This window comes from Ursus maritimus, unplaced genomic scaffold, assembly GCF_017311325.1.
Source record: "Ursus maritimus isolate PB19 unplaced genomic scaffold, ASM1731132v1 scaffold_3, whole genome shotgun sequence".
In the NCBI taxonomy this organism is placed as follows: domain Eukaryota; kingdom Metazoa; phylum Chordata; class Mammalia; order Carnivora; family Ursidae; genus Ursus; species Ursus maritimus.
The window spans coordinates 41,426,808-41,570,986 of NW_024425563.1; the positions used below are offsets into that span (position 1 = coordinate 41,426,808).

At 41.2% G+C, this 144,179-nt stretch overlaps 1 protein-coding gene across 1 annotated transcript; it reads left to right on the plus strand.

The window, feature by feature from the left end:
* Window positions 1–14,736: 14,736 nt before the first annotated feature.
* DPY19L1 (dpy-19 like C-mannosyltransferase 1) lies at window positions 14,737–103,813 on the plus strand. The gene is given in 23 exon segments (XM_040644111.1): window positions 14,737–14,860; window positions 14,863–15,024; window positions 32,857–32,881; window positions 33,514–33,601; window positions 37,122–37,259; window positions 39,166–39,286; window positions 39,978–40,071; window positions 53,595–53,652; window positions 61,160–61,251; window positions 64,061–64,160; window positions 66,345–66,422; window positions 73,394–73,480; window positions 75,609–75,668; window positions 76,219–76,299; window positions 81,827–81,928; window positions 86,326–86,397; window positions 88,521–88,570; window positions 90,947–90,971; window positions 92,222–92,341; window positions 93,743–93,917; window positions 94,650–94,749; window positions 95,924–96,049; window positions 101,055–103,813. Coding segments are annotated over 23 exon segments (2,235 nt in total). The 3' UTR covers window positions 101,212–103,813.
* Window positions 103,814–144,179: the final 40,366 nt, after the last annotated feature.

The following is a 144,179-nucleotide window of genomic DNA, read 5'->3' on the forward strand; positions in this document are numbered from 1 at the left end:
TGCAAAGACCCCCAGGGGAGAAGACCTCTCCAGAGAAGGGGTGTGGGGGCAACGAGCTGGGCCTGGTAACAAAGCCTTCACCGCCGAAGAAAGTGGGGATTCCGAGTTCAGTGTCGGGGCGGTTACACACTCCTGGCCCACCCCGGCCCCGGGATGCAGGTGCTCGTCTGTTTCCTAGGAAGAGGAAAGACACTGTATGTTTTTTTAAATAGTAGCTTTGTCTGTAAATTCTCTCAGGGGGGTCACAGGCCATCCTGTTTGGCATTCCTCCAACAGCCACTAACACAGAGCTGGTCCTTCTCTCCCCACACCTGAGTGTCACAGGCCACAGCATAGCTTTGTTCTCCAGACATCCGCAGGTGGGAACAGCCCTGAAGACGGCGTTCTGGTGACGCGCAGGGCACATGCAGGCCTGCAGGCCGCAGGCAGCAGCCTGGCTCATGCACGCCTGTGACACACCTTCTGGCGAGTCCCAGAAACACCGGGCTGGAACCCACAGGTGGAGGCGGTGTGAAGGCCCTGCAGATGGTGACCAAGCAGCCAGTCGGTGAAATTTCAATTGTCCTGCTAGTTTGACCTCATTTTTATCTGCCTGGTGGAGAAAACTTGGAAAGATAAGGCAAGAGCAGCAATGATCAGTAGTTATCATTCATCGAGCCACTGTCTTGGGCCAGAACTATGCTTAATGTTCTAACCATGTTATTTACTCCTTATCACAACCCTGAAACTCTGCCTCCACCTTCCCCTCCTCCTCCTCCTTCTTCCTTACTATACAGAAATGCCTTGATTAAGGGAAACCTGGAAAGCAGAAATACAAATTTGGCAATGAATCTTTTAATCGGACTTTGATATTACAACAGGCAAAAATAAGCTGGTTCTCATTATTTTAAAAATACCTTTTTATTAAAGTCAATACTTGGTAAATATTTGTCGATTCAATTCACGAAACATATAGATGTCAAATGAAAATGCATATGCCCCAGAAATGGAAAAGATGACTTATTTTTGCCTGGCACGCCATACCACAGCACGGCTGTAACCCAGGCGGTGCCATTCCCAAGTTTTTTTTTCAATGTCAGTGGCGCCCCCTGCAGGATAGACCCGGGACACTACCGGAGTGCAGGCCACCCAGCCGCCCTGAGTTCATTACAAGCGAACATGATTTTCATATATTTTATGCCTTTTTACCAATCTCTTTGGAAGAAGCAGATGAACATTTACAATTTTAACAGAGAATGTTTATTTTAGAACCGAGAAGCTAGATTGAAAGATCAGCTGGGGCCCACAACACGCATATTTTTCCTGTAGATCCAGCCAAATGTGAGAGCAGGGACTGGGCCTCATTCATCAGAGCCAAGCAACACTCTGCAGGCAGGTTGTACGGCCCCACCTACCTTTGCAACTCCGCCTGTCTTCAAATGCAAACACAGCCAGCCAACTCGCTGGAGAAGGACGGGAGGGAAAGCCAAGGCTGGCAGCAGGCTTGGCACCTCTAAGTGCCAGAAGCCACCTGCACACAGCATGGTGCAGAGGAATGGCCGTCCTGCCCTGGAGCCATTTCCTTCTAGAAGCCAGTCGTGGTGGGGCTCACCTCCAGCAGGGAAGAGCTGCTGTGGGGGTGAGATGGAAGGAGGAGGCCCAGAGTGTGGAGGGCTGGGGCGGTACCTTAGTCTTCTCTGGTCCACAGGGCCCGCAGCTGTCTGGTTACCACCACATTGGACGGAATGCACTCATTCTAGCCCCAGCTCCACTGGGAGGTTCCTGAGTGATCTGGGAAAGTGACTTCGCATAGGACCTGCTGCCAACAAACCACTCCAAACTCAGTGCATAAGATGAAAATAAGCTTGCATTATCCTTCACCATTTGGGTGTCGACAGGCCCCGCTAGGCAGGTTTGGGTCCTTCTGCAATTATCATTACATGTGGCTGGGCTACAGTTCTCGAGAAAACCTTTCCATTCGCATGTCCGCTGTCTGGCCTGGGGAGTCCTAAAGAGCCGGAGCCGGAACATCTCAGGCTTGTCAGACACCTGTCCCTACACAGTGTGGTCCCTCCCTGTGGCCTCTCCAGCATGGTGGCTTCGGGCAGCTGCGCTTCCTCCACAGGGGTGCTTGTCCCAGGAGAGAGGCAAGTGGAAGGCGGCTGACTTCTATAACCCAGTCTCACAGGCCACACTGTGCCCTGTTCGCCACATGGTTTTCCTGGAGGCCTTGGAAACTCCTGCTCACGTTCCAGGGGAGGGGATGTAGATCCCTCTTCTGGATGGGAAGAATGTCAAAGAATTTACAGAGATGCTTTGAAAGCTCCACAGAGCCTCAGTTTCTCCATATGTTAAACGGGATACTAATATTTCCTGGAATAGATCTTCTGGAGGGGATGGGAGGATAAAGGGGGCTAATGCAGGTGAACTCCTGTGGCAAAAGTTAAGGCACTGTCCAAACACAGAAGATGAAAATTCGAAAAAGCTCTCTGGTGTTACTAATTTTCAAATTGGACCATATTATAATATTTCAAAGGCTGAAAAGCAAATATAGTTTTCTCATTGGCATTCTTCTCTTCAATAAACAGATCACCTAAGCCGAAAGAATATAATTTCTCCCATAGGATCAACAACAAAGCCATTTTGAATGAAAGAGAAATACAGCCTGCAAGCATTTGTGCTTTTTCCTGAATTTGCCCTTGATCAGAATAAGGTTGCCCAACACAGCTATGCGTCTTGTTCACCCCATTGTCAAGCTCGATGTCTTGCAATGTTGCTGCTGAGTATGAATGTTTATAAAGGAAAGAATTTAAAAACAAAAATGAACTGTCATTGGCCTATTTATCATGAAATATGATTGTTATTTTTATTCTACATGTAGCAGTAAGACAAATAAAAAGTTTTCCTTTGATGCAGGCAGGCTGAGTCCGAGGACCTAGGGGGTGTCCCTCAGGACCAGCCAAAAGGGTTCTTGGCTTCGCGCAGGATAGAAATCAAATGCAAGCTGGAGAAAGTGAAAGCAGGGTTTATTGAATAGCATGAGTGACAGACTGAATAGCGGACAGAGTGTCTGGGAGACTCAGAAAGAAAAGGAGAATGAGTCTCACTCTTGCTTGGGCTGAGGGATTTATATTGGAAAGGGGTCTAGGGTACCAGTTCCTCCAGGAATCCAGGGTAGGGTCCTATCAAAGGCAAATGTCAGGTGAAAAATAGGTGTTATTCCATAAGTTACTGAAGGTAGGAGTGTTGATGCTAGTGTCAGCTGAGGTTTGTTTGAAGCGAATGTCCTGGATCATGTTTGAGATCCAGCTCTTTTTCGATGTTATCAGGTGTCTGGGGCCTAGGACAAAAGTTAGAGAATGATTCACTTTCTTGCTTTCCCCTTGAAGTGGGAACATAGCTTCTTTGGCTTATTCAGAGGCAAAATATAGAACATGAGTAAACGGGGCCTGGCAGAAAAATAGCAGAAACGGAGCCATTCTAAAATGGAGTCTGTTCCGCTTTCCTACCTCACCTTCGTCCATTTCAGTTGTCACATTAATAACAATTCACTCATTTGTGAGTTAGAACGCTTGGTTGTAAGCTTTTTTTTTTTTTTAATGTGAGCAGGCTTAACAGAAAAGAGAACTGCAGGGCGCCTCAGGCCCCGGAGTGTTGGAACATGGCCGGACCTCAGGCAGGGTCAGCGAGCGGCCGCTGGCAGGTAGCATGATGCTTCCGGGTTCATTCGCTCGTCCATTCTCCCTCTCTCTCCCTCTCTCCCTCTCTCCCACCCCTGTTCCCATGCTGTCACATTCCACTCTTCCTGCAGATTGATTTTTTTCTACTTCTCAGCTGACATGACAAGCAGAAGGTGGCTGTGACGTCATTTTCTATTTTGAGTTCTTCATTCAGCAGGCTTGTCCAAACTAAATTAGACGGAATTCTTGGGAGAGATGCTATGCTGGGCCCTGTGTGGGTCAACGTCCATTCACCTGGGGCGAAGGGTCAAGTCACATAGTACAGCTGCAAGTTCCCGAGTGTAGGTGGGGAAGTGGGGGTGCAAGGCCAGGGGGGCTGGTACACAGGGAGAGACACTCCAGGGCGTAGCTACAACTAATTTACTCACACATTGTCCTGCTTTACTAGACGTAAGGGCAGGACTATGTTTTCTTTATTTGTTCCGTCCATATCAAGCACACTGCCCAACCCACAGTAAGTACTTGGCGTGTGCTGGATGTATGAGGAAAACTGTTACCATCACATTTAGTAAATAACAAAACCACCTAGAGCTCGGGTCATGGGTACAACCTTCGAGAACCTTGTGATGATTAGCATATGAAATGGGACTGTCTCTTTTATGTCCAAATGGATCATTTGAAATGTAACAGAAAGGTACGTGCTAGTGTGTGAAAACAGACTTCTCCCGTATAGCTTCTTCTCTTTAATTAAATGTCACAAAATGCATTTAGGTGGGATTCTTTCTGTTTGTAATTAATGGCGTAAAGAAAAAGTGCATAGTAATCAAGGGAAGTCTGAGGATGTAGCATTTGGATATATAGATAGTTTTTAGGCTTATCATCTGAATAATGCTGATACGGATAGAATACAAGCCATGCATGCTTTAGAGTCTCTGGGTCAGAGACACACTAGGGCTTTACAAAATCTATTCATTGGCAATGAAAAAGAACATGATAAGGAGGTGGATTACGGGGAGAAGACTGAAGGCGGGAGGAAAACGCCGTGAAAATGCAGCGTCCAAGCCAGCCCTCCTCAAGGGGATTGTGCACCAGTCTCGCTTCAATCAAAGCAGCACAGGGCTTTGAGCAAGAAGGGACTTAAGGGAAGTATGTACTTTACCCTTTCATCGTAATATTAAGTGACTTGACCAAAGTCACCTCGCTGACCTGAAGCGTCGAGGGACCCAGATCTCCGCGCATGCGATGTCCCGGGAGAAGTAGCTCATTCTTCCGCTAGCGTCTGCCTTTGCCGTTTCAAAGGGCAAAACTCTCAGCCAGCAGCGATTTAATCTTATGCAATAAGTGCTGTGGCTGCTGGGACTTCTGTCCTGTAGTCTTGGCAGGCAGCAGGATGCCCCGAAGCGTATCTCTGCAGCTCGACTGCAACACCGTGATGTTTGCTCTTCTGCCAGCTACTTTCCTTGCCCATTTTTCCAGAAAGGCACGAAGATGGGAGGTCTGACACACACTGCTGATGTCTAGTTTTACACATCTTCAGCTACCTTTTCCAACTCGATCACATAAATATCTTTCCATTTAGGTCTATTCGCCAGCCTGGTACTTCCCAAACTGGTGGTGTTGCAATCCCGCCGGGGGCTTGTAGTGCGCTGGCAGCAATAGGGCAAGTCGTGTCTTACTAAAAATAGAGTCCCAAAGTCTGCAAACAACTTAGTTTTCAATACATAAATTAAAGAGAACTCAAGTTGATCCCTGTGGTGTGTCACACTCAGTCGCCCTGAACATACTCTCTTGTGAAAGCCCATAATTGTTGGAGGGGCGTGAATAGCCTTTATTTTCAAGGAAGCAGTTTTTAGCTCTTAAAGGAAACCACAACTCATGGTGCCTGTCTTTCCTGAATGTTCCTCCTCATAAGAGAGTACAGAGTTCAGGATTGGGCGGAGTGGCCTCATCTGGGTTCATACCCCAGTTCCACCCCTAACTAGCTGTTTCACCTCAGGCAAGTTAGTCAGCCTCTCTCTGTTTCCCCCCTAGTAAGTTGGAGAGAATAAAAGTGTGCGCCTTATAAGCTGTTGTGAGGATTAAATAATGTGTATGAATGACCCAGAACAGTGCTCAGGACCCGGTAAAGGCGAGTTTTAGAGTAGCTGTTGCTATTTATTATTGGGAGGCTTTTACTTCTCTGAGGATTTTCCTTGATGTTTTACCAGTAGTTTGGTCTCTGGGCATAAAGAACAAATACACCATTACTGCATGGAGTGATGCCCCCACGTAACTGCATAGGGTGCCTCCATCCGGATTTCGTTTGTTTTCAAGATACTTCAAATCCCACGGGCCTCTTCCTCGGCTAACTCCAGAAATATGTCTTGGGCTTGGGTAGCTCCAGGAAAACCGAGATCTGGCACAAGGAGCCGTTCTCCAAAATATTTCGTGACTCTCTTCACTGGCTTCTCACATTCACACCTTGACTCCTTTCCCCTTCCCTACATCCATCACTTGCCAGCTCTTTCTGTTTCTGGCTGGTCCAGGGAGTGGGGGAGAGAGAGGAGATTCTGTAGCAAAGTTGGGTCCGGGCCAGGGGGAGGAACAGAGTCTAGAAGGCGAATCCCTGGCATTCCAGGTCGATGTTCCAAACTGTGTTCTAACCAGAGCTGTGTCCTACTGTGCGCCGTGGGTTAAGCTGACGTCTGTGACCCGGCCTAAGTGTTGGAGAGGCTACAGAAGAGAGACTCAAACAGAGACAGTGTCCTGGACGAAAGTCTGCCTCTGACGTGTGACAGCCACTCTTGGCTTTGAAAGGAATGACATCCTGTATTTCTTGCTACCTCATTGTTCTTTCCTTTTACGACACAGACCCCACAGAAAATAAATCCATGTATGTTAAAAGTCTAGCACGTAACCGAGGAATACAAATACAGATAATTTCTCTCTTCCTGAAGGTTGTGGGGTCTCAGCCTCACCATTTGGCAGAGTCACCTGGGAAGTTTCTCAGAGGTTCAGATGCCTCCCTTTCTTATTTCATTAGTTTGGGTGAGGTCTGGGCACTGGCATTTCTTAAAGGCTCCCGGGTGGTGTTAATGTTGCCAGAGGGATGAGAGCTGGCCGAGCTGTGGTAGTCACTGAGCAGCTGTGGCTATCCCCCCGCACCTACGTCCCTCCACTTCAGGCTCCAAGAAAAAGGTCAGGTGACACCATAGACACCTCCCACAGAACTCAAAATCATACATCTGTGTAACCTTTTAACAAAGTTTTATAAATAGTATGTGGTCTATTGTTATCTACCTCTTTTTTTTTTTTTGGCAGTGTTTTCAAGAACTGTTTCCAAGATCCATCTTAAATTACTAAAGAAGAATTATTAGGGACATTCAAGAGCTATTTCTCCAAAATATGACTCCAAAAAAAAAAAAAAGAAAGAAAGAAAGAAAGAAAGAAAGGTAAACTTCGTGAAAATGTCTATCGTTTTTTCCATTTTTTTTTCCTACGAGCAAAATCTGTATGTTTCTCCTGAATGTCTTCTTTCACAAATGTACAGGTTATTAAATAATAGGAAGAATTTGAGGAAAATGTTTGTTTGTCTTCAAAAATGGAAGCAAAAGCTAGAATAGGTGCCTGTGGTGCGTCAGGCCCTGAGACACCCTTCGGTGTGGACGTGGGTGCTGTGGTGTGCCACCCAGAGCCTCCCTCCTGGTCTGCAGGGGAGGGGGGCTGGGGTGTAGGCTGCTGAGGGCTTACTGCTGAGCCCCTCCTCAGAACTGGGAAATTGCTCTTGGGTGTGCACACTCCGTGGAGTTGCCTTGCTCAGCTTTCCCCATTCCCCACCTCCACCCCCCCGCAAGCAGCCAGCATCAAGGTTGATGTGCTGTCAAACGCTTGTGTGCCCCGTGCCGCAAGCTGGGATGATCTGGAAGGGCCATCCCAGCTCCAGAGCTCCCTGATGGGCTGGCTGAGGCCTCCGCTGCAACTGTGCTGCAGCTCGGTTCCTCTTCTGCCCAATTGCACTTCCCTCGCTCCCTTACAGGTTCTATTCTTGAGAGCGCCCCCCAACAAACCACCCACATGTGCCTTTTCACCTCAGAGTCTGCTTCCTGGGCAAAGCAATCTACTACAGAGCGTTCCTTCAAGAAACGTACAGTCTAACAGAGGAGTTGGACCAATAAATAGGCAAAGAGACTGTGTGGTAAGTAATATGACAGAAGAGAGTTTAAGTTACTGGATGTATAGCCCAGGGGGTAGGGAGAGGTGGGGAAGGAAAGTTCCTGTAGGAACTCATTTCTAAGGGAGGGGTGAAGGATGAGTCAGTTGTTCTGGACAACTGCTAGGGGCTGGGTAGGCAGGAGTGGCGCAGTTCAAGAGAAGAGCGCATGTGCAGGTCCAGGGGATGGAGGGCACAGACGACTGGGACAAGGCAGGGATGAGACTGGAGAAGAAACAGCAGCGGGAGAGCACAGTATGGCACAGATCACGATGGCCTAGTCCGTCATGTTGAGGAATTTGGGAGGGCTGAATGATTTTTTTTTAAAGGAGAAACATTATCAAATTGCATCTTGCATTCTCTGGAAGACTGATGGGCAGCAAAAGAAGATGCAAAATGACCAGTTAGGAAGTGGTGCTGAAGGCCATGGGGAAAATAATGGTGGATCATTGCCATAAAAGTGGAAAGAAAGGAATTTATTTGGGAGATATTCATGAGACAAATCAGTAGGATTCTGTGACTGATGGGATGATGGAAGTGAGAGAGAAGAAATAAGAATGACTCCCTGGATAGAGGGATAGAGGGAATTGTGGTGCCAGTTACCAAGATTAGGACACTAGAAAAGAAGCAGGCTTGGATTTGGGGGTTTAAGGTGCCAAAAAGATATGCGAGAGTGATATCGAATTGCAGTTGTGGATATGGGCCTGAGATGCTGGAAGAGGATCTGGGCTGGAGACAGAAATATTCATCAAAAAGAGCAGTGAGAACGCTCGGAATGTATGTAGAGTAAAAAAGGGGGAGAAGCTCGTTTTTGAACCCTGGAGGAGATCAACATTTAGTGAACAAGAGGGGACTTTAAGGAGTTGGAAAAGAACAGCTAAAGAGACACAAAAACCAAGTGTGTGGGTCAGAGAAACCAAAGGAAGGGTGTGGTCAGATGACAAGATGGAGACTGGCTGGCCTATAAACAACAGTTTATTTCTCCCAGTTTGGAAGCTGGGAAGTCCAAGATCAAGGCACTGACAGATTCGGTGTCTGGTGAGAGTCTCTTTCCTGGTTCATAGACACCCTTCTTTCTGCTGTGTCCTTACATGGAGGAAGAGGGTGGAGGAGCTTGCTAAGTCTCTTTAGTAAGGGCACTAATCCCATCCCCGAGGGCTCCGCCCTCATGACCTAATCACCTCCTGAAGATCCCACCTCCAAACACCACCACCCTAGGGACTAGGTTCCAACACGCGAATTCTGTAGGGACACTCCATAGCACTAGAGAACATGTGCTGCACCTGCTCTGAGAGTGGGACCAGGGGAATAGGGAAGGATTTCTGGCAGCACTTACGGTCCAGCTACAGATGGAAACTAAGAGTTCCTGGGGATTACTGCCTTCCATGTTGTGGGATTTCTCCAGTGTTCCTCAGCAGCACTGGGTGCAGGTCTGAAGTCGGACAGTAACATTTTGCCAGGTTGGTGAGAGAGGAGGACCATGCAGTGGGGGAGGTGGAGATCTTGGCAAAGGTTTGCAGGTTCTTCCCTTGATATGAGCTACTGCAGGCTGCAGTGAAAGGCCTTGGCACTCGAAATGGAATAATCAAGAACTTAGAGGCATTGGAGGTTGGGTTGTTTGAATTATAAAATGTAGAGGCAAAGCCAGTTGCGGTGATGACAAGGATCAGGATGAGCCCGTAAGAGTGGGTGATGACACGGAGTAGGAGTGCAGGTCACCAGAGAGGGGGACGTGGGGGAGCTGAGAGGCTGGGTGTTAGGTGTGGAAGTCCCTCAGAGCATTGGAAGGAACTGAGAAGATGGGGGCCAGGGCTAGAGTAAGTGCCCATGGAGGACAGCAATGATGAAGGGTAGAGATGCCTTGGAGTTCAGAGGTGCTCCCCAGGAGGCAGAAAGGAGCTCCGGGGAGAGAAGGAGTGGCCTCGTCAGGGAATGGACCTGTCGCAGGAGAAGGGGCCTATGGAAAGAGCCGAGAGGTGGAGACTACCGAGAAGAACAGAGTGTATCAGGGACTGGTGGCCTCAGGGAATACAGGGTAAGGTTTGTAGAGGCAACAGTTTAGGAGTGAGCGGCAAAATTGTGCGATCATCCGGGTGCTTCCCGGAGCATGGAGACAGGAGACCATACAATGTCTAGGTCAGTCAGTCCCCCACCTGATCTGTGGCTGGGGGCAGGGGGAGAGGCTCAGTCTTCTGGCCAGGAGTCAGCAGAAGCCTGCCAGACGCAAGCAAGTCCTGGCCCAGATCAAAGCCTGGGGGGATACTCATTGGCTCTCAGTATTTCTAAGGCCCCCTGGGTGTGAGGGTCGCTCAGCATCCTTCTGGGAGGAGTCTGCTCAGGTCTAGATAGATCTGTGGGACTTTAAGAGCCAGGAGCCATGTTGGGGCGCTCTGGGCATGTCATGCTCCAATCATGACTTCATTTATTCACTCTTTGATCTGTTTATTTATTCCTGAAACTTACATTGCGGTTTCTTCCCTTCCTCATTGTGAAAAGGATTTAAGATGTTCCTATTAGCACCTACTCTATAGCAGACCAGTCACACAGGGTTTTAGAACTGTGCTATTCCCCGTCTGTAATGCCTTCTCCATGTTTCCTTCTGTTCAAACAAAACCTAGTGCTCCAACAAGGCCTAGCCCCAGTTTCACCTCCTCCCTGCAAACGCCTCAGTCACGCCAGCCATGGTCTCTTCTCTTTGGAGCTCTTTCAGTACTTACACTCTGGATCGTGTGTTTTCCTACACGAGATTTCGTTCTAGCTTACCCTGCCTCTCTGACTAAACCGTAAGCCCTTTGGGGTTGGAGACTTAGTGTATGAATTTTTAATGTCTCTAATGTCTACTAAGGCACTGAGGACATAGCAAGCCCTCAGTAACAGGAACTACAGTTTCGAGAAACATGCACCTCTACACTGGAGTGGTTCTGGAGGATGCACTGTAACTAGGACTAATAATGCTCTCCCTGAGTTTCTCAGGAACACTCCATTTGAGCATGAACGGTTTAAATTACAAGGTCAGCTACCCGAAAGAGGGAAGATAAAATTTGAAAAGCAATAAAGTAGCAATTTACATTTGTTCTCGCCAGAGACTAAAGGAATACATTATAACACAGTGACAAGTTAATGCTGGAGCTTTGCTGAAAGTTGAATGTTACACAGATAGACTTTGTTGCACCCACCCATTTTAGGCTTCTGGGAAGTGTGCTGGGATTTTGCAGGTTCTTCCCTTGATATGGGCTACTGCAGAGAAATCTAGAACTTGCCCCAAGTCACTTCTCAAATCAAGTGACCTAGTCCAAGGAAATGAAAATAGAGGCCACAGTCAAGATTCTCCTTTGGCTTCACTCTGTGAGCGGGAGAGCGAGTGGGAGGAAATGGGGGAAACCTGAAAGTTTTAAAGGGCCTTTAAAATGCCAATGTAGAGAAATAAGGACACTGGTGCCCAGCACAGTCTTCCCTTGACCAAATTCTGCTTTTCGTTGCTCATTTAACAACGTTTCCCTGGTTGCTTACTTTAATATCGTTAAGCTTTATTTTGGAGCATTTACTTGTCTTCCTCTATTTTATGCTCTCCCTCTTTATTTTATGCTCATTTCCCCTTTTTAATTCCCCCTTTCCCCATCCCCAAAGTCTTTATAGATTATTTTTTATGTAAAAGTTTTTATTTCAAATGCCCAAAGTGTAGCTTTTAGTGAGAAAATGGTTGGGTTTCCATCCTGGGGACCAGACCAGGGATTCTTCCTGCGTGGCTGCTCTGTTGGGTTTCTATGTTTGCAATCTGTCAGCCTTGGCTCCGTATTTCTATAATGTCACATAAGGAAGTACCTTCCTGCTGCATCTGTAACTCTTAAAAAGAAAAGCACATTAAAGGTGGCCACTAACTATATTGCTTAATCCATATTCATTATAATCTTGAATTGATTCATAGGATCATCTGTGCACAACATAGTTTTTAAAATGCAACTTTCAGTTTGTCTTTTTTTTTTTTTTAAGCATCCACCACTATGTGGCAGGCACTGGCCTAAGGATACAGATATGAATACATTGCATTCCTGGCTCTTGCGGATCCCACAGTGATAAATGCAAAATGAAATCTGGCGTGTAACCTTCCATGACTGTTCTAGTTTCTGCTCTACCACCCACCCTGTGTGAAATATACTTTTTTTGGGGGGGAGGATGGAGGGAAGAGGGGCAAGAGCAGAGATGCCTACTGTTTTATCCGGGTTTAATTACCCAGCAACAGGGATCATTTGTACAGCATGTGTGGGAAGCAGGAACTTCAGGGGAGGTCAACTGCTCAGATAGCTAATAAGCTTGAATTACACCCAGTGTAGGACTGGTCCAAAGAGCACACAGCTGTCCTTGCTTTTCTGTGCTCTACTCCCCTGCATCCTCATACCCATCGGAGACTGTCAGCCTCTGCCTCTGGGAGGACAGAGGACTTACCATCTCCCTTACCTACCATCCATTGCTTTGAACATTTATTGAGCAATTATTCTGTTGGAAGTAATTGTTAGATACTTTACAGATATTGTCTAATTTAATTTTTACAAACCTGTAGGATAGATGTTTTTATTACCCCCATTTTAGGGATGAGGAAATTGGCCAAGGTCACAGGGTTCGCACATGTCAGAGCGAAGGCTGGAACTTCGGCCTAAAATCACCATGTCTTTTGATCAATATCCCACACTGCCCCTCTCTGGGATTCTCTATTTGGTCTCCAAGCAAAGAAGAGGTCTCATCAGCAGTGGTGGAGTTGATCAAAACCCACTGGGTGTGTCTTAAATATAAGTGTCCCTCTTTCAATTCAATTCCACAAACTTCCAAAGCCAGGCTCTGGTTTAGGTTCTGCAGGACAATATGAAATTGAATAGAAAAGACTGTCCTCTAGAAATTTGAGACTGTAAGAAGAGAGCTAGAACAAGTGACTTTCAAGTGCACTACAGAACACAGGGCTTTGAATCATCACTTGATTATGTCATTTCCTGCATTCATTTATTCATTCATTCAACACGTATTTTCTCTGGCGAAAGGGTACCGGTTGAAAGGAGGCGGTTCCTGAATCCAGCCCACCACGTATAGGAGACAGACAAGCAATCCAGTAGTTCAAATACTGAACTTCTTCTTCAGGTGTTTTTCCAATCATTAAAAAAGTCAGTCAAGAATTATTTGTATTACCTTTAACAGACACTGAATTATTTTCTTTTAATCTAATCGATAATAAATTCAAAATTAACCAAAGAGGGCAACACTGGATCCACCTGACACATTGTTTCAGAATTCATGCATTCCCTGATATCACTTGCAATCATTTTTTGAAAAATAGTATCTAAAAATAGTTGTTCCCTCTTCCAATAAAAACAACAGCTGAAAATCCTAATTCACAAAATATAGAGTATGAGGGATTACCAGTTAGCATGGCAACGGTTTTTTTTTTTTCCTTTACAAAATAATTCTCCGTCTCTTAAAAAGGCGTAACAGTGAATGAATGTCGGTATTAACTTCTCTAATAAAGACTTCGCTCAGTGGACAAACTTAAGGGTGAGGATCCATAGCCACGTGAAGCCTTTGGAATTACAATGGAAATAATCAAACGATGGGACTTGATTTACAAAATTGGGACTTAAGGACAACTTTCTGGAACAAGCCCAGTGGACATCGCAAGGTAGGGAACCTTTCAGTTAACCATGAACCTGCAGGGCTTTGTGCAAAGTATTCGGGAGTGCGGTGTAATGGAGGGAGGAGGGATAACTGGGCTTTGCCTGGTTTTCTTGATTTTGCTGGGCTTCCTTTACTCAAGCATTCCGTGCTATGTGACAGAAAATACGTTCTCAACTTAAGTTTTGTATTTTATCAGCAAATAAGTTTCTCTGCTTTAAGTCACGAGAGTAAGCACGCGAAACTTACAGAACATACTTGTTGATAATCTTTCCTTCTCGGGCAGTTCAATGTGGCCACCTTCAACCTCGGCTCCCACCCTGGTTTTCACTTTACGATTGTAACGTCAGGCACACACTTACTTGTGCCTCGACGCTTATCACTCTCCCTGAGATACTTTGCTGCCATTTTAAATCGGGCTGCACCGTCGGTCGCATCAGTGGAGGGAGCTGCACTGGGCAGCGTTCCCAGTTTCAAGGCCACACACTGTGGAGTCAGTGAGACCGCCGCTTGACTTTTATCCGCTCGTCTTCCAGCGGCGGGGCCACGGCGGCTGTAGAGCGCGCGCACAGCGCCCCCCGCGGTCGTTCCCGAGCGCCTCCTCCCCGGCCCAGCCCACCCCCGCGACGAGCCGCCTGGGCCACGCGCGCTTCGCGGGGCTCCACGCGCACCCTGAATCGGGTCCGAAACTTCGCCGAAGGCCCCCGGCCCGAAAGGGCCCTTCCTTCTTCCCAACCACTCCCAGAGGGAGGGGCGGCCGCTCCCGGAAGGTGGTCTGCACCCAAGCCCCGGCAGAGCCCCACAAGGGCCCCGAGCAGGGCGGGGGTCGCGGGGCCGCCGCCAGGTCTTCCCCCTCCCGCGCCGGAAGTCCGCGCGTGCGCGCTGGCCGGCCGGGAGCGCGCGTCCGGCGCTGAGGGGCGGCGGGGGCGGGGCCGCGGCCGCTCACGGGGTGTCCCCGCCCCCGCCCCCCAGCGTTCCGCGGTCGCCGTGACAACCGGAGCGGCGGCAACGGCGGCGGGCGCGCCAGTCCGGCGCCGCCTCCCGGCCGTACCGCCAAAGCAAGCAGCCGCCGCCCGGCCTTGCTGCTCTCCCCGCCTCCCGGCCCGCGGGGAGGGAACGGCCCGCCCTCCGCCCGCCCGCCGGAGAGTGAGCGGCGCCCGGGCCGCCCCGCCAGCCCGCCGTTCCCCGGCCGCCGTCCGGGCGCGCGCAGCGAGCGGGCGCGACTATGCCAAGATGGTCCTGCAGGCGCGGAACAAGCACCGGGAGGCGGCCCCCAAGCCGCCCCAGCCGCCCCGCGCCTCTCAGTCGCCGCTGAGGGGGGCGCCGGACGCCGGCGCCGGGGAGCCCGGGCCCGAGCGCTTTCGGTCCCGGGCGCGGGCGCCGCGCAGGAAGGCTCCCGCGCCGAGCCCGCCGCGCCGTCCGCCGGGGGCGGGCTCGGGGGGCGCCTGGTGGCCGGGCTGCGCGGGGCGCTGGGCCTGCGGCGCGCGGGGTGCGGCCGGACCTGGACCACGCTCCTGCTAGGTGAGCAGCCCCAGAGCGCGGGCGCCGCCGGGACGCGGAACTTTGAGGCGCGGGCCCCTCTCCCCCTCCCCTATGCTCCCCTCCCACTTCCCGCGCCGCCGAGCCCCGCCGCCCGGTCCCCGCCAGTTTGCAGCCCTCTCCGACTTTTCCTGGGACGTCCTCACCTCCTCCTCCCCTCCCCCTCCGCCCTGCTCAGTCTTCCTCGCTCCCTTCCCGTCCGCTCTCTGTCTCTGTTTAAAAAAAAAAAAAAAAAAAATGGCCCCGAGATCAACAGCTGCCCGGCCTGGCGGCGAACTGACAGGTCTGCGCTAATGAGACTTGGGCGCTGCTGATTGGCGCGGACCGGCCGCCTTCCCGTTATCTTGGCCCCTGCCCGGAGGATGGTTTGCTTTGGGTTGGAAGCGATTCCGTGGAGCTCAAAGCAGAAGCACGTTCCCTATCCTAGAAAGTTGCTAAACTTATAATTAAATTTTAGCGTGCTTTTTTCTTCTTGGCCGCAAACACCGCCGGTGGCACTTTGTGATTCCTCTCGGCACGTCACTTTCCAGGTTGTGTTATGTTTTGGTCACTGGAGCTCTAATCCTCTCTGTTGACCTGGGAACGTTTGGTGTGGAGGGTCCCCTCCTTTTCCGCTGCCATGCACCAAATGGATGATGTGCAGCGATGTGCTGAAAAAAATAAAGTTAAACAGTCACAGGTTGTGGACCGACTTCAGGTTTCCTTTGTTTCCTGATTGACATTCCGATAAGGCGAGTTATAGCAGTTTGGATAATGGGCCTAATTTTTCTAAGCCAGTAAAATACTGTAACACCGCCTTTCCTATATAATACCATTAATGGGCTTTGGCTACTGCATTATTTAACTATTGGTGATTTATGCCTAATTATTCTTTCAAATTCCCTTAGTGACCCAAAAGAATTTGGATTCCAGTATAGGCGAAGGAATAGCACACAGCAGTTTAGCTTCCCCTGACATAACATCCACCACTAGAAGCCACTCAATCATAAAAAGCCAGAGTCATCTCCGTGTGTGTGTGTGTGTGTGTGTGTGTGTGTGTGTATGTGTGTTTTAACGGGGTCAGAAAGGTTGATATTGTTATTTGGGTACTTTTATGTATTGTAGATTCAAGGCAAGAAAAATTCAGTATTTTCAGTATATTCTTCTTCTTTTCAGTAGCGAGCTTGAAAAACCTTGCCAGTGTGCAGGTTAGATAAGTTCACCTTGGGGAGGCAGCATGGTACAATGGATGAGACAGGCTCCGAATTCTGTTCAGAGTGGTGGTTTGGTTTAAGTTTCAAATTATTTCCTCTGTGAGTCCGTCTTCTCTATGACCTGAGATTATCGCCTCCTCTACTTGCCTCATGGGCATGTTCTGAGGAGTAGAACTAAAAGGCGTGGCTAATACATGGGAAGGCACTTTGTGTCTAAAGCCTTTAACAAGTTTTAGTTGCTATTATAAAAGCATGTGCATGATACTGATTTGCGATCTGGTGACGATGAAGTTGGCATTTTTGTTGAATGGCTAGTATAAATGTTAACCATGTCATAGTGAAATATGGAAGGGCACCACTTCTTTTTCAGGGAAGTTACAGTAACGCCCACAGGATAATCATCTTGCCATTTTCTTGTAATTGCATTTACTTTTCTTTTATTGGATGGCTAAGCTTTGGATTTGGTGAGCATTATATTTAATGCTTATACCTAAATACAGGTTTGTATTAATAGAACAGTGTGGCACTTTCCTTACCCCTCTGGACATTGGCAGGAGGTACAGTAAAGGGGCTGTCTCACATTTTTGGGTGTACTCTGGACACTGGTCATTGGATGGAGGTTGGATGATTTTCTATGAGAGGCCATCTACGGGATTCGGAGAATGATCAGACATAGGATGTTTGGTTCTTCCTCTGGCTCTGTACCCTTGGGTCCTGCAAAAAGGAGCAGAGTTTAGACGTTTTTGAAAGCCTCCTCATTTCCTCTCTTCTTGTCCTTCGCAGAATGAGTGTGAGTTGAGCTGACACCGTGTAGGTCTTTGGTGTGGGATTTTGCTCTCACAAAAATGGCTTCATTCTGTTTGGAAAGAAATTTTACAACTTGAATCTCCCTGATGGAAGCACACATTGTTAAGAGTTAGAAACTGATTAGAGGTTCTCGGTTCTGTTTCTTTCATCTCCTCCATATGTGCTAAGCGCTGATGAACTCACTACCTACCACGGTGGCCCCTTCCGCTGCTGGACAGTGTTAAGCACTGTTTAAAAACATCTACTTAACAAACACACATGTTTTTCTTATTTTTGGACATTATTTGCTGCTTATTTAGTGGTAACAGTCATACAGTTTTTCAAATGTTTGTTTTTTGAAGTGTCAATCCAAGAGCGCCCTACGTCAGTCAGGGTGAGTAGCAGTATAGTAAAGAAAAACCATGATGTTGTTTTTCTCCAGCTTTATTGACCATAACTCACAGTAAGCAATACAATTGACATTAAACCTGCTCACACTTCTGAAAGTGTAACCCAGTACATTTATGCACGTGTCTGTTATTCCATTTAGGTATGTCAGTGTCCTGGCAGGAAACAGATTTAATAAATGGACTGTTTTCAGAAGTGAACAGTTTTAAGGAACCCATAAAAGACATTGAAACATCCGTGACTGTCAGCAGTCAGAAGGTGCTACCACCTCTGGGCCTTCAGGGGAAGGGGAACTTCATCAGGAGCTGAACCCAGGGAGAGCTGTGCTACGGGAGTAGGATCTCCCAGGAAGAGGGACCCCAGACACTCTCCTCCCACCCTCTGCTCTCCCGTCATGCCTCTCACTGGCTGACCAACTGGAACCCCTCTGGCAAGGGACCCAGCTGAATCATTCTGTAGGGCTGGGAATAGGCAGAGAAGGGAGGAGGAGAATGGATTTAGAGATGCAGTGGAGACCAGCAAATATGTGCATATACTTGAAACAAGTGTCATGTAACAATACTTAACTCCTGTAATGTACAGTATACTCTGATTTCCCATTCTGTCTTTTTAAAAATAAATGCCATTTATTGGGGCGCCTGGGTGGCTCAGCCATTAAGCGTCTGCCTTCAGCTCAGGTCAAGTTCCCAGGGCCCTATGATCGAGCCCCTCATCAGGCTCCCTGCTCAGCGCGAAGCCTGCTTCTCCCTCTCCCACTCCCCTTGCTTGTGTTCCCTCTCTCACTGTCTCTGTCTGTCAAATAAATAAAATCTTTAAATAAAATAAAATAAAATAAAATAAAATAAAATAAAAGCCGTTTATTAACTCTTGAGTTTTATGACCTAATATTATACCCTACAGTTTGAAAACACTGCCTTAGAAGAACTGTTTTCTGATTCTATACCTGTTTTAAACTAGTTGGGGGCCTGAACAAAAGCATTTAGCTTCTCTGAGCCTCAATTTGTGTATATGTAAAAATGGGAGGCCAGCATTAGACTTGTGGCTCTCAATCTTCGCAAAACTGGACTAGAGTCATCTGGAAGCTTTAAAAAATCCTGATAGGCCACACATCAGACCAATTAAATCAGAATCTGGGGTGGGGTGAGGTGGAGGGAAGCGTCAGTAATTTTAAAGTCCTATGTCCTGCCTCTACTTAGAAGCAGACTGTCTAATAACATCACGGAACTGACGTTCCTACATGGCAGTGACCCCCTAGTACTAAGTGCTTCTTGCCCCCCCTCTTTTTTTTAATTGATCTGTTTATTTATTTATTTTTAAAAGTTTTAAAAAGGATTTTATTTATTTGACAGAGAGAGCACAAGCAAGAGGAGCAGCAGGCAGGGGGAGAAGCAGGCTCCCTGCTGAACAAGGACCCCAGTGCAGGACTCGATCTCAAAACCCTGGGATCATGACCTGAGCCAAAGGCAGATGCTTAACTGACTGAGCCACCCAGGCGCCCCTCCCCTCTTTTAAGGCAGGGGTACAGACAGTCCAGTTTGCCCAAGGTTCTCCTAGTCTCTATTGTTTTCCCAAGACTGGGGCTGTGAGTTGCCATTCATCATCTGATATGGCTGTTATTTTAATGAGAGTTTCTTATACCCATGTCAGTTGTCAAAAGAAGGAAGTAAAAAGGGTAGCTGGAGAGGGCTCTGTGTTTAAGGAGAAATGGAAGGAGTCCTTTCCTTTGTGGAAGTGAAGAATATACGTGTTAAACATGCAAATAAAGCATGCCTGTGGTGAAAGACTGCAAGGTAAGACGTCATTTACAAAACATAATAAAATTGTAACCTGAATATGGAAGAGAGAGATAATGAAAACTATTGTTTTTTTCCCTTGCATCTGTCCTACTTGACTTGTTTATGTTACGTGTCTGGTTGCTAAGGTCAATGGCAAATTCACCCTACTGTAAGCGGGTTCTTTATTGGCAAGGCTTCTCAAATGCAGCATGATGACATTTTGGGTTGAATGATTCTTTGGTGGGGGGGGCTGTCCTGTGCATTATGAGATGGTTAGCGGCATCACTGGCCTCTGCCTATTAGATGCCAGTAGCACCTCCCCAGTTGTGACAACCAAAGTGTCTCCATGTATTGGTAAATATCCTTTGGGAAGCAAAAATGCCACATTTAGGACCACTGCTTTTGTTAGCCACAACTTATGGGAGTGTGAAAGCCCATATAATGGGAAACATATATGACTTCTTAGGGGCAGAAGGGGTAGGAAAGTGGGTGGAGGCAGAGGGCTGAGGCTAGGTGTCGGCAATAGGGCTGGGGAGGAGGCAGTGTGGTGTGTTTGAAGCAGCACAGCCATCTCAGTACTGACCTGCATTTGAATCTTGTTTCTACACTCAAGAGCTATAGATCCCTTAATATTTCTGACTCTTGACTGCCTCATCTTTAAAATGGGGAGATAAATGCCCCACATGGTTATGGTAAAGAATAAGCAATGTATGTAACAGCAGCTTTATTCATGTTCACCAATTACTGAATGCCTACTATGCCTGATGCCAGTTTTGGGGGGTTAAGATGGAGGAAAAGACAGCTGGAGCCTCTGTGTCCATGGAACTCCATTCTAAAAGGGTCAGGGACAAATAAAAATAATAGTACATTACAGTAAGTCCGGTGGGGGAAACAAAAACGTGGCCGAGATAGAAAAAACTGGAGATACCCGCTTTAGAACCGGAAAAGTCTTTGGGGAGGTAGCCTTAGAAGTGAGCCCTAAAGGCAGAGAAGGTGCACACTGTCCAGAGGAAGAGAAGGGGCGGTGTGGACATGGCACACAGCGGATGCTGACGTAGGCCATAGCTTAGTGTGTCCAGCATGACAGGGGCACAACCCAGATCTCCTTAAGGAGCTGGGGTTTATTCCTAGTACGATGGGAAGCCACTGAGGAGTGTTGAACAGGAGTGTAACGTGATTTAATTTTTATTTTGAGAAATCTACTCTTGGGAAAATGGGTTGTGGAGTACAAGGGCAGAGCAGAGAGAAACCAGGGAGGAGGCTCTGGCACGGATCTAGTAAGAGAGTCGTTGGCTGTGATGAGGGGGGTAGATTTGAGATCTGCTTTGGAGAGAGAAGTGGTAGGATTTGCTGGTGAATTGGACTTGTACTGAGGGAAAGGGAAGAGCTATGAATAATTTCTATGTTTTGGCTGCTGTAACTGGGAAAACAAGGTGGCATTCACTGAGATCGTGAAGACTAGAGGCATGGGTGAGGGCATAGGTTTGAGAGGAAAGATCGAGAATTGTATCCGGGCCATGGTACCTTTGAGACATTTGTGAGATGTCCAAGTGGAACTGTCAAGTGGGCTGTGAGACATAAGATGTCAGGATGGAAACAAAATAGGGCATCAACAGCAAATGGGGGGTATAAAACTAATGGGAATTGAGAATAGCATCTTTTACTGATACTGGATTTACTTTGTGCCAGGCGTAGTTCTAAGTGCTTTGGAGTTACTCATTTATCTTAAACTCATTTCACTGCTAACTCAGTCCTGACCATGACCTTGTAAGCGTCGTACCCGTTTTATCAGCTAGAGGATCTGAGGCACATTGATGTTAAATAACTTGCTCAAGGTCATCCCTAGAATGTGGAAGGCTCAGGATTTAAACCCAGGCAATGTGGCTTCAGAGTTCGTGCTCTTAACTGCTATGCTATATTTCATCTTCGCTAGGGTGAGTACTAGAAGAAATGAAGCCCCAGGACTCAGTTCAGAGAGACCGCCGACATTTAGTGCTCAATAAGTGTTAGCTTTCTTGTTTCTTTCTTTAGGGGAAATGAAGAAAAGAAGGATCATGCATAGAGATATGGGAATAAGAAGTGGAAAGAGGGCATATTAGCGGTAGCATAAAGGACAAGAAAAGCTGAGGAACTGTGAAGGCACAGGGACCACTGGCTTAGTGGGATGGCTTTCAAACAAACTTAGATACAACTGACCATTAGCCCTGAGGGTGTATTACTATGCAGATGTTGGGCCAGCACAGGTCCCTGGAAAGCCAGTGAATGAAGTGGGAATTTGGGATTTAAAGAGTTTCTTCAATGTTCAAAACCATTTTTTTTTTCTTTCTAAAATAGACTTCTGGTTAACTCTAAAGGACATTTATAATCACTTAAACATTTTTAATTATTAAAATAAACAATTAGAAGGGTTCTGAATATGTTATATTCATGTGTGCTCAAATAACAAATGTGATGAGTTTAGATTGTGTAAATATAAAGATATATTACCAATTTGTGATTGACTTTTGACCTATAATATGGCATCAGTACTGAAAGCAGATGAAACTTTATTATACACAGGCATATTTGGATGTTGCTAAAATTTGAACTATAGCTATTTTTATAAGTTTTATACACTTAGCCTGTTAGGCTGTATTAATGTTTCTTGAAGTTTATGTTAATGAGATTTACATTATCACAGAGACTGTAAGTCTGTGTGCATGTTTCTAAGCGGGGTAGCTCTAGGCTTTATAATTTAAATCTTTAGTCCTAAATTCTTGCTTTGCTAGTTTATCTTTTGCCATCAGATTGTACTTTACCCAAACCTTTGGAACATCACTCTTCCAGGAAGAGTTTGCTAGTTTTCTTTAGTTACCATTCTAATAAGTATTAGTCATCAAAGTTGGTAAAAATTACATCTATTTCTAGGTCAAGACCTTTATGCTGCTGTTTAATTCCATAAAAAGCAGTCTCATTTCATAGGAAAGATCAGTTCTTCGTGGATGATCTTTCGTAATTCAAGAATCATTGAATAGGAATAAATTTAAAAGTGGAAGAATTGATTTTTAGAGTACATAAATCTACAGCTATTGTAACTTTTTTTTTCCTTCAATACTATTTATTTTCTCAGCATTGTTATTCCCCCCCCCCCCGAATACATTTAAATGAACAGCTCACATATCTTCACGTTTGTCTGGCTTATTCCTTTGTGTTTGACTTCCTTTCCAAAGTAACCAATTGTCAGCTGTGTTTTTCAGGTCTGTCACTACACATGAACAGTGCTTGGGCAGCATTTTGTAATTTTAACTTCTAGCAGCAAATGTTAACATAATAACCTAGTCACCAAGATCACTCACAGAAGTTCTGTTGTGACTGATTGTACTGACCAAGGATGGGGTGAGTTTTTCTTCTAGTTTACAGTAGTACCCAACTGTATCTTAAACAGAGTTTATAAATTACTTGGCCAATTCCTCTTGAAAAATTGCCATCTTAACAAATTTTTAACTTGGGAAGATTGTTATATTGAGAAGAGTGAGGCTTTAGTCATATTTTTATAGACCTCAACTCAAATTTTCCGAAAGTGCTATTGCTCTGCACTGGATTTGTCTATTACTTCCTAACAATAATCACTGCTTTTTGTAATGCAGCTTTTCAGTGCTTCAATTGTCAAACTTCAGAATCTTTTCTCCACATTTTAATAATAATCATAAAGTACTTATGTAACTAGCACAGTGCCACTGTTTTCCACTACATTTAAAAGTTTTTTTTTTTCTTAAATAAGACCTTATTTCTCATTCTTTTGTCATCTTTGATCTCCATGGAAATATCGTAAAAAATCTAGTGCTGAAAGGTTAGTTACTGGAATTTTACATGTGAAGAAAGTAAAGTAGGCCAGGTAAATGGCCTGACATCATTAGTTAGTTCACAGGGGGAAGTTTGAGATGGAAGTTAAGGTCTCTTGGCTTGTTATCTGTCAGATTGTAGGTTTCAGATCTCTAGTTTTAGGCAACTGTCAAAAAACCGTCAAAGATACATTAATGGGGGGCGCCCGGGGGGCACTGTTGGTTGGTTTTTCACTCCTGGTTTTAGCTGGAGAGCTCAGGGTCGTGAGGTGGAGCCCTGCCTCGGGCTCCATGCTCATCACCTTGTCTCCTTAGGACTTTCTCTGCCCAGGTGCTCCCAGCCCTCCCAGTTCTCTCAAATAAATAAATAAATAAATAAATAAATAAATAAATCTTTTTTTAAAAAAGACACATTAATGGGAAAATGACCTCCTATATTCGAAGACCTGATAAATCTCTTGGCAAGAGCACTACTTTGCTGGCTTCTGATTAATTGGGGGACTCACTCTGTTACATCCTTAAGGTCCACCTGTCAGTCTCCATTTTGTTTTTCTTAAGTATTTCTTGAAAACAACTAGGTTCTGAATTATTTTTGATTGGTTGGTTGGTTGGTATTAGTATAAAAACAGAGTAAAATAGTAATAAGCAGTATCTTGGTTTTCTTAACCATTAAAGAGTAGGGCAAACTGTGACATCCAAGGGCAGTGTGCAATTTGTGGGGGAATCCATAACCGGAAAATTGGAATGGTTTATTGATTAATGAACTTGTTGAAATCTCTTGCCTGATAGCCTGGGTTTATATTGTATATGTGTGGATCTTTTTTTCCCCTCTAAAGAAGAGATGCAGCTTCTGTACTTTTTCCATTAGGTTCACTAAAGTTTTTCAGTTTTGCTATGATTGCTCAGAAGCATTTAATGGGCTAGCATATTCTTTTGGGCCTATATTTATCTAGCTACTTGTACTTAGAACACTGAAATGCCTTTTTTCAATAAGGAGAAAGTTACTTTATGAAAATTACTAATGTAGGTAACTGTTTGATTTAGAAATATTTGTGTTCACATTATGTGAGGATAAGATTTTAAAGGAAGTTATAATTTATTGCTTTAAAAATCCATCTGCTGGGTAATCGTTCCATTAAGTATTCCCTACTTTAATATTTATATATGCATAAATGGTTAAAAATGTGAAAATTTACTTTGTATATTTCTCTGTTTAGAAGCCTAATTATATTCTTTTTGAGGGTAGTGTTATATATTTTCTATGCTCTGTTTTCATATATTCATTTTAAAATAAGACCTTGCCCTTGATTTTTAAATTTTTTCTAAAGAATTTCCTTCCATATGTGAATGCAGTCTTTCGGTTAAATGTGCTTATTAACATTTTCATGCCTGAGCTTCTAGTCCAAAGGACATCAGTGGCCAGAGTCACAGAATCCAGGCTTTCTTCCAGGTATTGGTGCGTCCCAATCATGTGACGTTATACCTTCTAGGAAAATAAGAGTCATATTTGACTCATAAGGACTCCTGGATCTTTTGCTTAATATGTGAAAGTGTTTTGTAAACTACAACTGATAAACAGATATTAGACATTGTCATTGTTATTGAGAGCTTCTTAATTTTTTCCTGTTATGAGGTATTATTTTGCTCAATGCCAAAAATATGGAGGAGATTCAAATGAACTAAAAGTCAGCCTTGCAGCTGTAATCACATAGATCCCTGAATTCTAGATCTTACTAGTAGTGTCTTCATACATGACTGAATTCTAAAGCAATCGTGGTTCTTAGGACTCAATATTTCTAGTAATAAATTGGGTGCTTTTCTTTTTTTTCTCCATATAAAAAAGAAAACAAATTAAAAGAACCAAACCTACAAAGACTTTTAGTTTGGGGAGCAGGAAGATCAAAATGGAAACAGAAAATAACCAGGCAGGCATGTTGGAGAGTGTGAAGTCCGAAGTATTAGTAGTAATTGTCGTGGCTGTACAAGGTCATTAATTGCAAGGAATAGAGAAAACCGAGTAAAAACTGCTTATTCACTTTGGTAGAAATAAGGCTCTGAGAGGCTAAATAACTTATAAGTCAAAAAATCCAGGGACTATTTCTTTTTAAGAGTGACTTTCTTGCCAGGGGAAGTAAAAAAGGACTTGATTTTTATTTTTAATTTTTTCCCTTTCTTAATCATTGTTTTCTGCTGTCAGGATTTTGACAATTTCTCCTTCAGAGTATCTTTTGAACTAATATTTGCCTTTTCCTAATAAAAGTTGCTGTAAGTGTAGATTTCCAAGCCCCAGGTGAAAGAATTGGGGTCTTTGAGAGTGGGGGCCCACAAATGCAGTCTTAATATGCTTCTCCTAGATTAAGTAACCCTCGTGGAGAACATTAGAATCACCCCCGTGCCGGACCTAGCAAAGTTCAAAGCTCTGAGGTGATTCCACGGTGCTGTCGATGTTGACACATTGTCCTTAAAAGTGTTTATATATCATCTGAGGGCCCTTGTTAAGATGTATATTTGGAGTCAGGCTTCTGGGATGGGCCCCGAGAGTCTGCATTTCTAACAAGCTCTCGGGTGATGCAATCACTGCTGGAGGACACCTGGAACACGAAGAGCCAATCTCACATTCAATTTTGTGAACTACCACCTACATTTTGTTCGAGTCATTTTTGTACCAATGATAATTAACCTTGACTGTACATCAGAATCACTTGTGAATTAAAAAAAAATCCTGGGGCACCAGGGTGGCTCAGTCAGTTAATTGTGTGCCTTTTGCTCAGGTCATGATCCCCGGGTCTTGGGATCAGGCCCCCACATTGGGCTCCCTGCTCAGTGGTGAGTCTGTTTCTCCCTCTCCCTCTGCCCCTCCTCCTGCTTGTGCCCTCTCTCTCTCAGATAAGTAAATAAAGCCTTTAAAAAAAAATCCCTGGAGTTTCTGATTTAGGGGCTCTGGATTAATACTCAAGTATCTCTAGTTTTCTTTAGTGCCACTGATGATTCGGATGCAACCCCAGGGTTTAGACCACTATGACTCTGTATTACTGCATTATGCTGTATTCTCTGAAACTTGCTTTGGTTCTTTTTTGAGTGGCTTAGTGCTTCCCCACTTTTTTCACAACATGGCACACATAGAAAATGAGAATATTTTCTATTCTGGCATGGAGTGGGTAAGTGGTGTCTTCAAAGCCTGGAGGTTACTGGCCCCGGGGACTCTCGTGCTCTCATTCTTAGCATTCCAGGCCCCACTGGTTGAGAAGATTTGTTAAACTTGTTTCCTGGTGTTCAGGGAGTTCTGAGAGCCCGGCACACTGTATATATAATGAGTAGGCCCTCAATACATGTTGCCTTGTTATTGCCATTATTTATATTCTGTACTGTGTATTAATAATGGGAATTTTTTTTCATGTTGGAGCCCAGGCCACATACAGCTTTACTGTAGCTGTCTTTTCTGGCTACCCACCGTAAATGGTAATCATGTCTTGAGCCGTCCTCCCTCCCATCCCACTTTAATAGACCCTGCCTTGAGAAGGTCATTACTGATCTGCCTTTTCAAATTTTTTACAGTTCGTAGACTTTGTGCCCTTTGTTTGAGTGCCATTATTTTATGTATCTGAATCTTATCTCTCAAAGGTTTTACTTTTGATGTTGGTTAATATTTCTTTAATGTTGTTGGTTTCTAGGAAAATGTGTTATGCAGCTAGTAGGCATTTAGATACTTGTTGACTTTAGAACACTTACAAATCTAGGTGCTGGAAAGAAGACAGGAGCTGAGCTTGTGGTATACATGACTGTTTTCTCTTTCTTAACCTGGGTCCTACAGAATGTCTTTTCACTTTGTAACTTCACTACACAGAAACTGGCCTCTGTTTCATTCTAGGTACTATAGACTGAAAATATGATTTCTTCCAATATTAATTTTATTGTAATATATATACCTTCATGTCACGGGAACCCTTTGAGCAGTTTGGAATGCTTCGATACTATCTTTAGGTATGAAGGTTTTTACTTAGTTGAGTACATTCTATAGTTTCTCTTACATGGTGGTCATCATTTAACAGTTCAACCCAGTGAGGTGCCAGGCATAATGCTAAGAGGTGTAGATATTAAGATGAATTAAACACAAGCTCAGCCTCAAGGCCTTCGCATTCTAGCAGAGGAAGCCGTCATGTGCATGCCTAGCTCTTCAGGTGCTGTAATAAAGGTATTTTAGCAAGGGCGGCAGGATAAGCTTCACAAAGTGCCGAATTTGAATGCCTGTGACTTTGAAGGATGAAATAGGAGTTTACAGGCACGCAGAAGCAAAGGCGTAGCATCGTAAAACACGTGGTATTTTAGGGGATTATTGTCCAGTGCAGCCAGCGGGAAGGGTGTGTGGTGGGGATTAACTGGAAAAACAGACCAGTGTGGGCTCCATGGTTTGAGCCGTGGAAAGTCGTGGAACTTTTCAAACAAGGGGATGAGACGCTTAAACCTGTACATTTAGAAACTGACTTCATTCTCCAGATTGGATTGTTGATGTGGAACAAGGAGACTATTTACTGGTGCCTTTTCCTTCTGGAAAGAAACTTTTAAACTCTGAATAGACCCTTGAGAACAATAAGAAATGATAGTAATGATTAGTAATATTAGGAAGGGGTTGAGTATAGAACTTGTCAGGGTTGACTGGGAAACCTTGTCCAATAGATTTACGGGGAGCATCCTTAACCTCTTTTTATGTCATTTGTCACTTGAGGGTTAGAAAGGCTAAAACTCTTTAGAATGCTTTAAGTATGGATTAACCTCAATTTAGGAATAAATTGTATTAAATTTTGCAAGTCATTTTGGACTTAGAATACAGTTTTCCATATAAATATTGTTGGAAGATGAGGTCATCAAATGCCAGCAAATGGGAGAGGAGGCAGTTCTGTCCCAGTGGAAAGAAATGGAATTTTTGAATTAGAACCACCTGGCTCCAGGTGGTTCTTGCCAATTATCAACTATGTGCCTTTGGGGGAATGACCTCTTGAAGGCCCAGTTTTTCATTTGTAAAATAGGAGTAAGTGCCCCCAAGGCTGTGTGAGAATCAAATGAGAGAGTTTGAAGGTGCTCTGAATTTCAAGTCAAATACTGGTTACGAAGTACCCATGTAAGGGAAAAATGAAGCACGGATGGGATGATGTATTCCTGGTCCGGAATACGTGCTGCTGGCTGGCGTTACAGGAGAGCCTCCTGTGGCTTACCACAGGGGGCCGGAGGGGGAGGCAGCCCACCTTGGCTTCGTAGTTTTTGCTCTCCTCCCTTGAGCAGGAGGAAGAATGAAAGGACAGTGTGTCTCCAGCACTAGAGTGCATGAAACTGAGCTGGGTATCTTAAAAATGCCAATCACTGGGCTCTCTACTTTCCAGCAGTCCCGATGGGGATGGGGGTGTGTCCACAAAGGGGCCCAAGACTTCAGAGTCATCTCAGGAGGGGAAACTTGAGGGAAGGGAGGAAACTGGGAGAGGAGGTGAGTGCAGACAAGGTTTGGGTGCTGGGTGGAGAGGGAATAGGATTTAAGAGTCCCAGAGGATTGAGTGGAACCTGTGGAAAAGCCCCCTCTCCCATTTCTTTTCTGTTCCTCCTGCCCTCCCCCCTGCTGCTGACCACTGTGGGCCAGGCACTGGGGTGGGGGCAGGGGGCATTCCCTTCTTACATTCCCAAGGCACTGGACTTGTCGGTGTGGGGCCATCCAGAGAAAAAGAACAAAGGCCAAGACTGGCCTTAGAGAGCTGCAGCTAGAAGGAGGGGTGTCAGAGGGAGCTGAGCTGGGGCGGATCTTGGGGATCTTACCTGGGGGCGTTGGTTCCACCCCACTGCCTGCTGCTGTGCTGGGGGCTGGAAATTTTAGCACCAGGCTGCTTGTAGATGGGGTGGGGATGGGGTGGGGGAGGTGTCTAATTTCCACCAAGTAAGTGGGGACTCGATTTTTGGAAAAAAACCCCCACAGACCTATTACATACATATCAGTGTGTATATGTGTATCCATCAATCAAAGCACATTCAACTTTATTATGGAGACATGATTTAGATTATTTCATTTTTCTCCTTAATTGTATCGGGTTGTACCCATTAATTCAGCAAACATTTGAATTGAGCTCTGTGCTCAATTGCGTGCTCAGCTTTGTGATAAATACTATAGTTTAAACTTCAGTAAAACACTGTTTCTGCCCTCAGGGAGTTACATTCTAGTTTGTTTAAACAAGATTCTAATAACAGGAGAAGCACAATTTTCAGTAAAGAGGCTGTTCATCCCATGAAACTGAAAATTGATATAATGTGACATATAATCTGGTACAAAATTTCTTTAATCAGGAAGTGGAAGGAGTGTCCAATTTAGTCTCAGAGTGTTGTAATTTTGGTGCTTCCAGCAAAACATAAAAGCCTTTCAGAATTCTCAGCCATAGGATTGCAATCTTTTGAATTAGATTACAGAGCAAACCTTCTTTCCTTGAACACTTTTTTCTTACAGAATAGGCTTGGATTTTTGAAAGTTTGGGTTTGTTTGTTTGTTTGTTTTTTCTTCTAATGTTCTGATTAAAAGGAAAAAAAACCCACTATATTTACCACAGTCCCTTAGAATGACAAAAAATAGCATATGTAGAAAAATGGAAAAAAAGGATTATCAATTTTGTGACACTCCCAAAAGACTGTAGACAGGGTTGATAATCACTGGACTAAATTTAGAGAAAATCGTTTATAATCTTTTCTGTAGGCAAGAAATCAAGAAAAGCTCTTTAGGGGTGCCTTTAGGGGTTTTTGTCATTTTCTGGCTATATACTTAAATCATAGGCAGTATCTGCTTTTCTGAGGCTTTCATTTTCAAATGACATATATAGATATACACACATGCACATGTATTTCAATTTTGAATAAATTAAAGCATAACTATATATTTTTTTCTTTTTGAGGGGGCTGGAGGAGGGGGCGAGAAGGGCAAAGGGAGAGGGAGAGAGAATCGTAAGCAGGCTCCACGCCCAGCACGGAGCCCCACACAGGGCTCCATCTCACCACTCTGAGATCATGACCTGAGTCGAAATGAAGAGTAGGATGCTTAACCTACTGAGCCACCCCGGCGCCCCATTAACCCTACATTTTTATGTAAAAATTGGTAGTTTCTATAAAATATACTGCTTATGTCAATAGATGAATTGCAACTTTTCCTCCCTTTTATCTTAAGAAAAAAAAAAAAGGAGGGGAATAAGACACTTTAGGGTAAGGGAAAGCCTGGCTTTTGTCTTACCACCCCCTCCCCCCATCCTCTTCTAGAGGCCATGCAGTGTATGGCTTTCTTGGAAGAGTTCCTGTGCTCAGCTTCCCTTTCTCTGTCTACTCACTATGTTTCCTTGCGCAAGTTACTCAAGTTAGTTCTGGTAAAGCACTTCAAAAGTATCTGGCATATAATAAGAATGCAAATGTTAGCTGCTTCATTATTATTACTACTAAATTGAAATGAGCAAAGGAATTAAAAATACTGGGCAGATTATGATTTGACCCTGGAGGCTAAGAAAGAGCTCTGTTCAAATGCCCAGAACTCTAAGAATTGTTTAGTGCTTTAGCGATTGTATTAAAGAGACGCACCAAAGGCCACTTGGTACCTTTGTTCGTCTGAGGAATTGTGGTATTCTGAGGAAGTACAGAGGTGATGGCCTTGAAAAATCCTATTTATCACTCTAGAATTGTGAAGGTTAAAGGCTAATTTAAAGCATATGTGAAATGCATTGCCATTGAAGTCAGTAGAAGACTAGGTGCCCTCTTTTACAAGAATTACTTAGTATTATTCTAGAGGTTTATTTTTATTGTCAAATGAGAAGAAGAAACTAACAGCAAAATTATAAAATAGGAGCAAAATTATCATTTTTAAACAATATGCAAAATAGAGGATTGAAGATGATAAACCAAAAAACTATACGAGTTAATAATAGTTTAGTAAAGGAGTAAAAAATAAATACATTGCAAAATAAATACACTTCAAAAATAAATACATTAACAGTATCTAATAAAGTATAATAAAAGATTTCATGGATCTTAGTAGAAAAAATGTTAAGCTTACAAGAAAGACTTAAGAAATATGAATTAACTGTAATTATATTAATTCTACTGATAGGATTTTTGTTTCAAGGCAATTGAAAAAGAAGTTGAGTAATTGAAGGTATATACCATGTTTATGGGTATAAACGTATGGATTTATATCATTAACATGTGGATTCTTTCTAAATTAATTTATGATGAAATCCCAATTATAATCTGAAAGGGATTACCAAAGTATGTGTGTCAGGTGTTCTGTATGATAAAGATGGCATTTACAGTCTGTGAGAGAAGAATCATTTATTCAGAACAGGAAAGATTATTGAGAAAATAAAGCCCAAACTTCATTATTGCAGAGTGAAGTCTTTAAAGGCAGAAACCAAAAAGGAAATGGATAGTAGATTTGTCAACAAGAAAAAATCAAAATTTTGAAAGGTCAAAGTACCACATAAAAGCAAATGTCAAATGACAAACCTAGTTAAATATTTGCAGTTGTAGCGATCTAGAAAGAGTAACTTTTGTCTTGTATAACCATTAATATCTCCTAGGTAAAAATTTTTTATTTTTTAAAAATATAAATACTTCTTTAAGAATAAGACAATAAGATCTAGATTGGTTTTCATTTCTAAGAGCATTTTCATAGTTCAGTTCCTTATTAGTTATTTAGTCAGAAGCCTGCAATAAGATGAATCTTGTGGCTTAAGAAAATTGGTATTTTCTGGATTCATCTTAATATATTCTTTGTACTTGGGCATAAAGCAACTATTGATTCTCCTATGAGACTGATTTTATTATTAGCTTGTTTTCTCTTCCTTACCTTTTCTTTCTTCCTTTTACCCTGACGAAAGAAAAAAACTCTAAAGGCCTGAGATATAAGGGAAGTCATTTTAGATTTCTTTCTAAGTCAGCATGACTGTACATAAACTTGGTTTAAACCAAAAGCCTGATTTATGGCCTGCCATGCATACATTATACACCTGCTTTGTAAATGAGTAGCCTAAAGGAAAACCATCTTGTCTTTAAGATATTGATCAATGCTTCTTCTCCCTGCATTCCTTGACATTAAAACTTGGGTTGCCTGCCTGTATGCTAATCTATAATCTTTTGAGCTTTTACAAGATGTAAAAAAGTATATAACCCTGTAAAAACTGTTTATTCTCCAAAGTACTTTCTTCCCTGTGAAGAGCATGTTTCCTGGGCAGCTGTCCTAACTTGGCCTCCAGTAAAACTCTTTCTTATTTTTAGAGATTCTAAAATGTTTGCTTGTTTTGCATCAACAAGCCCTCCACCTCTTCCTTCTGTCTTTACTTATTTCATTTTAAATTTGTTTTAAAAAATAGTAAAATTTATCATAAAAATGCAGATATTGCAACGATATTTAAGAAGTGGCGGACTCATTTCATTCATCCCCAGTCCTGCGCCATGAGGTCGCCATATTTCTTTATTCCAGAGTTACCTCTCACTGCTGGTTCTGTCCCTCTGGCAGTTCTGTTTGTGGAAGTTTCCCTCTGAGGGTTCCTTGTATAGCTTTTGGCAAATAATAGGCCCCCATTTTGTTGAATGAATGAATGAATGAAATTTGTAGAGATATGCCTAATTCTTTTATAATCCAGGCTGTTGGATTTTAAGCATAGCCCTGGGGTCTCTTTCAAAGAGTCACTCTTTTTTCCCCAATTGCTAAGAGTCCAACATTACACATCCCAAATGCTTATCTTTATAATGCTTTTCTATAAAGTGAAAACATTTCTTTACGCTAACATAGTAATTTAAGTTTCTTTCTTTCTTTTTTTTTTTCAGCTGCCTTTGCAGCAGTGTTGCACTGGTAAGATTGTTTTTTTCCTCTGGTATATTTTATGCAGATGTTTACAGCTCACCAAAGCTATTTCCTGTATATATAAAGAAATAATTTCAGTATGATAAGGATGAATGGATATTACTACATGCAACACAATAGTCTGAAAAAGTAGTTTAATTGATAAATCAAGGTCAGAATAATGTAATTTTTTAATGAAAAAAGAGATCCATTATTAAAGAGGTTATATTTGAGACTCTATTTCACTTAATGTTAATATAGTATTCACGTTGAGAGGAATATTAATTTTTTTAATCTTCTGGATAGCGTGAAATATGAATTTCATTAATCAGACATTTCTGAAATGGTAACCCAATGACATTTATAGTTCAATTTATAATTTTATTGTACTTCACTTAAAATATTGTTATTCTGGTTCGTTCTAATTTTAAAATCTAATTTGAATGTGTTTTCTATTAGAAATTTTAGTAGAAATGTTATACGGAGTGGAAAAATAGATATAGATACCATTGTATTTGAATTTTATTACAAAATTATGTGCAAGTTGCTAGATACCTTTGTTTTTGCTTTTAGAGTTTCTTTTAAAAATAGTACTTAGTGTAAGCGTCAACACTTGGCTGGTTACCCTTTTGTTTTTGCAGGAGCCATATAACACATCTCTTTGAAAATGATCGTCACTTTTCTCACCTCTCAACATTGGAAAGGGAGATGGCTTTTCGCACTGAAATGGTTAGTTTTTATGTGATATTTTCGGGATCTAAAATCTTTAAGCTTTCTTTCATGGAATTTTTCAAAGATGTTCTGAAATAGAAAGAGTAGACACCTCTCCTTGCCCATCCCTCAGTTTCAACAACCGGTGACACGGCCATTTTTCCTTTGTATACACCTACACACATAGGAAAGCTCAGACATTATATCATTTCATCGGTAAAAACTTTTGTATGTACCTCAAAAGAAAGGAATTTTTTGTTACCCACAGTACTCTTGGCACACTTGAAAACAATGAACAGCGATCACTTAATATCAGTAAGTATCAATCAGTATTTAAATGACCAATTGGCTTTTTGTTTTCTTTTTACAGTTTGTGTGTTGGTAGGCTTGAATCCGGATTCAAACCATGTCTGTACATTGCATCTAGTTGATGTGTCTCTTAAGTCTTTTAATCTATAAATTCCACTTCCCATTTTTATTGTTTTGCTGTTTAGTTATTGAAGAATCCAGGTTATTTGTCTTATAGAAGTACCCCTGGTAAATTCATGTTATTGACTATATTCCCCTGTCCTGAAGTTTCCTGAAAATGGATAGATAAGAGACTCGATAGCTGAAGGCTTAATTTTTTTTTTGGCAGGAATATTTCATAAGTGGTGTGCATTTATTGTACCGTACAAAGAGGCGCACCGTATCTGGTTGTCTCACTTTCTGCAGTGTCAAGATTGATCGGTAGCTTTAGGTATTATCATGTTGGTCCTTCCATTATAGCCTAGCCATCAGCCTAGATCAGTTAGTTCATTAAGATTACCAAATGGTGATTTATCTATTGTATTATTTTTCCCCTGTATTTGTTAACTGTAATTCTTCTATAAAGAAGAATTTTCCCATAATATTTATTTGGTTTCTATGATCTTCTTACACTTCCTACAGGTAAGACAGGTGAATGCTTGATTTTTTTTCTTTTTAATTACCACTTTCTAGAAAAATGAGTTGGTTTGCTAGCATTTTCTTTTGGTAACCAATGGAATTCCTTCTTTTGGAGTATATCATTATGATCTGATGGATTTTAGCATGTTTTGTGAACTTACCTGTCTTAGCTGGTGAGAGCCCTTACAGTTGACTCTGCTCCCCTCGGACACATTATTATTCATTAGTATTCATTAGTATTCTGTAGTTTTCTTACTCTCTGGTACCATTAAGACATTTCCTTTCCAGACCTGGAATCATCCAGGGAGCCCTAATTGCTTTCAGTGGCAAATGGTATTTAGAGACCACAGATTTGGTGCTAGAGATGTTTATTGCTACTACAGCTGGCCCTTAGAACAACAAGGGGTTACAGGTGCTGACCCCCGTGCAGTCCAAAATCCACATATAACTTTTCACTCCTCCCAGTTTTAACTATTAATAGCCTACTGTTGACTGAAAGCCTTACCAATACCATAAACAGTCGATTAACATGTATTTTGTATGTTACATGTATTATATACTGTATTCTTTCAACAAAGTAAGCCAGAGAAAAGAAAATGTTATTAAGAAAGTCATAAGGAAGAGAAAATAAATTTACAGTCCCATACTCTATTTATCGAAAAAGGTCAGTGTGTACGTGAAGCTGCATAGTTCAAACCTGTGTTGTTCTACAGTCAACTGTATTTGATACTAGATTGGCCATTGTGTCTAAGCCTTTTTAGTAAACAGAATTAAGAAACAATTTTTAAATTATTTATTTATATTCATATTTTAAAATTCAAATTTAGGATTAGATGGTTTTTCCTTACTTTGTTTTAAATTTGTATCTTTACCGTTAGCCCAAGAATCTTGGTTTCATACTCCTTATTTTTGTGGAATAAAAGTACCAAAGGTATTATTCAAAGTAAGATGATTGAAAACATTTTAAGACTTCCTTGTATTTCTTTTTGACTTTAGAATATATTCCATTGGGGATGTACAGTAGAATTACTATATCTTAAAGCCTTTTGAAATCTTCTTCCAGCTTGATAGTTAATTCCTTTATTTTTATTTTGATATTTAGGGATTTAAAATTTTTCATTTTATAATTAAATAAGATGTTTACACGATTCTAAGAAACCTACAAAACAAGATAGGTCGTGGTGGTTTTCTACAGCTGCCATAACAAAAGTATAATAAACTAGGTGGCTTAAAGGACAGAGATTTATTCTCTCAGGGTTCTGGAGGCTAGAAGTCTCAAATCAAAGTGTTGGCAGGGCCGTGTTCTCACTGAAGGCTCTAGGGAGAATTCTTCCTTGCCTCTTCCTAGCTTCCTGTGGTTTCTGGCAATCCTTGGTATGCCTTGGCTGGCATCGGAAACACCATCACTCCACTCTCTGCCTCTGTCTTCATGGGGCACTTTTCCCATTGTCTCTGTGTTTAAGTTTCCCTCTTATTGTTAGGGTACCATTTATATTAGATGACCTCATTTTAATTTGACTACATCTGCCAGGAGCTTATTCCACATGGGTTCACATTTCTAGGTTCCAGTGGATATGAAATTCGGGTGGATATTATTCCACCTAGTACAGTAGGAAATATTTTTAAAAAATAGCGATAGGAAAGCTAAACACCATAATATCAAGAACCATTTTTTTCCTTTTCAATTAATATTGGGTATGCAAATCGCTTTCATAATTATGAGCCTTCAATCCGGTGTGGAGTTTGATAGCTCGTGGGTGCTGGCTACTAGAGCAGCTGTGGGCAAAATCGTATAGAAGGTGAAGTTTGTTTCCTGTGTTCATCTGTCGCAGCCAGTACTGCCACTTACACTGCCTCTCGAGGGGAGCAAGTACTGGTACTTGCTTATTTTTTGGTCCATGTATTATTCCAACCTCAATATCTGTCCTAATTCCCTCAAAATGAGAGTACCACTACTGTCCTTCCCTCCCCCCGCACCCCCAATCCACACAGCCTCCATCCTCCAGGGTTCTTACCTTTTTCTGAGCTGGAAGGAAGGAAAATAGTCTGTAAAATTAGTTGTCATCTGAATGTAACTTATATGTAATATATCAACATGTAGCCTTCCTAATATATTTGCATTTTTACATGTAAATCTGGAGGAAAGATGACTGATAGCACCATTTTGGGGATTCAAATAAGCAGTAAGGGGGGAAGATTTTTGGCTAGGGGAGATTTCTTGGATCACGGTAATTTAAATTCCATAGTTAACCACTCACTTGCCCTGTTCATAAGATAGCCTTTTCTAACACTTAAATTAGTATGGGATATGGAGTTTTCTTAAGTTACATATGTTGTCTGAGTTATGTATATTACTTTTTAAATGTTTTGAAACTATTTTTGAGATATTTTGTTCAATTATTTTAATTAAGACAAGATTATACTCAAATATGTAGTTCTTTTTTTATAACCTAAGATTGTATTAGTGATCAGAAACCATGAGAATAATTGTAGCTATTACTTGCTTGATTGCTTTGTTTTTCAAAAACAGTGTATTTAAGTTTTTTTAAGCTGGTAAGAGGCATAGGAATTATGCATTTTTTAATATAACTATAACATATGCTTGTTTCAGGGACTGTATTATTCTTACTTTAAGACTATTGTGGAAGCACCCTCATTTTTGAATGGAGTATGGATGATTATGAATGATAAACTGACTGAATACCCCCTTGTTATTAATACATTAAAAAGGTTCAATCTTTACCCTGAGGTAAGTTACTTTTTCAGTTGTGATTTTTTTGTTTTTTACTTTTTTAAAGTGTTATTTGCATTAAATGCTGATTCTAAATGTGAGGTGTAATTCCATATATTATATTTCATCTCATTTTTTAAAGAAGATGTGTATCTTGGAAAGGAATATGGAAAAAAGATTGTTATTAATTTTGGTGGGCTTTAACTGATTTCATGGAAACTGTTATGATTGCATGGTCTAGAAAAATTGAAAACTATCTAGATTCGGTGTGTTTGTAGGGATTACAGCAAGGAAGCACCATTACATGTCATTTGCCAAATAATGTTTCTTCCCTCTCTGGGATTCTTCACTTAATCGAATGCTTTTTTTTTGGGTGGAGTAGGGGAGAGGTGTGTCCACACAGGAGGTGAGGGAGGAAGGCAGTGATATCAGTAACTTTTTTGGCCTCTCCTTTACCATCCCTGCCTTCATCTGACACATCCCTAAGCATTGTCCAGGGCCAAGTTGAGATGTAACTTCTGCAGCGAGATCCTCCTTGACTTGATAGGAGGGTCATCTGTTAACACACTGCCCGCATGACTCCCCCTTCTTAGCTCGCTGATGTTGCTAGACAGCACGTGCTCGTGCCAGGGCCCTGGCTGCCTTGGACTCTGGGGATCTCAAGTCCAGGCTCAGTACCTGGACTTAGCGGGGCTCTCAGGCATTTCCCATTGAATGAGAGAAGTCCAGCTTCCACCCAGATTGGTGAAATAGCCGATTGATTAATGAGGAGATGGAGATAGAGACAACCACCAAGGTTCAGTGATGGTTTACTAATGTACTGTTTATTGAGTACGTTCTATGACCATGTGCACATTTACCTTTACAGAAATGGGATCACACAGCAAATATTTTTTTTAATAAGTGCTTTTTGTCTTTTAGAATATTTATAACAGTTTTCCTGTGTCATCTTTTCTTCCTCAGGATCAGTTTTAGTGGCTATATATATGTATATACAATTTCCCATTGTTTATTTAGTCCATCTTTTGTGAAAATATTCATTGTTTTCAACTTTTAAAATAGTCTAAAGCTACCATAAGCATCCTTGAAGCTAAATCTCTGTACATATCCTTATATTTTTAAAACTATAAATTTGTTGATGTGGAACTGTTTAGTTCAACAGAGTATATACTTTAATGATTTTGGTATGTGTTGCCAAAATGCTTTCTTGATAGAGTATACTAATCAAAATTACCATTGGCAGTGTTTTTGAAAATGCTTGTTTCCCTGAATCCCTGCCAATTTGGTAGACAAAAAAATTAAAATCACATGATATATTTTGTTCATTGCTATATATGTGTGTGTATATGTATTTCATTCCATGTTTACATTAAAAGTGTATTTTTAATTTTAAAAGTAATTGCTTATGCCTTTTGTCTATATTTCTGTTGAAATTCTATAAGAGCTCATTTATTACATGCTGGATATTAATACCATGCTATCTGGGTAAACATTTTCTCCCAGCCTTTTGTTTGCCTTTTAACTTTGTGTATGACCTGTATATATTTTTTCTGTATAGAAATTATCTATTCACATCTTGAGAAATTAGATCTACTCAAGAAAACAGAGTATCTATTTGTTCAAGTTTTCTTTTGTGTACCTTAGTAGAATATTATACCTTTTGAAAAATATAAATCTTGTGTTTCATGTTATATATTTTATTCTTACCCATGGGGGGAGAGTTGAAGACTGACCATTGAAGAATCTGTGTAGGGGATTGTAAGGCTTATTTTACTAGATTTAAAGGGAGCTAAGTAGATGGTAGAGGAAAGGAAAATTTGATAATTATCAAAATATCTCAAAAATATTCTAGTAATGAAACTGTTGATGATAATATCTTTTCTCTAAAAAATCTAAAAAAAAGTCTCTATTTAAAAAAAAATAGGTAATCTTAGCCAGCTGGTACCGGATTTATACCAAAATAATGGACTTGATTGGTCTTCAAACCAAGATATGTTGGACGGTGACCAGAGGAGAAGGACTCAGTCCTATTGAAAGCTGTGAAGGCAAGTTTCTTTCCATGATATTGTCCAGTTATTTGTGGGAGCACATTAAACTTAGTGATATAAAGAACCATTTTATTATGCTTATGGATTCTGCAGGTGAGGAATTTGGGCAGGGGATAGTAGGGTTGGTTTGTTCCTATCATGTCGGAGGCTTCTGCTAGACTCAAGTGGCTTGGGAAGACTGAAATTGATTGGAGACTGCTTCACTTACATTCTAGCTCCTGGGCTGAGGTCCCTGCGAGGCTGGGCTCCGTTGGGACTGTCAACTGGGACACCTACATAATGCCCTTTCCATGCCCCCTGGGCTTTTGTATAGCATAGTACCTCCGGGTAGTCAGGCTCCAAGTTAGACACTGCTTGGCCTCTTTTAGCCTTAGAAGTCACATGGTAGGGTCCCTGCCATCATCTGTTGAGGCAGTCACAAGCCCAGCTGGGCTCAAAAGAGGAGCAGAGACCCCTGTACCTCTACAGGAGGCGTGTCCATGAATTGGCAGCCCTGTTTAAAAACCACCGCAGCTAGTGTCGTGTTCTCATCTTTGTTCGGCAGTAGTGTCACGTGTTCATATGGGAACCAAGGCAACCATTTAATATATCTGTGCCATTTTCAAAATAAGCACATTTTAATATAAATTGCCAGACACACAAAGTAATTTATAGTTAGAACATATGCTTTTTTTTTTTATTTTTAAAGGATTGGGAGATCCTGCTTGCTTTTATGTTGCTGTAATTTTTATTTTAAATGGACTAATGATGGCATTATTCTTCATATATGGCACATATTTAAGGTAAGACCATTCATTGAGAATATATTGGTATGTGTTATAATACTATGTACTAAAATAATAAAAATAGTGAGGTAAAGATGAACTTGCAGTTCAGTTCTATAACAATGTTATTTCTAATACATCTGCTTATAGATACAAAATTCTTTCCCATTTGAATGATTTCACCATTGGCATAGTCAGCCAAACTTAAAATAATTTTAGATGCTTAAATAGAGAATGGTGGGGATATTGGATAAATTTTAAATATTCACAGGCTTTTGAGCATAAGCAGTATATTGTTTACATAAAATATAAGGAAAGGACCACTCATTATCAAATGGTGTTAATGACTCTATTTTGCTGACATTAAAATGGAAATATATTCTAAACAGATATTTAATATTTGACCTGATTAACTTCATAGTCCAGCAATATTCCTTAAACTAAAAGGATTGACAAATTTTTTTTTTTTTAAAGATTTTATTTATTTATTCAACAGAGATAGAGACAGCCAGCGAGAGAGGGAACACAAGCAGGGGGAGTGGGAGAGGAAGAAGCAGGCTCATAGCGGAGGAGCCTGATGTGGGGCTCGATCCCATAACACCGGGATCACGCCCTGAGCCGAAGGCAGACGCTTTAATCGCTGTGCCACCCAGGCGCCCCAGGATTGACAAATTTTTAAAGGGTTTTTATGTTTCTTTTTCTTTTATTTTTGACAGTTTGTTACATTGTATACTTGTTTGAACTATTTTACCTTGAGAGTATCTTTAGAATTTTCTTTTTTTATTGCTTACTGATTTCTTGTAGTACAGAAGTGTGAGCATAGGTATATTATTTTCCATTTGGGTTAATGAGTTTGAATCTGCTATTATCCTATATCTTTGCTTTGGAAGTATGGCATTTTCAGTTTAGTACCTCAGAGATCTGCTGCATTCCTAGCTCAGTGTTTGAGCAGATAACGGTTACTTGATAAATATTTGTAAAATGAAGAAGTTATTAGAAGATCAATTTAGAGTATATTTGCATATAGATTTAAGATACTTTGATGCTAATATTTCTGATTTAGCTATAGGAAAGTTCTTTTAATTATGTCACTGGGGGAGACTGAAATGAAAATGCATGATTAAAAGATGAGGTGGAAAATTTTGTTTTTGGAACAAGACACACAGATAACCAAAAGTATATGGTAATCAGAAGAGGAAGCTGACTTGAAAGAGAGCAAGGCCAGTGTGCCTTGTATCATGATGAGCCAAAGGTCTCTATCTTGGGGGGGAATTTATCATTCCGCTAAGTACTAGTGGATAGCTTTACTGCATTTGGGAGATTTGATTTTGAGTAAGAGAAGTTAAAATATGGAACATGGCAATGTTGCGAAATTGCTGATCTATAGTTATGCTGCTTTTTTGAAAGAAGAATTGAAATTGAGAGAAGAATTTCTAAACATTTATTAAATATTTAGTATCATTTTCTTTTCTTTTTTTTTTTTAAAGATTTTATTTATTTATTTGACAGAGATAGAGACAGCCAGCGAGAGAGGGAACACAAGCAGGGGGAGTGGGAGAGGAAGAAGCAAGCTCATAGCGGAGGAGCCTGATGTGGGGCTCGATCCCAGAATGCCAGGATCACGCCCTGAGCCGAAGGCAGATGCTTAACCGCTGTGCCACCCAGGCGCCCCATTTAGTATCATTTTCTTATCATGCTTGTTATAACCATCGTTTCAAAGGCCAAAGGTACAACATTTGCTGTGGAGAGTATGATGTTCTGGTTTTGACTGAGAGGTTCTGGGTGGTTTGGGCCCTGACCTGAGATTTCTTGGTCTTCAGCCCCAACAGTCCCCAGACAGCAGTTTTCTCCCTGCATAGGAGATACGTGTGCCATTTGTCCAAGCAACATAAAGTACAGACCAAGTGGCTTCTTTTGGAGATGGCATGCTTGGGTTTTGAAAGCTTGTGGTCGGGTGGAGTGGGAGTGGGAGATGGTGCTGGCTGTGTGTCAGTGGTAGACAGACAGCAAGGATAAAGTGCTTATAATGCTGGAGGCAGGAGATATTTGTTCTGTGTGGAGGGTTGCTTTAACTGTGTTTTAGAGGGTCAGAGCATTTTGGGTATGTTGGGGAGAAAAGAATCCCAGGGAGAGGCAAAGGTGGACATCCTGGGATGTAGAAAGCGGATCAGCTTTGCTAGGATGCAGATTATTAAGGGCCGTTGTAGAAGATGAAGACTGAAGAAGTGGGTTGGGCTGGTTGATGAATGAGGTTGGCTGGTCTGAGACTATTCCAAAGCCAGTGAGGGAAATGAGAAGTTTAACCAATAGAGGGCCAGGATTCAAGCTGAACTATGATCTCATGAGACCCTTGACTTTTCCCGTCATCGAAGTTAGCTGGTGACTACTTCAGCATACTGTGTGTCAAACTGCAAGGTAATTTTAGAATCACTTTAGTGGGCTTGGCCTAGGATTGTTTTTTTACATGAAAAAGTAAAGATTATAAACATAAATAACAGAGTATACAGCACTTTGTAAGATAGGTGTTATTTAGAGAAATTTCTATTTGTTGATACGCGTCTACGCGTACATGTGCTGAGTTATAGTGTAAAGTCTCATTTTTTGTAGTTGGAGTGTCAAAAAAAATCTGTAGACCATTGTTTAGGGTAGCAGGAGGGAGTGACTTTGCCTTAAAAGCATTTGAGTCTTGGGGCGCCTGGGTGGCTCAGTCAGTTAAGCGTTCGACTCTTGATTTTGGTTCAGGTCATGATCTCATGGTTGTGAGATCAAACCCTGAGTCTGGCTTTGTGCTGGCTGGGTGTGGAGCCTGCTTACAATCCTCTCTCTCCCTCTCCCCTTCGTCCTTTCCTCCTGCTCCCTCTCACACTCTCTCTCTCTCTCAAAAAAAAAAAAAAAGGCATTTGAGCCTTTCCAGGTAGCTGTTTTTGGTTTCTCTTCCTAGCTCCAAGGGTTGCAGCCTGTTTCAACTTCACCCATTTGACTGCTCTGGGCTCTAGTTGGCCCCTTTCTGTGTCCTTGACCCTTGGACCCCCCCCCCCCCCCCGGAGTGGTCTGCCTTATGTGGCTGTGTCTGGATGTAGCCACTGCATTGGTGGCACACGTTTTCATTTCTCTAGCTCTCCCTTTGCTTTGTTTGCGAGTGTTTTTTTTTTTTTTTTACCCCTGAATAATCACTTTAGCTCTATCCGGACACATCCTAAACTCGTTTCTTCCCAGCCCCGAATGAGCATCGAGTTCTCCTACATTATAGAGCTCCTTGTATTCAGGGAGCCTTGAGTACTGCACTGTGCCTTGAGGGCGGGTGTGTAAATTAGATTCCAGTGGAGATCCTGGTTTATATTGTGTTGAATAAAGTCTTCTGTCACTTCTTTTCTATCAGTCTTTTTCATCATATTTTAAAGTGTTCTTGACTTGAGTATTTTTAGAGGTCTCATATTGCTAGGTAGTTCTTATTGTTTTCTTCCTTGATAGTTTTGTCACCCTTCGAACTTTATAAAGTGGGATGAAGCTGCAGACTTCTTAACATGTGGGTTAAGAATAAAGAGGAGGATATCTATAATTGTGGTTAGACTCTTTTTATAAGTTGTATTATATAAATTTACAGGCAGATTGAGTATGACATTTTTACTCCAGAAGTATATTTCTTTTAAAATAGTAAGATATAAGTTTTCTGAAGTCAGATAAGCCAGTCCATTTCACAAAAAATGAAAGTGGAAGAGAAAATAGAAAACACAGCCAAATGGTGAAATGGGGCTGGGCTGCCAAGCTCTGACTTGAAGAGATGAAGTCAGACGCTTGTGCAAACACGGCCTATTCTTGTTGTACCTCTTCTTCTGGAATTCTCAGTATTTTGGTATTTTTAAAAACAAAACACACGTTGTTAATTGTTTTCTAAAAGCCGTGTTGTTAATGCATAATTACAGTTATTTATTTCATAAGATGCCTTGACATGTGTCAGCTACAAGCAGTTTCTGGAGGCCAGTTGCTTAAGACCTGGTGTGTGTAAGTCTCTCTTCTGCAGGGAGGAGGGCTCCCTGAGGGAGCCTTCAGGGACCTTTAGGAGCTCAGCCGAGCTAGGTAGGAGAGGGAGTTGAGCTGCCAGGTATTGGAGTAGTCATTTAAAACAGCAAGCCAAAAGCGAAAGAGTTTAGCCTTTTATTACTTACTGTGATGGTGTAATAAGATTCTAAAACTGGAGAAAACAGACTCCCCCTAGTCCATTTCCCCCCATGGAACAGTGCCTTGGTTGAGAATCGAGGAATCAGTGCAGACATGGAGGTCATCTCACTGTTGAGGAAGCCCTGAACAAAAGGCGCCAGCAGTTTTATGGACCCTGAAGTGGGAGGGGGGAAGGTGGGGGGGGGATGGCTAGAATGGAAAAGTACTGGATACTGAGTCAGACTGGGGAAAAATGTCTTCAGGGTTGCCCCCTCTTACCCTTCCGTAAGGGGACCTCCGCCCAAAGTCTCAGATAAAGAGACCTAGGAATAAAGGTGCTAGGGTTAGGAATGTAAAGATGTGAAGGGCATGACTGGCCAGGGCATCCTGAGTCCTCAGAGACTGCATTGTGCTGGCCATGAACCACGTCTGCGTGGGGAGGGTAGCTGTCTTAGTGAGGCCTGTCAGGTAAACCTTTGTAATTATCTGTGGTTGGGCCTCAGAAATCATAAATGGGTTTTTAATTAGGGGCCCAACTCCATAGGGCATTAGTAAGCAAGGTCATGAGCTAGTCTTAGGATAGATGTAGGACTCATTTGGCAGGGAGGTCTGGAAGAAATGTAGTGTGGTCCTGGTCCTGAATGTCCAGCAGAAATATTGTGAGGGGGAAGAGTTGTCCTCTGTTTCCAAATTCACCACCGTGTACCCTGGCTCTCAAGAGCATACCAAAGCAGAATAATTTCTGCAGGTGAAATGAGTGTCTTTAGCTGACGCCAACAGTAAGACATGTAGAAGCCAAGACAAAATATTGACAACAGTCTGGTCCAGGCTCACTGGGGCATTATTCTCAGGTTAAATAAAACATGAGGGTCTGGGCGTGAGTCAGTGCTTGCTTCTGGACTGACTGCTTTCTGTTGTTTGGTGTTTATCTGTCACATTGGCATTTTCCTTCACTATCCAGAGTTCTTTCATTGTTCTCTTATAATGGGATCTCTTATGCCATATTCTATGTATTCCTCTTTCTTGGTTTATTTTTTGCTCTGGTACATTGTCCATCTTCTAGAAGTTTTTGAGAATGAGTGGATGGGACGTAAATTTTTGAGACCTTGTATATTTGAAAATGTCTTTATTTTGTCTTCATGTTTGATTGATAGCTTTGCTGAGTATTGAACTCCAGATTGGAAATCATTTTCCTTCAGAATTTTGAAGGTGTCACACGATTGTTGCTTCACGTGGTGCTGTTCAGGCGTTCCTAAATTATTCGGATTCCTAAACTTTTGTGTGTGACCTTTTCTTCCCTTTTCTGAAAGATTGTAGAACCTTCTCTTTGTCTCCATGGTTCTGAAATTTCACAATATGTCTCACTGTAGATCTGTTCCCATTTTTTATCTTGGACGTGTGACACATTGCTTCAAAAGTCTTGCACTTTATGCCCTTAATTTCAGGGAAATTTTCTTGGATTATTTCTTCACTTCATTCCTTCTGTTTTTGCTTTCAGAACTTTTGTTATTTGGATATTGCATTTCCTGATCCTCTAATTTTCATATATTTTCCCATTTTTAATATCATTATTCCTCTACAATCTAGGAAATTTTGTTGATTTTATTTTGCCAACTCTTTTATTCAGTTTTTCATTTGTTATCTTCTAATTTTCAAGAATTTTCATTTGTTCTGTGTATGTTCCTTTTTTAAAAAATAGTATTTTTGTTTCATGGATTCAATATTTTTCTCTCTGAAGATACTAATGATTTTTTTCCTTCCCTAAGTAATTTGGTATCTTCTAGTTCACTTTTTTAAATCTTTCGGTCTTTACCTACCATGTTAGAAGTTTTCCTTAGCTGTCTGGCTATCCTAGGCTGTCATGATTGAGATTGGAGGACAAAAAAGCTGTATGGGAGCTCCAGATCGTGGGTGGAACCTGTTAACATTGAGTTTTTATATAATTTGAATAAATGATGTGGGAAGAACTTAGAGTGACTGCCAGTTCTTTGGTTTGCCTTTGGATGTAAAAGCAAATTTAATGTAACAAAGGTTTTTCGGGGTTGTAATAGCGAAGTAAAGTGTTTCATAAGTTAACTGGAATGCAAGATTATAGAATTTTTAAGAAGTGCCTGGGTAGAAGGGAGAACACCTAAATGACTTAGGAGGCATTGTCTTCTATGTGAGAATACAATAAAATAATTCTTGCAAGGCACCTAGAAGAATGCCTGCTTTCAGAAGATAGTTTTTAATTGAATGAAGCAAATAAATAAGTTATTGGGAAAAAACTTAGCTCTTGATTACTATTTACGAAAGGCACAAAAAATAATATAATATTATCTATCATGTAAAGCTTTTATTAACATTTTACCAATTTGGGAAATATTTTCTCAGTGGACTCATCTGAAGCTTTTCTTCTGCAGATTCCACTCTTTTTTTTTTTTTTTCAAATTTTAGTCTTAAGATTATTTGTTTACTGAAGAAATATGTATCTAGCACCTTAAGAGGTAACTCTGAGGAAACAGAGTAACAGGAAAGTTATGCATCTCTCCTAGGGTCAGACTTGGGCAGCAAACAGTGTGGTTAAGTGTCATTTGCTGAGATAATGACCTAAAAAGGGACAGGTTTTAGAGAAAAGATGCCAGTATTTTCAACCAATAACTTTCATCAATTTATGCATACTGAAGAGAAATACTTATCTTTTAAATATTCATATACAACTGTTAGAGCAAGTGATTAAAGACGTGCTAAAAGGCCAAGTTAATAGAACATTCCAAAAGCAAAAAACAACAAAACAAACAACCCGCAGCAACAGCATGGAGCTGAGAACGTTTGAGCTGATGTCATTCATAGCTTATTTAAGACATATTTTTGGCCAAAAATCCAGGCTGCATAAACAATAATGCTTGATTTTCTAATGAAGCATGAACAACAGAAAAATCTCAAATAAAACAATGGAAGCAAAGCAAAATTGGCATAAAGAATAAGAAGTTCAACTTTGCCTTAAAACAAGTACGGGAAGGGGAAAGTGTAGATTGATTGATATAAAGAATTGATATGAAAAGCTACTCTGTTCTGCCACAGAGTCTAAAAAGGACACTGAGTCACTTCATAGATAACTTGGGCTGGATCATGAGAAGAAAATAGAGAAACTGGTTATATTAACTATGACTATTCACTTTCACTATTGAGGACAGAAAGGGGGAATGTTAGTAAGCAAAATCAAAAGGAAGATTTGGCATACAGACTAATCTACCATGCCTTCAGGGCTTCTGGGACACATCTAGAAATAAAGTAGTTAAAAATTCTTTCTGGTGTCAAAGAAGCATGAACCTTCAATAACCAAAGAAAATAATAGAGTAGAGTAGAAAATCAGAGGAGGAATACATTATGCTCTGTGACTGGTTGGTTCGTCCTGTGGAAGAAAAGGCATTTTCTGGTGACTAGCTATGTCTACAAGAGAATGGACAGGCTTTTCTGACAAGAGCTGAGAAGCCATGGAGTGGCATGGCTTCTCAGTGTATCCAACAGAGTGGAGACAGAGAAAGGTAATATTCCAGAGGAGGAAGACATCAGAGACAGATCAGAGTGACCACAGTGGTACAGAGCAGCAGACATTAAATCTAGAGAAGTTCATAAAATGGATCATTGAAAAGTTCTCAAAAAGCCACCTCAGTGTGATAGAGGGAATGGAAAAGAGAAACAGGGGACCCTGGACCCTGACTCTGTGAGTTAAGACTCTAGACGTGCTCTTGACGAAGGAGAACAGATGTGAATTATGAAGAATGAACTGGAGTATTGGGAGAGAACTTCTGTGAGGGGGCAAGTGGGAGAAGTGAGCTCAGAGGAGCAGGCTTTCATGAAAGATCCCAGATGGTGTCTGAAAGTAGCAATAGAGGAAGCTTCGGCCTCAGCCCTGGGCCTTAAGCCATACAGGAGCATGGTGCCATGAGGAAGGGAAACTTCTCCTCAGAGGAGGGTAAAGTTTCGAGGTTGGAGAGGGAAGCATCCGGGTGGAGGCTGAGGGTTCCTGGAAGGATTGTTCACCATGGAACAGAGGTTCTTGAGGGCACAGGAAAAGGTCTGGATGGGGAGTCAAGCAGTGTGGTGGATGGGTCACCGTAGAGGCTCCACTGGACACATGGCACTGATGATGAGCAGGAGCCTGTGTCCAGGCCAGTGACCAAGGATAGCAGTGATGGAAAGTGTGGTGTGTGCGACTGAAAGTGCCCCTCTCCTCAAAAAGGAATGCCAGCCAACTTGTGATTGGATAGTTTTTATGTTCTCATTTACTCCTCAGGTACCTTTTGACTCTGTACCATAGACAAGGCTCAGACCCTGTATTAGGCACAGTGGGAGCTACCATGATGAACTGGGAAGTTCACAGTCTAGTAGAAATCTGTTTCTTGGCCCTGGCAGACAAAGAGTTAAATTAAAGGCGTTGATTAGTTGACTGTCACAGACTGGAAGGACTAAGCTGAGACCTTTCCTAGCCTTCCTGATTGTCATTCTTGTTCCTCACCTTTACTTTCTGTGACTTTCTTTTATGCTCCAGAGAAGCCAGAGGATGTGTAAGTTTAGGGGAAGATGTTCAGCTCTCAGCAGGCCTGCTGGGCATTTCTTCATCTGGCTAGCAAGGTGCTTAGGCCTTTCATATCAAATTTGAGACTGGAATTCTCTTAATTCAGTTATTTCCACATTATTCTCTGATCTTCTCTTTCGAAAGCATTCATACAGCAAAAGTTATATAACTCACTCCAAGAGTTATTTAATAACATTTTGAATTAACTATTACTTTTTCTCCTTGAATGTTGAACTTCATACGTTTTATCATTTTTTTGATAGAGGTACAAGGGTCAGTGATTAAGCCTACCGAAATACGATGATTGATTTGAATCCATGTTACTTAAAGATGTGAGAAAGAAGAGAATTGTAAATTATTAAATGTCAGAACTGAAAAGTATTTATAAGCTCTTTTACACGCTTACCCCTTCATTTTATACCTGAGGAAATCGAGGCTCAAAAGGTGAATGAGATGTATGAGTAAATGTGCAAACTTAGACTACTTTAAAATTTGCACAGTGGGAGCTTTCATATTTTCTGACAGTTGGTGGTAATATTGCAGAAGAAGCTTTTTTTTTTTTTTTTTTAACCACTAGGGAATGCTGAAATATCAACTGATCAACTGTAATGGGGGAAAAATCAGTCTTAAGTTTTCTGATTATTACATCTTTTCTGTTTAGCAAAATAGAATGACCTATGTGATAGTCTGTAAGGACTGGAGGGGAAGGGGGTAAATGCTGGGGACACTATTTTAGACTTACTGCAAGTCACACCATTTCAAAATGATTGTAAGTCAGATATTTCTTGTAGAGAAGCAAATTTTATTCTCCCCTTCTAGCTCTGCAGGGCATGAAAGTGTCCCAGAAAATCTGCCTGCCTCGTTAGTTAAGCAAAGCTATCTGTGTTTGTGGAAGATGCTGGGCCATAACCTGTCTTGTGGTTATTTGCTGAAAAGGGAGTGATGACACACTGATTATGCCTTTGGGAAAATGTCCGGTCTCAGAGCCCCACGGGTCGTATGGCACTCGAGGGAGGGTGGGAGACTTCTTGAGCAGACCCCATCACGAGATTTGGTCGGGAAGTTGGACTGGGGATTCTTCTGTCCTTGTCCTCTTTTTATCCCTGACCCTGTCTTTACTGTGCCATTAAAAAAAATTGAATTTAAAAAATTTCAGTTTTGACTCTTATTCTGTTCAGGGTATTTTTAAAAGGGAATTTTACATTAATTTCCTAAAGTGTTATTGTTGCTATTGTTTTTCAATCTCTCTTGTGTCGGTTGTTTTGGATTAAAATCAGAGGATGAGGTGTCTTTCCAGCCAGGTGCTCCAGGTGCTATGCAAATCATGTATGTTCTCTGTATAGTCAAAGTACTGTATAGATCCATAAAATCGAGCTTATCGATTATCTTATTCAGATCCTTGGTATGTTTTCTTTAGCTTATATGACCTGCCAAAGTCTGAAAGTGTTAAAATACTGTACTATGATCAGATTTTATATCCCTCTATTTTTAGTAGTTTTAGCTCTACGATATCTGGTGGCTGTATTGCTTGTCCATAACATTTTTACTTAAAGAAATATAATTAGAATTGGGTAAATGGAGAGAGACATACTATCCAACTGAATGGGCAGACCTACTGTCATATAAATGACAATTCTTCCAGAATTGTATGTAAATTTAATGACATCTGATCAGAAATCCAACACATTGTTGTGTGTGGGAAGGGGCACTGGTTAGAATTACCTTAAAAAATGTTAAAAGAGAACTTAGGGGTGGGGAACTTTCCTTATCATGTGTTAAAATTACCATAATGCTACAGTAATGAAAACACTGTGATATAAAAAATATAGAATTAAATCAATTGACTGGAATTAACAGATTCTAGTACTGTGAGAAATTAATGTATGGTAAAGGCTGAGTTTCATTACAACAGAAAAAGGAATGTTTATTTGATAAATGGTGTTAGCATAATTGGCTGTTTCAAAGAGAACAAGATTAGGGCTTTACACATACATTTCTGTGGGTGAAAGATGTAAATGTAAAATACAATGATACTAGAAGATAGTTTAGAACACTGTGTCATTTTGAGGTAGGAAAGATTTTCACAGACAAGACAGGGAATGCAGAAGAAATAAAGGAAAATATTGACATTTAACTACATCAAATTTAAAATTTCTTTTTGGCAGAATACACTATAATTTATATCAAAATACTTAATCACACATATAACAGTCAAAAAATTGATACCCTTAATCTGTGAATAGGGAAACAGGTGATCCAATGGAAAAATGGACAAGAATGTAAACAGACAATTCACAGAAGAGAAAATGCACATTGTCCCAAAAACCCATTAAAATGATGCCCCAAACTAGTAGGCAAGAGGTACAAATCAAAATATCAGTGAGAAAAAAGTTTCCACCTACCCAATGGGCAAAATATAAAAGGGTCTGGACACATCAGATGCTGTGTTCTGGAGAAGCAGACACTTCACACACTGTGGTGGGGGGTGCTGTGGACTGGTATGGCATTTTCTGGTTCACATTCTTTGACTTGGTAGCTTCACAGTTAGGTCTGTCCTATAGAAATAAAAGCACTGGTATTTATGTATACAAGGATATTTATTTTAACATGTTTTTGTTATAGTAAGAAATTAAAAAATACCTATATGTTTGATGATAGGGAAAGAGCTGAACAAATCGTAGTACATTTGTACCATGCAATGTTTGACATCTATTAACAAGAACGCCTTGGGTTGGGGCGCCTGGATGGCTCAGTTGGTTGAGCGTTTACCTTCAGCTCGGGTCATGGTCCCAGGGTCCTGGGATCGAGCCCTGCATCGGGCTCTCTACTCCACGGGGAGTCTGCTTCTGCCTCTCCCCTCTGCCTCACCCTTCTGCTCATGCTCTCGCTTGCTCTCTCACTCTCTCAAATAAATGAATGAAATCTTAAAAAAAAAAAAAAGAAGAAGAATGCCTTGGATTATGTGTATTGATTAGGAATAATCTTTATAATAGATGAATTAGAAAAGGAACAAATTTCAGAGAGGTGTTAGTAGCATGATCACATTAAAGTATGGTATAGAGAAAGATTTGGGAGGATGGGCACACACACAAATGTTATTAGTATCTTAGGTGAATAAGATTGAGAGAAGGGTGGCAATGAGGAAACCCATTTTTAAAATATACAGACCTTTGTACCTTTCTATTTTGTTGGCATAAGTTCAAAACATTACTATTTATTTATTTAAACCCATAACTCACACTTAATTTAGCCTGTGTCTTAGAATTGCCATGAAGCCTGGCATTGGCCTGTTGGTTGATGTTTTTAAGAAGGTGTGCTGGGCCTCTGAGGGGAGAGCCCTGACTTCCGCTCCCTGGCCTTTCTGTCCCTCTTATTTCTGTGATTCATCACTTCAGCCATTTTCTGGCCGATATGCTGTTTCTTTGCCCCTTTATATTTCATTTGTGCTGGTCCAGGTTGATAAGCAGTAGAGAAAAATCACACAGTTATTCCATTAGTGTCCTGTAAATTTGTGGTCTTCCAACTTCCCATGATCCCTTTAGACGGCTCTGCAGCCCTTCTGTTTTCCCTCGTTACTCTGTCATTAAATCCAAGTGGTATTTCCGACAACCCCCTTTCCTCAAACTTCTAGCACTGCCATCTCTTCTCTCGAGCGGCAAGGGGCTCAAGACTCTGTAGGGAAGATGGCAACTCCATAAACTACTTGCCGCTGAACGTGCAGACTTAACCCTCGTCTTGTGCCAAGGCTGACTGGCCACCTGTGCTGGGGCTGCCAGCCCTTCCTGTCTCCTGGGAGGTTAGGAGGGGGTGCGGAGGGGGTGTGTGCTCGCTGCACGGATTAGCCCAGCAACCTCCTGTAGCTCCTCCATGTTTCCTCATTCCTGCATCCCCAGGAGTAAGTAGCATGGCCTAGAATACCTGTGTCTGAGTCCTTGTTACCCCTCTGGCTTGTCTATGTTCTGCACATGCTTATTGGGTAGAGAAAAAGAAGGAAGGGTATTTGGGTAAAATAATGAGAAAAAAGCATGAGCTAAAGAGAGTAGAAGACCTCAAGAGTAAAAATGAAAGAAATGATAGAACAGACCTAAAACAGCTTTTCTTTCCCCTATCCAGATGCTTCTGGCCAGGATGGGAGGAGAGTGGGGGGCACGCATTACTCTTAGCTAAGCAAATGAAGGTTTAGTTGTTAGGACGGCCAAACTATGGTATTGTGATTTCTTAGCTACAGTTAGAAGCCTGGTGGTCATATTTTGCTATTTGTGTTCTTTTACAAGGTTTTAAAAACAGATGAAAGATAAAACTTTGTAAACTAGTGTTCTCCAAGCATGTTCTGTAGAAAAGTAGCTTGGGGTGGGCTTGGGAAATACTGCTGAATTAATTAAATCTTTAATGTGCTGGCTTGCTTTCTGAATTTCCAAGAGTAGGAGACATTGTGATGTTTTCTGCCTTTATGACCACAAAGGCTTTTTCTACACTTCTCACCTTTCTCCTGAATGTGTATCATTTGTCCCTAGAAAAATAGTTTGAGAACTGCTAGAGGACACAAATAAATATGTGGCACTAAAGATTAAAAAAAGAGAGAGAGAGAGAAAGAAAAAGATCACGTTGCATGATGTCTGGTAACATGACTAGTCACAATTTTTTATTCACTGTTTTGGTACATTTTGAAGACGGAAGATGACTTTTTAAAAATGAAACTTATTTTGACTAATGATACTATAAAGGAAATAAACTGAAGAATTTTATCATATTGTTTTATCCCAAGGTTTCATTAGGATTGACCTGGATTTTTGTTATTTATGTTTTTTATCTTCTTTTCCAGCGGCAGCCGATTAGGAGGCCTGGTTACAGTGCTGTGCTTCTTTTTCAATCATGGAGAGGTAGGTATTTAACAGTATTTTCAAAATCTTTAGAGGATTGTATTTTTAGAAATACAAGTTTCTTCTTTAAGTAGTCAGTCAGATATTTTAAAAAAATTTTACGAGATTTTACTTCCAGAACTATGGTTTCTTTAATTTCTTTAAGTTTAGCTTGTAGTAGCATTCTTTAAATATTTGGTCTTATTTTAATTCAAGTTTTTTTAACACTAGCATTTATTTTAAGTTAACTTTTCATGAACATTATATCTTTTATGTTATATATCTCTTAGTGATTTGAAGTAATAGTGGGTCTGTGTCAATTTTATTTATAATTTAAAAGTGAAAGTTCATGTTTAGCTATAATAGAAATAAGTCAACCATGGATAAAGTTAATTTCCTTGTGTGGTGATAACTTTTTGTTGTAGGAGCTATATCGTGTGTTTCTATTTTAATGCATATTATTAAACTTAGATGTATTTTTAAGTCTCCTTTGCAGAATATTATATTCTGTAAACTTGCACATATCCAAGGGCTTTCTAAAGAGAACACTATGGTAAAAAGTATTGACTCTGGATCCAAGCTACCTGTGTTCAAATCCTGGCTTTGCTGTTTTGCGACCCCTTGACCTGAGCAAATCATTAATCTCACCTGTCTTAGTTTCCTCTTTGTAAATGGGCTGTAATGATGGTACTTATCTCATGGGGTTATTGGTGAGTTTAAATGAATTTGCAAGTGTAAAGTGCCTGAAGCAATGTTTGGCACATAGTAACCCTTATATAACTGTTACTTTGTATTATTATTATTATTATTATTATTATTATTATTATTTAGTTTAAATTCTTTTTTTTTTTTGTAAAGATTTTTATTTAGTTAGTTGACAGAGATAGAGACAGCCAGCGAGAGAGGGAACACAAGCAGGGGGAGTGGGAGAGGAAGAAGCAGGCTCCTAGCAGAGGAGCCTGATGTGGGGCTCGATCCCATAATGCCGGGATCGTGCCCTGAGCTGAAGGCAGATGCTTAACGACTGAGCCACCCAGGTGTCCCAACTTAGTTTAAATTCTAATAAAAATTCAGGATGCCAATGAAATCCTTCCACTAGATCAGTCGTAGTTGTACATGAATTTTAAAGTTGTACATGAATATTAATATTTATTAATATATCTCTACCTGGTTTTCTTTCATGGTAAATCTTGTATGAGAGAAAGAGAAGAAAGCTCAGTTTGTTTTGTGTGAAGTAACTCAATCTTTTTAGGCATTTATAAACTCAGCGTGTATAATATTTGAATATGCACGTTACAAAGCCCTAAGAGTAATCATACTAAAACTTAACTATAGAGTCAAGGTTGAACTTTTTTTTATTGTTCAATGGATTACTATTGGATATTGAACTAACACATGCTTAGTATTTAGAATCACAGAAATTTAAAGCTGGAGTGGCCTTATAGATTAGAGCATTTGAGACAAATCATTGCAAGATGGTTTGGTCTGACTTTGAGGAAAAAGCATTTTTTTTTGCCTCTTCTTGACTGTGGGTGCTTCTCAATGTCATAGTGTGGACCACAGAACATGTGGAGGCATAGATCCTGTGCGAATGACCTAAGAAATCGGAAGTAACTACTTAACAATGAAGGAAAGGAGCACTGAGTGTTCACAATAAGGTGTTGGAGGAAAGAGATTATAGAAAAATTTGAAGTCAAGGTGCAGTTTTAAAGACAACTGTCTGTGAAGCAGAAAGGTCTGCTGTGTTACCCTCAGTCTAAATTAGAGGTTGTCAATTCCCGATCTTATGTTTTTCTTATAATTTTGATTGTAAGACTTACATTACAAAGTCTTTTCAGTTTATACCAATGAAATTTGGACTATTCAGTTCATTTTTCAGGTTGAAAGATGACTTCTTCCTCTTCTTCTTCTTCTTCTTTATTTTTTTGGGGGGGTGTTTTGTTTTTGTTACCTTTCAGCTACTTGGTGTGTTTAAACATACTTAGATATCTCTTTCTACTTAGGAAGGGGTAAACTAAATGTGATTAGAATTAGAATTAGTTTTACCGAAATGGTCAAGTAGATACTTGTACTTCATATCAGTAACTTAGCTTACGAGTAGAAAAGTGACCGGTTTGAGTGAGGGACTGGAGGGAAATTGAGCGAATAAACTGTAATTTTGGGTAAAATAAGGGTGAGAACTTAAGTAACAAAAACTGTTTTATTATAATTTGATATTTATTTTGATTTTCAGACTGTGAGATTGTCAGACCCCATTATTACCTGAATTTTAAAAATGTTGCCCAAAGTATGTAAGTTTTATATGAGGGGAGCATCGACTCTGGTAGTACCCGTTCACACCTGTGGTGAACTTGTTTAGGGTATCACAGTGTGTACTCGCTGAAATTGCTGGGGGGTTACTGATTGGTACTTGGAATCCCTCTTTCTTAGGAGAGTTATGTTAATCATGCCAGTGAGTGGTTTATGTACCAAAACATAGTTGTCCATTGTTACTTGCTTTTAAATTCTATTTCTTTTATTCAGTTTGCTCTCTAATATAGAATGTGGTGTACTTTTGAAAATATTCTTTCACTCAGATGGTTTTGCAAGGGAAAAATTTGGCCTCAACAAAAGAACTACAAGATGTGTAGAATAGAAGGATTAATCAGATGATTTAAAACAGAAGTTGAAAACCTTCAAATCTGGAACCTGTGAGGATACGATAAAGAACTCACTAATTGCTCATAGTAATGACCAATAATAATTGAGGTTATACATTTCATAATAAAAATTATGTCACTGTTTTCACTTATTAAGCTTTTTTATTAAATATTGGCTCTGTCCCTATTGAGAATGATTGCTGAGAGGAAAGCTAACAGTTCTCTGCCTTTTAAATCATTCCTTATTGTAAGAGCAGATGTGGGCACCGTGGCTTGATGCCGCAGGAGTTTTAGCGTACTGCCTGAAAGCATTTAGAGGAGTATGTGAAAAAAAAAGAAATACAATATTTTTCTCCAATTTTTGACTGTTAGAAATTCATCATATGTGAAGTAGGTTTAACTTTTTCATCTTGAGATTTTAAAAAAGTTATTACCCAGTATAATTGATGGTGTTTTATATAAAACATGCTCACAGATGAAAAGATAGGCACATTTATGAGGAGAAAAATCCCTTTTTTTTTTGAAACTAAAGTAAGTAAATGAAAATAGTATGTGAAAGGTTTGCTTTAGAGACATATCTAATTAACCTCTTCTTATTACCCATAACATATTTCTGACCCATATTAGTTTCTTAAAAATTTTTGAACCGAACTGAGATGACGTACATGTAAATGTACGTATTCCTAATTAGTTATTGACAAAGTTATTTATGCAAGCTTTGGAAAACAATTCTTAGAACACTTTGAAAACAGTCTCATTAATCCTTAGAATGTTCCTGTATGGTAGATAACTCATACATAACAATATTCAGTTTGTGTAATAATCGGAAGCACTGCAGGTTAAGTTTGGCTCAAGGTTGGGAAGCAGGGATAAGTTTTCTGATTAACCAGTGATCTCTCCAAACTTCCCTCCACATAGATCACTCTTAGATAGGGTGGTAGGAGTTCAAAGATAATACCACAGTTTATCTTTTACAAGTAAAAAGTAGAGATCCTTCCTTGCTAATTTGTGAAACTTTTTCTCTTCCCTTTCTCTCTGTCTCTCTTCCTTTCTTCTTCTTCTTCCCTCCCTTCCTCCTTCCCTTTTTTCTTCCCTTTCTTGTGAGGGTCACATTTTGGCGAGGACGTTTATTCTGGATCTTCTTTTTATTCAACTCCATTAAAACAATGTATACAGAGGGTTCACTGTATGCCAGGTACTTGTAGCTGCTGAGGATATGTTGATAACGTCAGTAAAACAAAGATCCCTGTCCTTGTGGATAATCACGTGAAGGTGGTCCACACACCTTCTACCTAAGGTGGGGGAATACTGGCTTGTTTGGGGAACAGCAAGGAGGCCCTTGAGACAGGAGAGAGAGTGGAAGGGATGAGGCCAGTTAATAATGGGAGGTGGGATGTGGAAGGAGCCCTTTCTGTAGTCCTTGTTGGTCATCGTAAGGTTCATTTGGAGAAGGTGGAAAGGCCATTGGAAGGTTACATGCAGAAGAGAGTAATGTGGCTTAAATTATTTTTTACATTAATCTGGAAATTAGGATGAGTGCAAGATGTATTATTTATTCAGGCTTTTGAGAGGTGTGCTTATGGATTTGTGAATTTACATTAAACTTGCATTAATTCCAAAAGTCCCCCCTCCCCCCCAAAAAAAGACGAGCGTGCTGATCTTAGATGGGAATGTATCTGTTGCTTAGATGAAAACTGCCTATAATGGGGTAGAACTGGCCTACAGCCCTCTTTATGACCTGGGCCCTGCCTGCTCTCACCACTCTCCAGGCTGTTTTCTTTGCTTCAGTCTCACCGTCCTTCCTTCTCTGGTGCCCGGAGAGGACTACTCCTTTTCCTTCCTCAGGGCTTTGGTAGATACTATTTCCTATGCCCTATTTCCCTTCCTACTTATCTCCTAGTCAGCCTTCACATCTGGATATTTGTGTTTGGGTTTCAGTGATATTTTTCATCCTACAGATCTGGGTTTCCATCTGGTATAATTTCTCTTCTGTCTTAAGAACTTTATTTAGCATTGTGGTGAAGATGTGCTGCCAACAAGGTCTCTTAGCGTTTGCCTGTCTAAAAATGTCTGTACTTTGCCTTCATTTTTTTGAAGTGTATTTTTGCTGGATAAGAATTCTAGGTTGGTAGCTTTACCTTTCAGCACTTTCAGTGTCATTCTGTTGTCTTCTGGTTTCCTTTGTTTAATGAGAAGTCCGTTCCCCATTCTTATTGTTACTCTGCACGTAGAGTGTCTCTTCTCTGGTGGTTTGAAGACTTTCTTTTTATATTTGGTTTTTATTGGTTTGATGGTAATAAACTTAGATGTGGTCTGCTTTTATGTGCCCTGTTGAAGGCTCCCTGAACATCTTTGTTCCATGGGTTGATTTTTTTTTTTTTATATATCGGTTTTGGAAAATTTTTAGCCAACATCTTCTCTTCAAATATTTTGTTTTTCCCATTTTCTCTCTTTTTTGAAGATTCTAATTCCATGTTGGCCATAAATCTTTTTTGAAAGCACTTGTAAGTGCAAGGTTTAACACAATATTATAGTTAACATTAAGCAATATAAAGCAGTATTATAACGAATAAGGCTATGTAGCATTCAGAAGTGGGGTGATTTGTTTTAAACCTGAACATTATACCAACAGCAGTTTATGACTAATCCTACAAATAATCGGCTCTAGTCAAAACTCTTGGAACGAGCCTTAAGTATGATCTGTTCGCTACTAACTGTAATTTATAATTCAATAGTTGTACTCCTATTTAGTTTTGCATTATGAAGAGAAGTAGATTAGATTATGATAGATTTCTAATAGTATAGGTGAACTATTTTGGAAGTAGAGCTTGACAAGTGAAGCTGCCTATTACTAAAATCCTTGGTTTTTGATTCTTGAGTAAATGATTGAAAATTCAGGTTTTCCTAAGCAGACAGTAGGAGCTTGTTCTTGTCAATACCTAGGCAGTATTGTGCTGCAGCATTATCCAGTGCTTTGCAATGTGTGCTAAAAATTATATACTCCAAGAGGACAGTTTAAGTAAAGTGAGGTTTTCATTGAGTTCATTTGCACAATTCAGGAATGTCTTGTATTTGGTCTGAGCGCTTCACACAGTGCTCTAACCCCTTGTGAAGGAGTTCGCTCATTTATTCCCTTTCCTAATTCCTAAATGTCAAGATAATGCCTTTAGAAGGCGTTGGCGTTTTGAACTGTCAACCTATATAGCAAACTGTATTATAATTAAAGAAAAATATGTATTTGTTGAAACGTAAGGTATGATTAAAGCAAATCTGTTTACTGTTCAGATGCCATGGGGTCATGTGGACCAGCAATTACGTTTGTAGCAGGTCTAGTAAAGCACATTGTGTTATTGGAGACACAGTACAAAGCACTTTCACATATTTGCCTTTATTCACTCTTAACATCGTAGAGGCGAAAGATCTTGCTCTTTGTTTCAATTCTGTAATTTAGCCTTCTCATCCTACTTTACAAAGGGTGTAATTGAGTTTTAGAGAATTGAGTGCCTTCAGCTATTAAAGGAAACAAATTTCTAAGAGATGGCAACATAGTTAAAATTGGGTAACAAAATAAATGTGAGTGAACAGTCTGTAGGAAGAAAATTCTCAAATTGTACATCATATAGTTTAAATATTTTCTTCTTGGTTTTTCCACAGAGATGGATAACTTTATAAATTGTGGTTATACATCTCTACTATCAATCACATTGAAATTTCTAGTTAATTCTGTAAACAGATTTTTAAAATTGTATTCCAGTAACAACAAATACACATTTTAAAAAGATTTTTGCAATCTTTTCAGAATTCTCTTGTGTGTATAGTTCATTTATAAATGGGTATCTATGTTAAATCTCATAGAGGATAGTGAATTTTGGTTAAAAAGAGAAGTAAATTGGCTCAAACTTTCTGTAGCAATAGTAGAAAGATCTAATAGCCTGAGGTAGAGCTAAAATAAAGGAAAGGTTTATTTCCACTGTGGTCTTTGTAATTCCATTTGGTCTTTGACTGCTTGACTTGAAAGATGTAATGATTTCTTCTAGTGCGACTAGCTTAGTCGGGGTAATATCAGAGTATTTATATTTCATCCAGTGCAGTGTTCCTTTAATTGAAAGATAGACTTCTTAATTTATTTGGTATAGATGCAGAAAAATGAGAGTCCTGAAACTAGGATGGAACATTATTTTTTTTTAATGATATTATTTATTTATCTTAGAGTAGGCGCACGAACAGGGGAAGGAGCAGGGGAGAGGGAGAGAGAGAATGGAATGCAACATTATTTAATTAAGTCCGAAGTGAGTTCTTCAGTAGACTTGGTACATGACATTTTAGGACTTTTGTTATTTTTTATTTGATCCCTTCTTCTCCTTTAAAATTTTTGCAGCCCAGGCTAGCTTGGGCAAAGAAGAGGTAAAAACACAAATGGAGCAGTCTTTCTTTAGCAGCACTGTGAATCAAAATGCTAATATTGATGACTATGAAGAGTTTTGAAGTATTGGTTATGGATAATTTTGCTGAAATTCAAGTGGAAGGACAAACTAAACTGGTTTATACAACCAATTCCAGTGAAATGTTAATTTTGGCAGAACATTTTCTTGCTGNNTACTTTCCCTACTTTCCTTTTAGGCTCTAGTTGAAGTTTTTGGTATTTGCTGTTGACAATTCATGTTAATATTTCACAAGATCTTATGCCATGTGTGTCTCCCTCTCAATAATGTTTCCTTCTCACTTTTCAGTTTTGCTGTTGGTGGAAAACCTAGCAGCTTGTTTTCCAACATACCATTTAAATTATGTGTGAGAAAACTTTTTTGTGTTTATGAATAGCTGCTTTTGATGAGTATGTCTTACTTAACAAATTTAGCAAAGAGACCATACATTATGAATTGTGTTTTCAGTGCACTCGTGTGATGTGGACACCACCCCTCCGCGAAAGCTTCTCCTATCCATTCCTCGTACTTCAGATGTTGCTCGTGACTCATATTCTCAGGTAACTTTGACTTACCCTTAGGTCTTCTGTGTGTTGATTGCATTGAGTAATTTAAACTAGAATTTTTTAAGCTTCCATAATAAAGACAGTCAGTGTAGGNNNAAAATTAAGATGATGTTGCTAGGTTGAATTTGTGGTTATTTTAAGTGTGTAACTTCAAAATATTTACTACCAAAAACATTTCCTTCCTCTGCCTTCCAGTCTTCTTCCTTTTTTCTCAGTGGCCCACAGAGCTGCTCAAGGAGCAGCAAATTTGCTTCCACTTCTGCCATCTCCACTTTCCCACATCATTCTCTGCCGCCAGCAAAGCATCCCAGAAGTAGGCAGGAGGAAGGGGGAAGACTGATGGCAACAGAGTGTAACCTGTGCAATATAGTCCTTCAGAGGAAACAACAGTTTGTAGACTAATCATGGCCGGATTCGTTAATGTGTAATTCTTCTTCCCATATTTGCTTAGTATCCTTGAGCATCAGGTAGTAGGCGTAGAAAGAAACCACTCAGTAGACCAGAGCTATACTAGGAAAANTCCTGCTGGAAATTCAGGATTGGATTGGGTTCTCCCATGTTCATCTGGCCTTCAGCTAGAGACCTCACAGAGATCCAAGCACCATATGAGTGGAAGAGAATAGGACTGAGAACAGTTCTCTCCCCTTTCTGTCGACAAATACTGAGTTTGGACAGATGCTACCTTGATTCAGAGGGTAAAAATAAAACAAAATGGGGACTATGGAAAAAAATAGAACGAAGCATAATGAAAATCTGAAGATGGCTCAGACTAAGAACTCCCTTGAAGGATCTGCAGAATTTAGGAGGAGCTGGCTAAAGTCTGTTACACCAAACCCTTTGGATGGTCCATTTCCCCCTGTGATGACTTCAGCTGGACTAGAGTCATTATTTGGGCTTGTCTGTGTTTCTAGACAGGACTCTCTCTCTGAATATGGAATCTTTTTTTTTTAAATTTTTTATTATGTTATGTTAGTCACCATACAGTACATCCCCAGTTTTTGATGCAATGTTCCATGATTCATTATTTGCATATAACACCCAGTGCTCCATGCAATATGTGCCCTTCTTAATACCCATCACTGGCCTATCCCAATCCCCCACCCCCCTCCCCTCTGAAGCCCTCAGTTTGTTTCCCAGAGTCCACAGTCTCTCATGGTTCATTCCCCCTTCTGTTTACCCCCCGCTTCATTCTTCCGTTCCTTCTCCTACTAATCCTCCTAGTTCTTATGTTCCATAAATGAGTGAAACCATGTGATAATTGTCGTTCTCTGCTTGACTTATTTCACTTAGCATCATCTCGTCCAGTCCCGTCCATGTTGCTGCAAATGTTGGGTAATCGTTCTTTCTGATGGCTGAGTAATATTCCATTGTATAAATGGACCACATCTTCTTAATCCAGTCATCTGTTGAAGGGCATCTCGGCTCCTTCCACAATTAGCTATTGTGGACAATGCTGCTATGAACATTGGGGTGCATATGGCCCTTCTCTTTACTACGTCTGTATCTTTGGAGTAAATACCCAGTAGTGCAATTGCTGGATCATAGGGTAGCTCAATTTTTAACTTTTTAAGGGACCTCCACACTGTTTTCCAAAGTGGCTGTACCAACTTGCATTCCCACCAACAGTGAAACAAGGGATCCCCTTTCTCCACATCCTCTCCAACATTTGTTGTTTCCTGCCTTGTCAATTTTTGCCATTGTAACTGGCGTAAGGTGGTATCTCAGTGTGGTTTTGATTTGAATTTCCCTGATGGCTAATGATTTTGAACATTTTTTCATGTGTCTTGTTAGCCATTTGTATGTCTTCATTGGAAAAGTGTCTGTTCATATCTTCTGCCCATTTTTTGATTTGATTACTTGAATCTATTCACTCCAGTAAAAATTGCAGGCTTTTATCTAATAAATTGATTTCATAGCTCACAAATAAGTTATCTGGATTTTAAAAAGACTCGATTTAGGGGTGTGATAGAAAGTCAGATTAGAGTAACAGAGGGGGATGTCCTTGGAGAAGGGATTCTTAAGAAAGTAAAGAAAGGCGTCTTGTGGTGGCTCTTAGTGCCCCAGGTAGGTTTATCCTGAAGGGGATTTCTTTAAGGTGCATACCTTGTAAGCTCGAGATGTTGCGTGTACACTTCACTTTGTGAGGGTGTTAGCTATGTTGGGGGCTTCGCATTAGCTCACCGATTTAGGAGAAAAGTACTTCTTAAAACCAGCATGAAAGATAAAATTACTGCACCTTCCTAAAAATCCCCTAAATTACAAGTCAGGACCAAAGTGAAGCCTCTAAAGTTGGCTACAGATTGGCCCCTGGCCTTTGCCGCCGCTTCTCTTTTCTGTGTCCTTCCTGTGCAGGACCCAGCTGTCACCTCACATCCTCCACGGAGTCGCCCTCTGGCTCAGCCCCTGTTCTGAGTTCTCCTTGTCTGCAGAATACTGCTAACACTTAGAATATGCTGCTTTCTCTGCTTCTTTATAGACGTCCTCTGTCTCCCCAAATGAAGCTGTTGGATGCAGCATTAAATACGTTTGATTAGGAAGTCACCAAAATAGAGTTTGACAGAACTCATGGATATACTGACCCAGCTGCCCTCTCCCTCTTTGGCAAGCTTTGTTTTTACAGTAATGATGGGTATTTACTTTTCATGGAAAGTTGTTGTAGTTAAGCGTCAGGAAGTATAATTTCTAACCCGTTGGCTCATTTTATGTCTGGTTTATGTTATAACCAGATCAGGTGTAGAGATTCTAATCTGCAGTACTTTGGGCCCATGCTAGAACTTACTCATATTTATTTTCTCTTCCCAAGGGCTACGAAACTTTATAGAGGAAGCTTAATTGCACTTTGCATTTCCAATGTATTTTTCATGCTTCCGTGGCAGTTTGCTCAGTTTGTACTTCTTACTCAGGTAAGGTGCTTATATTTTTAAGCTGAATTAAGCTTAGTATGTTTGATTATGTGAACTCATTTGTCTAAAATTATAGAACTGAGATATTATATGATTCTAAGTCCTAAAATGTTTTTTAGTTAATACTTATAAAGAAAGTTCAGGGTAGGGAAATTTGAATGATTTATTTATTAGTGAATGTTAATTATTTACTTACTAGTGAAGTGCATTTCTCCAATTCAAGTTGATAAGAATGCTTTGTTATTCAGTATTGTTCGTGTTAGCTTAAAAGAGGACTAGTGCTGTAACTTTAAGTATTTCTCTTAAATAAGTGTACTTCTTTTATGATTAATGCTGTACATTCTTACCCATAGGATAAATGCACATAGGATTAACATAGGACAAATAGCTAAACAGTTCTTATTTATGTAACTCCTCTACCAATCTGTAATTTGTCATTTTTCTGTGCATTCTTGCCTCCCTCTCCCTTCAAATAGCAGTGTATGAAGCAAGGTGAAGGTGCTTGCTAAGAGAGGGAGTAAATTGTGCGCCGGTGTCTCCCTATGCTGCTCCCCACCCCCAGCTACTTCTGCTTCCTCGCTCTGCTGGCATGCTGGCCGTATTCATGTTCATATAAAGCAGCTTGAGAGTTGTTTTGCAGTCTTCTGGGACATGTCTTGCTTGAGACATGAAGTAAGATCCGGGTTTGAGTCCTAACTCTGCCCACTAGGTGCTTGACTTGGACAAACTGCTTAACTGCGCTTAGTTTCAGTTTTCTCATTTGTGAGGTAGAGAAAATAAAAGAACCTACTTTATTGGGTTAGGATCAGATGAGGGATTGTTGTATGACTTAACACATTGCTGGTACTTAGCAAGACGTCAGTAAGGTTAGCTGCTTTTATCAGTATTTTTAAAAAAACAGTCTATGTGTGTTTAATTCTTTCTTTGATCTTACCTTTTAGACTCCTTTGTCTTCCTTAGCGTGGTGACATTTTAAATGTTCCTGGTTAACAATGTCCCTGAAAAGAAAATGAAACAAAAAAAGTCCCTGAAAGACGCTTCTTAAAGATTCTACCCTTGTAGGCCTGCTGTGTATTGCTTGGCCCTGGGGTGCAAAGGGAGAGTTCCCATTGCTTCCAGCTAGGGGTGATGACCTGATTTTTGTTGGGGGGGGGGTCTGTATCTTGCAGTGAAGGGCTTATGTTGAATAACAAGGCACACTTCCTCACAGCTGTTGTGTCATAGGAGTCTCATTCTTAAGCAATGCATGTTCCCCATGGATAAATCTGGGGAAAGGGAAATCTTGTTTTTCTTGCTAATGGGAAAATTTGTCGTAGATTGTTTGGAGGTAAAAAACTTAATGAATGAAACTTAAGTTATATGTTTAAGTATTCAGCTACTTTGCAGTTTATTTATACCATGTTTGTGTATGTAGTAGGGGAAGCATGGGATTTAATCTGAGTTGCTTTCTCCATGAAGAAGGCTGGAGAGACATTGTTTGACATAATAACTGCATTTTACTAAGAGGTACATTATCATCATTTAGTCAATTAATTCACCTAAATAACTCCAGTACTCTTTGAATTCTTGGTCAACACCTACACAGGTTTCTTCAAAACCATGAAGAAAGTGAAAAGTAATGAAAGTACTCCTTCTAACTTGAAATTTGATAAATTTGGTTACAACGAACACTTGAATATTTACATAAATGAAAGAACACTAATGGAGATTCTTGTAAAAAGAGTGACTGATAAGCAGAACTTAATGCATTTTTACACACATACACATTACATAATTACTCTTGAGTTTAATGTACCTTTCCCAATTATGTATTAATTGTCGTATGTTATAATTAAATTTTTATATTTTTTGATTGGGCAAAGCACTTTGTAATTGTACGTGTTGACAGTATAGTCACCTTGACATTAAAATGAGTATTGTTTTGAATAATCCACAAAGTAAATAATTCACGTGATTAATTGACAAAGTTGTTCATGGAAGAAAAAAATCAATATTTGCTCTATTATTTTATTGACTGTATTCAATAATAATTTGGCAGGTAAGAGGGAAACTAAAGAATTCCCTTTGAAAATAAATACAAATCAATGTGACAAAACAATAAAAAATAATCTTTTTTTTCATTCTTAGAGCTCTTCATTATATATGTAATTTTTATTTGTAATTTAACTTCTTTTTAAATTTCAGATTTCATCATTATTTGCAGTATATGTTGTGGGATACATTGATATATGCAAATTACGGAAGATCATTTACATACACATGGTAATGGTTTAAAATTTTTTTTTCCATTTAGTTTGACCTTAAAACAAATTCCTGATTGGTATTTGTTTTGCACGTGGTTGAGACTAGTTGTAACAGGATTCCATAACTAAAACATGTGTCATTCAAATACTGTGATATAATGAAAGACCATGTTTTAAATAGGCCACCCAGCAAATTTTAATTTGGGTCATATTATCTGATTTAAGACTGTGTCTGTCTTGCTATAAGTAAAAGAGATAATTCATGAGAGAGAAACACAGAATAGTATATTATCCAGGAGCCTTCTGTTAAAATGAAGCAGAATGTTCATTTGCTGAGCACCAACTATCCAGGCATGTGGGTCCTACCACAGAATAGAAATACAAAGATCCCAGCATATGTGTTAATCATATTCTGGTTGAGTGGAGGAAGGCGAGAGGACAGAGGATAAATAATAAACACAGTAAATGGACAAATTATATATAGTATGTTAGAAGGTGTTAAAGGATGATCGAAAAAAAGAAAAGAAAAGAACAAGTCACGTACTCCAGGGAGAGCAGGAATGCCAGTGTTAGGGGGCAGGGGATTAAGATCGCAGATGAGGTGGTGAGGGCAGATCTTATTGAGAAGAGGATTGTGTAGCAAAGGTAGGGAGAAGAGGGAGTAGTTAGCTAAGTAGATGTCATGGAGAAGAATATTCTAGGTTGGTGGAACAGTTAGAACAAAGGCCCTAAGACTGGATGGTTGATTTTGATGAATGTTTACCTTTTAAAAACAGGTCCTCTCTTTGTCATTAGTTCTACAATTTTGATGTTTTCTTTTTCTGTAATTTTGATATTATAATATGCCACTATTATTTTTTATTCTCTAATAATTGATACATATAAAAAGACATTATAATGGAAATTATGAACAAAGTTATCAAATGAACAAGCATGACTTGTTCCCCTCTAACTGCAAACTAGAGCCATCACAGCTTGGAAGCCCTTGTGCGCCCTGGACATGCCCCCTTACTTCTAGAGAGAACTGCCATCCTGACCTTTTAAGTTGTAATTAGCTTGCTTTTCTTTATGACTTTACCATATATCCATTCCTAAATAATGTATCTTTATTATTGAATATTAGTATTGGTTTTAAGTTTTGCAAAAATGCTATCTGTTTATGAGACTTACATTTTTACTTAGGTTTCTGAGATTTGGAAGTTATTGGAGTTCAGACATTTTCTTTATATTTTCCATTGCATAAATAAAGCACAATTTGTCCATTTTCTTGTTGGAAGATGTTTAGGCTTTTTTCCTCTAATTTTTTTCTCTTATGAATAATGCTGTATATTGTCACAAATACCTCTTGAGGCATATATATTAAGAGTTTCTCTAGGGTCTTTACCTGGTAGTAGAATTCCTGGGTGGTAAATTATGTACATGTTCAACTTTTTTTTTAATTTTATTTTTTTCAACTTTTTAATTTAATCCTGTATTGTTTTTCAAAAGTGATTGGACTACCTCGAACAGTAACGTGTAATACATAGCTCATATAATTGTACATCCTTTTTTATTTTGTCAATGGGGTGAGTATAAAGTGGTATCTTATGGCCTTAATTTGCATTTTCTATGATTTTCAGTAAAGCCAAAGGTCTTTTGATATGTTTATGGGCCTTTTGTGTTTCCGTTTTTGTGAAATTCCTATTTTTGTGACATTCCTCCTCAAATCTTTTTACCAGTTTCTCTCTTAAATCCAAGAGAAAATGGCATCTGTCTTATTCACGGCAGTGTAATCCACTGTTTTCATTATTTATTTTTATGCGTTTATGCTTGACTTGTTCCTGATTTGGCCAACTACTTTAAGCTGGCTTCTTTGTCCTTTTAACATATCCTCAAGCTTTGAGCACTTCTTAAAAGAAATTAATTAAAGCTAAGCTTCATCAGATGCTTTTCTGCATCTGTCTGCATGATCCTGTGTGTTTTTCCCTCTAATATGTTACTGTGGTGAATTATATTAATTGATACTCTACATTAAGAAACCTTGCTTTTCTGGGCTAAACACAACCTTTATATATTGCTGGATTCACTTTGCTGCTGTTTTGTTAGGATTTTTAAATCTTTGTTCATGAATGGGATTGGGCAGTAATTATCCTTTTTTTACACTCGGCTTATTTTTTTTTTTCCAAACTGTCTAATATATTATAGCTTTTTTTTCCCCCATTGCATTGCAGGAAAAATCAGGATAATTGGTTAGCATTTAGAGTTGGTCAGCCACACGGCCACATAGGTATGGATGAGGTGTTTGACTCAATTACAGTTATAAAAGTACTAACATTACAGAGGTTTAGTTTGTAGTAGGACCTATCTTGGATGAATGGTTTATGTTTTATGATGTGGCTTAACTAACTATGGAACTACTTTTTACTGTGGAGTATCTTCTCCCATTATCACTTTCTGAATTCCTAAATCTCTGTAGTTACATAAAGGAATAAAAATACAGAATTGTTTCCAAAAAGAATTTTTTCAATTTTTTTATTGTGGTAAAATACACGTAACATTTGCTATCTTAATCTTTTTAAGTGTACGTGTCAGTGGTGTTATTCACAGTGTTATGTACCCACCACTACCATCTCCCAAACTCTTTTCATCTTGTGAAACAGATTCTCTATACCCATTAAACAATACCCTCTAGTCCCCTTCTCTCCGCCCCCCCCCAGGTCCTGGTAAGACCCATTCTGCTTTCTGTGTCTATGATTTTAACTGTGCTAGGCACCTCATGTAAGTGGAATCATGCAGTATTTGTCTTTTTCTTAATGCGTTATTTTACTCAGCACAATGTGCTCAGGATCCACCCATGTTGATGCAAATTGAAGGATTTCCTATTTTATGGCTGAATAATTTTTGCATCATGTATATATATATATCACACATATACACACACACACCACAGTTTCAATATCTGTTTATTCATTGATGCAAATTTATGTTGTTTCCACGCCTTGGCTCTTGTGAATAACGCTGCAGTGAATATGGGAGCGTAGATATCTCTTTGAAATCTTGTTTTCATTTTCTTTGGGATTGCTGGATCATATAGTAGTTCCAATTTTAATTTCTTAAGGAACCTCCACACTGTTTTCCACAGTTTATGTCCCCACCAACAGAGAAAAAGGATTCCTTTTTCTCCACATCCTCCTCAATACTAACCTCTTGTCTTTTTTTATCATAGCCATTCTGACAGGTGTGAAGTGATGTCTCATTGTGGTTTTGATTTGCATTTCCCTGATGATGAGTGATGTCGAGCACCTTTTTATGTACCTCTGGGGGCATTTGTGTGTTTTCCTTAGAAAAATGTCTTTTCAGGTCTTCTGCCCATTTTTAATCAGATTATGTGGCTTTTGTTTGTTTTTTGGCTATTGAATTGTGAAAATGACGTATTTTGAATGTTAATTATCTGCTAGATGGTTTGCACATGTTTTCTCCATTCTGTAGGTTGCATCTTCCTATTGTGGACCATTTCTTTTGCTGTGCAGAGGCTTTTTATTTAGATTGATATAGTCCCACTTGTTTATTTTGCTTTTGTTCCCTGTGTTTTTGAACTCGTGCAGGACTGTCTGCATCTGGGTTGGTGTGGGAGGGATGGGCAGCTGCTGTTGACATCAGAGCTGAAATGCACTCAAAATAACTGTTTCCCATCGAAGAGTTCTAGGAGACTCCCAAGTTCCCAGATAGTTCCTTCAGACAGGTGTGGGCAGTGTAGTTGTTGTCTAGCTGAGGAGACAGATTCCTGCCATTTTCCCAGACTCCTCTGGCTACACTTGACCCATTTTGATATCAGATTTATTTTAGCCCTATAGAATTAATTGTAAAGTGTCCCTATCTTTTCTTTCTGTGATAGATTTTGTGTGAGATTGGAAAGAATATTCCCTGAAAGTTTGATGGATCTTGCCTATTAAACTATATGGGCCTATTTTCTTTGTGGACAGGTTTTAAATTATTGATCTAACTTGTCTCATGATAGTAGGACAGTTTAGACTTCTTTCTTGAGTAATCTTTGGTGACTTTTATTTTGCTAGGAATTGTCCCTATCTAAGTTTCAAAGTTCACTAACATAAGTCATTCACAAATGTTGTCTTATATTTTTTAACCTAAAATACAGATACTCAAAAAAGACATAAATATTAAATAATTTGTAATAATCTCTATTCTGTACCTTTTAAGTTCTCAATTTCCTTGCTTTATTCATTTTCAAATTTTCTTCCTTGAATTTAAATTCGCTGATGTTTTTGAGCAACCAGTTGTTTGTCAAACATTTCCTAGGTTCTAAGGAAACAGCAGCGATGAAAACAAGAAAAAGGAAAAAAAAAACCCTTCCCTCATGGAGCTTATGTTCTAGTGTACAAAGAAAGCAAATACATAAGATAAACAGTTATGTTAAATGTTAGTAGGTATTAATGAGGAAATAAAGCAGACAAGGAGCATGGGATTTGCTGAGTATGTAGGGGAGGTCAGAATTGAAAATGGTGCGAAGACAAGTCCTCACTGAGAAGTTACATGGGGATAGCTAAGGGAGTTGAAGTAGCCAGGCACTAGGTTAAGAGAAACAGCTAGCATAAGTGCTCTGAGGTGGGGGTGTACCGGTGTGTTCTAGGATGTGCAAGAGACGGCTGGATTAGAGTGAGAGGGGAAAGAATAATGTGAAATGAGGTCCCAGATGTTAGTGGGGTAGGCCCTAGAGGGTCTGTAGGTGTGTGAAAGGCTTTTGGCTTTCCCTTAACTCGAGAATCAAAGCCTTTGGAGGGTTTGAGCAGGGCATTGACCAGACTGGCTGCTAAGGTAGGAATGGACTGCAAATCTCTCTCTAGACCTGTAGCACATCCTTTTTTTAATACTGCCTTATATTTTATCTTGAATACCCTTGGCATTGCTTTACCTGATTCTTGGTTATGAATCTGTTCACTCAAAGTGATGTCATTCAGCTAAATTTTGCCAAAATTGATTGGGAAAGTTTAGAGTTTGTCTTAAATTTTAGCACTTATGGGAAAAAGCTATTGTCATAAAATTTTGAGGATTTGGTTGCTTACCTGTTTCGTAAGTATAGGAGAATAACATACCATGACAAGTTCAGTTCGTTCCTGGGAATGCAAGAATGATTTGGCACCATTAGAAATTATATCAGTGTAACTTATCGTATCAATATATTTTAAAAAGATCAACAATATGATCATTTCCTTTGATGCTGTAAAGGCATTTGGTAAAAGTCAGTGGCTATTTCTGATTTTAAGATCTTAATCAAATGACAATAGATGGATATTTCATTGAAATTTTAAATATATACATATACTTCAATTCAAAAGCTAGTAGCATCACACAAAATGATAAATCAGTAGGAATATTCCCATTAATGCCAGAAGCTTGACAAATATGCCTACCGCCATGCTTATTACTTAAGTTTGTTGCAAGAATATTAACGAAACAATTGACTAAAAAATAAGGCTTTCGAAAATTAGAAAGGAAGGTGAAGAAATATTGTTTGTAGGTGATATGATTTTGAATACCAAAAAACCAAAATTAATTAACTAATTACTATTAGAAACAATGAAAGAGTGTATTCATTTCTGCATATTTAACATAATTTTTCTATATGCAGTCAGAAAATATGAGAAAAGTTTCCTGATACAATAGCAACAGAAGTACTTCGAAATAAATTTAATATGCAGGATCCATATGAAGAAAATTTTACACTCTGCTAATGAATGTAAAGGAACACTTAAATGGAAACAGCATGTGTTATTTTTGGATGTAAAGATTCAATAGCGGACAGTTATAACTCTAAATATGATGTGATGTATGTTATTGAATAAAGTGGTTCTAATAAAAATGTCAGCTTTTGAAACTTAAGCTGATCCTAAAATTCAAATGGAAATTCAAATATATGGATCAAAAATAAAACTTCTAGAAGAAAACATGGATTATTTTATTTTTAAAATTTTTTTCTAATAATGGGAAATGAATTCATTTCTAAGGGAAATGAATGATAAATTTGACTAACATAAAAATTTGGAAAATAACCATAATACAGAAATACCACAAAGATAAAAATGAACTTGGAAAAATATTTACAGTTTGCTTGATAAGGAGTGATGTTTTCATAACCTATAAAGAGAGCTCTTAAAATAACTAAAACCCAATAGAAAAATGGGTGGTAGGAATAAGCAGTTCAGACCACAACAAAAACAGCAAATAGAAGAAAAGATGCTGTCTCACCGAGTATTAAAAGAATGGAAAAGTGAAAAATGAGGCAACATTTTTCTTGTATGAGACGGTTAAGCATTTTAAAGAATTGGTAAGAGTGTATCAGCAGGAGCGCTTGTGTCCTACTGGTGGGAGAGTAAATTGGTACCGTATTTTTTATGGCAGTTTGTCAGTAGTTTTTCAGATTTCAAAAGTGTATACCATTGATTCATCAATTCCACTTCTGGTAATTTATCTCATGAGTGTTGACATGTATATAAGATATACAGCTAAGGATGTTTATCGTAGCGGTGTTTGTAGTAGGAAAAACAAAATAACAGCAAATAACGAAATAAAACTGGGAAGTACTTACCTGTTGAGCAGTAGTCATAGGGCTGATCAGTAAATTATGATATGACTCTAGAGTGGTACACTTTCTTCAGCTCTTCAACAGGATGAATTAGATTGGTTTGGATTCATATGGAAAGCTCTCTGAAACAAAGAGTAAAAGCAAGCAGTAGCATAGCTTATGGGCCAAATTTCCATTTGTGGTTTTTAAAAAATACAAACTAGAATTTGTACTTGTGAATGTGTGGAAGGATGCACAGGAAACTGTTGATGGAGATCTTTTGGGTTTTAAGCGTGGGATAGAATGTGGGCTGTTTTCCTGGTATATCCCCTTTTGAATGGTTTGAATTTCATCATGGGCATATGCAATTTTCAGAATAAAAATCAGTGTTTTTTATGTGCATTAATTATATTTTTCTTGGATTTTTCCAGATTTCTCTTGCACTTTGTTTTGTTTTGATGTTTGGAAACTCAATGTTATTAACTTCTTATTATGCTTCCTCTTTGGTAATTATTTGGGTAAGTGTCGCTTAAGTACATGGCTATTTTTGAAACTAATGGTTCGCCAGTTTTTAATCACTGGCTTGGGATTCGTGAGGGGTTTTTGATAAGAATCATCTCAGGCATTTTACTGAATACATGTGTATGTGGTAGAGTACTCTAGTACTCCCGTCCCCAACAGGAAAGAAACACAGGGTTAACATTGGAAAACATAGCACCTTGCCTTATACCCCTACTTTGCCCTTTCTCTTTCCTCAGTTTTTCTGTCACATGAGTTTTGGTCCAGGGTTCATTTTAGAAAGGTTTTATGCTTTCTTCTTTTTCTTATTTCCTCCCCTTTGCAGTTTTTCTCCTATTCCTGCTCCACTCTGACCCCCTTGCCTCCCGTGGTGTCTTGCATCAGTCTCTCCTGGTTTCGCTGTGATCAGAGGCTTAGGGCCTTGGGTTCTTTTAGTTTTTTTACTCCTTGTGTCTATTTGTGTAAAATATTTAGATCATTTAAATTGGGTGATGATTCGGTTACATTTTGCTAACTCACTACAAAGAGCAGATTTAGATTATTGGGAAACTGTCTTCTAGAATTAGAGCAAACGGTGAAAAGTCATCTAACTCCTTCTGCCACTTTTGGCAGGATGACTTTGTAAATATGTCTTCCTAAATTTAAGGACTTCCAGAAGTGGGTATGCCTTTTTCATTAGTAGGTTTCACCATTATAATGTTTTGTTAACCTAAGAGGAAAAAAAATTATTCCTATATTTAAAGTGCACATGCTTTAGCATGAGGCTGTTTTCCTGAAGACAAAAGTGTATTGTGCTGTCTTAATTGAACTATATTCTGCTTCTTGAATAATCATTTAAGTTACCCAGATTATTTTGGCTTTCTTGATTTCTAGAACCCATGATCAGCTTGGGAACTTCCTATTTCTTTGTCCCATTTCGCAAATAAAATTTCAGATCCTGTTTCCCAAGAATATGCCTCTTCCCAGTCTGGACTGCTACCCTTTTCAGGTTGTGTGGCTCAAGTAAGAAGTCACAGATATTAGCAGTTAGCATATGGGGAAGTGGGGTTTTCAGCAATGACAAAAAAATCATTAACTGAGTTGCTGTACTTTGAGATAAATGATAGTTCTTTTAGTCAGTGAATTCTGTTTGTAATCAGGAAACGTATCAATGCAGTAGTTCTATATTTACATGTGTACACAGGCAAGGCCTGCTGTTACTTAAAGTACATGACTCTTGATACTTGTATACAGGTGCCAATAAAATCTAACATAAGTACATTTGTCAGGACACTTCATTCCAGTACCTACAATGGATCAGGTTTTCTTTTAGGTGCTTGACAGTAAGGTGTGTCTTGGGTATGAATTAAGCATATTTATGTATATTTCATATTTGGGTGTATAAAAGTAAATGATGCCAACAGTTAGAGAATATAGAGAATGTGTGCATATTTACTATAAACACACATTTGCCTATTTTTATTTGTAGTAATCTCTTTGAAACCTAAATCTTATCACTTTTTGTGTTCTCAGATATTCAGAAACTGCTGAAAAGATTTAATTTGGGTTCACGTATTTATGTTTTGATCTCCAACCATATTTTTTTGCCAAGTTTGAAGTAGATTTAGCTCCCTATAAGTACTATACTTGGGGGTCTATTAATTTCCTAGAGAGAGAAAAGATTTGGTAGAGAAGTGTTTAGTTGATCCATTAAAAACTCATTTGTAGTTTATTCTGAGTTGATAGTTTTTAACTTAAGGAAAATCTTATGACTATAAGACACCTGTCTAAAATTCTGAAATTATTATATACTATATATAATAATACGCATAAATATTATATACTATATTATATACTATTATATATTACTATTGCTTCTCAGGTAAATCAGAAATGTAAAATCAGTCATAGAAATTTATATATGGTAATTTTGTTTTCAACATTACAAAGCCACTAACTGATCGAATCTACTTTTGATAAAATAGGGCTATTTCTTAAAGTCAATGAGCTTGTGGTGATGCTATATGGAACATTGACAATGTGCTGAATTTTAGATTTCTTGAAAGTCTTATTATTTAGAAATGTATTTGGTACTTGAATTTATGTATATAAGTATTAACTGTATGCTATGTTGTTTTCTCCATGAAGGGTATACTGGAAATGAAACCACGTTTCCTGAAAATAAATGTATCCGAACTTAGTTTATGGGTAAGAATCAGTCTATTTGAATGCATAAGATTTTCCTTTTCTAAAATATATCATCAGTTTTATGTTTTACTTTTAAGGAAATTATCTGTTCTTTTGTAATGCAAGAGATGTAACAGCTTTATGACATAATTAGGGCTCAGTTTTAATGTGCCAAATCGCTGTTTTCATGTGGCAAGTTAAAATTAATGTTGGATAGGTGAAGAATTCTGGTTTTACGTACTTTATCACCCATGATTTTTCTGGGGACCAGTGCATGTGTAAGAGACCGTTAGTAGAAGGGGAATGTAACTGCAATTGCTATGTAAATCTCCTACAAGATATATTAATTTCGGTAATATCATATGTATATATTTTTTTATTTTTGGTGATAGCCCCTTGATTTTGGATAACATTCTTTAAGCTACATTTTTTAGCAGTTTTTTTCTTGGGTATGGAAATACTTATTTCGCATGTGATTAAAACATTAATTTTTCTCTTCCTCGGCTATGTCTAAGGAATGTCTGTATGAAGCATTAGTTTATTTTTGTTTTGTTTTGTTTTCCTTTTGTAGGTTATCCAAGGATGTTTTTGGTTATTTGGAACCGTAGTACTCAAGTATTTGACATCTAAAATCTTTGGCATTGCAGATGATGTAAGTGCATTTTTGCTTAAACTTGAAAGACTTGTAAAGAATCAAACAGGCTAAGAATGAATTACTTGAGTTATTAAAGTACCACTATTTAAGCCAAATTCTAATATGAAGTCTATTCACTTATTATTTTATCTGTTTACGATAATAGAAAGTAAATGTGACTCTGTGTAGAGTCTCTGTTCTCCAATATTAATTTCTTGACACAATTCTTTTATTTTAATCGGTCTTTCTGTATCACAAAGATTCTAAAATTTTAAAGCAAAAAAGCTCTAAAGACTTCAGTTCAAATTTTAAGGTCCATACAGTCATTTTTCTCTGGTTTCTTTATAATCCCCTGCGGTAACACGTCAGTATGCCATCCTCAGAGCTTCCGAAACTATAGACCATATTGTAGTCTCATTCCCCCAACCCCATTTCCTGGTCAGTGCTTGTGAAAGGTTTATATACAGGTAATTTAATCCAAGTTAGTCTTATTAAGAGAAGGGTTTTTTTGTTGTTTGTTTTGTTTTGGTGTTTGGGTAGGAGAGGAAATAAAATGAGAAGAATTCTGCTTTATGACTTTAAGGATTCTTCCTATCCATAATTTTGCTTTGCCTATTTTATTTTGGTGTTTTAGTAAACACGTTGATTAAATTTAAAAAGGAAGCAGCACAACAACCAACATAGAGTAAAGCAAACCACATATTTTTCTGTAATTTATTATAATTTGCTATCTTTCCTTCGTCCATAATAGATTAAAGCTATAGTTTTGAAGCTGGGTTTTGTAAAGTCCTGGAATTTCCAGACTCTTCTGTGGGGTCTGTCTACTTTCCAACCTCCCTGGCAGCCCCTCTTTTACCCAGGGCAGTTCAGCTTTAATTTCTTACACATTGGACAATTACACAGCTTTTCATTTGAACAAGGGAATTTTTTGCTTAAAAAAGATTGAAAGCAATTAGGTTGTTCATTGGGTGATCTGCAACCTGTGGAAAGACTTTTTAAAGTAGAAAACCGTAGTCTAAAATTACTTATTCACTCATTCAGTATGTACTTGCTATGTGCCTGGAGAGATACAGAACCGAGTAAGACATGGTCTAGCGGGAGCTCGGGATGATATGCAGCAACTCTAATATAATGTAATAAACGTGTGATAAAGGCAGGCATAGAGTGCTGCAGAAATACACAGGAGGAGAGTCGGGGAAGGCTCCTGGAAGTCCGCTGAGAAGAGGAGAGCTGCAAGGTGATTGAGCTGGTGAGGATGCAGATAGTGAGCAGGAAGAAAAGGGAGACAGCCCAAGTCCTAGGTGAATAAAATCTGTCTCCTCACTGGGGAAGACAGACCAGTTAAGGTATTGATTCGGGTTGAAGTGATGTCATTTCTGTCACAGCCTGATGTTGTAGCAGGACCAAACAAATGAGAAGTAATTTAATTGCAACTTCACTATTTCTAGAAATCTGTGACACTGATTGAGGACATCAGCTCATAGATTCTGAATTGTGACTTTGGTCAAAGGAAGAGACTGGCAAGGCCACGCAGCCTGTAAGAAGCATTTCCGCTCACCCTACTCTATTAAGATAATTAGACACTTCCCTCTTCTTTAGGAGCCACGTGAGCCGTTTCTCAGTACAGCCTGACTTCCCATCCCTGCTCCTGTCAGCACTCTTCTTGCTAGAATTCTGAGGTTGTTTACCAGGGAAGCTCAGTCAGTACTCAGGGACATGCAGTTTCCACTGGGGGCTGGTAACATAGGCACCTTCTTCCTGGCACATATCAAAATTCCAGACTCCCAGAAGGAATGTGGGTGCTCCGCAGAAACCAGAGTGTTTTAGGTACAGTGAGCCACTACTTATTCTCACTTAGAGTGGTAAGAGCCATCTGAAGTCTCAGTTCCCCGCTGCCAGCCAAGCGCCAGCTTTGCAAGCAGGTTTTTCAAGGATAACGATCAGGCCTACTATGAGAACTCTCATCTGAACATCAAGTTTGTCCCATCTTTTCCTCTCTTCCACACCTTCTTGGGTCTTCCGTGAATCTGCATTCCACCTCCAAGATTTGTGGAGAGCCTGGGCTCCGGGATCCCTCAGCCCGTGTGTGCAGTTTTCCAGTCCACCAGGGTTGGGGGAATTGATTTACCCCCTTGTTGGTTTTCCCATTTCCAGGATCTCTGTAAAGTTTCTAGCTAGGCTGCCAGGCCGCTGTTCACTACAGGAATACTGCAACATTAGGCTGACAAAGCATTTCCTGCTGTTTGATACTTTTATTAACAGTGTCTCTGAACATAGATTTTTTTGCTCCCTGCCCCCAAACAAATCAGCACCCTTCTGTAGCAAAGGTTCTGCTTTTTATGGCCAGCCCCACCCTCGTGGAACTCTTGGGCCTACCAGCCTGGGGAAGTGGCGGTGCTGCTGATGGCGGATGGGAGCAGCCCAGGCACGAATGCCACAGACATCCACTATTTCCATTCAGAATTCATCAGCCTTTATGTGAATGAATGTCTTTTGGTCAATTTCTAAAACGTGATACAGTTGTTTTTGACAGTTTTGTGCAATTTTATAGGTGTTATTGGGGGAGGGGATTTGTCAGTTTCTTCGTCCCCATTGGGAAATCCCCATTTTCATCAATTCTTGAGTACTGATCCAGCCTAGTATTTCTTGGATAACCTCACTTGTTCACAATGTATTATTCTTTCTATGTATTGTTGAATTTGGTTGTTAATATTTTTAAGGATTTTAATCTATTTATAAGGGATATTTGTCGTTTTATTTTCATACAATGTTTTTGTCTGGCTTTGGTTTCAAGATAATGCTAGCTTCCTAAAACTCTTGGGAAATGTTCAATTTCCTATTTCTTTTTTTTTTTTTTTAATTTATTTTAGAGAGAGAACATGCATGTGCCTGCATGCGGGGCAGGGGAGGGGCAGAGGGAGAGAATCTCAAGGAGACTCCCACTGAGTGTGGAGTCGGACGTGGTTCTCCATCTTATGACCCTGAGATCATGACCTGAGCTAAAATCAAGAGTTGGTTGCTCAACCGACTGAGCTACCCAGGCGCCCCCAATCTCCTACTTTCAAAGAGAATTTATACAGAGGTGATACTATTTCTTCCTACAGTGTTCGATAGAATTTGACAGTGAAGTCTTCAGGGCCTGAAGTTTTCTTCATGAGAGAATTTTCTGCTACAAATCCACTTTCTTTAGGAAGTTATTGGTAGTTTATGTCTTTAGAAGAAACTCACCCATTTCATATATGCCATCAAATGGATCATGTTTTTTAAAAAAATTATTGTAGAACTCAGTGCAAATTCCTATTAGAATTTTTGCATGTATGTGAAATGGTCTTTTACATTCTTTTATTTTCCTTGTTTGGATTCGGAATCAATATTGTGTTAGTCTCCTATAATGAGCTGTTTTTTGGGTTTTTTTTTTTTTTTTTGGTGCATGCTATTTTTCCTGCTTTCTATTTATTATATTAATATTTTCAAAGTACTACACTTTTTTTGGTTCTCTGGTTTTGCTGAATTTCTCTTTGTCACCAAATTGTGTCATCCTTGTTTCTTATGTCTTAGTGCTTGTTCTGTGGCTTTTTCTCTTGCTCGAGGGAAAGTGCTTGGCTTTTTTGTTTTCAACCTCTTTTATTTTCTGATAAATGCATTTAAAGCTATAAATTTCCCTATTAGTAATACTTTTTTCTGTGTCTTACAAATTAACTATTTTGAGGTTTTCTTTTACCCTGATGGTTATTAAGTTTTATGTTATTTAGTTTGTAGCCAAAAAGATTTTTAAAGCCATTTCTAGTCATTTTACAATTTTATTGCATTTATGATTAGAAAAAAATAATTTATATCAAGTCTTTGAAATGTATTGTGGTATGGCATGTGAACATTTAAAAAATATTTTACTTATGTTCAAAAGTAACATGTATTCTCTTTTTGTGAAGTTTGTATCTTCCACAAGCATATTAATAGTAATATTCAGGTGTTATGTTTACATCCATCTGCTCTTTCTATCTTAGAGGGAAATATTTAACATTTCCAGTGACCACAGTCAACTTATCTATTTATCCTGCAGTTTTCTCAGCTCTTTATATGCTTTGAATCTCCGCTGTTAACTGCAGATATGTTCATGATACATAAGACCTTGCTTTGCTGTTCATTTTATGAGGGTATAATGTCTTTTGTTGTCTCTTTTCATATATTTTTTGCTGGAATTCAGTTTTGTGAGACATTATGATTGCTAACCTAGATTTCTTTGGTTCAATTTATCTAATATATTTTGTTGTCCTCTTCCATTTTCAACCTTTCTACATACTTTTGTTTTAAACATGTCTCTTGTAGACAATATAAATTTGAATTTTTTCCCTGAAACCCAATTTGAGCATCTGTCCTTTAATTTGTGAATTTAAGGTCTTTATATATATGGCAGTTATCATTATATTGGGAGTTATTTCTTCCATTTTGTTTGAGAGTTTCCAACTATTTTACTTGCTTTTTAGATTTTTTTCTCCTTTTCATTGGATAGTTTTCTTATGCTATTTAAGGCACTGTATGTTCTCCCTTTTGATTTCTTAAACTTATCAGCATTCATTTGTTCCCCCCAAAAACAAAGTATTTTGGAATTCTTCAGCACATTCCCATCACCTCTTAGTTCCCACTCTCCCCCTGCTTCGTGTATATATCATTTAGGATTTTAGCTATGGTTTGTTTTATGTAATTTCCCTCTTTTTTTTTTTTTTTTTTTTTTGGTTCCTGCTTCTTTAGACAATTATGAATTGAAAATTTGGAAAATGTTTTCTCCTTTGTTAATTGCAAATAATCCCACCTTCCTCATGTGGCTTTTTGCGGGAAGTAGATGAGATGATGTGTAAATGAGAGCACTTGGTAGAATGTAAAGAATTACACAGATAACTGATCATTATTCAAAGGCGGATTTTATCCCAGGGCCTGCCCACTTATTTCAAAGAGTTGTTGTTGTTGTTGTTTCTGTTTTGTTTTTTTTTATAAGTAGACTCCATGTCCAGCATGGAGCCCAATATGGGGCTTGAATTTACGACCCAGAGATTGACCTGAGCTGAGATCAACAGTGAGACATTTAACTGATTGAGTCACCCAGACATCCCTCAAAGAGTCTTTTCCATCCCCTTTTCAGAAATCAATATCAATGTTTTCTTTTCTTTCACTCCATTACTCTTTGTCCCTTATGATTGACAGATGTCTGTGTCTGTTACCAAGCCTGCCCCTCCTGGTAGGCTCTGGAAAAGGAGATTCTGTGTAGTGTATTTTGTCAGGCTTAGCACACTGAGCAGGGAAGACCCATGGATAAAAAGCCTTTGGCGTGTTGACGATGGATCGTGGAAGGCGGGTGTTGCTGGAGCTATCATCTGCCAGCAAGAGAAGGGGAACCATGAAGTTGCAGCGCTTTAACAGAAGCAAGCCTGGCAGGGGAACAGCGAGTTCTGCGACGTAGTGAAAGCTATTTTTAGATACTATCAAGATTAAAGTGCGTTACTACAATATATGGCGTAATCTAATGGTACCTCACTTTCTTCCTTCCTAGGCTCATATTGGCAACTTATTAACATCAAAATTCTTCAGTTACAAGGATTTTGATACTTTATTGTATACCTGTGCCGCAGAGTTTGACTTTATGGAAAAGGAGGTAAGATGCAATTTCTAGTTTTCCTTCCTCAGATTTTGGTCCATTCATTTTTCATAAAGGGCGCTCCTGTTATCTCAGACTCCTCTGTGCTGTTACCTCAGTGGGAAGGAAAGGAAAGTGATGTCTTGGAGGAGGACATCCCTACTTACGTTAGTACGGCGCCCCGAAACGTATTGTCTTTTCTCATTTTGATAATTTAGAAGCATGCATTCAGACGAGCAGTAGTGTTTTGGATGAGTAAACACAGAGACATGTCAAGTCGCCTCTTTTCAGGAATAGCGTTAATTCGGTGCTGCTCTCGAGCTCTCACATTTCCATTCACTCCGCGGTTGTTGATTTGAATAATCTCATTGCTTCGAAATATCATTGAGTACAAGTTTTTCATTCCAACAATGTTTTTCATTCTAAAACTGTATTCAGCTGTTTAAAAAGAAACCAGAGAGTAGCGTGGGGGATTGTGAGATGGGAGTCTGCAGTACTACTGGGTGTTCGTGGACAGCGACTTGTTTGTTTTTCTGTCATAGCTTCCTAGTCCCTCGTGGTGTGCTGCAAAAAGATTCTGTGAGGGCCAAGTGAGACATGTCGGGAAGTACTTTGATATTTTAATGATCTTTTGTATAACATATTATTTTGCAGCAATCAGTGAGCTGGTTTGGTTCAACAAACGTGTGTGTGTGTGTGTGTTTTAACACCATCCATGTGGCCCCAATTTATTATGATATTTTATTATCTGTGAAACATTTTCCTTCAGAACTATGCGTGCGTATGTCTTACACTGGTCACCAGTACTCTATGTCCCCTTGAGCCCTGCTGGGCAGTTACCGCTGTGTCCTGAGTTACAGACCAGGGAATGATAGTGTAGCACACTGCAAGCTCTAATCAACCAGACATTCCGAATTGAGCATGTCCTGCGATGTACTGCCGTTTACTCCAGTGACCTGTCAGTCTTCAGTCCCAGGTTCTGGCAGATTTTGACACATAATGGGTAATAAATAGTGTGTGAATGGTAGTATTGAGCCCACTGAAAGAAACTAAGGAAGAGTGTCTTGCAAGACATTAAAATGCACGTTCATAGAAAATCAAGACTCCTTCAAGCAAGTGGTAAAGGAAGTAGAGGGTAGACATCGGCAGAGCCTCAGGAGATGGCGGAAGTCCTTTGACCTTATTGAGGATATTCACGTCACTATAACCTGAGAGGATGCACCATCAGTTAGATGATAGACGGAATTGTTTTTTGAGGTGTAGCATGACTCCAGTTGATTTGAAGAAGGTAGTAAAGCTGTTTGCAGCCTGCTATTCCGCGTCTCCGTAGGTGTCTTCAGAGGGACTGTGCCGCAGAGACAGTGTGGTGCCAGTTCAGAGAGTGCATCCATTGTATGACACATCCATACGTTCGGGAAAAAGGAACAGTTTAACATGGTATTATGCTGATATGGAAAGACATGTATAATGGAAAGAACAAAATAGTATGACCTTATTTACCTATAATTAACACACACAGAACAAGGTGTAAGAGCACGAAATTTTAACAGTGATTTTTGGCTGGAGAGATAATCAGTGATTAACTTTTTTGGCAATTTGCATCTTCAAACTTTTCTTCAATAATCATATTTCAATTGTATTCTGCTTTAAAGTAAAGTAAAAACAATGAGGGGGATCTTTCCTTTCTAGATATGGAAATGGTTAGCAACACTATTTAAAGTACAGGGATACTAAGACAGGAAAATTTTTATAGTCAAAAATAGACAAGGCTTGGATAGACCCATGTGTATGTACTTAACTATGTTTATATGTATGTACTTAATATGAAATGAAGAAAAAAGCACAGATAAATACTTAAAGAATGCATTATTTCATAAATATTATTTGAAAATGGGATTTGGAGTGAGGAGTCAAGTTAAAGCCTTGTGTCACATTATGCAATAAACTTCAATTCAGTTAATTAATGTGTCAAAATTAAATGAAGCCTGAAAAATAAATTTGAGAGACATTTCAATGAGTATTAGCTTCATTTTTTAATGAGCATAATAGCAGTGCAAAGCACATATGAGAATGATTAATAGATTTAACTGCATGTAACTTAAAACATCTGTACATTACATCTTATAAAAATTAAAAAGCAAATGACTAACTGGGATGATGACTCTTGCCATAAATATAACAAATGAAACTAGGGATTAATATAATGAGTATAGGAGATTGTCCAGATCAGTAAAAAGTTACCGAGGACTCTTACCCTTCTCCATCACCAAAAATACATCCCCACTCCCACACACATGCAGAAATGCGGCAAGGATATGAACAGACAACCCATGGGGGAGGAAATGCTGATAGCTGATTAAAATGTGAAACTGGTTGTCGTCTTTATTTTTTCTGCATTTTTTAATTTTTACAATGAGCATATATAACTTTTATGCTTAGAATAAAACCAAAAATTCGTAGAAAAAGAACTTGTAATTCTCATAGCACACACGCATGTACACACACACACACACCTCTCTCCCTGTGTGGTTTGTTTCTTTCGCATTTGTCCTTGTGCATACGCTCTCTCTGATGGATCTTTGGGAATTGAAGACATGGTATAATATTGTTTCCTTTATATTAATACTTTTATATATTAGCTTGAGTCCCTTCTGTTGGTTTCCTACTGAGAGTTATACTGAACTTAGTCACTTCCTCCCCTCCACCACTTCCCCCATTTCTAATTTATTGTAATACTGTCATCAGCGACATTATTTTACTTGCCATATCTCCCCTCTGACCCCACTGTGGGAGTCTCATTGCACCTTCAGTGTCTGCACATGTAGCCACTCATGCTGTTCTGTCACCTTTATATCCAGTCTGTGTCACAGTCCGTAGGTTGGTGTTTTTAATGCTGCATGTTCTGGGATTGAAGCCTCTCCTGCTTTTCTTGCTTGTGTGAAGGTTGCTCTCCAGTGGATTCCTCAGGAAGAGCCATAGGAACAATAATCCCTGAGTTTTTACATGTTCAAATATTTTATCAGTGGCTTTTATACGTGAAGGTCTGGCTAGATACAAAATCGTTGGCTCATGTGTTTTTCCTTGAGTGTCTTAAATAAATTACTCCAGCATCTTCCGGCATTAAGTGTTGGCCGTCAAAGTTTGATGCTAATCTGATTTTTTTCTTTTTAAGGAAAGTATTAAAAACTACTTTTGAAACAAAGTTTTGGAATATAATTTTAAGATTGTTTGAATTCTTTGTTAAATTTTGTTAAATACTTTTAATGCAGTTTTGACACATTGCCTTTTTAAGGTATACACCTGTATCTCACAGCTTTTCTGACATTTATTATTAGTTGTTATTAGCAAATATCTAAATTTTTGAATAATAAAATGCTTTTGGTTATATGATTTTTGATGAGGTTAAGACAATTAAAAATTTACAAAATAGAAATAAATATATTTTAAAATATTAAGTACTGTGCAAATGTTTATAAAGGTAAATAGTAAAATAAAAACATTAAAAAAGTCTCCTTTTAATGGGACTTCTAACTATGAAGTATGCATTTGGGGTTAGTAAATTATCAAAATTACTTGTCTAATACAGACTAACAAGCAAGAAAAATGGACTAATGAAAGGGAAAATCAGAAAACACTACTTATATTTTATAGGATTAAAATGTACCAGTGTTTTTAAAATGGTTAGAGCTAGCTTCCTCTTGATAAACATATTTGGGAAAGTGTACATTATTTAGCTCAATAATATAGGATTATTTTTGTGAGGGTAAATATTGGTGGTAAGCAAATCAATTGCAATTTAGAAATTTCAAGCCTAGACTATGACTTCAAATGATTGAGAAATATATAGTATTGCAATGTGTAGGGTTTTGTTATTCAGTGTTTCTGTAGTTTTTTATCTTATTAAGAAAAGGTAAAAATGTTTTTATTTCTCTTGTAAACATTGGTCATTATTTTGTGTGTGTGTTTGTGTGTGTGTGTGTGTGTGTGTGTGTGTGTGTGTGTGTGTGTCTTGGGATGATGGTTAAGATTTTTATCCCCTGCCAAATGTACAGGAAAAGCTCATGCCATTTAAAGGAGTTCTGCTGACCTTAGGTGAATATTAAGTTGAGTTCTCTAGTTAGAAAAGTAGTGTGCAAAGAGGGAACAGTAATCTTTCCTGTCCCGGTCACATTTTATACTTACAAGTGTTTGGGGACTGTATTTATTCATGTTTTCAACTCAACATTTTGGGGAAGTTTGTTTCTATGGAAATGCATCTTCATTTTTATGATGGGAGTCAATGGCTATATTGGATGGACCCTAGATGCGTGAAGGCTCTGTTTACACTTTTTAAAATTCATTTTGTTCCTTATTTGAAATGAAATTTTGTCTGCAAATAATATTTTCCTCTAACACAACATCTCTTTGAATTTCAGACTCCACTGAGGTATACAAAGACGTTGTTGCTTCCGGTTGTTCTGGTCGTGTTCATTGCAATTGTTAAAAAGGTGGGTCTATCACTTAAGAGCTCGCTCTTTCTTTTTTTTTTTTAATTAATTAATTTATTTGAGAGAGAGAGTGGGCTAGAGGTGTAGGGGCAGAGGGAGAGAGAGAGAATCTCAAGCACACTCCCACTGAGCACGGAGCCGGATGCAGGGCTTGATTTCATGACCCTGAGATCATGACCTGAGCCAAAACCAAGAGTCGGATGCTCAGCCGACTGAGCCACCCAGGTGCCCTTTAAGAGCTCTTTCTTATAATAAAACACTTTCTTGTTTCTACCTAGTAGTTAAGTGTATTAAGTTACATGTTAATATGACACAATGTTTTATATGGATTTGTTGAAACCTATTCTGTACTTTCTTATTCCTAGCCCTTGACGAACATTTACCAGCCTTAAAAATATTCTACTATCTACCAGCTTAAGATAGACATAGGAAGAGGATGACTCGAGTTTTGATAGTCCTATATTTTTGAAAGACACTATCAAAGAGACCACATTGACCCAGATACAGTTATTTTTGTCTTTGTAAATTATTACTGACTGACTTTTAGCTTTATGTAGTATTTCACTAAAATATTTAATATATGCCATTCTCAGTCATCTCTACATTGCTCACAGACTCCTAGATCGAGTTTATTATTATTGATCAAAAAAATAGAATATTAATGATATATTACCAACATCGATAAAATTGTTAGACTCCCAACTTGGCTTTGGTGATGAAATTCTAAGCCCAGATTTAAATCAGGTCAGGGAAGTTCCAGTCTTTAGCAAAGAGCAGGTATGATATTTCTTTTTTCTTTTAACAGTTGGCGAATTCTGTAACTGCAAGTATTTTAAGAGAATGAATAAAGATTAATCTATAATCAAAAACCAGATGATAGACCCTAAAGGTTTTCTGATTTGTAGTTAGTGACTTCTGTGTTAACGTTATATATTTGTAGAATATTCTGTACTATAATTATAGTTCACATTATATATTTGTGCTCTCCCTGAACATACCACATATGTTATTGCACCTGCTTATTTGACAGCCCTGTAGGGGATATTATTATCCCCATTTTGACAGATGCAGCTTTAGAAGATCGAGAGCCTCACATCGTGTCCATTGAAAAGCAAGGGAAGAGCAAGAATCAGACTCAGCACCTTTCCCCCCTTATTGAGTGTTGGTGTCGTGTTCAGCTTTGCAGTCCCACAGCTTTTCAAATCTAATGAGTTTATAGTCAGCTTCTGCTCCACGCCGGGCTCTGCACTTCCTTTGCACTTTTGCATACTTGATGTGGGTGTGCACCCCATAGGTAATCAGAAAATACCAATGTTGGCAATTCAGAATGCATCAAAAAAGGCAGCAGCCTGGATGGCGAGAGATGAAAACAAGTACGTCAGGTTTAAAAGGTTGAGATGTTTGATTTAAAGAAGAAGGATTCAAAGGCGAAAAAGGATAGTTATTTTCAAATATTTAAAAGCCTGCCACTTGGAAATAAAGTTACACTCATTTTGGCTCCTTAGAATCATGGCCAATTCTAGGGGGTAGGATTTTTGACCAGAACTGACCTGGACTGACTAGGAAAGTGTTCTTCCAAGAGCCGGAGGAAAACCTGTCAGCAGCGTGATAGAGGACGCCCACTGGGGATAGGATTCAGATTAGACGACCTTCCAGTTGCTGCTAAATGTGCAAACTCAGTGTTTGGTTAGTTGTACTTACCGGTCTCTGAGCTCGTTGTCCAGATATGTGCATGTGTGATTAAGGAGAGGCACTGCCCACCACCTCGGCATGGTGGGATTCACTGAATGTGACCTGGAAGCCAGAAGGTCAGGTCTCAGGGCCTAGCAATGCTTCCTCGTTCTCGTCCACCTTCTGGGAGGTCATTTCAGCCATCCGAGTCTGTGGCTCATTTACAGAATGAGGGTAACACGATCTACCTGAGCAGGGGTTGTTGGGTAATAGAGATGATCAAGTACTATATAAATGGAAGAGTGTGGTGTTATAATTACTTCCTGAGTTATCTCTTAGCTCCATTCTTCTTATATTTTTAAGTAGAAGTTTGAAAGTTTTGAAGATACTTTAGTTGAAATTTTGTTTTTCCCAAAACAGCTCTTCTAAAGTGTTAAAAAATCTATTTGCAGATTATTAGTGACATGTGGGGTGTCTTAACTAAACAACAGACACATATAAGGTAAATATGCTATTAATCATTTTGTTACTTTATTAAGTAGGTATTTATAATGTATTTTTATAGTTCATGTTGCACACTTGACATTTGATAACTGGTGTTTTCAATTGCCATTCCTCTCTTTTGCTTTTCTCATTATTCCCTGTCTGTGCAGAGTCAGAACACCACTTACTCATACTTCAAAGTCCATCCGTACAATCTGGCTGTAGCCCTCCACATAATCCATACGCGAGGGACACAGCTTTGTGCTTCAGTTTATCAGGGAACAGAAATTATTCTGTTGATGGTTTTAGGACCAGTGGACCGTCTCTTGAGAGAAGAGCAGGGAAATATAAAAAGTGATTCCATACTTCATGTTTTACACAAAATAAATTCCAGATGGAGCAAAGATTTAAATGTAGGAAAAAAATAAAACCCCAGTATTAACCAAGAGATTATTTTTAGAATTTTAGGATTAGAGAGGCCTTGTTAAGTATGACATAAAACCTGTCAGGTAGAAGGAAAGATTGAAAGGGCTGACCAGATAAATATTTTGGATTGATAGGATACTGTGAACATTCTTCAGTGAAAAAGACAAATTGGGGAAAAGATTCACAATATACGACAAAGGACTAATGACCGGCATATATAAAGGACTTCTATAAATTAATAGGAAAAATGCTAAAACCCCATTAGAAGAAGGACACAAAGAGGCAACTGAGAGAAAAATAAATTCTCATTTTCCTCTTTTCCACTACACTCCTGCTCTTTAACCATGGTGGGTTGTTTCCTACAGTTTTGCCCTGGTTGTGCTCTCCGCTTTTCACAGCCCGTGGCCAACTCCTTTAATTCTTGTTTAAATGTCACCTCCTTCAAGAAGCCTTTCCTGACCATCACTTCTGAGAAGATTTCTTGTCTCCTTGCTTATTATTCTCCATCATCACATGCTTTGTCTTCTCGCTCAGCATTTATCACCATTTACGCTTGGACACTGGTGCGCTGCCTGTCGCCTGTGGCACCGCCATTCTCCCCCACCTCGCTCTTCTCTAGTCATGGTGTCTTTGCAGTTAGCCCATTAAGGACCTTCCTACCCTGGGCCCTGCACTGTCTTTCTCTCTGCCTGAGGGATGCTCAACCCCAAACTCTCCACTCCTTCAGGCCTTGCTCACATGTCACTCAGTTGGTGACCACGTGGATTGACATACACCTTCCTGATCATCCAGCACTCCTGGCATCTTTTGCCCTGTTTCCTTTCTCTCCACAGTACTTATCACCATGTGACATATGCTCATTTGCTTTTTGTTTGTCTCCCTTGACTTATATGTAAGCTCTGTGGGGGCAAAGGTATTTTCCTGTCTTATTTACTGCTGTATCTCCAGTGTCATCAGCCTCAACGAAATTGAGGATGGGTGTGTTTGTACCCTGTAGTCCTGGGGGGTTCATTTTAGTAGGGAGAGACAGAGGGTAATCAAGAAACCAATGAACGAACACTTTTGAGGAAATAAAACAGGGAAATGGAGTAGGAGTGATTATGGAGAGGGGCACTGAATGGGGGAGTCTCCCTGGTGTGTGACAGAGTAAGATTAGTCTAGCGTGACTGGAGCATGGTGACCAAGAGGAAACACAGTAGACGATGAGTTTTGGGAATGAGGAGTAGGAAGACCGTGTGCAGCATGGTAAGGATTTGAGAGTTTATTCTAGTTACAAAAGGAATCCATTGGAGGGTTTTAAGTAAGGGATTGGGATGACTAGATTCCCATTTTCAAAAAATTGCTGGTACTGCTGTGATGGTAATAGAAATGGGATGGCAGGGGAGGGGTGGTGTGGAGTCAGAGGGAGGTTTAGGGAGGGTGTATGGGCCTCTAAGCATGTACCCTTTCTCAGGAAATTAAAACTGTCGAGCATCACTAAGGGGGAATTTTGTGGCTATTTGTATGTTCCAGAGCCGCTGCTGAAATCATCTTTTATGTCTGGTTTCCTAAATGATCTCTGTAGCAGCTGCAGTTTATGGGGGAGATCAGGGACCACTGGCGACGAGAAGCAGGGGTATGGAAGTATGAAGGCTTCAGGCTTCCCTTCTCTTCACTCCCTGCTTTGCCAGAATATCCCCAGGGAGGTATCTGATACAACACAGTGTGCCTTTTGTTGGCCCAGTAATTGTCCATGCAATCAGATGTGCGGGGCGTGCAATGTGGTCATTTAAAAAAAAAAATTAACTGTTTTTTCAAAGATTGTGGCACCAGCTTCGGTTCATAACTTTGAGTGATTTTTATCTACATTTATGTGTCCTTGGAATATTATAGAAGTTTTAAAACTCGTATTTGTAAGATAATAATTGCAAATAACTGAATTAAGTGCTCCAGTAATGATTCAATAGTAGTATTTCTTATTCCATTTCAGAAAACACCAGTTTGATCACGGAGAGGTAAAGACTCAATCTTACTAAAATTTACTTTATTTTAATGTTTGTGTGTATTTGGACTTTTCTTTCTAGTTCCAGTTTCTAAAGGATTGGTAATTGTCACTAATCATCTTCAAAACAGGTCTGTATGTGTTTTTATGGGACTGTTACAAACACGACCATTCATTTGTTAAAACAGTTAAGTAGGAAGCCCGTTTGGTCTGCTCAGATCCTCCTCATGGTGGTCCAGCTTATTGGGCGAATGGTTACTGCTCCCATCTCCTGGCGATTCCACCTGTTCTTTCTTCCTTCCTTCCTTCCTTCCTTCCTTCCTTCCTTCCTTCCTTCCTTCCTTCCTTCCTTCCTTCCTTCCTCCTTTCCTTTCCTTTCCTTTCCTTTCCTTTCCTTTCCTTTCCTTTCCCTTCCCCCTCTCTCCCTCCCTCCCTCCCTTCGTTCTTTCCTTCCTACCTTCCTTTCTGTTTTTTTGTTTATTTTTTAATTAAGATATCATTGACATGTACCATGATACTGGTTTCAGTTATACAACATAATTTTTTTAAAATTATGTTAGTCACCATACAGTACATCATTGGTTTCTAACGTAGTTTCATTCATTCATTCATTCATTGTTTGCATATAATACCCAGTGCTCCGTGCAATATGTGCCCTCCTTAATACCCATCACTGGGCTAGCCCATCCCCCCAACCCCGTCTCCTCTGAAACCCTCAGATTGTTTCCCGGAGTCCATTAATCAGATGTGTGTACATTGCAGAATGATCACCATACTAAGTCTAGCTAACATCCATCACATACATAGTTACAAAAAGTCTTTTTTCTTGTGATGAAGACTTTCAAGATCTACTCTCTTAGCAACAGCATGGTGACTACAGTTAATGATACTGTATTGCATATTTCAACCTGGTTTTGATGGCGGTTCCAAGGGAGAGCTCTGGGATCTTAAACAGTACTTATTTTTGTTTACCGCTTTCCTATCTTAATCTGATGGTGGCAAAAAGGTTGATTCAGAAATGTGGGCTTTATTAACTGCAGGCTTAACTCTGAGCAAAATTCTAAAACCACTTGTGGTAGTGACTTATAATTTTAGCTTCTAATAAGATGGAGAAGTTTGAAAGTGAATTTTAAGACTCGTTTATTTCAGAAATCAAAACATTGTTATTAAGAAAAAGTACCGTTTCCTGCATATTCATCTATTTAACGATATATTAAACTTCACAAATAGTAGGAGTGAAAAAATATTTTCTCTTTCTTTCAGCTAGTTTATCATGCATTGCAACTGTTAGCATATACAGTCCTCGGTATTTTAATTATGAGACTAAAACTCTTCTTGACACCACACATGTGTGTTATGGCTTCCTTGATCTGTTCAAGACAGGTAAGATGGTTGTTAGTTGACATGATAGCTGCTATGATCACTTTACCCCTGCCTTTGTTAGTGAATGACCCTAAATAATACTGAATTACTCAAAATTCTTTAACTTGTTGTAGTGAAAGTTCTTCATGGTCTTGTATTAATCTTTCCTAAAGGACAAAGGCCAAAACAGGTCATTTATTCTAAAATAGTCTTTGGCATACGATGAATACTCAAGTGGTGTAGGCTGAATTCATGAGTGATTACTACAGATGTTGATAGAAAACAGAGCTTCATTGTAGAAATAATTTTTTGGTGTTCTGATATTCCCACCCCAAAGAATTCTAACCAGTGATTTCAAGTTGCAGTTACTTTCAAATAGATGTTCTTTTTCGGTATCAAGCTTAAAAAATTTGTTTTTCCTTTGAGTATACATTTGTATGCACATCCCTAACTTGACTTTTTAAAACTTAGTGTAAGCCGCTTTGGTTATTTGCTACTTATTTTTCCTGGCTACTTGCCTCCTTGCTCTGTATCCACAGATTTATGCTTCTACACAGTGTCCCCTTTTCATCAGACCATTAGCCAAGGTGCAGCGGCAGCAGCTCTCTTAAATTCAGCAAGTATTTACTAAGCATCTACAGCACGCTCTGGGGATGAGGGTAGAATGGTTAATAGAAAAATCAAAAAGCAAAAAAATATATATGCCCTCAAAAAGCTGGAAATCTGGTTCTACAGACATGGAGAGAAATTAAGGAGAGAATGACAGGGACAAAGTGTTATTGAGAGTGGACTATTTGAATGGAAGAATCAGCCAGCCTCAAGGTTCCCAATCAGTTGGTGTTGTGTTAGAGAGGCACTGCTTGCCGGAGGCCGACTTAGGGGTGAAGCCACTCTTCCTGACTCCTTAAGGCTGGGGCAGGAAAGGAGGCTGATGGGAAGCCTTGCATCTTAAATCCCAGCCTGCACCATGACTGAAGATAGAGCACCTTGCCCAGGGCAGGCTTCACAGGTGTGGGATCTCCGCGAACACATGGGGGCCCACCCTCAGAAGGGCCCTGCACTTACTGGGATGCTCTTCTGTTGGTCTTTTGAACTTCTAAATAATTTTTGAACAAGAAGCCCCACATTCTCATTTTGCATTGGGCCTGGCAAATTATGTAGGTTGTGCTGGCGTTACCTGAACCTAGAATTAGAATGAATTGAGAGAACAGCTTCTTAAAATTATGTCCCACCTATGTAAGGCTAATGGCAAAATTCTTTTAATCCCTCTGGTCATTGTTTCTGGAACTTTCTCTTAGGATAATTAGTCCTTTATCTGGGACTCTAGCAGAGACTGTGTTCTTCTCTGGGAAGAACTTTTGTTTATTGGATGCAGGCTGCTTTGAACTAACAATTAGCAATGTATTCTTCATTTGGTTTCAGCTGTTTGGATGGCTCTTTTGCAAAGTACATCCTGGTGCTGTTGTTTTTGCTATATTAGCAGCAATGTCAATACAAGGGTCAGCAAATCTGCAAACCCAATGGAATATTGTAGGGGAGTTCAGCAATTTGCCACAAGAAGAACTTATAGAATGGATCAAATACAGTACTAAACCAGGTAAGTTTTCCCAACAGTGTTATATACCACTGCAAAATCTTAAACCCACGTTGCTTCCATTGACCTTACTCTTTCTAAGCGGGGCTGCTTCTAGATTATTCAGAAAAAGAGAGATGTCAATCTTACTTAAATGGTTTGCAAAGGAAATGTTATATTTTCTTAGTAACCTATTTTGCTTTTTTCCATAAATTCTAATTTTTTTTTCAAAATTTATCCAAAGTTTTATGTGGCATGATTTAAAATAATTTTTATTGTACTTATTTTCCTAATGAGTTTTTAATCTTAGTCCTGCACATTCCTTCTTGAAATGAACTCATGGAATAGGACATTTTATTCAGGGAGATTTTGTTGTTATCTGAGTATCAAATGACTGAATTTTAAAATCATTTTCCGGAGTTCCTTGGTGCTGTAAAACTTTCCTAGCCAATTTGATACTTCTTTCCTAGAGGCAGGAAAAATTTCTAAGACATTAGAAAAACAAACAAACAAAACCCCAGAAATCCTCATTGATGAAAGGAGAGGCTTTAACTTCCAAAGAAAATGGTTTATCCAAGCCAGGGGGCTGATAGCCCTTTTACCAGCCCGCTGACTTCGGCCTGTTTCTTCCATTGAATCTTTAAGTCGTGAACCTCTTTGGGTCTCCACTTTCTCACCTGGGAAGTGACTGAGTTGACCAGAAGACCTTGTAACACCCACTGACTGTCCTCCTGAGATTTCTTGCCTGCTTTGCAGACGCAGTGTTTGCGGGTGCCATGCCCACAATGGCAAGTGTGAAGCTGTCTGCGCTTCGGCCCGTTGTGAATCATCCGCATTATGAAGATGCAGGGTTAAGGTTAGTACACAATTCTCACATCCCCGGAAACAGATTTCTCACACAAATCCTGAGTGAGGGAACCAGTAAAATAGCAAGGAGTGTTTCCAGAAGGCTGCGGCGAACGGGGATTTATAGAATTAGGGGAGAAAACAATGCTGAAATAGGAGGACTGAGTCAGGTACAGAACTGTTTATTGGGCAATAAAACTACAACTTTTGGGGTTCTCTTCTCTGCTAGGCACCAAAATGAAATCATAGCATGTCTGCCTTCTCCAGGTGAAGAGGGCTGCAGGACACCCAGGTCCTTATTAGTCATCACCGTCCTTAAGCTCCCCAGAAGATTCATGAGCCTCTAGCTTTTATTAAGGTTTCCTTTTGGCAATTTTTCTTGAATTCTGAGGAGTCAGTTGAAATGGAATCCCATTCAAAGAGGGTTTTATTCTGCTTTTCATCCATATAGCCTACTAGAATGATCTTGGTTTTTGCTTTTTCTATTTTTCATAAATTAGAATATTGTGTTCTCTTTGAAAAGGACATAGATTTAATTTTCATGCAATTTCTGGGATAGGTCAAGCTATTCATTTCCTAAGTGATTGGGTGAATCCTATTAATCTATTCTTCTGTATAACACTGAAACTTCTATTTTATAAATAAACAATCTTTTCACTAAAAATCAATTTCAGTAAGCTAATTTCCAGAACAGTTGTGTTGAATAAGTTTAGTTGTTTTTTGTTTCGTTTTGCTTTGTTTCCAGTCTAGGAATAAAATGGAGAGCCCTTAGTGCCAGTTCTGGCTGCTGTCAAGGTTGGGACTGCCTTGCAGCTATACCGTAGTCTGGTGCCGTGTTTGTGTGCGTCCGCGCACAGCGCACCTTACTCTCCTGTATGATAGGGTCGTGGAGAATTCAAAACAAAACCAAGCAAACAAACCAAAAGACGAACTTTGGAAATGCAGGGTTGCATTAAACTGAACCTCTGCTCCCAGGACTCTTATGCTGTGCTGCTACCTTTTTTTTTTTTTTTTTTTTCAAACTCCCCAATGCCCTCTGAGCAGGAACTCTGTGAAGAATGTTCTCTTGACCTGACTCTTCCGTGGGGTCTTTCTTCTTGTTCCCATTCAGTGCTTTCTTCCAAATAGATTGATTGCATCCTTTTAATCTTGAAAATCTTCTGCCCGATTATTTTTCTTTAAAGAGCCAGAACGAAAATAGTTTACTCAATGTATAGTCGAAAAGCAGCTGAAGAAGTGAAGCGAGAATTGATAAAGTTACAAGTGAATTATTACATTCTAGAAGAGTCCTGGTGTATAAGAAGATCCAAGTGAGTATTCAACACAATTAATATTTTACCTTTGTAAGACATGAAAAATTAATTCAGTCTTATGGCAAGTGCCTTACTCGTCGTATGTGTGAGATATATGTAACATTCAGCATAGTATAAGTGGAAAACCTTTTTAAGTCATTATTTGAATTGGAGTTTTTTTCTTTTCTAGTCATTGCACATGTTTCCTTTATAATGATTTGCATGCATACACTACCTTAAAGGTGTTATATTGGCATTGACTGATAATTGCCCAAATTGCTCATATTTGCCTTTGATGTTTTTAAAAACTTTTACCTAAAGTTGGCTGTATTTTCTTTTAAAAAGACTTGCAGCGTCTGCCACCGAATGATGGAGAGTCTCACTGTAATGAAATACGGCAGGCAGCTGAGAGTAAGGCCTCCTGTGCCACTTCTCTGCACCATGTCCGTGATGGACAGGCCCCTTCCCCCCGCCCCAGCGTCACCTCAGAGCGACACTTCTTTCTTGCTGTTTCACATCTGATTTGAGTGGGAAAATAATTAACTTTACTGTGACCCACATTCTCTTGGGTTTATAGTTTTAAAAGCTATTTCCACTCAGAGAAGTCCACTAAGCAGAGGATAGCAAAAGTTAGTAAGATCTTCAAAGCAAATATGAATTTTGAAGTTGACTATATAGAAATCTTGCATCTGGGTGACTAGACAGCTGATGTCAGTAGCTTGCTATTAAAATAACAAAGCGTTGGCTCCACGAGGAGCACAGACATGAGTAGTTTCATTAGAAATCAGTATTTTATGGAATACTATTACTTTTAAAATTCTCACTATTCTTTAAACAGAGGCCTTTGGAGGTTGCTGTATTTGTGGCTTAATCATACTTATTTACCATGTATTTCAGTGATACATAAGGGTGTTAAGACGAAATAATTAAATATTGTTGATTAGTGAATGATTTTCCTATGAATGGGTCCCAGATGACTTGAATTTAATCAGAATCTATACAAAATGTTCTTGTTCTTGGAGTTGTAATTCAGAAAATGTTTTAATTCCTTATGAACATAAGAATATATATGAAATTCATATTCTCACTTGTAATTAACTTTGTTATATAAACTTAGGACAAAAAAGTCACAAGCATCTCTCGTAGCAGGTTTGTGAGGACATCATAATATAAATGAATGGTGAGCTGACATTCGCAATCAGGAGAACATAGTTTCTTGACGGAGATTTCCACCCACGCTGTGATCTTATTGCCTTGGGCTTCACTCTCTGGTTTAGTGATCAGCCTGAGACACCTATAGGTTACGGGAACATAAAAATAATGCTTTATAACCTTTTTGTCCCCAAGCTAATGATGAGCCTTGATTCAAGATTCTTCTTTTTTTTTTTTTTCCTAGACCCTGCATAGTGTTCTGAATATGTGGGAATTGCAGGGGCTGGGGCCCTTTATATTCTAAGATGTTGGTGGAGCTCCTTGGATTTGCCTCCCTGTAGTGGTCTCATGTTCTGATGGGCAGAGCACTGTTTCATATACCAGAAGGGATGAGAGTCAAATTTAGGAAGTATGGCAATAAATCTTGCACACTCAACAAGGTCAGCAGTGAGTTCACTGACTTTGGATCATATCCATTTAGCACTCACTTCCGGACACTAAGACTGAGAATGTGGGGTGGAAGTGTGTGCTCGATTTCCCATCTGGACCTTAACTTGCCCCTGTTGTGTTTTTCCGGTAGGAATGGAGAGGAGGAAGCTAAAGAAGTGACTTTCTCTAATCCGTTTTCCTCAGTAACTAAAAAAGCACTCTGCATCTACTGCAAGATTTAAGTCAGACCGATAATAAACCTCAGGAAACCTTAGGCAGGTGCACTCTGCTTAAACCTTGAAACGAAACACAAGCTGTACTTTCTGTTCTGCCAGGGAAGCAAACCAGGGACCCGGGAGAGGAAAGGGAAGAAGGACTAATATTTAGTGCAGCAGGAAGACTGAGTTTCTTGACAGAACTTTCTACCAGAACTAGGATCTTCTTTAATGCTTCGACCCCCACTGTCCATTTCACTTATTCCTGAAACATCTAGAGGTTACTGGAAGAGAAAAGTGTGTCAGAACAGGGAGCAAATGGGGAACTCAAGTAGGAGAAGAATGGGAAGAGAGACTCAATATATATCTAGCACTTAAACTGTGCCCAGCACGTTGGTGACTATATTCATGTGATCTCGGTACCAGTGGCTTTAATTGTGTGGCTTGATGATTCTTTAAATACTTGACACCCCGTGTTCAAATACAAGTACAAAAATATACTCAAATGCAAGTTGTAGATGAGTTTTTAATTAACTACTCTTTTATTCTCAGTTCTCTGCTTTCTTTCTCATTAATTCCAATAATAGAGTTGACATAAAATTAAAACACATGAATTCAGAAGAAAATTATTCCCATTTTCGATAATGCTATTTAAAGATATAGCTGGCTAGCTCCTGGGGGAGCTTCAGGAAACCAGATAAGGACTGCAGGGTGTTACATTTAGGCCAACAGAGCTCACAAAGGCAGCTAGCTTGTAGCCGTCTCTTTCTCTGAAAGCAGGTGAACTCAGGAGCCCGGTGGTTTTCTCTGCCCCTGTGTTGTGCTCTCTGCTGCCCACGGCTGGCAGTGTAGTCGCAGCTGGGCCTCGGCATGTGTGAGAAAATTAAGGGGTAGAAACCCCAAGCCCAGTCTTGCTATCGTATGTGCTCAGTGTTGATAGAATCCGGTATCAGGGAGGGTGTGCAAAAAATGTGCCCTTAACACTCTTCTTGAGAACACTCGCTGGGAAAACCTTTTGGGAGATAATCTGACAGGGGCACAGTGAAGATTGTGTAGCCCTGTGATGTAGCGATAGTGCTGCGTCTGGAAGGTTAGCTTGCAGAAAGATACCGGCACCAGAACGTTTGTATCAGCCTCACTTTATAATGGCAAGATGGGAAACACTATCTATCCATAAAAGAGCGGTTCGTTAATACATAGACGTACTAGCAACTATTAAAAAGAATGAGGTAGATCTTTAGGTGCTGAGGTGGAAAAATAGCCACATTTTCTTGTCAAGTGAGGAGTCCCAGAATAATCCCATTTTTGTAAAAGCAACCCAGGAGCATCGCGTATATAAGTCCGTGCCTTTGTTTGTACGCACGTGTGTCTGAACTTGGATGAAAGAGGTCTCGCAGAATGCGTGCTAGATTCTGTACCCCAGCCACCTCTGAGAAATGGCATTGGAAGTGACAGTGACTTTGATATTTTTTTATTTCGGTAGGCCTATATTTTGACACTTTTTGGATGGTAGTTAACTTTGATTTAAAGATGTTATTAAGAAGAGAGCGTATGTCCTCCTGCCATGGTGCTTGCCTCATGGTGGAGAGCAGGGGAGTGGGGCTGCCTTTGGGAATAAAAAGGACGTGTTGGAAATGGTGAAGCATCCATGACAAAACATAAGGCCAATGCTCTGTAATTTTTTCTATATTTTGTATTTTTCTGTTTTTTTTTAAACTTCTCAAATAGCACAAAAGAAATTGTGAACTTCCTTTTGCCTTTTTTGTTTTTATTGATATTTTGGAAGAGTCCAGGCCAGTTGTCTTCCAAGAATGTCCCACATTTGGATTTGTCTAATTCCTTCCTCATGATTAGATTTAGTTTAGCAAATTGTGGCAAGAATATTAATGACCTCAGAGGGATTATATACTCTCCATATGTCACCTGAGGAGATGGAGATCACCCTGTTCTATCATTGGTGCTGCTAAGTTGGACCACCTGATCTATTGAGGCAGATCTCCTTTAGAATTAATAAGAAATCTGTGGAGATACTTAGGGGCCATTGTTGATCCTCTTTCTCAACAACCTTTCACCAGATAGTTCTTGCATCCAGTTTTGATTGTTGCCTGAATCAGCGATTACACTGGTCATTATAAAACAGGTAATAGAGATTTGAAAGCAATGGACCACGGACTGAGTAGTGGGGGCAAAGATGGCTTTGATAAATAATAGTAAATGGACCTAGAGCTGTTGGCTATCTCTATGGAAAAAATTAGAATTAAATCTCTACCTCACACCATACAGAAAAATTAATTTCAGATGAGTTCTAGGTCTAACTGTGAAAAACAGAACTCTAAAACTTGCATAGAACACACAATGCATATTCTCATGATACCATGATAGGGACGAATTCCTTACACAAGACATAGAAATCACAAGCCCTAAAAGGAAAGAGTGACATCTTGGAAGGTAAGAACATAAAAATCTTCAATGTAAAAAAAGCCAAAAAAAAAAAAAAAAAAAAAAAATTGTGAAAACCAACAGTTATATCTAGAACTCTGCTTTAGATTTAAAATAACTGTTACAGTTATCTGCAGAAGTTATTGGAACAAATATCACACAATACCAGTTTCACTTCTCTTCTTTATAGAATATATTGATTTTAAAATTTAATTGTGCATTTAGCTAAGACGTGAGCTGAACACCACTGGATTTCCTTTAAATTGACTCATTCTAGGAGACAGTAGTGGGAAGTTGCATAAATGTGACCTAAACATATCTGCCAATTATGTTTGTTAAGTCAATATAATATATTAACCTCTTATTGTGTGCTGGGCACAATGCTAGCTAGATACAGTATCTCTCTCTCTAAGTCCTCATGACACGCCCATGTCATGGGTATTCCCCGGTTGGCAAATGTGGGAGACATTGCGTGAGCTCTCCAAAGCCACATTCTAGCTAAGTAGCTGAGGCAGAATTTAAGCAAGCTCTCTCTCACCCCACCACCTGAATTCATGTATTTTTGTATGTCTGTTTCTTTTTTTATAGTCAACTTTGCTGTATTCACCTTGTTCTAAAGAGAATTTATGGCAGCTTAAATAAATATAACTAACTATAATAGGATTTCTTAAACTCAGTTAATTTACATAGAAAAACTGAAATGGGGGCAGGAATCTAAAAGGTACGCTCTGCTTCATCTGCCATATATAAGGTACTCTGATTTTTAATCTGTACCTTAATGTCTCTAGGCCTGGGTGCAGTATGCCCGAAATTTGGGACGTGGAAGATCCTGCTAATGCCGGGAAACCTCCCTTATGTAACCTCTTGGTGAAGGATTCCAAGCCACACTTCGCCACTGTATTCCAGAACAGTGTTTACAAGGTCCTAGAAGTTATAGAAGAATGACTGCTGCCTACAGAGAAGTACATCAGTAATGGTTTTAATGTTTTGCTAATAACTCATGCCTTGTTTTTAATTCAAATCCCAAAAACTTTTATAGGTAACTGTTTTCAAATAGAAAACAATTTGTTTGGTCAATTCGAATGTTGTTCTGATTGTAAAAATACTTATACCTTAATCAATTGGTTACTATTTCAATGCACCCCTTAAAATTTGCTATGCAAATGAGTATATGTTTGTACCTGACTTAAATATTTGTGCTAAAGTGAGTGAGCAAAGCTACTGGTAAAAGAAATACGGTGGGTCATGACAAGGAGGGTATGAAAATATCAGTTCTGACTGAGGGGCTGGTTTTAGTTTATGGACTCTTGGTGCCCCTTGTTTCCTTTTCTGCCTCTTGCTCTTGTCATTTGGACATCTCTGTGATTGTCGTAAGCTCCTCAGTCGTGTCGGGCCCCTGTCATCAACTTCTGTCAGAGCGGATGGGGCAGACGTGGGTATTTGCTCCGTGGAATTATCTGTTTCACTTCTTCGTGTTCTTTTGTTTCTTGTTGTCTCGTTAATGAAGCATTTCCTGCCCATTACTAATCCAGATTCTTGGATCTAGTGGTCAGGACCAAACTCCTGTAAATGACCAACCATGTGGCATTAGCGTGTCTTCTCTCTCTCCTTTCTCCCTCTTTCTCTCTTAGCATTCTTTGTCAAATAAGTGTTATTTACTCGTTTAGTTGCTTTAAAAGTACTTATTCTTGGTTAAAAAAAATTAATGGCAATTGTGTATTTTTCTCATTTTTAGTATTATTCAGATGTTTATATTTTAGTACCTTTAAACCACTGTAAAAATTTTTCATGTTTAATTGTAGTTTTAGGAACAAGTATTTTGAATGACCCAATATAATGCATCTACAAACTAACGTGTATTTGAGTAGACATAAATTACAGCGGAACAGTAGACTTTTCTTTTACTATTAAGATACAATAAAACATGACTAATTTTTCTGTCAAAAAAGTAAACGCATAATGAGAAGTGAATGGAGTCTTTATATTTTACTTTTTAAATTGCCTGTCTTTAGTAAGACAAAGCCTTAAGCCTTATGTTACAATTTTGGTCCCCGAAACTATCATTTCAGTACGAGGAATGAATATATTCAGCCTTCCTCTTTATGGTCTTTCCTCCTTATATATTTTTATTTTGAAAGATTCCCAAACCTGCTCTGAATTCCTAGGATGAGTTTTTGTTTCTTAGAAGTTAATTTGTGTGCAATGAGATTCTTCAAAACAGTGAAACCTCATAGTTCTGAGAGACGTTTTTCAGATTTTAGACTCTAAGCAAACCATGACTGGTGGACTACACATTTAATTATACAGTGTTCTCTTTATTAACCACAGGCAGATTAACCTCATTGTGGACTGTCCTTGAGACCTGAGTCCTCAGGGATGGTTTCCGGTGCCCAGTCCTGGGAGCCACTGAAGAGCTGTTCCCTTTCTGCCTTCTCACCAGAGCCCAAGGACAAGCCTGGTCTGGGGGAAGCACTAGCTTGCTTAGAGCAGACAGCTGCGAGCGGGCAGCCCCCGGCCCGGCCCGAGCCCGCGATTCCGGGGAGCCTCCTGCCGGCGGGAGCTGCCGTCCGCGTCTTCAGGTGCCTGCCCCCTCCTCCTCGCTCGCCGGGTGACTTTTATTCCTTGGGCTTTTGCCAGTTTCAGAAGAGAGGGAAGCAGCTGGGGAGTCGTGGCTGAGGAGGAGAGTTTGAGCGGTGATGCAGCAGTCCGGACAAGTGGGAGGAGGGCGCTTGAGGCCGAGGCGGGCGGGGGCGGGGGGCGTGCTCCGCTCCCTGGGTGACTGCGCGGAAGCGCGGCTGTCGTATGCACGCCGCCGGCCCAGGTCTCAGGTAGTTGTACTTTTAAAGTCACTCTCTTTCCTCCCCACCCTCCAGTCATTCCCTTCCTGATGAGTTCACATGTAACGACTGGAAATTCTGTACAGGAAAAACATTAACATACCGTCTTGACTATTTCATGCGCTGGGAAAAGTTAAAAGTGGTCAGACTAGGTTGGTTTTTTTCTCCGCCCCTAAGAATCCTCTTGTAACGGTGTTTACTGATGTAACTCCACCAGCAAGCTAGGCTTGTATTTCAGGTCGGTGAGTTAAGAACAGAGGCCTGGGGCTGCAGGGCGCACTCAGCCGTGGTCACGTCTGCTAGCAGCCGGGGCTGTAGGTGATGCGGAGCTCTCGTGGCAACACAGGTTAGTCGTAGCTTCCATATACGCGACAAAACAGTACTAAAGCTCAGTATTTTACTCATTTTTAGCATTTACAAATATTTTTGCTTTAGCGTGAGGAAGGTAAGGATGGGCAAGGAGGTGGTAAAAATAGCTCTTGCTGTGACATAGGAAAAAACAAAGTGGGGGCAGTATTTCTATAAGCAGAAAAGCCTCTGAAACCGCTTCGCAGAAAAAGTATTGTGTTCAAATAGGACAATGATATTAAGGAGAAGGTGAAAGGCTGTATCAGGAATAAAGTGATATCACATAGAAGTATTTTTATGAATTTTATGCCAGTTGTTTTACATGTACTATGTATGTTCAATAAAAAAGATCATGAAAAATCTAGAAAGTGGTTTTTTTTTTAATTGTTATTTTCATTCCTACCTTGACTCTTAAGGCGTTCAGCCTCATTCTGTAGTCAGATAACCATGAACTTGGTGTGTGGCAGGCTGCAGTCCCGCATGATGGGGAAGGGTTCCAACAGTGGGGTCCATGAAACTACTTAGTCCTCTCCATTGGGGTGGCGGAGCTACTGGTGTTACCCATACCCTTCTTCTATAGTTATGTTATTACACATTTATGTTACGTTAGCATTTACATCGAGGGGCACTATCATTCTTTAAAGTCATAGTTTGGGGATAATTTTAGAGTTACTGAAAGCGTTTTCTCATACATTAAACTATAGTGTGGTCTCATGATATTTCCTAAATTATATCGCCCTGTTTTTGCTGGATACAAGCATCAGCTTTATTTATTTATCTGCCTGGAGGAAAGGCAGTTTAGCTTAGTTCATGCCTGTATAATTAACTTCTTTACACAGTGACACCTTCATTCTCTGACATCTTTGGGGAGTGAAGTGTTTCTAATACAGTGGTTCTCAAATTTACTGTGCCTCAGAATCACCTGGGGGGCTTGTTAAAACGCAGATCGCTGCACCCCACCACAGAGGTTTCTGATGCAATTCACCTAAGGTGGTGGGATGGTCTGAATGTTTGTGTCCCCCCGGAATTCATATGTTGAAATCCTAATCCCCAAGGTGATCGTATTAGGAGATGGGACATTGGGAAGGTGATTGGGTCATAAGGGTAGAGCCTTCATGAGTAGGATTAGTGCCTGTATGAAAGAATCCCAAGAAAGGTTCCTTGGACCTTTCACGTTGTGAAGTTACAGCTACAAGTTGCCGTCTATGAACCAGGAAGAGGGTTCTCATCAGACACTGAATCCCCTGGCACCTTGATCTTGGACTTTCAGTTTCTAGAACCGTGAGAGATACATTTCTGTTGTCTATAGGAGAGCCCAAATGGACTAAGCAGATGGGGCCCCAGAATTTACATTTCTAACCATGTCTCAGGTAGTGCTGACGCTCTTGGTCCAGGGACCACACTTGAGAACTGCAGCTTTGATGGATTGCAAAAGACTATGTGGATGACTGGCCTCTAGAGGGCGTTCCCTTCTTGACAGCATTTATCACACCAGGACGGGCTACAGGGTCCCTATACTGGAAACTGAATTGTGTAGAGTCCCTTCTTTGTCTTTCAGGGGGCATTGCTTCAACAGAACTTGCAGGGAGCAAAGAACAGATAAGGTAGTTCTTTTTTTTTTTTTTTTTTTTTAAAGATTTTATTTATTTATTTGACAGAGAGAGAGACAGCCAGCAAGAGAGGGAACACAAGCAGGGTGAGTGGGAGAGGAAGAAGCATGCTCCCAGTGGAGGAGCCCGATTCGGGGCTCGATCCCAGAACTCCGGGATCACGCCCTGAGCCGAAGGCAGAAGCTTAACGACTGAGCCACCCAGGCGCCCCGAGATAAGGTAGTTTTTAACCAGAACATTAGTGCAGCTTATTTACATTGAGTTTGCTGAATAGGTGACTTACGATCATTTAAATATTTTGAAACTAGACTGGGCTTCAGTTTCTTTTCAGTTCAGAAATGGAAAAACGAGAGAAATCCTTTAAGATCGAACTTCCTTTTGTAAAATTACTTTGTCTAGAAGAAAATGGATAAATTCAGTGATGTGTGTGGATTTTAAAACTCCATCTTTCACTTTATTACCTTTGTTTGGCCCCAGAAATCTTCAATCTTCCCCTATTAGAGAGCGGCTAAGGACCAGCTTTGAGTCACGGATCACCTGCTTCTCTCTTCTGCCTTCCCTTTCTCTTTCCCCACAACTAGAAGTTTCTAATTTAAATCGGTAAAATTGTTCCCCGTGCAGAGAAAAGAAAAGCTGCTTTTAAACTTCATTACATTCTTGAATTGGTCTTTATTTCACAGTACCATATCAGTGCAAATGCAGTTTTACATTTGGAGTTGAGAAGGACATTAAGGTATAGGAAGGTCTTGAAAATTCTTTCCGTTAACTTTTCCTTCCATGAGAGAGATTTTAAAATTCTGATTGAAGGTACAAGTTGGAGTCTTTTTCTCTTAAGATTTTGAGTCATTGTCGTGTAGTTAAAAGGTAGATTTTTCTTTTTGTGCAAAGAGATTAGGATGGTATTGACATTGGCTCTGCTTTCAAGCTAGTGTTTTCTGTACTCCATTATCTGTAACCCTAAATTCTAATTACTTTAAGTAAGCAGTGTGTTGTCAAAATGACTTTCAAATAAATGGTAGTGCTACCAAGTATTGTGTTTACACAGGCATGTTCTTTTTAATTGAGCATAATATCATTTCATTCTTTTAAGTACCTGGGCTTTTTTCTATATGCAAATTTAATACCTTGAAAGAAAGTTCAATGTAGCAAAATTAAGCTCATTCAGTTGTTATGTCGATTGCCCTTAAAGCTTTAGTACTTCGCCATTTCTAAAAACATAGAAAGAATGAAAGCAAGAAATGACCATTTTAAAGTAGATTTGGCATTAGGCCATTAAAACTGATTTTAAAAAAAGAACAGGTGCCCGAAGGCCAGCTCTTCAGCTCAGTTTTATTGACACGGTTCACATCTCTGGCTCTGTCCCTGGGTGATGATGCCCTGCTTGCTGGCCAGGCGCCTCAGGTCTTCATGCTTGGTATCTGCTCATTGACCAGAGTCCAGATTCAGAGGCTGCCTTCTTGCCCTAAAACACCCTCCCCAGGAAGTGCAATTTGTTAACTCTTCCAGTCCTTTAAATCTGTGAGGAGTTTGACTTTTTCTGACAAAGACCCCTATGGCAGTCATTCTCAAACTTGTCTACGCATTGGAAATTACTTGGGGAGCTTCAAAAATACTGAATCCTTTTCCCCCTCCCCCAGAGTTTGGGATTGAATCAGTCTAGGGTGTAGCCGAAGATTTGGAACTTTTAAAACTGCCCAAATAATATCTTAGAACCTGGCCTCCCTGCTTCACTTCTGGATTCCCCGTTCCACATCTCCACCCAATCAAATTAGACATGGTCAGCAAGTTTCTCTCATATACACTGTCTTTTATTACGGATGATGGACTGTTTCTACTTTATTAGTCATGGGACCTTGTGTTGAGTAGACTCCTTAAGGAAAGAACGCTGTGTTCAGTTAGCGATCCCTGCCATGGGGTAGGTGGAGCGTGACGGCATAGGGGCCACTACGGAGTGCCAGTGAGGAATGGGACTATAACAGCAAAAAATTAAAATGACTTTGCTTTCAAAATCACTGCCATTTTAATATTAGTGTGGAGAATCGTGTTTCTTCTCTTCCTGGATGCTTTTTTCTTTTTTCCTGGACTGAGCTTTCTTGATCAGTTTCACGTCAAGATGCAACTTAAGTGTCACCTCCTTCGTGAAGCCTTCCCTGATGGCCTACTCCTTGGCTGAGTGACCTGTCCATACTGCCCATGCTCCTATAACTCCTATATTCCACACAGTCAGCATGACTTTTTCTACTGCATCGTGTCCTGATGGACTGGACTTGTATCGTATTCCGCTCTGAATCTACAGTGACCCCTAGCACAGTTCCTGGGACATGGTAATGCTTAATGATTTTTGAAATAAACCATACTTCATTCAGCAATACAGTAAATTCCATATAGCACTAAAAATTATTTATTTGAACTAAAAGAAATGGAAGATTATGTATTCTAGCTGAAGAGATGAAATACTGACATTCAGAATATCCTCAGATGAGATTAATATATATAGGAGAAGCATATCCTTGAAAAACAGCAAAACAAAAATTAACCTCAAGACATATTCTGACTGGGTATGTTGATACATTCAGACATGGATAGAAACCAAAGAACTATTAGAAAGCAATATGACAAAGACAGATACATCTATTTCCACAGGAAGGACTCGTTGGCCTGGTTTAGGTTGTGTGGCTTAAGATACTATGATGGCCAGTTCTGGCCACATTCTTTGCTGGCCAGGAAGCAGAGAACTCTAGGAATGTGGTTTAAGTATGAGAGAGGAAATGCCCCCCAAATGGGGAGAGATTGATGTGTTTTTGCTACATGAGGATATTAAACAAAACATGACGATCACACAATATTGTCATAATTGAGACAACTAATTTGGAATCCTGCCTCCATTTTTACGAACTTTGTGAGATAAGATATGTTTCTTATTTTGAAAATCAGTGTTCTTGTCTTTCAACAGGATATGCCTCCTCTGGTGGTAATTAAAAACAGAAGTAGATGAATTCACAAAGACACCAGGAAATTTTAACATAAGCTCTCTTAGAAATTGATATAATAAGCAGGGGAAAAAAGTCAGTAAGGATGTACATAATTCGAGTAATAGGAGAAGGAATCTTGATTTAATGATCATATTTAAAACAACTGCACCAAACAAGTGAAGAATACACATTCCAGGTAAGCATGTAGGACGTTGCCAAGGATTGACAGTAGAACATGAACTCCAGAAAGGCATGAATTTTTGGTCAGTTTTGTTCACTGATGTAACCCAAGCACCTAAACCAATACCTGGCATGTATGAGTGCTCAATACTTGTCAAAAAAAAAAAAAAAATCGATCACATGTGGAACCAAATAGCACTTTGAAAAACAATTAATGATTGAAAAACCCTTATGTTAGAAATTAATACAAATAATTAAGTTTTAAGTAATCCATGAATCAAAAAACTCTGAAAACAAATTTGAGGGAAAAAACAGAACAATGATATACCACAAACAGCTTGTGGGGTATAATTAAAGCAGGTCTAGAGGTATACTTTTTTTCCTATTTAGTCTAAAATGCATGCATTAAACTAAGAATGAATTCAAATATCTATGTCAGAAATATAGACAAAGGACAGCTGCATACCCTTTCCCCAACCCATGAAAGGAAACAACAAGCAGAACTCGATGAAATGGAAAACAGAGATTAACAAAGCCAAAATTGGTTATTTGAAATCATTCATAATCAAGACAAAATAGAGGAGGCATAAAAAAATTAGGATCAGTTAACAGGGGGACATTATGAACAATTTTTTCAGTAAGTTTGAACACTTAGATAAGTGGTTAAATTCCTAGAAAAATAAAACTTAATAGAACTGACCCAAAAGAAATAGAAATTAGGAAAAATCTCATTTCCAGTAAAGAATTTGAATTAATAATTTTAAGAAACATCTGCCCTCAAAGAAAACAACATATCCTGGACAGTTTTACAAGTTTGTTCTACTAAGCTTTCAAGATACTGATGATTCCAATCTTATACAAACATCCAGAGAATAGACAATTAGAGAATTCCATTTTTTAGGTGATTGACACATTAATACCCACAGCAGAGTGGGGTTAATACAGTAAAAGGAAAGTGCAGGTTTATTACATGCACGAACAAAGATGCAAACAAGAACCTAAGAATAAACTGGACATAAGATAGAAAAATACCAGGTCTCCTCAAATTGACCTATAATTTAATCAGCATACTAATAGGGCTTTTTATGGAGCTTGACAATCTGAATGTAAAATTTTTATGGATGAACAGTCCAGACAAGTTTGAAGAAAGATATGAGATAGAGGAATTTTTTCCTACCAGGTAACAAGATTTATCACAACAGCTGTAGAAGCATTGGCACAAGAATATACAAATTGACTCATAAAAGAGGATAGCTCAAGAACAAATGTGCATGTATTTAACAAACGAGGCTGACAATGATTATCTACACGGAAATTAATGACTTGTTTCCCTACCTCACACCATACATAAAAATAACGTTGCAAATAGAAGAAAGACCGAAGTAGGAGAGAGAGTATTAGAAAACCTAGAAGACAGCGTAAGATAATATCTTCATGTCCTCAAGGAGGAATTCCTCAAAGAAGAACTTCCAAAACAAAAGCAAACACACAAAAACCTATGGAAGAAAGGATCAGTCAGTTCACTAGGGTCATTAACTTCTGTTCGCTGAAAGATATGAAGAAAGTGAAGCAAGCCACGATGTGTAGAGGATACTTGATTAGTATCCAGAATAAAGAACTCTGACACACAGTAAGAAACAAAGAACTCACTAGAAAAACTGGCCGAAGACATGACATTTCACAGAAAAAGAAATGCAAATGAGCCAGAATCATTAAAGAAAATCCAACCTACTCATCATCAAGGAACTGCAAAGTGAAACCATAATGATAACATCGGTAACACGACATTGGTTTAAGAAAAGTACACTGGGAAACAGGTAGAAAAGCACAGTCCCCTTTATTCCTGGTAGAAGGTCACCATTTTGGAAATAAATGGCATTACCTGATAAATTTGAGAAGGTACACAGGATAACCCAGCTTCTCCACTCCTTAGACATAGACCCCAGGAAAATTCTTATACATGTGCCTCAGGAGACACGTCTAAGAAGAGTTCATAATAGCCCAAAACCTGGAGATCACTTGCACAGGCGTCTGGAATAAACAGTAGAATAGACAGATAAAGCGTCCTACTGAATATGTAAAATAGTGGCAGGCGACAACTTGGATGACTCTCAGGGGATTATTATTCCGCCGAAAAAATCTAATTTGCAGAATGTTCAATAACATATAAAGTTAAAACTATTTTTAAGGGCATGAAACATGGTAAAATGCAAAGAAAATCAAACGAATAATAAATACAAAATCAGATTAGTGGTCATCTCTCAAAGGATGGGGTGGAAGAGGGGTCACTGGGGTCTTCAAAGTTGAAGGTTATGTTGCTTGAATTTGGGTAGTGGGTATGTAGATGTAACTTTATTATAATTTTTTATACGTTTTTTTAAGAGAGAGCAGTGGGGAGAGGGAGAGGGAGAGAGAGAATCTTAAGCAGGCTCTACATCCAGTGTGTTAGCCTGATGCAGGGCTCGATCTCACAACCCTGAGATCATGACCCGAGCTGAAATCAGGAATTGGACGTTTAACCGACTGTGCCACCCAGGCGCCCCTGATAATTATTTATACTTGAAATATCTTATAAATATGCTTCAACAAATATTCAATATTGGAAAAACAAGTAGACGCTCTCAGATGCTAATACACATGAAAAGAACAGTCCCCAATAGGTATGATAAGAAGTGGAGAAGAAATCCTCAATTTCTCTGGCAATCACAATTTGTAAATAGGATTTCCCTTGAGACTTGGTGAATGATGGACCCTCAGTTCAATGTGAAGGGATGAGAGGGATGACGGAAACAGGTGTCTCATTTAAAAGGCCAGCAGTGACCACTAGGATAACAAAACCACGGACTGTTAGAAGGAAGTGTTGACAGGCATGGTTGAGATCAACCTCTTTTTACAAATCAAGAAACTGAGGCTCTGAAAGGGGAAGTCAGCTTGCCTACCCCACACTCCTGCTCAAGCAGGAGAGCTGAAATTAGAAAGTAGCTCTCTGGGTCCTAGCCCAAGGCACTCCGGTCACCTCGGTAAGGTGGGAAGAACATGGGCTTGGTAATACAATGCAGTTGGGATGGAATCCAGGCTCTGACACTTAGTTAGCTCTATGAGCCAGCGCAAGTCAGTTACATTCTGGAAAGCCCAGTTTGCCCTTGGGTAAAAGGGGGATTGGCAATCGTGCCAGTCTCCTATGGCTGTTAGAAGATTGCATGAGGTACTGTATGTGAAACTTTTATAGTCCGAGTATAAGCAATGCCAGTTGCCTCCTTTACCTCCTACCCACGATGGCAGGAGATGAGGAGGCTGAAATGATGTGACATCGTCAACTCTGCACACACCCAGGCAGGGAAGCAGCCCGCCCGCAGGAGAGCCAGAGCCCGGCGCTTCTCCGGGTGTGCTCACACAGAGAGGGGCACATTGGGGTTTGGTATCTTCTTGGTGCTCCTTGCTTCTTATTTTTGAGACTCAAACCAAGTTTTTCTGGTTCCAGATGACAGGACATTCACTTTACATTTGTGCAAACAAAACAATTGTTGTTTCCTGTTTACTCCAGACAAGCAGAGCTTTTGTTATCGCCGAGAGATCCCTATGGGAAACAGAAGCATCAAGCTGAACAAAGATTTTGTGCCAGAATCAATTTCCTGAAGTTGGGAGGTTTTATCATTCACAGTCTATGTGCAAAGCATTTTTTTTTTTTTTTTTTTTTTTTTTTTGATGAACGACTGATTCCTCTAATGGTTTCTCCCTTCATCCAGCCTCCCCTTGCCTGCTATTCTGTCCTGACTTTGGGATCTTACCCTGGGTGGAAAAGAATTGCCATCTCTCCGCTCCTATTCAGGGCCCTCTACCTCAGTCTGCAGAGGTGTGGCAGGCTGTGGGGACTCGTGGTGCACCCACGGGACCTCTGGGAGGTTGGCGGAGGGTCCATAGTAAGTGTTTTATTGAGGCACGCCTGGGTCACATTCCGGCTATGTAATCTCAAGCAAATTAATTAACTTGTGAGCTATCTAGAAAATATGCTCCATGACGGAACTTGTAGGATATCATTTCTTTCTTTTTCTTTTTTTTGGGTTGCAACCTAGCATATACATATTGAGTACCTGCTGCATGTCAGACGGGGGGAGAGCACTAGAAAAGAAGCAAGTCGCGCTCCCTGCCATCCAGGAGATGGAGAATTAGGTTTAGGGACATGCAAGTTTCATCACAAGCAGACTGGCCGGGAGCACGGGAGCTGGAGTGGGTCAGAGCAGGGTATGCCGCCAGGCTCTGCCAGCCTCTAGAAAAGGCTGCGTGAGCTTAGGCAAACGCAGTCATGTGTCCAATTCCGTTTTCCTGTCTGTAAAATAGGGATAATGATTCTTCACAGTCTGGGTGTGAGGTTTAAATGAGATAGTAGTTTTTGATCACGTTACTGCCCGCTCTCTGCTCAATCTCCCGTTTACTGTGAGAATAAACTCCGTCTTGGGATCCTGTCACACGCACCACTGTTCATCATGCTGGCCTTTCTACCACACCGGCATCTCCCTCCCTATCACTCTTCTCTCCCCCTCCCACCGAGCTGCACTATAAAGTCCCCAAACCCCACTAACACAAGATGCAGCACGTCCCGGACGTCCCCTGAGGTTAGCGGTGAGAGGAGGGCCTGCCTCGTGGTTTTGTCATCGTGCCCCCTTTCCAACGTCGGGAACTTGTTCACCGGCCGAGCTTCCTTCCTTGGCCCTGTGGTGTGAACTTTTAACCCAACGTCTGCCCTGCTGACCACATTTTTAATGTGTAACCCCCTCTAGTTAACTATAGGCACGGTGCAGAGCAGCAGAGCTCTAGAACTTGATCTTGCATAACTGTTGATTAATAATTCCCAATTCCTCCTCCCACAAGCCCGTGGCAACCACCATTCTCTTCCCTGCTTCTATGACTTTGACTATTTTAGATTCCTTATGTAAGTGGAATCAGGCAGGATTTGGCCTTCTGGCACTCCCTTATTTCACTTAATATAATGTGCTCAAAGTTCATCCATGTTGTCACGGATGGCAGGATTTTCTTCTGTTTTGAGGTTGAATAATATTCCATTGTACGTATATACCACATTTTAAGAATCCACTTATTTGTTCCCAGACATTTTAGGTTGTTTCCATGTCTTGGCTCTATGAACGCAGCGAGCGCAGGAGGGCTCCTATCTCTTTGAGATCCTGCTTTCAGGGGTTTCATCTAATCTTCTTATCTGGGTGATCTATTCCAAGAGGGTTTCACATTCTTAATCAAACACGTTTGTTAGGTTATTTTTCCCAACCGGAAGACCACAACTCTCTTTGAAATGAATTTTCTATCAAGCTCAAATAGCAGAGAGCTTTCAAAAATCACATCTCTGTTCCATTCTCTTCCCTTCATCACAGTGCCCAGCACAGATGAGCCAATCAGGGTGGATCTGCTCGCTAACCATTTCTAATGCTGAAAATCTTTGAGGTTTTCTTTTTTGTACTTTTTCTCCCAGATGTCTCCCCAAATCCTTTGGAATAATTTCTTTCTGTTCCTCTTTGCTTTTCGTTAGAATAGGAATAATTCATCCAAACATAAGGAGAGAAAAAAGGCTTTTTGGGAGAAAGGACGGGGGAAATCAATCCCCTGTCAAAATAGTCTGGCTCCACATCTGCCCCTTTCACTCAGCTTTGCTTAAAGTGGGACTGGTGGGGTGCGATGGGCTGGGGCTCTGCTCAACAGAGCATCTGTCACTCCCAGCAGAGCCAGGGCTGCCTTCTGAGCTGAACAGGAAAATGACTAAGTGATGACAGAGAAATGGCAGCCAATTCCAAGTGGAATTGCCGCCTCTGAGGACGCACGGCATTGTCTTTTCAGACGGCGCTTCCACAACGAGCTCGCGTTCCCTGCAGAGGCTTATGATCTGAAGACTTGAGTCCTGTCCCAATGCCCAAGGCATCCAGTGATTCCTCGAGTGGCAGAGTTTTATGCTGGAAAAGAACTTTGAGGGCAAAAGGCCAAGTTGAAAGCTGCGAGATTGGTTTTGGAGGGACAAGACGTTCTTAAAGTTTCAAGAATTCCCAGGTTTCAGGGTGAGTGGTGAGGGAACAACACTGGACTGATTCCAGAAGACTTAAGGATTAGTCTCCACTGTATCGCTCTATGGGACCTTGGGCAAATCACTTTACTTCTCTGGACTTTAGCTTCCTCGTCTATAAAGTAAGGACATTGAATAGGATCAATAATTTTCAAATTGTGTTCTGAGGATCCTGTAGCCAATAAGTTGGAGGAAATGCTGGGATAAGTTTCTCAGCGTGCTTTAGGAATGACTTTCTCAGAAACTTTAATATGTTAATAGGCACCACAGCTTTCCAGGACAAGAGTAAAGCAATTGAAAGCTCTTCAGAGGAGGTGGCAGTCAAGCCACTTATCGGCTTTTTTGCTGTGAATGATACTTGTTTTGAACATTTAGTTGCATGGCTCAGAAAGGTGGGGAGAAGCTAGAAGAATAAGGAGCCCAAGTCCTAACGGTACAGAGGGTGAGATCGTGATAATAAAACCTGTCGAAATGAGGATGTGAATTAGAAGGAGAGGTGGGTAAAAGGCAATGTGATTCATCTGCACTTACAGGAAGGGCTTGAATGAAGAGCTGGAGGTCATGGAGAACCGAGTGAAGGAAGAGTGACTTAAGATTTAAACAGTAAGAAAAAAAATCTTACATGCTGCTCAGGGCTTTACCAGTTCCCGTGCTCCTCACACGTTCGTGTCGCTCCAGATTTCCGTCGGTATCGTTTTCCTTCTGCATGGAGGACTTCCTCTCACTTCCGGCAGTGCAGGTCTGCTGGAGATGAATTCTTGCAGCCTTTGTATGACTGAAACGTCTTTATTTTGCCCCTGTTTTGAAATGTTTTTACTGAGTAAAGAGTTGTAGGTTGACATTCAGGACAGTGTTTTTAAGACATTGCTCCACTGTCCTCCTGCCCTCTATATTTTCAAGAAGAAATCTGCTATAGTTCTTATTTTTATGTCTCTGTATATAACTTGTCATTATTCTCTGGATGTTTTTAAGCTTTACCCTTTATCATTGTTTTTAAGCAATTTCATTGTGATGTGTCTTGCTGTAGTTTTCTTAAGGGTTTGGGGTGTGTGTGTGTGTGTGTGTGTGTGCGCGCACACACTTGGATTTCATTGAGCTCTTTTCATCCATGGGTTTATAGTTTTCATTGAACTTGAAAAATTTTAAGCCATTATTTCTTCATTTGAAGGAATGTCCACACCCCTCTAATGTCTTTTCTGGAGACTCCAACTACCTAAATTTTAGGCTGCCTGTGACTGTCCTGCAGCTCACTGATGCTGTTTTCATTTGGGGGCCGTGGAGAGGAGGGATTCTTTTTACTCCCTTTCATTCTGGATCATTTACATGGCCATGTGTTCAGACTCACTACTTTTTCCCTCTACAATGTCCAGTGAGCCAGGGCTGCCATGTAAAGTATTTCACCTCCTAGACTTCACAGTTTTTACCCCCTGAAGTTCCATGGGGGTCTTTTAAAAATATTCTCCATGTCTCTACATAACTTCTGACCATATTGGAATAGTTATAATAAATGTTTATTAAGGCATTATTAATGTCCTTGTCTGTTTTTTCTACCATCTGTGTTAGTTCCGGGTCAGCTTCTATTGATCAATCCTCATTGTGGGTCATATTCTCTGGCTTCTTTGCATATCTGATGATCTTTGATTAGATTCCAAACATTGTGAATTTTATCCTGCTTAGTGTGGATTTTTTTTTATGTCCCTATAAATATCCTTACACTTTGCTCAGGGATGCAATTAAGTTACTTTGAGGTGGATCTTTGTGGGTCTTGTTTTTGTGATTTTTTTGGTGGGTTTGGAGCTGTGCTCAGTCTAGGACTATTTATTCCCACTACTAAAGCATGACTTCCCTGAGTACTTTCCCCAATGTGCCATGAATTATGTGTTTTCCCCTCTACCTTGTGGGAACAGGCTCTGTTCACAGCCCTGTGTGAGCACCGGGCACTGTTCTCCAATCCTTCTAGATGGCTTTCCCCAGCATTGTGTAGTTTCCTTAAACGTATATACTGCTCACTGCTGTGCTGGATACCCAAGAAGGGCCCTGGACAGACCACTCTCTGTGCAGTTTTCTCCTTTCTTGGTACCCTGTCTTACCAGCTCCAGCTCTCTTCTTGTCTCCAGACTCTCAATTCACAGAGTTCACCAGGCTCTATCTGGCTTCCTCCTTCTTACGCTCCAGACTATAAATTCTCTCAAGGTAATCTGTGGCAATTATAGGGCCCACCTCATTATTAGCCATCTCAGGGATCACTGTTCTTCATTGTCTAATATCCAGTGACTTGAAAATCTTTGTTTCATATATTTGTCTGCTGGTTGTTATTGTCATTTCGGTAGGAGGATAAATCCAGTTCCTGTTACTCTATCTCAGGTGGAAGCAGAAGTATTTAACTTAAAATTATAGTAGAAAGTTTAATTTGAATGTAAGGAATGGGTTTGTTTTTTTTTTTTTTTTACTCCCATTATTAGAAAAACAAAAAAAAAATCATTGAAATAGGAGACCCAGGAATATGTGGGAGTCCTCATGTTTGGAGCCTTAATAAAAGGGACAGGTTGAGAGGGTGATCTGGTTGGGACATCTGTCACCCCATTCATGCCAGGGTTGATTTGGCTGCTCTGGTTGGCCAGGCAGGTGTCCCTGTCCTTCCTAACTGCTGCATGTGCACACCTCCCAAAACCGCATGCTTGATCCAAGAGAACGACCGCGCCCATAGAGGAAAATTGTTCTTCAGCCAAGGATCTATGAGTAGCTATGCTGTCCTGTTAGAACCTCCAATCAAGCTCTCAAAGTCCATTTGTAGAAGAACAGACTGTAGTCAAGCTTCCAAAGCTCCAGACACATCCAATGAGGCACTGAATGTGGCAGTCTACATTTTTAATAAAAACCAAAACAAAACAAAATACAATACAATAAATAGTATTTGTTATGGGTGGTTATTTATTAAGAATTCTTTCTGATGTATGTGACAGAAAATAAATTCAAACTGTCAGCAAAAAAGGTTATTAATTAGTTTAACACTTTTCTGGAAAGTCCAAGGAGTTAGGCCAGGCACATCTGTTACTCAAGATTTGAGTGATCATTCCAAACTCATGTCTTCCCTTGACTCAAGGGCCAAGACAAAGAGAATAATCCTCTCCCCAACAGAAGTAATCTGAGTGGCTGCCTGGGTCATGTGAACACTGCCAGATTGATTACTGTTTCCAGGGAAATGATGTAAATTACTCTGATTATTTAATTTGGATCTTGTTTTTCAGCCTCTCCACACTCCCCTCCGCCCCTCAGCCCCATGACTGACAGTTTTGCTAGAATCACACATAGAGGGGGAGGGATACTGTGTAGTCAAAAATGTACCCGTGAAACATGAGGGAGCTTTATGAGATGATCTTGCAGATTTCTACCTACTCTAAAAATTCATGATTCTAAGGACCAAAATGGTATTGAAAGGATTTGAAAAATATTTGAAAAATGGTAGGACCCCAGATGACACAAAATAAATTGATTTCCTTGCTAGGAATCCTTTCTTAAGGTTTTATTGTTTTTCCGATTTTTAAAATAATGCATGTTTATTGCTGAAAATTTGGAAAATCAAGAAAATGTCACTACCCAAAGAAGATCCCTGGTAACATTTCAGTGTATGTCTAAATTGTTCAAGAACTTGATTGATAAAAGTTAAAAGAAGGCATACGTGAATAAAGACTGTTGCTAATTCTCCTGATCTTTCATGCATATAGACCAAGTTGAATACCAAATCTTGGCATTTATGCTCCTGGTAAGAGCAAGCAGATTTTTCAATTAATGATGGCATATGAGCACTCTTGAAGGTCTTATTCCTCTAAGTACTTACTAGTTGCTGCTCTGCATTTTGCTTTATTCAATAAAAACGCACATCATTAATGTCTAGTCACTGCCGCTGCACCCCGCATTGCAAATCTTCACCAGAATACACATTTTATCTTGACATATTTCTGAAGGATCTTACATACAAGTAGGAATCGTGAGGAATGGGTTGAATGGGGCCTATAGTTAATTTTGTGTTAATTCTACTCATTCGTTTCTGTATTCATCATTTATTTACTCATTTATTCAACAACGTTTTATTGAACTTCTACTATGTTTCAGGTACATACAAGGTAGTAGAGAAATAAATGTAAACAAAGCACAGATGGGTTTTTTTTTTCCCCCTCTCACAGTTTGAAGTTTAATGGGAGACAGGGAAAAAAAAAAATGTCAGTGAAATAATTATAAACTGTGATAAGTGCCATGAAAGAAGCAAACGGAGTGTTGAGGTTTACAAAATTTAGACCGCACAAGGCTCTTCTCTGCTTCTAACCTTCCATAGCTCCGCATTGCCTATGCAAGGCAGCCAGCCACTCAGCAGGACGCTCAAGGCTCCCCACAGTGTGGACCCTGCCTGAGGTGCCCATTTGCATTGCCCCCAACACTCAGGCTCACGTAAATACTCACCACTCCCTCGATGGGTATGTCATGCCAAGGAGCGCGGGCTCTGACTCGCTAGTGATGGAGTGTCTTTGAGCGGTTCCAAGCAAGGCAGTGACACGGGCTCACACACCCTGCAGGGCGATGTGTGCAGGAGGACCTGGTCAGGCGGAGGCAGGAGCACCTGTTTGGGAGCATCGCCGGGGCTGCAGCAGAAGGATGGCGTTGCCTAAGTGCTGGCGGGAGCGGCAGAGCTATGAGATCCTGACGCGATGCATTCTCTCGGCCGTGGTCAGGGATTGGCTGCGAGGGTGAGGCAATGGCAAGGGACTCCCAACCTCCTGGCCTTGAAGAGCGTGGCGAGCTGCCAGCTGACGCAAAGTGGCAGTAAAGCGGTGTTAAGGTAGGAATGCGACTTAAATCGATATATAGATTCTTCCAGAGGAAAGTCAGAAATAATTTCTTCCTCTGGGGCTGGTTGGAGTCTTGCAAGAGCAGTATCCAGACTTCCCGCCGGTGGTGCTCTCACATCAAAGGATATGGCAAGAAAGATCATTTCGTAAGTCTCTAAGCTGGGGTCTCACAAGGGTGGCCCACAGGCCGAATCTGGCTTCCAGACCAGTGAGCTGACTTAGTGTGCAGTGTGTCTTAAAACTGGGAATTTCCCCCACGGAATTTCTGATTTCCATCTTCTCTTTAAAAATAAGATCTGCTAACATTCTCATGGGACGATTGGTTGGAGCTGAGGGGAGACTCTTTTTCTTTTTCTTTTTTTTTTAAGATTTTTATTTTATTTATTTGACAGAGATAGACAGTGAGAGAGAGAATACAAGCAGGGGGAGTGGGAGAGGGAGAAGCAGGCTTTTTAATGAGCAGGGAGCCCAATGAGAGGCTCAGTTGCAGGACTCTGAGATCATAACCTGAGCCAAAGGCAGATGCTTAAGGACTGAGCCACCCAGGCGCCCCGGGAGACTCTTTCCCAAAGGCATTTCTACGTCTGGTTCATGACAGGCCCCATCACTCTGTCAGGGCTGCAGGTTAAGGAGTCCCCAAGCCGCTGCTTGGTAGAAGAGCCCGTGTGTCCTGAACCTTCCAGTCCAAGCCCCTGAGCATGTAGGTGAAGTCGTAAGCACGGTCACCCTTCCCTGATGGCCAGGGGGGCGTGGCTCTCCTCCAGGCACTGCAGCAGCTGCTTGCCTCTGGGGAGTGCCAGGCCGCAGCTGTCCCCCTTTCCCAAGTGGGCCCCAGGCAGCATGCGCGGACAATACTACTTCCAGTACTATTCATAAGAACAATTACAGAGCACTTACCGTGGTCCAGACACCCTGCCAAGGGCATCATGTAGATACACTCTGTCAATGAACCCGAGGGCAGACGTTATCACTCCCATTTTATAGATGTGGAAACAGGCACAGAGAAGTATCTTGCCCAAAGTTAAACCATGGGTAATTAGGGAGAGGGAAGAATCTAGGTTAAATCCTTGGTGCCTACCCTTGAAGACTTTCTTGACCTGTAGTATATTTTTAAATAAAAATCATTCCTGTTTTATCTATTTCTTTGATGTTTGGTAATGCATATTTGGAGTTCTCTTCAAACAGCTACATCTATCAGGAATTGCTGGTTAATTTCAAATAGTGGGCCCTATGCTTTCCTAGCCTGCATTTTTGTGCACGGGTTTCTCCTGCATGGGTTATGGTTCCCTCCTTCTCCTCTTGCCCATATGCAGGTCTCTGCCCTGGAAGCTTCTGGTAGCAGCTCTATATGCCTTTTACAGGTGGCATGGCCACGGTTCTGAGGTAGTCTTGATTTAAAATATTTGGTCCTATTGTTATACTTTCTCACAGCCTGTGTCCAGACCATGGATGCTTGATTCAGAATATAGGCCCATGGTGTGTTTATAGTCCTTTTAATTTCGTTGAGTGTTTTTAAAAAAATTGTACGGAAGTCTCCCTGTTGAGACAGTGAGTTCTTAAGGGCAGAAACTGCGTCTTATTCAAGTGCATGCTCTGGTCCTCCTTAAATGATAAAGAGCATTGCATGGACTGGGCAAGCCTGTCCTGTCCCCATCAATGTCCTTCTCTTTACTTAATAGCACATTCAGATGCCTTTCTCTCTCCCCATCAAATCAGCTTGCCTGAAATAGTGGGAATTCATTCGGAGGTGTCAGAGACTGATGACAGCTTTGTGTGGTATCTCCCTAGGCACTTACTCTTCAATTGGCATCAAAGGCCTCATCCAGAAGCATCCATATAGAAAAGGTCAGTGAACAGAATCCAATGTGTAGGAGGACAAAGTGCATATTAGAATGAATAACCATGGCAGGTTCAGAGCAGTGATTCTGAGCCAGGGGAGATTTCCCCCCTTCTCTCCCACTCAGGGCAATGTCTGGAGACATTCTTGGTTGTTCCAAGTTGAGGAAGGGGCTCTACTGGCATCTACTGGGTGGAGGCAAGGAATCCTACTATTAGCCTACAATTCACAGGACTGTTGCCACAACAAAATTTCCCAGCCCAAAATGTCAATAGTACTGAAGTTGAGAAACGACGGTTGAAAGGGTTTTCTATTGCTGCTACAATAAATTTCCACAAACACAATGGCTTGAAACAACACACAATTTTTATCTTACAGTTCTGGAGGGCAGAAGTCCGAAATGGGTGTCACTGGGCTAAAATCAAAGTGTCAGCAGGGCTGTGCTGCTTGTGGAGGTTCTAGGAGAGAATCTACTTCCTTGCCTTCTCCAGCTTCTAGAAACCACCCCCATTTCTTGACTTGTTGCTTCGTCCTTCATCTTCAAAGCCAGCAAGAGCAGGGGCCAAGGTCTCAGCTGCCAGGTGTCTGGTTCTCCCTCTTTCGCTTAAGGACCCTGTGATTACGTGGGGTCCATCTGGATAAACCAGGATAACCTCCCGATTTTCAGGTCATCTGATTAGCAACCTTGGCTCCATCTGCAGCCTTAACTCCCCTTTGCCCTGTAACCGACTGTTTCTGTAAGTTAGGGGATTAAGAGGTGGGCATCTTTAGGGGCCATTATTCTTCCTACCACGGAGGATTGTCCTTGTCCTATAATTCAAATGCATTTACTGGCTCTATCAAAACCAACTTGCAAGTCGTTTCGATAATGCCCAAACACCACACTATGATTTGAAGAGAATTAAGAGTGGACTGCTCAATCCCCGCAAGTCCCTTTCAGTTATAGTTACTTACTCACCAAGGCCTGCCGTACGACCTCCAGTGACATTGTCTCCTAAGCGGTGGGGGTCTGGGCTTGATCACACCTGCCTCCCCGTGTGGATACTAGGCGAGGGGGTAACACACAAGGATTAATAGCCAAATGGGAATCTGTGTGCCTCTGCATTAAGCACCAGGTGCAACAACTCTCAGTACAAAGATAGGAGTCCAAGAAAGACTTCACTCGTCTTCCCAGAAAATTAAAGACACAGCCTCAATTTCCTACCCAGTTACAGACAGAATGAAGGTGTCAGAGAAAGAGCCCCGGGCAAGGGCGCCTGCGCGGCTCAGTCGTTAAGCATCAAACTCTTCATTTCTGCTCGGGTCATGATCTCACCAGTCATGAGATCGAGTCCAAGGTGGGCACTGCGCTCAGTGGGAAGTCCACTTGGGATTCTCTCTCCTCTCCTTCTGTCCCTCCTCCCTTTCTCTCTCTCTAAACAAGTAAACAGATCTTTTTTTAAAAAAGTGAAAGAGCCCTGACTGGGCCTGCGCGGAGTTGGAGGCCCCGCCCAGGCGTGCCGGCCCCCCGTGAGCTGGGCGTGCGTGCGCGCGTACGTGCGCGCGTGCGTGCTCCCGGCTGTGACCAATCAATGACCATTTTCTGCTCCTTTGTACCACTGAGAAATTAGGTAAGAAAAATGGCTTAGCGTGAGTTTCAGCAGCCTGTTGGAGAGTTACACTTACCCTTAAGAGGCATGCTGGAATTTGGGGGCCGCTAGCATGAGGATTGGGGTTACCAATAATGGTACAGAATGGGTAGTGGAGAGAGTAGTGGTGTTGGACTCAGAGGACTCCGTGTCATGGTGTCGGCTCACCTCTGCCCGGACGACTGCCTCACAGCCTTCTGGGGCCCGGGTGGCCGTCCTGCCCCTGCCGTCCCACAACCTGCCGGCCCCCTTCAAGTAGGGCAGATGCATGCCAGCTAATATCCCCTATAGAAAATGCACCTGGGGATCGGTGGCGTTCTTGTAGGAACACAGTAGGAACACAGGTGTAATCCAGGCACTTGCCAGCTTTTGACAGTAAGACCCTAGCGCCTGGCCTGTCACAGAGACTGTGGTGCTGCTGTTTCTTCTTGGGTTGCCACACGAGCCCAGAGAAATATTCTCCTTTGCAGCCAGCAATATGATTTATTTGAAAGAAAGTCTATAACGAGCATGTGCTTCAAATGAGAGACTCAGGATGGTACTGCCAGAGCTCTTTTATGCTAATGCTCTGCAGGGAAGTAGCTTGAACGTTGCTTTTATGAAGGGAACTGGACCAGTGGAGCCGGCGGGCAGCCAGAGGTCTCCTGTCTCTTCGCCTTCAATTTGCAAGCAGCCGGGCTGCCGCCAGCCGCGGTTGGCAGGGGCCGTTGGCACAACGTTGGTGTTGCCGGGGCTGGCCTCGTGGGCCATCTGGGCTGCAGAAGGGCTTTCTGTGCATCCTGTGGTCTGCCTGAGCCTGCTTTCCCTGGCTCCCTTTGCTCTATCTGGGTGTGAGTGAGGAAACAAGAGCCGACCCCGAGTGTCCCCATAGGGACAGGGTAAGACAGGTCATGCTTCCGTTCACAGGCTGGGTGACTGGTGGAATGGCTGGGCGTCCCTGGCCCTAATCCATGCAATGCTGTCCACTGGGAAGAGGATTCCCTAGGGCTCTGGGTGGACACTGACCTTACCGCCTTTGCAGATAACCTCGCTGGCAATATAAATAGCCTTCTTCCAAGTGGGTGAATGACCCAAGGATGGGGACGGGAACCTGAGGAGGTGCTGATGTCGCCATTTGCAGCATGTCTGGCCCCCCAAAGTTTTGGCAAAAGTCCAAAGCTCCCCATGTGCACCCACCCCTCGTCCCTGCCCTATATGAAAGTGTATTCCTTTCCTGTTGCCTCTATAACAAATTACCATAAACTCAGTAGCTTAAAACAGCACATACCTATTCTTCTACAGTTCTGGAAGTCAGGGGTCTAAAAGCTCAAGATGTTGGCAGGGCTGTGTTCATTCTAGAGGCTTTAGGGGAGAATCTATTTCCTTGTCTTTTCAGAGTCTAGGAGTCGCCTGTGTTCCTCCATCTGCAACCTCTTGCTTCCGCTTCTGACTCTGGGCCTTCTGCCTTCCTCTTATAAGGACTGTGTGATTATGCTCGGCCGCCCTGTATAATTTAGCATAATCTTTCCATCCCAACATCCTTTACTTGACCATATCTGCAGAATCCCTTTGACCATGTAAGGTAGAAGATTCTGGGACGAGGAGGTTGGCTCATCCTAGCACAGGAGGACTGCAGCCGGTGGTGTGGGAGGGGGAGACCACAAGCAAACCCTGCCCCTTCCGGCCCAGGGATGCTTCCTTCAGTGTGGTGTCTCCAGAACCATACCCAAGGGCAGCTCTGGCTCGGCTGGCTTATCTAGGCCTCTCCATGACCTCTCTCCCGCACCCCAGGCTGCTCATCTGACCTGCTGGCACGTGACTGGGCAGCGCCTCCTCTGCCTTCTTTTTCTTCATCACTGCACGTACTGGGCCATGCCATTTCCCTGCTTCTAACCTCGGGTTCTCTTATGCATGTCGTGCTTCTCCTTGTGGCCTTGCTCAATGGCACATTTCCCCCAGAAATCTCATCATGGTCGTACACGTTTTGTAAAGTTGAGCACATTAACGTTCTAACAGAAAGGCCAAGGTAGGCCGTGTCTTGTAGCCGAAGATAGAATTTCAGGGCAACGAGTACAAAGAGGAATGGGCTCCCAGTGCTTCCTTCTGTCCTGTGAGCAGAGCGTTGGGTGTGGTGAGCAGGGCCAGAGAGGAAGCAGAGTCGTTGGGACAACTTGGGGAACCAGAGAGATCTGCCACAAGTGGGGGTGCCTCAAGGAGACACTCGCCTGGAGGGATTTGAAGATGAATGAGGAACCCCTGGGGGATGCTGACAAGGTCTCCACTTAGGAAGTGTCGTCTCTGGGGCAGAGGAGGCAGTCACTGCTTAGGACATCTGGAGACCAGGCTATGAACCCGAGATGACCCCTGGACCAACTTGAAGAGAAAGATGGGATCCTGGGAGCCCAAGCTTAGCCTGGAGCTGAAGGGGGTGGCCAGGACAGACCACAGAGAGATGAAACACCCTGACGCAGGTGGGATTAGTGAGTGGTCTGGTGTCTGCGAATTGCCTGCTTCCACAGTGGGTCCCTGTCTCACATGATATAAAAGCACTTTAGCCCTCCCTGGAGCTGGCGGGACAAGCTTTCATGCTGCAGGGAAGGAGAACAGTTTCAGGGGCACGATGGGCTTGTGTGGGTGCACAGGGCACAGGCAGTGAATGGGGGGTGTCTACAAACAGTCCGTTCCAGGCGGTTTTGGAAAAGAGAGCAACGGGGTCGCGACTAGAGGAGCGTGGAGGGACAGTATGGGACGGGTCTGGTTTGGAGGATGCTCGAATCCTGTTGGAAGTGATCCAGCAAAGGCAGGGGAGGGGGCAGCCTGGAACAAGCCTTGGGGCAGCTCTTCCGTCCCTTGGGAGGGGACCTCAGACTGGAGATTCCGAGTCACCCTGCGAGGATTCCCTCATATCCCAATCGCTGTCCCCGTGTTTTAGTTTCCTGCAGGGAAGCGGCAGGGGCCTGAGGGAACAAGGCAGAGGAGAGCCAGGGGCCACCTGAGCTCTCAAACCTCTCCACGTTCCTGTCTCTGGTGGTGTCGCAGCCTGAACCTGCCGTTCCCCCCGGGCAGGAGAAGGCCCTGAGCCACGCAGCGAGCAGACAGCGCCATCATGGATGCCTTGCCTCCAGCCTCCGCGGGCCGCAGTGTCCCTTGGCAATGTTTTATTTGGTCCCTTCATCTTTCTCAACACAGCCCGCACTTCATTAAAAAAAATCCTTGAGGATCTCCCTTTGCTTCCTGTGCAAATATCTTTCTTTTTCTCTCTCCCTCCCTCTCCTTCCTTCCTTCCTTTCATCCATTTTGAAGCTTGACTCTAGATAGATAATGTGTTGGCTCTGAGGGGTTCTGTGTATTTTCTTAATTTTTTTGCTTTGATCTTAATCTTTTATTCATATTTTCCCTAGATCCTGATTATTTTTTTCTATTTTTATCATTATTTCATTGAATGTGTTTTTGTCATTATGACCTCGTGTGTGTGTGTGTGTGTGTGTGTGTGTGTGTGTGTGTGTCTGCTGTGCACTAGGTCTAGAGATCTAATGAAGCTTTACTCATTAGGACCTGGTTAACTGCTCTTGGACAAGTTAAATAACATCCCTGGATCTTCTTTTCCTCATCTGAAAAGTGAGGAAATCACACTCCATATTGGTTTCTTGTAGCCCCAACTTCTTCCTTAATCAGATGGAAGCCCAGAGCATTGATGGACCGCGTTCCCTTCAGAGGTGAGCACAGGGGCATGGCTGGACAGCATCTCACTCCCACAGAGATTAATCTAAATCAGGAAGCTTATATTTGCTTTAGAGAGTTTTCCCCCTTACTAGTGGAATAAATCTTCTACCATCTGTATTATTTTCCTGAGGCTGCTGTAACAAATTCCCCAAAACTTCGTAGCTGAAAACAACAGAAATGTATTCTCTCATCATTCTAGGGACCAGAAGTCTGAAATCGGTATCAGTGGGTGGAAATCAAGGTGTCGGTAGGACTTCGCTCACTCTGAGGATCTGTTCCTTGCCTCTTCCAGCTTCTGGTGGCAGCTGGCATTCCTTGACTTGTGCTCTTCTGGTCTCTGCCTCCAAGGTCACATCGCCTTCTCCCCTTCTGTGTGTGTGACCTCCGGCTGTGCTCTCTTCTTGGGGCACTTGTGATTGCATTTGGAGCCCACCCTGATAATCCAGGATAATCTTCCCATGTCAAGATCCTTAACTAAGTCATATCTATAAAGAACCTTTTTCCTTATAACATTTACAAGTTCCAAAGGTCAGAGTCTGATACATTTGGGTGACCATTTTTCAATCCATGACACAACCTTATACCAGCTTTGCTAATGGCCATCGGCGAGCAAGGGAGATGAGTGACTGCAGTGCCATTTCTAGCCTCTCTGTCATCATAGCTGCAACCTTTGTGAAATCAGTCCTGGAGGAGGGTGCCGATAACTCCTGATGTTCTCGGAGAAAAATGCACAGCATTTTCCCAGGCAAAGAAGACAGAGCACGTGTCTATGGCTCTGCAGTCTGGGCTTCCTTTTGAGGGCACCATGAAATCCACGATACCCCAACTCCTTGACAGATGATAGGAGACAGATGACCTGTTCTAAGAATTTTCTTTTGTTCTTTTCTCTTCTAGGTCCCTGTTTAGAGAGAGAGTGGCATGGGAGGGAAGACTGCAGAAGCAACTGGAGACCCAATGCCATGGACAACCCTTTTATTATAAACACGGAGCCTTCAGACCCAGAGCCTATCAACCCCCAGAGCTCCTCTCCCTGCACCCCCCCACTCCCTGCACATGGCTGAATGATCAGATTTTTAATAAGCATTTTTGAATTGATATACATTAATTAGAAGTCCCAATCTCAAAATTTGCCGCCTGTTTTATCCCTGTGTGGCATTGGGCAAATCACTACCGTTTCCTAGACCTGAATTTGCTCATTTGTAACTTAAAAGAGGATGGACAGTGAAGGCAAAGACAGGAAGGGACGTCTAGTGTGAAAAAGGCTGTATAATGTAGTACAGAAGCCCAAGCTAGAGAACCAGGCAGACTTGAGTTAGAAACCTGTCTCTGGCGCCCTGTTAGTCACGTGCCCTTGAGCAAGTTGTTTTCCTCTCCCAAGTCCTGGCTTCTCATGAAATGGGGGTAACAATCGGTGTGGGGATTGTTATGGGTTGAATTACATCCCTCAAAAAGATACATTGAAGACCTAATTCCGGGTACCTTATTTGCTCCCTTAAATTCCAGGTACCTTATTTATTTGTAAATGTGACCTTATTTGGGAATGGGGTTGTTGCAGATGTAATTAGTTAAGATGAGGTCTACTAATGGAGTAGGATGGCCCCTAATCCAGTATGACTGGTGTCCTTATAAGAAGGGAAGAAGACACATGGGGAGAAGATGGTCACGTGACAGCAGAGGCGGAGATTGGAGTGCTGCATCCACAAGCCAAGGAATACCTGGGGCTACTAGAAGCTTGAAGAAGTAAGAAAGGATCCTTTCCTGGGAGCTTCAGAGGGAGCTTGGCTCTGCCAACACTTCGATTTCAGACCTCCAGCCTCCAGAACTGTAAGAGAATACATTTTTGTTGTTTTAAGTACCCCCCCCTCATTTTGGGGTCATTTGTTACAGAACTTTTAGGAAATTAAGACCTTTGTCATGCCTGCTTAGGCTCCTCTTGGCTGGAATATTTTCTCGGGCTTTCCTTGCTTTCGATGACCTTGACAGTTTTGAGGAGTGCTGGTGAGGTATTTTGCAGAATGCACGTCTATTAGAATTTGTCTGTTGGTTTTCTCATGATTACACTGAGGTTATGGAATTTTTGGAGAAGACACAAAGGTAAAGTGGATTCTCATTCCATCATATTGAGGGTGCATGCTATTGATATGATTTATGACTGTGGTTTGTCCGCTTCCTGTCCTGCAAAGTTACTCTTCCCTTCTCCTTTTCCGACTGTGCTCTCTGGAAGGAAGTTGCCATCTGCAGCCCACACTTAAGAGATGGGTGTTACACTGCACACCCTTGAGGGTGAAATATCTACATACGTTATTTAGAATTCTGCATGGGAGATTTGTCTCTTCTTTCCTGTTGATTAATTTATTCAATCATTTTCCTATAAGTATGGACTTGTAGATATTTATTTTATACTGTGGATTATGATCCAACCCTATTTATTTCGTTGCTCAAAGTATTCGAGCTTGGCCATGGGGGCTCCTTCCGTCGGCTCTTGTTTCCCGTTAGCACCGCCCCATCACTGTGGGATTTTTCTTCCTTCCCAAGGACTTCCTTATTTCTGGCATATGAGACACTCTGGGTTCATCTTGTGTATTTCCTGTCCTGGTTCTAGAATCAGCCATTTCTCTAGTGCTTAGAGGATGGTATTAGAAATTCCTATGTGCCGGTTGCCACTAGCGTGTCATTGCTTCTCGTCCCCCTCAGCTGACATGTGTGCATACTAACTGTGTTTTTCTAAGTTTCTCTTCACTTTCTGTTTGGTGCTTCTTGGAGTCCTCTTCATTAATAGATACCTAGCCCCCTTGGTGGTTAGGTTGATAAGCAGGAAAGGTCTATTAGAACTCACATAACAAATGAGTCTGAATGGACATTCTTCCTTTCTCTTGATGACCCATGTTTGTCAAGCCTGGATTCCCATATACTCTCCAGTTCCACCTTACAGGTCCTACCTTGGTACTTTGATTCGTGTTGCTCTCCTCTCACCTCTTCCACCTCCTGACTACACTGCTGCTTCTGGGTGTGGTCCTGCGAGGTGTGGCCTGTCTCCTGTTTCTTGGGATCTGTGAGGATAGAATTTGTCCTTCATGGCAGTCATAGCTGTGTTTGTGCGTTCTATCAGACTCGATTAACACAAATCCTAGGTACGTTTTAACATAGAAACAGACCCCAGAAGCAAATGCTATGGGTGGGGGTGGGTGCCGGTATTAGAGAAAGGATAACAAGAAAGCCCCCTTCCCATCTTCTGACAGGATACCCAGTGGCAGACGCTGCCTGGGCAGTGGGTTCAGAGTCTGGGGACCCGGCCTAGAGAATCCTCACAAGGCTTGGCCAGGGAAAGGTTCATGAATTTCATGCTTATACAGTGAAGAATGTCTAGGCCCCTCAGAAATAAGTGGAAGATTTACTATTTAATGCCCTGGAGACTTACCTGGAGTAAAATCTGCAGGAATTTCCAGTAAAGGAGTCAGGAAGGAAAACATTTTGTTGAGCACATACCTTGTGCTCGCTGCCAGGGGCACGGCAGCCTTCCGGAGAAGGTGCTATTTAGCCTCATTGACCAAATGGGGAAACAGAGGCACAGAACAACAAAGTCCCTTGCCCAGCTTGTAAGGGGTGAGACCAGCACTGGAATGCAAGCGTGTCGCTTCAAGTCTTCCCTGACCCCAGCTGCCTGTTGTCTCTAGACAACAGGGCCATCTGTCAGACACATAGGGACAAGGGAGCCCGAGGTCGCCCCCATCTCCTGGGTGATGAGGGAAGGGCCTTTACAATGCCCGGGCTTCTCAGGGAGCTCTCTGTGCTGCATGAACCTTCCCCAGGATGGTGGTGTGGAAGCAAGGCCATGGCAACCCTTGTCCTTTCCCTGGGCTTTGTCGGGCCCTTCCTTCTCTTCCCAGGTTCTCCCTGGGAAGCCCTGGTGCCCACCACCTGCAATTTCCTGCCCTCCCCCTACGTAAGCCCACCTTGAAGGCAGGGAAGGGGTGTTCCCCGAGGGCCATCTGTGTGCCACATACCACATGGGGCTTCTCTTAAGTTATCATCACCATCCCCGGGACTTTGAGGTGGGTTTTCCTATTCCCTTTATGCGGTGGGAAAATGAGAGGAAAAGCATTTCATTTGGGCAGCTGATGTTAAACATGGCCAGGAAGTAGTAAAGCTGGACTGAAGCCAGATCCTCCCACTTCCCGTCCCAGCATGAACACTAGCAGAGCTGGGCTGGCACGGCTGGGCTCTGGCATCGGTAGGTCTGGGGGAACCTCGGCAGCCTCCCCACAGCCCCAGCTGCCCCTGTGCCCCGCCGTGCTGATGTGAGCCTCCGTTTCCCTGCTCAGTCCTGCCATTTCCTGCTGACTGGAGCCCGGTCCTGAATGCGTGCCCAGGTCCCCGACCTCCTCCTTAACGCCTGTTAAAAACAAAAAAGTCGATGTATTTATTTAATGCAGTGCAATGAGTATTCGTTCATTTAGAGAAGCCAGCCAGGCCGTCCAGCAGTCAGAACAAAAGGAGTACATTGAAGCAGACCTCTGTGAACTCTCTCCAGAAGGAAGGAAGGAGCAGCACACCTCTCTGGGAGGCATTGCATTTTTAGGATCCCCACACCAAATATGCCATAATCTGCTCCCCAGCATTCACAAAAGCACATATTCAGTATGAAAGAAATACGTGCTTGTTGTAGAAAACCTAGAAAATTGAGAAGGGAAAATTCTCATCCTATCATCCTATCATCCTACTGCCTAGTATCTATGTATCTAGTCTGTGTGTGTAGTCTGTACTATGTATCCTATACTACAAAGTAGATATAGATATTTATACATATACGCGCACACAGCTGGAGCGACGCTATTTATGATACTGGCATCGAAATGCCTTCCGTTGGCGTCCTCTGAAACAGCCGCACGGGGTGTTACTCGGTGGAAGTCGGTCCTTCACTCCAAGCCGGGCGTGCTTCGTACCCGCGCGGGGAGCTTCACCGTGTTTGCCGGGCCTTGGGCTCTTTCCCGTACACGACCGCGTCAGAATTTCTAGCCTGGAACTCTGCGTTTTGACAAGCCTCCCTGGCGACTGTGACCCAGCCTGGCCTGCGGCGACCCATTTTCGGAGCCACGGGTGACCAGGGGCTGTGGTAGGCGGTCAGAAGTGGCGCCGGCACGGGGCCCCCGCGGCCCGGGGGGAGGCCGCTGACCGAGTTTCTCCCTGGCGTTCTCGAGGCAGTGGCAGAGCCGGCCTCCTGGAGTTGAGGTGGGAAGGAGCACTGTGGGAAAGAAGAGAGATGGATCGGAATGGATAAGCCCGGGTCTTCCTCTGCATGAGCTCATTTGGAGGACTCCTCATAGCGCATAGAGTTCACCCCCACCCATTTTTCACCTCCTAACTAGTCCCACTGTGGGTGCCCCCCTTTCCCCTGTAAGCAGCTCTGATTATTTCTTTCATCGTCTTCGATTCCTTCCCCACAGCTGCTCCATCCGGTCTGCTGTGAGGACAGCTGGCACCCTGGCCAACGCCAGCTCAGGGGCTCCCGCCCAGTGTCACACACACCCCTGGAGAGGTCCGCTCTCACCCCACCGCTGGGGCCGAGCAAGCCTCTCAGCCTTGCTGGTAGAAACGTGACCTCGATGCAGAATCTCGGGCTGAGTCCAAACCTGTCTTTTCCCAGGATCCCGGGCAATGCCTGTACTTACTGAAGTTTGAGAAGCCCTGCACTAAGGGGGAACTTCATTCAAAGAGCATGGCTGCCCTACACTCGAGGGTCTACTCGAGGGATGAGACCACAGGCTGCAAGGGCAAGCAAGCTGCTGAGACCTGTCCCTGCAGCTCTAGTCCCAGTCTGTCCTCCAGCCTGGATTGGTCTGGAGATCCCAAGTTGAAGGGAAGAACACAAGCCATTCTCCAAGGGGCATCAAGAGCCGGGGCCGCCTGGAGGCCTCTGGTTGGGGTGTCCCTGCTCCTGGTGACCCCTGGCTGCTCTGCTGGGGGAGAGTAAGGGCCAGTGGGGACAGTGGCACTGCAAATGCTGAGTAACAGGGTGAAGCTCAGATCCTAGCTGCGTGTGGAATGACAGCCCAGTTCTGTTCCGGAAAGAAGCACAATGGCTCTTTATCACTGGGTGTTACAGGGTTTCAATGGCAGGAGCCAGTCAGATAGGCCAGGGCATGATTAAGAGACAAAATGCAAGGCATTGTGAGGGGGCCACGCTTTGCCCAGCCCCCGAAAGCCCTACCATAACAGCCATTGTTCACACAGCCCCTGCCTGGGCCCCACCTCCTTCCTCAGAAATACTGTGGGACAGGGACATGGGTCTATTTATCTCTTCTCAGGAAAAGGGCAGTGAAGCAATAGCAATCTTTGGGGTCTGGGAGGACAGGTAGGGAAGGGGAGATGAAGGGGGAGCATAGGTAGGACAGAAGGTGATGGTGAGGGTTGGTTATCTCAGACCAGGGTGGATCAGGAAAGAGATGTGGGGGGGGGCAGGATCAATCAGTGTTGCACCTGGGCTTTGAGGAGCCAAGAGCAAGTGGAGGGTAGGGGAGGGCAGGGAGAGGCTGCTCCTGGCCCACACCGTGAGACTGGATGTCAGGAAGCCCAAGTTCAGAATCCATGTCCCACTTATGGCTGCGTGGCTTTGGCATTTTGGATACCTTTCCCAAGTCTTATTTTCCTTGTCTGCAAAATGCAGATACTGACATTTGCCTCAGGAGGGGATGCGGCAATGAAATTAAATGAAATGAAGCATAAGAAAGTACCTAGCGCAGCACTTGGCACAAATCATGAGTACGGGTTGAGAAAGATGTTGTTTCCTGTTGCCTGTCAACGAATATACATACACTCAGCCCTGCCAGTTCTGTGATGCCTCCCTCCTCTGAACCTAAGAAAGGTTCAAAGCGTGATTCCAGAAAGCAGCATGTGGGGAGGGAGCAAGGTAAGGCTGAGGGCAGTTAGACTACTGCAATCATCCTAGCGCTAATTCATTATGGTCTGAGCTAAGGCAGGGTGTGTAGGACTGGGGAAAAGGCAGTGATTTTAAACAGGATCTGATGTCACCAAATTTGCATTTTAGAAGAATGACTTTCAAGCACTGTGAATGACTGGGCCTGTATTTTCTCCCCTTGAATTATTTTATTGTTTCACTTGAATTGCTTTATTGTCTGGTGTCCGTTTGTCAGATTTTTGCCTTCACTCGTTAATGAAGGACACTGGCATCACTTGTCAACAGATCTATCTGCTACCACACAGGGCGGCAAGATGGGCAGTCTTCTTCCCACGGCCATCACGGGACTCATTTTCACGGCACCCTGCCCCTAGAGGCTAACAAGAATAATTTGTTCATGTGCCGTCTGTGGGTACTGAAGGGTGCAGCCGCCTGGTCCCCCCACCCTAGCTCTCCAGTTGAGGATGCTAAGGGGTTCCAGACCCCCTCTCATTTTCATTTCTGGCAACCCTCCCACCCCCCGGGCTTCTGAAATTTGCCTTTCTTCTGCCGAGTCCTTAATAAAGGAAATTCACCAGGGATTTATTTAATAACATTCTAGTATGTGCACCAGCTTATCTGGCCGGGTGGCTAGTTGAACTGTCAGTTTTAGCTTCATCTCATTTGATTTCCTCACTAACTTCTTTGTTTTGGTAAGGATTAAGATAATTCAGTATATTATAGCTTTCCGTGTTATAAATTTTAAAGATTGGAAATTTTTAGTAAAACTGGCTGAACTTTCTGCATTTGTAGTAGACATGCCTCATTAGTTTATTTGTAGTAGACATGTCTCATTAGTTTATTAATTCCACAGATTTCAGAGTGCCTCCTTTTCATAAATGAACTCTCTTAATTGAATGTGAGACTGTTTTGGACTCATCCTGGAATGCAGGCTGGGATCACTATGCCCCTGAGCAGGGGGAGCTACTTGCTTTAGAATTTCTTAAGAGATATGGCTTCTTGAAGAAGTTCCATTAATGTCCCCAGTGACCCTTTTCTTATTTCCAGATCAAAATCAATAGCCATTATTGCTCCTTGGGTGATAAATGGGAAATCTCCAGGAAGAAAGATGGCACTCCTCTGCAGCTGTAACAGGTGTGGGTCATGGGACTTGGACGTGTTTCTCTAGTAGGACCTGCGATGTTACTGGCAAACGGGCATGGCCCACAGACCTACATTCTTCGGATAAATGAGCTCATCTGGTCTACCTCCAGCTCCTGGCTTTGGGGCCCTGCCTGAATAGCCTCAAGCCTTTCCTGAAGATGGGAACAGAAGGTGCACTGTGAGTCATCAAGTGCCAGGATCTCTGGTCTCATTTGGGGATCCAGTCTCCCAATCTACCAAGCTTCCAGCTGCCACTCTGCTACTCCCTTCAAGGCATGGCTTGGGGCTAAATTCTTCCCACATCCCTCCTCCCGTCACGCTGCTTTGGAGGCTTGTCCACAAGCCCTTGCAACTCTGTCAGGACAACCACCCCTTTTCTTGGGGACATCTGTTGGTCTTGATAATGGATTGAGGTTCTGGGTTCCATGTGACTGCAGCTCATGTCTTTGGGCTCTTGTACTCAGAGCCTCTTTACCTTCTCTTAGAAGGGTCTCATCCAGGCCTCGCCATGCCATGGTGGGAAGGGATCAGTATCTGTCCTGGGTTGAAAGATGATAGCGACGACATGATTTAGTTCTCTCCTTCCCAGCAGTAAAAAAAGTCAACTAATTTTTTTTTACCAGCACCATGATGTCCTTGAGGAAACCTCCCTCATTTCCTCACAAGGCCTGGACTGGAGAATTCATCAGTCCGGCATGAATTTTTCAGTAGGTGACTTTTACCCTAAATTCCAAACCTCATAAAAACCTAGAGAATACCACAAAGATTCACCTGTCTTATTCTCCTTTCTTCCCAAAGTGCCAATCTTGCCAAAGTCTCTATTATTTATTCACAGCTTCTTCCCAAACTTTGTAGCTCAAGGCATCTGACAGGTAGGAAGGAAGAGGAAGAAGCTCACATGAGCATAGTTTCTAGGGAATCACTCATCACAGTTTGATAACACAGTTTTGGAAATGAATTGTTCTAGTCAGAAAAGGCACTGTGATGTGTTCAAGTCAGGTCAAGGAAAAAGGAGGTTATTATAAGGATAGACATGGAAAGAATTGAACAACTGTCAGGATCCAAGATATCTCCATGGATGGGTTCCTCCAAACTGTGTTCTCTCTTTCCCTCCCCCCCCTCCTCCCCTCTCCCCTCTCCTGTCTCTGTTTGCATTTCTCTGCACAGCTGTCCCATTGTCTTTTCTCTATTAGTTTCCTCTGCTGACTCATGGGTCCTATTGTCTTACGGGCTTGAGATGGTCCATTGTGACCTCTCTTGTGTGAATCCTATATCATGAACTTTGGGTTTCAATTCCCATGGTTTAGCCTCTTAGCTTTGTGGATCAGTCCGTAGATGAGCCCCCATGGATTGGGGGCTTCCTTGGTCTAATCTGCTTTGGTCAGGAGGTACTAGGTCACATGGTCCTAGGCCAAATGTTGGCCTAAGCATTAAGTGCTGTGCGGGGCAGTGTCCCTCAGAAGGGACTGTGGGTGTGGCAAGTACGCTGAAGTGGGCCCACCCCAGCATATATTCTTGCTATGGTGAGGGTGTGAACTTTTCTCTTCCCATTTCAATTAAAGGTAGAAGAAAGATAGCTCCCAGGAAGGTGGACTCTGGAGGTGCTAAGAGCACAATTTTTCCCTAGAAACAGCCTGGTGACTTGTAAGCAAATGCCACCATTCTTTAAAAAAAAAAAAAAAAGTGCCAAGAATCTCCTGTTATATCTACTGAACATAACACTCTGTGGCTTCTGGAATCTGGAACAGAGGGGGAAGGGGGGCCAAGAAGCGTTGTTCTTCCTTTCATTTTCATCTAGCTTTGCCCAGAGGACAATTTGGCTGGGCTTCCATGGGCCAATCTCAAGAGAGAAGCAAAGGCAGTTGCCCTGTGCTTCACATCTGTTAAGGAGGCTGGGGTGGGAGTGTGTATCTTGAAAAAGAGCTAAGAGAATCTGGATGGGGAGCAAAGGAAAGATGTCGGTGATCAAAACAAGAGGTGCATGAAAAGAAAACACGTCTTTGGTTGGCAGATACTTCTGTCCACACGGTGGTATCATGATCTTAGCCACTGGAAAGAGGCGCCCTCCTACCAGGTAGGTCTTAATCTGATTGGTTTGAAGGTGGGCAGACTGTACTGGGCACACTCAGCTCAGCCCCGCTCTCTTCTCTCGGGCTTGGGCTGTCCATAGGGTGCAGAAATTTTTGTCTTGCTCCTCTGTCTACCGAAGCAGCTAACTCCCTCCCATAGGAAAACCCATCTCAAGTCACTGCTTCCAGAAATGGGATGGGTACAACGGGCAGGGTGAGCTGAGGGCTGGAAGAAGCAACTTCTGAAAATTGGGCAGCTTCTCCCTTTTCTATGCCCTCAGAGTCCTCACCAATCAGTCTGCAGATGGGGGTGAGAAGGAAAGCAGGAGAAAATTCAAGGGCAGTGTTTATGGATCATGACTTTTCTCACAATCCATTGGCCAAGACTCATGTGAGCAGAGTAGCCTCTAAGAGAGGCTGAGAAATACAGAGTGCAGCTGGGCCTCGGGGAAGGGCCGCAAAGATATTGGTGAGCAGCTGTATGTGCCACAGCCAGGATGTCTCATTCTAGAATTCATTATTAGTAGGCTCTCTTGCCTGCAGGTATAAGCCACATTTATTTGTAATAAGGGTGTTTTATTCTCCCTTCTGTCATCCTTTGTTTTATTTTATAATCTGCTCAAAGCTCTCATGGGGAAGAGAGAGGCTATTTTTGGACCTCTCAACTCCAACATTTGGTGCATGGCCTTGGAACACTGAGAAATAGAACGTAGGAGTTGAATAACAAATTGAGAGGAGATTCAGACTTTCATTTTCTTTGAACCTTAAATCAGAAGGGGAAGAGAATATGATTTTGGACTTTAAATCCTTTGGACTTTAATATCTTTGGACTTTAACTTAATCATTGAACTTTAATTCCTTCCCAGAAAACTCATGATGAGCAGGGGTCGATATTCAAATTTGGAACATGTTGTAATTGGTATTTTATTGCTGGAGTATTTTAATGTCGTTTTATTTCATTGCAGAACATATAATGGTCTCTATTTAGAGTGCCCATATAATTTATCACCCAAACTAGGATAGTTTTGAGAGAGAAAGGAGGCTCTATTAATAATTAAGCCACGACAACAGGCGTGAACCTGGACTGTTTTGCGTGAACGTGTATGGATGGTCACTCTAGCTATACTGAACAATGCGGAAAGACATAATTAGGAAAGAAAACTGGAATGGAGAATGAATTTCCAGCAGTTGTAGCAGATTTAATTAATGAAGATTCTCTGACCCGCATAAAAGCCCTCTGGGGATCAGTTCTAACTTGTCCACCAGCGGTCCCAGGAGGATCCAGAAAGGAGCGTAACCAGTCAGGGGCCATCCCATCAGGCAGGAGGGGCCACCATAGGTACTTCAGGGAGAGGGGACTCGATGCAGGGAATTGGGGGCACAAGTGTTGGAGGACAGACTGACAGAGCAAAAAGGAGGAGGAGTAGCGAGATGAGTAACGACAAGAAGCTGCTACCAGCCCTAAGACTGGGGAAACAAAAAATAAGAGAAGGAGTCATCCTAGGATCCAAGCTCCATGCAACTGAGCAGAAGTACAGCCTGGATGTTCCTAATAACTCTGAGAACATGGCAAGGCTGGTGCTTGGGACATGAAGAAAGCCCCCCATCTCCCCCAGATTGTGTTCTTCCTTCCATTCTCCTGCCCATCTCCCTTCGGTAGACCTGACGTAACAGGAACCAACTGTCAAGGGAGTCTGGGAAGTGCAGTTTGCAGAGTCCCAGCCCCCAAATTAATGGTGGAGCTGAGAAGCAGTAGGGAGATGAAGGGCCTACATGTAGTGGATGGCCCCAGGGGCGTGCCTGGGAAGGAGGAGAAGAAAAGTCTCAACAGAACTTCCGATCTCCTTCTCTGAGCATGGCCACACTCTGCTAACCATGGCTTAATAGTTGAGCGCAAGTAGATTGAGAACTAACAGTTGAGGAAAGTCACAGTGGATGCTTCTCTGTTCCTGATGTTTCCTTTCACATGGAGATGTCACATTCCTCACTTGTCTCTGCTTGCCCTTCAATCACCCAAGAAAAGAGGAATGGCCTAATATGTGTCCTGAATTTGGGGAGAAGAAAATGGGCATGCTCAGTTCAGCCTTCCCCTTCTCTTGGGTGTAGCCTGCTTGTAGGAAGCTGAGGTTCTCCCCTGCCCCTCCACGTGTAAATCTTTCTAGTTCATTCATGAAACTGATATTTATTGGCACCTGCTCTATTTCAGGCACAGTTCTGGTCCTGAGGATACAACAGGGAATAAAATAGATAAGATCCTTATCTCGTGGCCTATGCAGGCAATAAACAATAAACATAATAAGTACACCGTATAGTGTATTGGGAAGTGATAAACACGGGTGCAAAGAAAAACAGAACAGTGAGGGGGGACCAGGGTTGCTGGACAGCACTTGAGGTTCTAAGCAATGGTCTGGGTAGCCTCACTTCGCACCTTTGAGCACACACAGAGTGCCATTTGTGGCTGACCCTCAGAACCCCAACAAAGGCCCTAGCTTTGGAGGGGAAAGTTAACTATTCTGTTCCTCAGTCTAAGCAATCACTTGTCCCCAGTCCTGGACATGCCCCGAGTGGCTTGTATGAGTAGGTCTATGAACCCAGCCCCTAGCAGAGACGGGTTTAATCCCTTCCTGAGGTGTCGTCTGGGAGCCTCAATTAGAATTGCCTATAATTAGTGCTTTAACCAGCTGGCAAACAGATGCCTGTGGTCCCCTGCCCTGCCCACCTCACCCTGTTTCTGACTTGCATCCAAGACAGTGGTAATGGCTGATGCTATTGGCAAGCAAGCCAACACTGTTTTTCTTTAAGGCAGCAGTCCTCAAAGTGTGGTCCAGAACCTGGAGGGTGGAGGGCCATGTCTTCGAGGATCTTTCAGGGGGTGGTGTGTGAGGTCAAAACTATTTTCACAGCAGCACTAGGATGCTATTTGCCTTTTTCATTTTCATTCTCTCATGTGTATGGTAGAATTTTCCAGAGGTTACATGGCATGTAATAGCACAACAGATTGAGTGCAGAAGCAGATTAAAATACTCCTTTTTTTCCTAACTACATATTTGTGTGAAGCCTGATTTTCTTTATACATTTCCATCAAAACAACATATTGCAACAGATTGAATGCAGAAGATATGAAAATCCAGCTGTCTTCTGTTAAGCCAAACTTAAAGAGATTTGCAAAAGTTAAAACAATGTCACCCTTCTCACTCATTTTTTGGGGGGAGGTAGAGTTACTTTCCATATAAAAGATATTTATGTTAATATGGAATGAGCTTATTATTGTTACTTGTAAATGAATTCATAAATATTAAATATTTTTTCACTTTTAATTTTTAATGCAGTAAATATCAATGAGTATAATCCACATAAACAAGCATAAAGGGGTCCTGAGACAAATAAGTTTAAGAAAGCCTGTTCTAGAGGGCTTCGAAATGATATCACACCCACATGTTGTTAGAGCCCCCAAAATACCTCTTCAGGGACGTCCTTCCTTGTGTCCAGATGTCACATAAATATATGGCCATCCTTGGGTGCCTGGGTGGCTCAGTGGGTTAAGTGTCTGCCGTCGGCTCAGGTCATGATCTTAGGGTCCCAGGACCCAGTCCTGCGTCAGGCTCCCTGCTTAGCGGGGATTCTGCTTCTCCCTCTGTCCCTTACCACCCCCGCCTCTTTCTTAAATAAATAAATAAATAAATAAAATCTTTAAAAAGATACATGGCCATTCTTGTCCACTTGACTCTCTTTTGGGTATCTACATGTGTGCAGAACTAATTTTGATTAAGTCTGTCTTCTTGGGGGGAAAATGCCATTAATCCAGAGCGGAAAGATGAAATTAGAGCTATCCTGAGTTTACCTACCAGATACCCGGAGAGTTGCAAGGTGATGAAGTTGTACTCTTAGGAGAACACATTTGTGCTCAGGTCAGACCCAGGGAAACTGGATGGAGGTAAGTGACGGGAGCCCACACACTTCCAGCCATGAGGCATGTGGGCCCACAGAAGGGCTGCACAAAACTCCCTGAACCGCAATTACCCGCGTTGCTTGCCATTCATAGAGAGTTCCAGGCTCTGCCGAAAACCCAGTGAAGCAAAATCTAGGGCTGGAGATCAAGCAAGCTGTACTTTTTTTTCTTTTCTTTTTTAAAACTCCTTGGGGGATTCTGTGAGGTAGGTTTAGGACCATTTGGTCAGTCCCTTAAAGCCAGTCGTGTAGTTAGGAGGATGTGTGAGTTACATGTTGCTGGCGCCAAATATTTCTCCCAGTTACCTACTGTGGGCCCAAACCACACACCTGCGGTGATCAGTTCTTTGGGGTTAGGGCAGCACCGTCTCCAGTGTTCCCTATGTACCTGTCAGTCTCCTAGGGAATGCTGCGTTCAGCTGTCTCTGGGCGTAACATCTTAGCAGGTGTATTCTATACCTGCTCTGCTCTGAGGAAGGGCAGAAAGGATGGGGGCAAGGAAGAGGAGGAGACTTTGGGGAAGGATACGGAAGTGGGAGAAGCTTAAGGACTCCAGGCCCCCTCGACAGGCAAGAAGAGAACAGAAGATGAATATTGATTTCTGCTGAACTGACTCCCAAGGCTCTGTGAAGGAGCCAAGACGTTTCTGGAGATTTTGAAAAATGTTGGCATCAGTATCCCTATTACTAGATGCTAATGATACATGTTGGCTCTGAATGTAGAGAAGGAACCCAGAAAGATCTTTCAGCCATCTCTGCTATTTCTTGTGTGTAACTGAGACCCAACTGATCACCCACCTCCCTGTGTCCAGTCTGGTTTCCTTCGCCACGCTGTTTCCAGAATAATTGTTCTAAAAGTCTTTTGAAAGACAGTTTTAGAAACTCTGTTTATTGTGAAATATAACACACATTCACAAAAGTGCACAGAACAGAAATACACAGCTTAATGAGTAATTAGAACATGTAAGAGTCACCCAGAGCAAGAAATAGAGTCCTGTCCATCCCTCTTCTGCATGCCCCCTCTCAAAGATAGCGCTTCTCTCCCCACAAAGCTGCCCCGTTCTTAGCTTTTATAAAAAGTAGTTTTCTTGCTTTGCTTAAGAATTGTATCATCTATGTGCACACCCCGAAACACAGTCGTTTAATTTTGGCTGGGTTTGAATTTCATATGAATCAAATTATATATGTTATCTTTTGGTATCAATCTTCTTTACTTTTATGTTATGATTTGAAAGATTTTTTTCATATTGCGATAAGTAGCTGTGGGTTTTTTTTTTTTCATTTCTGTTACTGTAAAGGATCCTACTGTGTGATCTGTATCATCATCTGTTTATTCTCCTGTTGGTGGGCATTTGCTTTGCCTCCAGTGGGGGTTCTTATAATCAATGTTATTATGAATATTCTTTCACATATATCATGGTGCATTTAATTACCCTCTTCTGTGGTGTGTGTACTCAGGAAGGAATTTCAAGGTCATGGGGTAGACGCATCCTTAAGTTTACTAGTAAAAGGTACATAATTTTCCAGAATGGTTGTACTAATTATTCACCCACCAGAACAGAATGAGAATTTCTGCTCCACGTCTTCACCAGTACTTGATATTTTTCAAAGTTTTACATTTTTGCCAGTCCGGTGGGTGCATATTATTTTCTCATTGTGATTTAATTTACCTTCTCCTGACTTTTAATGGGATTAAACATGACACATGTTTACTGGCTGTTTGGACAACCTTGTTCCTGAAGTCAAGTCTTGACCATTTTCCTGTCCTCCATTGTCTTTTCTTACTGATTAGTATGAGTTTTAAATATTCTGAATACTCCCTCTTGCTCAGTTACACGTGTTACAAACATCCTCTCCCAGTCTACGGCTTGCCTTTTCACCCTTCCTATGATGGATTTCGATGAACAGAGTTTCTAATTTTAAGTAATCAAATGTATTGCTCTTTTCCTTTATGAACTGTGGTTTTTATGTTTTGTTTAAGACCTTTCACCAATTTTCCTACATTTAGTTTTCTCTAGACATGTGCTCTTGCTGTGTGTAGAAATGGTAATACTGAGTCACATCTCCTGGGAACCTCTCAGAGGGTCCCTGAGCAGTCCGCAAACCATGAGACTCCACGAGCCAAGCCGCTGTCCACGTTAACATTCTACAAGCATGGAGCTGCACTTCTAAAATGTTAACTGGACCAGCCCTGTTGTGGATAATGCATTTTAAAAATGCAGTTGCAGAGCAATGAGGCATGGGTTTTTCATGATTCCCAAAGCAAGGAGGCTGGCACCTAAATGGGGCTATCTTCCTTTAATCAAATGCAATTGAAAAGCAGTAGGGAACATGGGGAGAGCTGCATATCAAATGAGGTATATTCAGATGATGATAAAAGAACTGCAGTTGCCAGCAGGTCTGTAGTTCACCTAAGATGATTCTAGAAGTACAGAATCACTTTACTTCCTGCTCTAAGCGTTTTTGTTTTCCTGTTCCCTCAGCAGACCCAGGCTTGTGGCCTCTCTCCACACGGCACATGCAGAAGGAAAAAGCAAAGTCATGTCTGTGTATGTGTGTACAAACTTGTTGAAATGAAGGAAGAAAGTTTAGGTTGCATGTTTGTTTGCTTTAAAAGGGATACTTTTTTTCTCATGATGGATTTCAAATTAGGGCCATTAAAAAGGTATTGCCACTTTCCGGAAAAAAATGATAGGACATGTTGCTTGGTGAAATTAAACTTCAATTAAATTATGCTTCACACAAGCCTGAAAGCAGAGAAGTTTTAACCATTCATGTTTAATTTAGTTCCGTAAAGTGGACACACTTATTTCTAGAGCATGGCTAAATATATTAAGCACACCTACTCTTGTTATCCTAAATTTTCACCTGTGCCTGAAGCTATGAGATAATGTAACCATAGACCTCTGGGACATCTCAGTGTAGGCAGTACTCATCTTTCTTTGGCATAGTGCCTTGCTGACTTCTGTGACCCCACTTGGGCATCCACGGCTACCCACAGTGACATCACAACACTAAGCTTCTCATTTTCTGCAGCTCAAACTGTATTTCTCGATTGGGAAATGTTTCTCTGAGGTCATACTGATAGATGGGGAAGTTACACCTTCTAAAGGGCAAATGACTCAGTGTTGAGTCACCAAGTCATTGGTCCCCTGGAGAAAGAATTTCAGAAGGTCTGATTCTCTGGGTGTCATTTAAACCATTTTGGTCTCAGAATTGCATCTATAAAGACCCCACAAGATCCTCTGCTCCAGCCTTACTCTGTTCCCATTTTACAGATGATATGGTGGATGCCCAAAGGCATTAAATGATTTTTCCCAAGGTCCGAAGACTAGTAATTACCAGTGTTCTAATAATATTTAAATCGTATTTCCCCAAGCTTAGCAGATACGTGCAGATGAGGATTCCAGAATCCACACCATAATAAAGCAAGTTTCATTTGAGCGGCCACTTCCCCTGTAGCTATGCGAGCCATTATCTTTCTGATGGCCAGTCTTCTCGGGGAAGGAGAGACAAGCATTAGGGCAACTACAGAATCGCATTCCCAGTTTCTAAGGAGCACAAAGCCCCGCACTCCGCTCTCTCCTTCACTGTCAGACTCTATTGATAGATGAGGTGGGCATGGAATGCCTCTTGCAGACCAGAACTTGACGGAGATTGAAAGCATCTGTCAGGAGAACCCAGGCCTCCCGTTTTGCCATCCAGGACACCTGCCAGATTTTGTTCTGTTAATTGGCTTCCGTGCATGCAGCTATTTTAGCAACGGTTCTGTGTGGGTCTTCCGCAGTGCATCTTGATTTAAAGCGAAACGTTGAA